The 114,380-nt window shown below is 43.5% G+C and overlaps 1 protein-coding gene and 1 long non-coding RNA gene across 2 annotated transcripts; one reads left to right on the forward strand and one right to left on the reverse strand.

Annotated features, from left to right (window-relative positions):
- Positions 1-34,456: 34,456 nt before the first annotated feature.
- LOC128328178 (uncharacterized) lies at positions 34,457-43,322 on the forward strand. The gene is made up of 3 exons (XR_008309061.1): positions 34,457-34,878; positions 41,079-41,236; positions 43,045-43,322. It is a non-coding gene; the product is annotated as an uncharacterized LOC128328178 (long non-coding RNA).
- Positions 43,323-43,528: 206 nt separating this feature from the next.
- On the reverse strand, positions 43,529-92,003 carry EPYC (epiphycan). Its single transcript, XM_053257904.1, has 6 exons — positions 91,836-92,003; positions 62,037-62,190; positions 53,470-53,628; positions 53,041-53,243; positions 48,598-48,693; positions 43,529-43,713 (listed from the first exon to the last, which is right to left on the reverse strand). The coding sequence occupies exons 1-6, from the start codon at positions 92,001-92,003 to the stop codon at positions 43,543-43,545; spliced, it is 951 nt and encodes a 316-aa protein (XP_053113879.1). The 3' UTR covers positions 43,529-43,542.
- Positions 92,004-114,380: the final 22,377 nt, after the last annotated feature.

Below are 114,380 nucleotides of genomic sequence, written 5' to 3' on the forward strand. Positions count from 1 at the left end.
CTGCAGGAAAGTAGCTGTACTCTTCCATTGTAGAGAGCCTTGCCCGGCATTTTATCCGTTGCAGCGTGAGGCACCATGGACAGTCCTTTGCCCCCCGCCTGTGCTTGTTTCCTCCACCCCCTCAGTGGAGAGAAACAGGCAGGGAGAAATCTTGAATTTCTCCTATTTTCCTCCCCACAGATCCCAAACCTCCCTCCTCCTCCACTTGCTTCCAATATAAAGAACTTGTCAAGACAGAAGGGGAGGGGAGAGCAGCTGAGCAGATTTCTGAATCCAACCCTTTCTCATGCACTTTTTACTGAGGAGGGAGCCCATTGAACTAAATCATTTATTTCTGTGCAATCCCACATGTTCTTTACAAGGCAAAGGGCAGGGAGAGAGAACAGCTATTTACTTAAAAGGAATCCCATAGAAATGAATCATGATTCATTTACTTCTGTCCAATCCCACAGCCCTTACTGGAAGAGCTCTCCCCCCCCCATTCCCCCCCATTTATTTATTTATTTATTTATTTCCCTGGAGGTGTGCCAGTTCCTGTCTTTCCTCCTTCCTGGCTTGCCACAATATTTCCTTTCACTTCCCACCACCCAATAAGCAGTTCCCTTGTTTTGTTACTCCAAAGGATCTCCTCCCCACTCCCCCTCTTTAAAAAAAAAATCCTGTTGTTGCTTCTGCAAGACTGGAATGATGCAAGACAAAGTTAGATTTTTGTTTTGAAACAGCACTTCCCCTGCTTGCGGATTAGTGCAAGGCAGCTGAGAAGTTTTTTTAAAAAAATAAAAAAAATCACATCTCCCCTCCCCCAACTTCATTGGCTTAAATGGAGCAAGAGAAGGGGCAGATAAAGTGTTTCAAGGAGAATATGGACAGTGCTGCCCTGAAAACAAGTTGCAATGGACAGAAAATATGAATGGCCACCAGCCTACAATGAAGCATTGAATAACACCGGATGAGAGACTCAAGGATGTGGCAGAGGGATCCCACTCCCACGCTGATGGTGCTTCTACTGTCGTGGAGAATGAGGGTCTCATGGAAGGAGGACATAGGTCTGAGGAAGAGGGAAACATTCCCTTAAAAGGGAACCTGCTAAGTGATGCACCCATATCCAGAAGATACACCTTCAGGGGGTGGCGGCCTACTAGTAGTGGGTGATTTGATTTATTAGGGGCATAGGGAGATAGGTCTGTGACCAACGTGTAGACGGCATGGTTAGTTGCCTGCCTGGTGTGAAGATTGCAGACATCATGCTGTGTCTAGGTAGGCTGTTATGCAGTGCTGGGGAGGAGTCAGCTGTCTTGGTGCACATTGGCAACAACAGTGTTGGGAAATGCAGTCAGGTGGTCTTGGATGCCAAATTGAGGCTGCTAAGTAGCATAATGAAGTCCAGGATCCTCAGGGTAGCATTCTCTGAAGTGCTACATGTTCAATGCGCAGGGACAGCAAGACAGGCAGAGCTGAGGGTCTCAATGCATGGATGAGACAGTAGTGCTGGGAGGAGGGGTTTAGATTTGTTAGGGGTGTGTGTGTGTTCGATGCTTAAAATCAAGAAGGACTCAGAGTAGCTTTTAAAATGACTCCTGGGGGGATTGACAGCAGGAACTGGGTGGTATATGCTTTGGCTAGCAAAATCCCCTAAGATGTAAGAGCGAACATGTTTCGGATAAACCAGAAGGGGACAGAATAGAGCCAGGAGTTGATAAGAAAGAAACACATGACAGCTTGCCAAATAGGTAAAATGATGGTAAGGGGGATAGGTGTCCAAGCCAAGATGGGTGAGCTGGAGTACTTGGTTACTAATGAAAACGTAGATACAGTGGGTATCACAGAAACCTGGTGGGACAGTGAGAACCAGTGGGACACCATTTTTCCGGAACACAAACTCTTTAGAAGGGACAGGGAGGGGAGGAATGGCACTGTATATCAAAGACGGGACAGATTCCAACAAGCTAGAAAACCTAGGTGGGCCAGAGTCCTCCACATAATCATTATGGGTAGCATTACGAGGACTGAAAAGAAATGTGTTACTAGAGATGTGCTATCACCTTCCACGTCAAACCGCTGAGAGTAACCTGGAGTTGGAGAAACAAATAAGAGAGGCATCAAAGAGAGACAAGGCAGTAATAATGGGTGACTCCAAATACCCACACATAGACTGGGTAAATTCGCATTTAGGCAATGACAGAGAGGCCAAAATTCTAGACATGCTAAATTACTGTGCCTTAGAAACAGTTAGTCATGGAATCAACCAGAAAAATAGCGTCCTTGGATTTAATCCTGAGTGGTGCCCAGGACCTGGTGCAAGATGTCAGAGTTTCAGAACTATTGGGTAGCAGTGACCATAGTGTGATCCATTTCAGCATATATGCAAATGGAGAATTCTCAAGGAAGTCCAACACAGAGTGAGGGTCTCAGGGAAGGAGGACATAGCTCTGAGGAAGAGGGAAACATTCCCTTAGCAGAGACCCTGCTAAGTGATGCACCCATATCCAGAGGATACACCTTCAGGGGATGGTGGCCTCTTAGTAGTGGGTGATTCGATTTATTAGGGGCATAGAGAGATTGGTCTGTGACCAACGTGTAAACCACATGGTTACTTGCCTGCCTGGTGCGAAGATTGCAGACATCACGCTGTGTCTAGGTAGGCTGTTAGGCAGGTAGGCTGTTAGACAACAAATGGCAACCTTAGTCCTGAGGCGGTCCTGAAGGTACACCAATTGAAAGCGCCCACTAAGGAAGGAACGGAACCACTGTAAAACAGTGCCCCCAATACCTAACCCGTGCAGGCGCTCCAGAAGGATACCGTCGATGGTATCGAAAGCCGCTGAGAGATCTAAAAGGACCAAGAGGGGGCGCTACCCTCATCAAGGTCACAATACAAATCATCAACCAGAGCGATGAGTCCAACAGATGTGTTGGACTTCAGAAGATGAAACTTCTCATAAATTTATTTATTTTATTAAGAGATTTAAAATACTGCCCAATCCACAGACTCCGTGGTGTACAGACAAGAACAGCATACAAGATTTAAAATTAAAAGAGAGAGAGAGGGAGAGAGAAATTTAAAGGGCAAATGTCTGGCGGAAAAGAAATGTCTTCAATAAGATCTTAAAGGCTGAAAGGGAGGAGGCAGACCAAATCTGGGGAGGAAGAGAATTCCAAAGTGAAGGAGTGGCAACAGAGAAAGCCCTTCCACGAGCCTTCGTACTATGGACCTCTCTGAGACCAGGGACCAAGAGAAGGGCAACCTGAGAAGATCTCACAGGACTGGCAAGGAGAGGCGGTCCTGAAGGTAAGCAGCTCTGAAGGGTTTTAATGGTGAAAACCAGCACTTTGATTTGGACCCAGAAGCAAATAGGTAACCAATGCAGTGACTGCAAGAGAGGTGTCACACTATCATATCTCCTAGCATCCATAAGCAGGCGGGCCACCGCATTCTGAACCAACTGAAGTTTCCAGGTCGTCTTCAAAGGCAACACCAGGTAGAGTGCATTACAGTAATCCTAGATGAGAGATGACAAGGGCATGAGTTACTGTTACCAGGGCCTGCCGGTCAAGTAAGGGCTGCAACCGGTGGACCAGCCGAAGCTGAGCAAAGGAACCACTGACCAAAGCCTTCACCTGCTGCTCAAGCAGGAGCCACAAGTCCACAAGGAAATCTAAGTCGCAGACCACTTCCTTCAGGGGCAGCGCAACCCCGTCCAGGGAGAGACTCAGACTCGGCAGTTGGCCAGATTGAGGAGCAAGCAAAAACAACTCAGTCTTGGAAGGATTAAGTATGAGCCTGTTCTGGCCCATCCAGACCCTGACAGCCTACAGATACTGGGCAAGCACATAAATGGCATCTCTGGAGTGGCCTGGGGTGGAAATATACAATTGAGTATCACCAGCATATTGATGGAATCTCACCCCAAACCGATGGATGAACTGCCCCAGCAGATTCATGTAGATGTTAAAAAGAATGGGTGAGAAAACTTGGCCCCGAGGTACCCCTCAATTGAGTGGCCACAGGGCAGAGCACTCGCCCCCAATACACACCAACTGAAAGCACCCACTAAGGTAGGAATGGAACCACTGTAAAACAGTGCCCCCAATACCTAACCCATGTAGGTGCTCCAGAAGGATACTGTCGATGGTATTGAAAGCCTCTGAGGGATCTAAAAGGACTAAGAGAGGGGCGCTACCCTCATCAAGGTCACAATACAAGTCATCAACCAGAGCGACCAATGCCATTTCCATGCTATGCCGTGGCCTGAAACCTGACTGACAATGATCTAGAAAATCCGCTTCATCCAGAGCTCTCTCAAGCTGAGCACATACAACCTTCTACAAAACCTTCTCAAGGAAAGGAAGGTTGGAGATTGGTCTATAATTATCAAGGACATCAGGATCGAGAGAGGTTTTCTTCAAAAGAGGATGCACCACAGCCTCTTTTAAGGTTGCAGGCACAGATACCTCACAAATAGAAGAATTCACCAACTCCTGAAGCCAGGATCTTACATTTCTGTTGGCTACTCCTTATTAAAGCCAGGAGGGGCAAAGGTCCAGGCTACAAATTGCAGCACCCATACCAGAGAGAATCCTGTCCACATCCTTGGCCTCAGCAGGCTCAACAGTATCCCAGATGACATCACAAGATGATGTCTCTGTCATCTCATTGGGTCCTGTGCAATTGGAGTCCAACTCCCACCGAAGGCGAGCAACTTTCTCAGCAAAGAATCTAGTAAACATAGGAACATAGGAAACTGCCATATACTGAGTCAGACGATTGGTCTATCTAGCTCAGTATTGTCTTCACAGACTGGCAGCGGCTTCTCCAAGGTTGCAGGCAGGAATCTCTCTCAGCCCTTTCTTGAAGAAGCCAGGGAGGGAACTTCTGCTCTTCCCAGAGCGGCTTCATCCCCTGAGGGGAATATCATGCAGTGCTCACACATCAAGTCTCCCATTCAGATGCAACCAGGGCAGACCCTGCTTAGCTATGGGGACAAGTCATGCTTGCTACCACAAGACCAGATCTCCTCCCCAAGGAGTCACATGTCAGAGTAGCTGGATGGAACCTCCATTGGATCCACATTCCCAAGCAGGAAACGAGTAGTCCAGAATAAATTCGCTAGATGAGTCAGCTGATGCAATAAGAGCAGAGAAGTCAGCAGACTTCGCCACCTTTATCGCCACGGAATACTCCCGAAGATAAGAGAGTAACTGTGCTTGGACTGCTTCGGCATTAGCCAAGAACTAGCACCGTGTTCACAGTGTGGCCAGGAACAATCTCCCTGCCTTCAAAGGCAGGGAGAGTAGCTCCGGCCACACTGTGAGCGCAGTACTGGCCGGTATTTGCTCTCACATGGGGAATGTGGCCCTGTTTATAAGCAAAGTCACAGCTTCTGTGTCTGATGTCAGACACAGGGGGTGTGGCGGGGGCACCAGGCACGGCCCCTGATTGGTGGCGGCCTGGGTTCCTTGAACCTGTTTGCTTAATGGTGCCTGCACCCCTGCCCAGGATGTAGGGAGACAATCTGTAATTGTAAGGAACATATACTTGGAGAGCTGGTGTAGCCTAGTGGCTAACAGACTGAGCTATGCATCAAAAAGCCCCTGCTTTGCATCTCACCTCATAAGCTTATTAAGTAACTCTGTTCTCTGCTTTGTTGTTGTTGTTGTTGTTGTTGTTGTTATTGTTATCCTCTACATCTTCAGGACTGTTGTAAGGATTACAGCAGAGAATGTATGTGACATGTTTTGAACACTGAAAACAGATATATGGATGCCAAGTATTATTTGTTATCACTCTGCACATGCTCAGACACATTGTTTCACATACTGAGCTACATGCATGTGTAAACACATTTTTTCTTGTGCGAGGGAAAGGGGCATTTTTGCTGCCCCCTGCCTCCTTTCTTCTGCTGATCTAATCCCCCCCCCAGTATATCACTAATGGCTGGTGGACCTTTGAGGATATTTTTTCAGGGGGCAGCAGAGGGAACCGGGTTAGACCAAAATGACCCTTCCTCCTCCCTATGAGCATGCAAAATGTTCTTAGGCAAACATAATGTTAGTATGGGAGCCATTGGGTCTAGCTGTAGGTCCTGGAACAGGAAGTGAAGATGGATCCCTGCCACACCCACTTTCTTCTCCAGAGAAGTGTGTGTGTGGCTGGGTGGGGGGGGGGAGCACAGAGCAAGCTTAACTTGGCTGGCAGGCCCGCTTGCCTCAGAGACCCAGAGACATTTGGCCCACCACCCCTTGTTCAATTATAGCTACACTCCTGTGAGCCATTCTGTATTACTCCTCGGTCTTAGAGCTGTTTCTGGACCCATAATACAAGTGCCAGAGCTGAGCTCTGGCACCTAACTAGTAGTGTATTTTTCTGATAGCATCTGTGTCTCGCAGTCTGGTTTTCTTTAATTGTCACTGTCTTCAATCTACCCACCACTGTAGTTCATCTCGTATGTATACATACCTAACATCTGTTCAGTCCTCTTCATGCATGTGATGGATGAACAACTTCTGCTTAGTCTGTAAGATACATAGTGTGGGGTTTTTTTTGCTGCTACATATTAACATGACTACATTTATGTATACTGTAATCTTTATTTGTGTTGTCACCCTATCTGCAATTGGTCCTTGTGTGTCACATGCATCCTTATCATTCTAGGAAGAATGTTTATAGTTGTGAAATGTGTGTGTGTGTGTGTGTGTGTGTTTTCTCTCTCTTTTGCATCTCTTACTCTTTGCAATTGATTGTAAGTATCCCTAGAGTCCTATAAAAGCCTTGTTGACAGATTGGAACCAGCCACGCATGAGCTAAGGAAAATAGCCAGGGCTTGAGTCCTCAGCCATAGTGAACAGAGGTGGCAAGGGGTGACTTAGTAATTTATGAGCCATGTCCTGTGTTAAAGCTAACTGGTTCTTGACTGACAATTACAATAAGGAGCTTTCTTTAGAACTCCATTTTGGGTGACAATTGCAGAAATTAATCAGAAGTGGCCTCAAGTAAGTGCCTTTATGAGATGCAGGGCAAGGAATAGTTACTGAGGAGAGTTAAGGTCTGAGAAGAATTATGGCTGGGATCCAGGTAGCCCACATGCAAACAGAAAGTTCTCATGAGGTATTGTTGATTTCTTCTCCCTCACAACGGCAATCCTCAACATGAACAGCATCACACACCACTCAACATAAGCCCCTAACAGGACCAAATCAAGGAGGAGATGCTTTACCATGGTGGAATCTAACCGGCCCCCAAAAGGGTTACCAGAAAGACCCACACTGCACCCAGGGACAGGAGGGAGGGGGTTGCTGCTCAAAACTGACTGAGGGGGAAGGCTAGTGTGCACGGCTACATCCAGCCTAAGGCCTGCCCCTGCTAACCTATCAGCCAATGGGCTGCAGGGGAAGCCTCGTGCCTGATTCTTCATTCAAACAAGGCTGGGGCAAAGAAGTCGTGCCCCGAACAGGATGAGAGTGAGTGGCTGTATTGCTGCTTTAGTGCAGGTGCTTTCCTGCTTCAGTCCCAGAATTCTGCTGAAGTCTCTCAGGCCCTCTGTAGCTTCTGCTTCAGTCTTCTTCCCTCAGGTCTTTCCCTTCACCCTCTTCACAACCTAACTCATTCTCTCTTACCATCCAAGAGAAATTAAGCGGAAAGTACTCTTTCCTGGTTCTGCATTTCTTTTTCTTCCTAGCTCACTGCAGAGTTGCTTGCTGGTCTTGAGGGAGGCAGCAACAAGCTTGTGGCAACATTTCCACAGCAAGAATATAATATAACATATATAAAATATATTTTAAAATCACCAAGAAAACGAGGGGAAGGAGAAGCTAGCTCGGCTAGGGCTGGGAATCCCCTAGGGTTGGATTGCTGGCTGGCTGGCAGTGTTTGTGTCTTTGCCAGAGAGGAAGCCTGAGTGGCTTCATTCATTCCAAGCTGTGGGGAGACACACAAGGCAAGAATAAGGTGAGCACTACCCAACCTTTGCAATTTTCTTGGAGGACAAAACTAAAAAACATTAATTAGCTGACAACTGTACCCAGTGCATAGCTTCAAACCCCATATACTTTAAATACCTAATAAAACTAGTTACGAAGGTAGAATGCCAGCAGGGGAGGGGCTGTTTCCCAGTGTGTTGCACAGAGTGTCGCATGTATGACTCTCTGCCTGAGGGGCAGAAATCATGGGTGTGCACTTGGTGCAAAGAGCCCTTGACTCTCAGGGAACAAGTTCATTCCCTTGAAGCCAAAGTGGCTGACCTGGAAAAGCTCAGAGAGGTGTGTGGATGAGACCCTCAGGGATGTGGTAGAGGCATCCCACTCCCATGCTGATGGTGCTTCTGCTATTATGGAGAATGAGGGTCTCAGGGAAGGAGGACATCAGTCTGAGGAAGAGAGAAACACTCCCTTAGCAGGGACCCCTTCCTTGGGTGATGTGCTCATATCCTCTCACACAGAGGATACTCCTCCAGGGGGTGGGGGCCTCTTAGTAGTGGGTGATTCGATCATAAGGGGCATGGAGAGATGGGTCTGTGACTTGCATCTAGACTGCACGGTTACTTGCCTGCCTGGTGTGAAGGTTGTGGATGTCACTCTGTGTCTAGGTAGGTTGTTGGGCAGTGCTGGGGAGGAGTCAGCTGCCGTGGTGCACATTGGCCCCAACGAGGTTGGGAAATGCAGTCGGGAGGTCCTGGATGCCAAATTGAGGCTGCTAGGTAGCATGCTGAAGTCCAGGACCCCCACGTAGTGTTCTCTGAAGAGCTACCTGTTCAATGTGCAGGGACAGTGAGACAAAGTGGACCTGAGGGGTCTCAATGTGTGGATGAGATGGTGGTGCTGGGAGAAGGGGTTTAGATTCATTAGGCACGGAGATATTTTTTGGGGGGAAACGAAGCCTGTACAAAAGGGACAGGCTCCACTAGAACCAAAATGAAACTGGACTCCTGGCAATAAAAATCAAGAAGGTCGCAGAGCAGCTTTTAAAATGATGCCTGGGGGATTGCTGGCAGTAACTGGGTGGCCTCTGCTTTGGCCAGCGAAATCATCTAAGGTGTGAGGGTGAACATGTTTTGGGTAAACCAGAAGAATAGAGCCAGGAGTTGAGCAGAAGGAAACATATGACAGCTAGCCAAATAGGTCAAATGATGGTAAGGGCGATAGCACATGCCAACACCAACTTAGGGACTTGGCATATAGGTATCTATATACCAATGCCAAAAGCCTCCAAGGTGGGTGATCAGGGGCCTGGAGTACCTTCCTTATCAGGCTAGGCTACAGCATCTGAGGCTCTTTACCTTGGAAAAGAGGTGACTAAGGGGAGACAAGATCCAGGTGTATAAAATTATGCATGGAGTGGAAAGGGTAGACGGAGATAATTTTTTCTCCCTCTCACAATACTAGAACCAAGGGTCATCCCATGAAACTGAAGGTCAGGAAATTTTAGGACTGACAAGAGGAAGTACTTTTTCACACAGCGCATAATTAATCTATGGAATTCCTTGGCATGGGATGTGGTGATGGCCACCAGCTTGGATGACTATAAAAGTGGTTTGGACAGGTCTATCAATGGCTACTAGTCTGATGGCTGATGGAGGGCCATCTCCAGCCTCAGAGGCACGATGCCTCTCAATACCAGTTGCAGGGAAGCAACAGCAGGACAGAGGGCGTGTATATACCTCTTGCCTGTGGGCTACCTAGAGGCATCTGGTGGGCCACTGTGAAACAGGATGCTGGACTAGATGGGCCTTGTGCCTGATCCATCAGGGCTGTTCTTATGACAAATACATTCACAAAACAATGAGCCACCACCAGCTCAGCTCAATGCCACCTTCAGGTGGGCACACTTGGGTGCCCAAGTATCTCACTCACCAGAACATAAGTGAGATCACAGGGACATCAGTAGATCACAGGGACAGGAAACAGTGTCTAAATCAAGGGTAGACAATCTTGGCTCTCCAGCAGTTTCTGAACTACAATTCCCATCAACCCAGCCACAATTTGTTGTGGCTGAGAATGATTGGAGTTGTAGTTCAACAGCTGGAGAGCCATGGTTCTCTGTTTCTGATCTAAACGGTATTTGTCACTTGCATGTAATTAATATTACATCATCTTACTTAAATACAAAGTGGACAGCCACAAACGTAAAGAGATTACACAGGGAGATCACAGAGCTAAGGAAGCCAATCAATCCCCCATTTTTTAAAAGCAAAGAGGACCTTTGTGGGAAGGGGAAGGCAGTAATACAAGTTATTACCAGGCCCAGAAAAAGGATGCTAGGGTGCTGTCCCTGACCCTCAAGACCCTTTTCACTGGTCGTGAGGGCCTGCAGCGGGAGAAGGAGAGCCAGAAAGATTACCCTCTCTACACATACACACACAGCGAGCATGCAGAAGTCATGGCCTTTTGTATCTCAGTCTATATAGAGTTATAGATGGTGCTGTTCATTAAATGTAGGATATTTGTGTTAAATAGGATTTATGGAAATCAGTAAAGCTGTGGAATGCTGCTTGGCTGGGACACATACTCTATACATCCCAACCAGGCAGCATTCCAGAGCTCTACGGAATGATGGAATAATGGGCTTTTATTCAAGCAATCACTACCTGCCCCTGCTGAGAGCTGGTTTAGTGGAACTTTCCATCTCAGTCCTGGACTTGGCTAATTATTTGAAATTAGTGGATTATTTCAAAATAATCACTCTAATGCTTGTGAGCTCTTTATGATCTAGTACAAACTTAATCTAACCATCAGTGGGGAATAAATTATATAAGCATATCATTAGCAATTCTTGTAAGATTAACTGAAATGATATTTTTCTTTGAAAAAGACTTTAAAGATCCTGAATAATTGATATAACTAACCTTCAGCTTTAACACCATTAAAAAGTTATTAGTGTTTATTTTAAAATGGAAAATGTTACCTGTCATGACTCAAATGCTATATTTAGCACTAAAGTTGCTATGGCAAGTTCCCCAAAAAGTGAAAATTATAGCTTCAGAAGCACTAATATAATTCTAGGGAGGAAAATTACCCATGAAATAATGCAATAACTGGACGCTGATAGAAACCAAATTTTCAAATCACTGGTGGCCTCTGATGTACTGTAGGTTCTAGAAATGACATCTCAGGTGGATTGCTTATCCATTCAATCAGATCCAGTTCATGGATCTAAGATGTTCAAATTTGGAATGCTTCACATGACAATCTTCTGAAAGTAGCTTGAAAACAAAAAGCAGAAAACTCATGCATAGACATGCAAATCCCTTCCCCCTTGTGCATAAGAAAACTACTGTTTGCCTCTGCAGGCATTTCTATTTCTTAATGTGCACTGCATAAATTACCATGGAAAATATAGAGGCAAGTGAGATGGAGGGTACATACACCCTCTCTGATTGGCTCAAAATAAGCGGAGGCAGCCACCTTAAATGGTGCAGTGAGGAAATGCTTGACTAACAAGCAGAAGGTTGCCGGTTCAAATCCCCGCTGGTACTATATCAGGCAGCAGCAAAATCGACAGCACACTTTAGCTTACCTTATTTGGCTTTTGCACAACAGCACGCATGCAGGGGGACTGGGGGAGTCAGCAAATGTAGAGTGTAAATTCTCTGGTAGCATATGAGATTTTCAATGACGAACCATGAATCCACTCTCATTTGCTACCAGAGAATCTACACTCAGGACACCTCAGAAAGAACAAAAACCCCATGGGTTAGCAACCCATGAGGGTGGTTGGCACCCTCTGTGCACCACTTGCTCTGGGCCACCCCAGCACCCCCCCTCCCCGCAAGTGCAGTTATGGGACTGCTGACACCTCCATGCTTCTTTATGGAGAAAAACCTTAAAGACATGTAAACTTCAAAAATCATTTTAAAAAATCAGCCCTTTGTCAAATTCCTTTCAAATAATTCTGATAGCTTCCTTGCCCTGCTTGGGAACTACAACCCACCACACTCTGCTGTAGGCCACCCCTTTCCTCCGACATGAAGCTATACATTTGCTGCAATCCTCATTATTCCCTGAGACATTCAAAAATACTTTAAAAATTCACCAATAATTGGAGGAGGATCCGATTGCCTTGGAGTTTTGTGGGTGGTAGTCATCCCTGGGTGCCTACCACCCACCCCACTTTTGTGCCCCTAGGTGCTCCACAATAGGCGATAATGGGCTGGTTCGGGTCCCATTATACCCTATGAGAAAAATAATTTTAAAAAATATTTCAAATATTCATTAAAAAATCATAAGAGTGTCCGATTGCTTCGGGGTTTGGGTGGTTGTTGGCACCCATGGGTGTGCCACAATAGAGAAGAATGGGCTGGTTCAAGTCCCATTATACCCTATGAGAAAAAAATTAAAATAAATTTCAAAAATTCATTACATCATACAAGTGTCCGATTGCTTTGGGGTTTGGGTGATAGGTACCCATGGGTGCCAGCTACCACCCCATCCACTTTTGGAGTTTTGAACCAGTTCAAATTCAAACCAAACCGGGGGGGGGAGTTCGAGCAAAACCAAAACCGAACCTCCCTCTCCTAGTTCAAACCTGGTTTGAATTTGAACAGAACCAGGCAAACCGGTTTTGTGCACATCCCTACCATGGGGCGGCCATGTTCCCTGGACACCTTATCCTGTTGAGGCCAAGGGCATCCCTGACAGGTGGAGCTTGTGTGCCATGTAGCAGATGTTCACACACTCCATCACTGACTCTACTGCTGCAGTGATGTTGGACCCATTGTCTGTGAGAATGAAGCTCTGGAAGAGGTGTGGCAACCCACCGATCCACTCCTCCATTTGGTGGTTGAGTACAGCTGCCACCTCCTCCTTGGTGTGCTTGACATCCAAGATCTCCACATGCAAGATGGCCCACCTGTGCCGAAATGCGGCAAGGGGCGCGCTGGAGCCAGAGGGAGCACCGGAGTTTCCCTCTCTCTCTGGACCTCAGCAGTGGGCAGTCATGGCCAGGAAAACATCATGCATCCCACTCACAGTGTTCCAGAGATCAGTGGTGAAATGCATGCTGGTTCCAGCTGGTGCTTCACGCAGCATGGCTGACACGAGCTCCCTGCACCGCCTGTACAGGGAGGGGACCACGTTCAGCTGGAACGTGTTCCTTGAGGGGATGGTGTAGGGCACTAGCAGCTGGAGTACCCAGCGGAAGCCAGAGTTCTTGACCAACTGAAAATGTTGATCATCAGTGGCCATCGTCTCCCATATAAGACAGGTGAGGAGACATGGGTCAGTGTGACCAGGCCACTTTGTGCCCAATGACTGTGTCCACCAGTTGACTGGCAGCTTGCCCTGCTTCATGGAAGCTGGCGGACTGCCCTTGTCAGCGCTAGTCTCAGGCACACAAGGCGCACTATCATTGCCAGCGGAGTCAAGGAGATCCAGGTGACATCGTTGCATGTGTCGCAACATGGAGGTCATCCCCAGATGCTTTGCATCCTTGCCTTGACTGACCTGTGTCCTGCAGTAGACACAGTGAGCAGCGGTTGGGGAATCTTGAGGGACCTCAAAATTCTGCTAAACATCTGCAGCCAGAGTGATTTTGCTAGGCCACAGGCTTGGCTTTAAATAGGATTTTAAACTCCCTCCTTTGGGAGCCCCCACCTTTGCCCTCCCCCCTGGTCATTAGGGTGCCAGTTCTCAAGGACTGGCACAGTGCAGGGCCTACCAGAGAGCCTGACACAACTGGCCAATCAGGGAAGCAAGAACTCAGCCAATTAAATCAAGGAACACAAGTCACACAAAATGGAGGGCACGATCTGAAATCTCCTCTAGAACCTTCGAACAGGCTCGAACCGAACCGGGCTTGATTGGTTCAAACTCGGACCAGCATTGCCAATGCAATGCCCTGTTTGGTGCGAGTTCAAACCTTCCCTAGTCAGCAGGCCAGTAAAAAGGAAAAAGGTATTAATGGGTTCTAATTGACGCTTTCGAACTTTGGGATACCCTGGACAGCTAGGAAAACCAACAAATGAATCATAGAACGTATCAATCCAGAATTTTCATTCAAGGCACAAATGACCAGGTTCAAACTATCATACTTTGGACACATTATGAGAAAACCCAGCTCCCTTGAGAAGTCCATAATGCTGGGAAAACTTGTAGGAAAGAGAAGAAGAGGGCAACCAGCAGCAAGGTGGATGGACTCAATTAGGATAGCAATGAATGGATCACTGAGAGACTTTAAAGGCCAAACTGAAGACAGACCATCCTGGAGATAATCTACCTATGTGGTCGCTAAGAGTCAACACCGACTTGACGACACTTAATAAATCAATCAGTCAACACCAGATAATGGGTTTCAATGGTATCATGGATTCGTGGGATCTTACGTATTTCTTGCATGAACAGAAGACACATGTTCACGCAAGGGGGAGGATTTTTGCTGGTCTTGAATACAAGATTTTTGCTGATCTTCTTGACCCTCTGTCCCTGAAAATCTGTTCCTGATGGTTGAGGAACTCTACAGAACAGGATGACATGTAAGGAAGGAGAATTGCTGCTACAAAGGGATTGGCAAGAAAAGCTTAGGATCCAACCCAACCTGTATTTGGACATTATTTCAAAAAGGCTGTACAAGAGTACAGCCATCTCAAAACATGCCAGAAGTTCTGCCCCTGCAGTCACCTTTTCTTCCAGGCTCCATATGGTTATGGCAGCATTTATCTGAAGAGGCAAACACTGTAACCATGATGGTGGGTATTTCCATGATTGGCAGTCCCGGGGGCCTGAGCCTGCTGATCATGGAAACGCCTGCCATCGTAGTTGGGGAGTTTTCCTCTTCAGATAAACACCAACGGAACAATGAGGAACATGAAGGAGAAAAGAAGATGAGTGATATGTTGGGTGGGACTTCTGGTGGTCTTTGGGATGGCTGAATGTGTGTACAACCTCTTTAAAAATAATGTTTGAATTAGACTCCACTGTTTGTTAAAAGACCATTTCAGTTCCCCTTGGAGTTTACTTGCCAGAGGTATCCTAAGATTTCAAGTATATCCTTTGCATCTCATAATAAAGGCTGTGTATTATACATTTGGGTTGAACAAGATTCTGTGCAACACTTCTGCTGTTTCTTCCCAACATTTCCATATTCCAAGTGTTTTAGCCTGCATCACCCTTGGCTGATATCTCTTTACACATGCTAATATTTGTACAAATTATATCAACATTCCTGATATTTGCGATGACACGTCTATACCAGATGAAAACAGCCGCCTGAATCTTTATTATTTAAAGAATTATCTTTGGGATGTGGAAAATCAAGCCTGCTGAACTACTGTTATATGAAATAAATAGCCTTCACTTTATATCATTTTCAAATAATTTCAAAATTGTACCTCTAATCCTCTCCTTTCAGTCAGTTCTCATCTAATAATCTCTCTTGCCAGCCCATTATAGGAAGCCACCTTTTCCAAAACTGTTTACACATCAATTGTTGAGCCCTTAGAGGATTTTGAACAGGGAGTTCGATACCCACAGTCCTATAATTTTTTAACGGAAAGAAAACATCATAATCCTATCATTCAAGTTGATTATCTATCTATCTATCTATCTATCTATCTATCTATCTATCTATCTATCACATTTGTATGCCACCCACAACTAACATCTCTGAGCGGTTTACAATAAAACAATACAAATTAAAACAAAATAAAAATGTTAAAATATTACAATAATTAAAATTTAACACAATATTAAAAACTATTAAAACTGTAAATCTTATTAAAAGCAGGGTGAGCAAATGTGTCTTAACTGCCTTTTAAAAAGTTGTCCGAGATGGGGAGGCTCTTATTTCAACAAGGAGCACATTCCAAAGCTTTGGGGCAGCAATGGAAAAGGCCTGTCCTTGAGTAGCCACCAGACAAGCCAGTGACAGCTGTAGACAAACCTCTCCTGATGATCTCAATGGGTGGCAGGGTTCATGGCGAACAAGACAAACTCTTAAATACCCAGGGCCTACACTGTTCAGGGCTTTATAGGTAATAACCAGCACCATGTATTTTGCCCAGAAACTTATTGGCAGCCAGTGTAGCTCTTTCAATACAGGAAAGAGCTACATAGATAGTGGAAATATTTGCTATATAGATGGTGGTTAATAGGATATACTCCATTATGGAGCCATAGTGCTGTGCCTGGGGCTGCTGCGGACTTCAGAGGCAGCACGACAGTGTTCTGACACAGCGGTTACTCAAGCAGCGTTTCCACACGGGTCACTACAAGTGGGCATGTGCATGCTAAGAACACAAGTCCTAGGGGCTATGGAGGGGTGCCCTTGCTGTCTCCCCTGCCCCCATATTGCTTGTTCTCACTGCCATGCTTGCCCCAACTCTATGTCATGGGGGGAAACAAACAAACAAACAAACAAACATCTTGTGAGTAGATAAGGAAAGAAGGTGGAGGAGCAAAGCAGTGAGGGGTGGTGGGTGCTCTGGAGTTTGCACCAAGGGCACCTTCAACCTGGCTATGCCACAGTTTCTGCAGGTTTCCCTATGGCTGCTAATGGGGAAACCTGTGGAAATGCTGCTTCTGTAACCACTTCTTCAGAATATTAGGACTGTCTTTAAAATCCTCAGCAGCTGTGGAGTGCAGTGTTACATCTCCATAGTCCTGAACATCATGTTAGCCACTGCTTAGTTCACTTTTGTAGTTAAATCATACAGGCACGTGAAGGCACATTTCTTTGTGAATACATTAGAATCCCATACCTTATACCCATATCATGCAAATCACCCATTCTTATTTAACGAGGTCATTCACAGAACCGAAAACCGGGTAGGACAAGTGTCCTACCCAGGTTTGGGAATTGGGTGTGCTCCCAAAGTTTGGTTGTGTGGGATCAAACAACCAGCTAGGAGAAGGGAGAAGTGATTGTATGGAATCAGGGAAGGAGGAAAAGGTGGGTTGGACAGCACCGTCCTCCCCAGCTTTCATACTCAGTATTTGATTGAGGTAGGAGGAAAAGCTACCCAGCTTTTCCTCCTGCCTTGCTTCCACACAATCACTTCTCCCTCCTCCTACCTAGTTGTTTGTTCCCACACAGCTGAAAATTGGGAACACACACAGCTCCCAAACCTACGTAGGAGACTTGTCCTACCCAGTTTTTGTTGGAATTCACTGCATATGCATTGTCTCTTGTCTAGGGGCCTGCTCCTCTGTATATGTTTGTGTCTAGGTTTGGGTTTGGGGGTGTGGGAATAAGCTCCTCCTTAAGCTTCTTACTTGCTGTCCTGAATTCAAGCTGAGAGGTTCTTCTCTCACTGCATAAAAGACTGTTAGTCTGTTTTATGGGTGTGTAAAGCTTCTCTGTAAAGCTATGCTTTCTAATGAGAAAATAGTGGCCCACATGCTGCTGAGGCTTACTCGGGCACTTCTGAGTGGTCTGTATCTAAGGAAGCACTGGCAATCTTACACAAAAGCGCAAATACTTAAAGTTGCACACTGGCCCTTCAGGAGCACTACTTACATCGTTTCCAATGCAAATTGCTCTCCTAAAGTGCAGGCACACAACTTTAAGTATTGGCATGCTTGCACTCCTGTGCAAGAGCTCTGGTCAGGTGCTTCTTTAGACATGTGTGGCAGTGTGGGATGATTGGAAACACTAGTGTAATCCTGCAGGAGGTGGGCCAGTGAATCCTAAAAGAGGCACCTTTTAACATGGTGATTCTCTTTTATTTAGCAAGGGGAGAGTAACCGGCCCTATCCACCCCCAGGATAGTACCTCCAGTGACTGTTGCTGATGTCTATCTTATATTTCTTTTTAGATTGTGAGCCCTTTGAGGACAGGAATCCATCTTATTTATTTATTATTTCTCTTTGTAAACCACCCTGAGCCATTTTTAGAAGGGTGGTATAGAAATTGAATTATAAATAAATAAATAAATAAATAAATAAATAAATAAATAAATAAATAAATAAATGATTTTAGAAAATTGCAAGAGAAGAAAAACAAATCTAAGTGTTGCATGGATTGACTACAAGAAAGCCTTCGACTCATTGCCTCACACATGGATACTAAAATGTTTAGAAACAACTGGTGTCAGCAAAAACATTCAGATATTTATTTAAAAAGCAATGAGCATGTGGAGCACACAGTTAAGAATCAATGGCGAGACACTTGGACAGGTTAGCATTAGAAGAGGTATTTTCCAAGGGGACTCACTATCCCCTCTGTTGTTTGTAATCGCCATGACTCCACTTCCACAAATACTAAACAAAACAGGCCTCAGATACCAAACATCTAAAACATCAAGTAAAATCAACCATCTGCTGTACATGGACGATCTGAAGTTGTATGGAAAGTCCCAGTCAGAAATCGAATCACTGCTAAACACTGTCCGTATATTCAGTAGCGATATAGCAATGGAGTTTGGACTAGACAAGTGTGCTGCATTAATAATGAACAGAGGAAAAATAACAAAAACAGAAGAAATAGAACTGCCCAATGGAAGCAACATCAAGGACATGGAAGAGAGAACATTACAAATACTTGAGCATTCTCCAGGCGGATAACATTGCACACACTGAAGTTAAAAGAAAAATGGGAAGTGAATACATCAGGAGAGTTAGAAAAATCCTCAAGTCCAAACTCAATGACAGGAACACCATAAAAGCCATAAACACCTGGGCTATACCTGTTATCAGATGTACTGCATGAATAATAGACTGGACCCAGGCAGAGCTAGAGACGCTAGATTGTAAGACCAGGAAAATAATAACCATCAATCATGCTCTGACCCCCGCAGTGATGTAGATAGGCTATACTTCCCTCGCAGCTCAGGTGGAAGAGGAATGCTGCAAGTCCATCAAACAGTAGAGGAGGAGAAAAGAGGCATTGAAGAATATATCAAGTACAGTGAAGAAGATGCACTTAAAATGGTCAATAATGAGAAACTATTCAACACCAATGAAACAAAGCAGGCCTACAAGAAAGAACAAGTCAAGAACTGAGCAGAAAAATGGAAAAAAGCCACTGCATGGTCAATATTTGCATGATATAACCGGAAAATCAGACAGCATCAAGACCTGGCAATGGCTTAAGAATGGCAACTTGAAGAAAGAAACAGAGGGTTTAATACTGGCTGCACAAGAACAGGCACTAAGAACAAATGCAATAAGAGCAAAAGTAGAAAAGTCAACAACAAACAGCAAGTGCCGCCTTTGTAAAGAAGCAGATGAAACCGTGGACCACCTAATCAGCTGTTGTAAAAAGACCTCACAGACTGACTACAAACAAAGGCATGACAAGGTAGTAGTGGTGATACACTGGAACACCTGCAAAAAACACAAGCTACCTGTAGCCAAAAATTGGTGGGACCATACAATAGAAAAAGTTGAAGAAAATGAAGATGCAAAAATATTATGGGCCTTCCGACTTCAAACAAACAAATATCTGCCACACAATACACCAGATATAACTGTCGTTGAGAAGAAAGAAAAACAAGTTAAAATAATTGACATAGCAATACCAGGGGATAGTAGAATAGAAGAAAAAGAAATAGAAAAGATCACAAAATACAAAGATCTACAAATTGAAATGGAAAGGCTGTGGCAGAAAAAGTCCAAAATAATCCCAGTGGTAATTGGCACCCTGGGTGTAGTTCCAAAAGACCTTGAAGAGCACCTCAACACCATAAGGGCCACAGAAATCACCATCAGCCAATTACAAAAAGCAACTTTACGGGGAACAGCCTATATTCTGCAACGATATCTATAACAGCAACAACATTGACAATAAAATTCAGCCATCCCAGGTCCTTGGGAAGGACTCGATGTCTGGATAAAACAAACCAGTCAATAACACCTGTCTGACTGTGTTAATAATAATAATAATAATAATAATAATAATAATAATAATAATAATATAATCACCATCAGCAAATTACAAAAAGCAGCTTTACTGGGAACAGCCTATATTCTGCCATGATATCTATAACAATTGACAATAAAATTCTGGCATCCCAGGTCCTTGGGAAGGACTCGATGTCTGGATGAAACAAACCAGTCAATAACACCTGTCTGACTGTGTAAACAAGAAATAATAATACCACCAAAATAGCAACAATAATAATAAGTACTTTCCTCTTTTCTAGGAGAGAGAGGGGGGGAGAGAGAGAGAGAGAGAGAGAGAGAGAGAGAGTGTGTGTGTGTGTGTGTGTGTGTGTGTGTGTGTGTGTGTGTGTGTGTGTGCAAAAATGATATATCTGTACCACTTTTCATACATTCTTTCGTTCCAAAGTAATGCCCAAACATAAAACATTTAAAATATATCATACGAATTAAGATCAACTCTACATGATAACTGAACATACCCATTTAAAGTGAGGTAAACTTTGATAGAACTGCTGATCAAATGGTTTCATTGTTCAGTTCACATCAACTCCTTTGGAATTATTTTACCAAATGGTAAATCCCCTGATGTTTCCATTGCCAGGCATGATCAAAGTGAACAGAGCCATGGGATCTATTCACATTAAAACCCCACAGAAGGTAAAACCTATAGATTACCAAATGCATCCTGACTGATGCATCGGGCGGGGGAGACCCTGAAACTTCAAGGGGGGGAGACCTAAACTACAGTATATTCCAATAGGACTAGGCTTTAGGTGGATGAATATTTTAGTATTCAGGTCTGTCTCTGGGCATGAACAGTTCAGACTGATCAGTTTCAGCTTGAATTTTCCAATGTGTATGTGATTTTAAGTTCAAATAACAATTAAAAGTCAATAAAAAGATAACAGACATTGTCTGCAATCCAGAGGGCAACTTTGTGGGATCACAGACTTGTGGCTTCCTAGCTCAGCTTCTTCCTGCAATTCCTAAACTTCAGCCTCAACTTGCTTTATCACAAGTGGCTTATAAAACAGGAGGTGGGAGTATTTTGACTGACTTCTTCCCCGAGGTGGCTGCAGTTCAGAAACTGCAGCTAATAAAAGTGTTCATTGCCCACACAGCTTTATGTATCCTAGCAATCTGGCCATAGCGTTACAAGGATACTGTGAGTTATTTAAACTCTGAGATGAAACAAGTTTTATTTATTATTTTATTTGCATACCTTGGACTATTCCAAATACTTTTAGCAGCACTGCACAAAGAGAAAATCTCCAATGATCACAATCTGGGAATGGGGTCAGAGCTCTGTGGCTTTGCAGGTTCCAAATTCAATCCCTGGGAGAGCTGGGAAAGACCCCAGTCCACCCTTTAAACAATTCATTAATTTGGTACCACATTGAAGGTAAATGTTACTCTGTAGGCCTTCCCCTTGCTGGGAATGTGCACAGAGACGGCTGGCCCGGTTTGGCTCAAATCCAGCCTAGCCTGGTTGGGTTCTGCTGTCGAGCCGGTTCAAAGGGCTCAACGGCTAAACTTTTAAAGGGGATCTGGAAAAGATTCCCCTTTACAAATAAAGGGCTGTGATGTGTGTTGGAAGTTAAGGATTTTGCACTGTCTCTTGTCTCAGTGACAGTGGAGAACAGACTAGTGAGTCAGAGGGCTAGAGGGTCAAGACATTGGTCATCCCTTCTCTACTGCTCTGACACTATCCCTTTGGAATGTAGATTGCTACTCTTAGGGACTAACTTACTTCCTCTCTTCTCTTCCTGTTTTCCTCCTACCTTGCAACATGCAAGCAAGCTCCTCTCCCTGTACCATGTGTGCAGAGAAGATGCAGAATCTATCTGCATCCAGCTAGATAGCTAGGTTAGAGATCCCAACTCCTCACTTTCCTATCTAGAATGGAGTTCTCTAATAAATGCCTTATATATTGATTTGAAACTATGAACTGGCTCCAAGTTACTTTACTCTCAGCATACACACATGGCTAACCAAATTCTGCTCTGTTGTGCCTCTGTGCACTCTGATATAATGAAAAAGGGTTTCTCCTACCAGAGAGAATTACCAACAGGTTATGGGAGCCCAGTATTTTGAGCTGTGTGGACTGCAACTAGAGAGTTAAGTCTGTTCCAGGACATCCAGTGAGATCTAACGTGGACACTTTGAATGCTAATCTACAGCAACTGCCTTTTCTTGGAGCTCAGTGAGGATGGCTACTTACCTGGAGGGAAAGCTCAGGCTGACTATCCTGAACCCAGATAATTACTTGGAATGGAAAACCTGACTGAGGCTTGCACTGAGAGCAGAAGGACTCCAGAAAGTAACTGAGGAAGATACCGCCCCCCGCCCCCCGCAGATGGAACTACAGCTGCTGAGAAAACAGCTAGCGAGAAATGGCTGCTCAAGAATGCTAAAACTCAAGCCCTGATAGCTGCTTCTGAGAAATCACAGATGCTCGAGAAACTCCAGGATTACGTGGCCATGGCAAGCAACAAATTTGGGTGGAAGCCAAAGATCCTGTGCACAGACAATGGAGGATAATATATGTCCAGCACCACACAGCATTTCCTGAGAGAACATGGAATTGTGCATCAAACCATGGTAGCTTTCAACCCGTCCCAAAATGGAGTCTCAGAAAGAAAGAACAGAAGCCTTCTGGATATGGCAAGATGCATGCTTGCTGACGCACACTTCCCACAAAAACTCTGGGGAGAAGGCATCATAACTGCTACATACATACAAAACAGAATGCACACAAAGCTTAAGGGAACAACACCATATGAACTTTGGCATGGTCATAAGCCGTCCATGACACATCTACGTGTCTTTGGAAGCACGGCTTGCTCATGCATCCCAAAGAAAAAAAGGACTAAGTTAGGGGCTAGGGCCAGAAAAGGGATTTTTGTAGGCTACTCAGTGCAATCCAAAGGCTACAGAATTCTGAATCCTGACACCAACAAGATAACCATAAGCAGATCGGTGTATTTTGATGAAAATGAAAGAGCTACGTCTTCAGAGGGGGCCTACACCAAAGCAAGCAACCAGACCAAACACCCTGATGACTGAATTATGCTTCCTGATCTCAGAGGAATTGAGGAGGAGGAAACAGCAGATCCAGATCCAATCACGCTTGACACAGAGACCCTACACAGAGGCCTACACTGGTGGAACAACCAGAACCCTCATCATGGGAGGAAATATCCCAGCTACCAGAACCAGAAAGCCCAGAAGTGGAAACAAGCTGCAATTGAAGAGCTTGAGGCTCTACAGGAAAACAAAACCTGGACTCTTGCTAAGTTACCTCAAGGGAGGAAAGTTATAGGCTGCAAATGGGTTTTCAAACTCAAACATGATGCTGATGGTGAGATTCAGCACTACAAAGCCAGATTAGTAGCAAAAGGATATTCACAGAAATATGGAGAAAATTATGATGAAACCTTTGCATCAGTGGTTAAACATACCACAGTAAGGACTCTGTTAAGTATTGCTGCTAGCAAAGGAATGCATGTTGAACACCTAGACGTGACAACTGCATTCTTGCATGGCAAACTAGAAGAGGGCATTTACATGCAACAACCACCAGGTTTCTTGAAGAAAGGCAAAGAGGACTATGTATGCAAACTGCAAAAGAGCATTTATGGTTTAAAACAGGCTGCCAGAGCATGGAACATAAAACTAAATGATATGCTGCTTCAAGCAAACTTCAAAAGAAGTGAAGCAGATCCCTGCCTGTACACGAAATGCAGAGATGGCAAGTGGACTTACATTTTGGCATATGTTGATGATTTGATCTTGCCTATGAGAATCCAGATGACAGCAAGGAAATAATGCATCATCTGAACAGAGATGTGGAAGTCAAGCAACTTGGCAACATTGCACACTACTTGGGCATTCAAGTACAAAGAGAGAAAGATGGAAGTTTCCTCATCAACCAAGAACAGAAAATTAAAGACTTGATAAACCTGCTCAGACCGGAAAATGTGAATCCTACACCAACTTCAATGGAAATGAACTACATAAAGCAAAAAGATCAAACTGAGCCACTATCTGACAACCATAGATATCGTGAAGCATTGGGTAAGCTTCTATACATTAGTACACTCACTAGGCCAGATATTAGTACAGCAGTTGGCTTACTTTGCAGAAAGACTGCATCACCAACAGTCAAGGACTGGACTGCGATTAAGAGACTTGTTAAGTATCTAAAGTGTACTGCACACTTTAAGCTTAAGCTACCAGCCAACAGTCAACCAAAACTAGAAGCATACGTAGATGCAGACTGGGGTGGAGACTTAACAGAAAGGAAATCCACCAGCAGTCATATAATTTTCTATGGAGATGGAGCCATAAGGTGGTCAAGCACCAAGCAAGACATAACAGCATCATCAACCACTGAAGCAGAATATGTATCAGCTGCACAGGGCTGTCACGAGATGCAATGGCTGTGCCAACTACTGAAAGATCTAGATATAGATGTACCACAGCCCATACCAGTGTATGAAGGCAACCAAAGCTGCATTCAGCTCTCCAGACAAGAAGATGTAAAGAGGCATACCAAGCATATTGATGTGAAGTACCATGTAGTGAGAAATCTGCAAAAGGATGGATTAATCAAGCTGCTCTTCTGCCCAACAAATGAAATGCTTGCAGATATACTCACTAAGCCATTACCAAGACCCTGCTTTGAAAAGCTGAGAGGGAAAATGAATCTTGTGAACTGAGTCACAAGACATCGAGAGGGGGTGTTGGAAGTTAAGGACTTTGCGCTGTCTCTTGTCTCAGTGACAGTGGAAGACAGACTAGTGAGTCAGAGGGCTAGAGGGTCAAGACACTGGTCATCCTTTCTCTACTGCTCTGACACTATCCCTTTGGAATGTAGATTGCTACTCTTAGGGACTAACTTACTTCCTCTTTCCTCCTACCTTGCAACATGCAAGCAAGCTCCTCTCCTTGCACCATGTGTGCAGAGAAGATGCAGAATCCATCTGCATCCAGCTAGCTAGCTAGATTAGAGATCCTAACTCCTCACTTTCCTATCTAGAATGGAGTTCTCTAATAAATGCCTTATATATTGATTTGAAACTATGAACTGGCTCCAAGTTACTTTACTCTCAGCATACACGCATGCCTAACCAAATTCCGCTGTGTTGTGCCTCTGTGCACTCTGCTATAATGAAAAAGGGTTTCTCCTACCAGAGAGAATTCCCAACAATGTCTGGGGTGGGGAGTTCTTTCTTTGTTTTTACCTTTAATAAATTGTCACTGCACTGCGGGATGGTGGCAGCCACTGCAGTGGGAATGTGACAGGAGAGCTGGTCTGAGAGGAGAGCTGGTCGTGTGGTAACAAGCATGACTTGTCCCCTTAACTAAGCAGGGTCCACCTGGTTCATATGAATGGGAGACTAGAAGTGTGAGCACTGGAAGTTATCCCCCTTAGAGGATGGAGCCGCTCTGGGAAGAGCAGAAGGTTTCAAGTTCCCTCCCTGGCTTCTTCAAGATAGGGCTTGCAACCTTGGAGATGCTGCTGCCAGTCTGTGAAGACAATACTGAGCTAGATAACCAATGGTCTGACTCAGTATGTGGCAGCTTCCTATGTTCCTAATGTGGCGGTGGTGGGGACTCCTTCCAGCTTCCCAACTGCCTCCCAAATGACAGCGCTGTCTGTCTCCAGGCCATTTGGGGCCTCTCTGTGCATGCTGTGCTGTGGCCCAAAATGGGCCACAGCAGGCCTGGGCTGTCATTTGGGAGGCAGGCGAAAGGGTGGAAGGAGTCCCCACCTCTGCCTCCATCATCTCCGGGATGGCAGAAGCGGCAGCTCCTTCCATCTTCTCGCACAATCACATTTAATTGACCCATCCTCCTCTTCCTTCTGGTCACACTGGAAAGTCCTCTTTCAGTTTCAGTATAGGAGCTCAACACAGGAGGCCATTGCTTCTGGAAGAATTGTCCATGAAGGCTGAAAGCTCCCACTGTCCTCCCTGCACTGGTCCCATTCACTTGCGGGGGGAAACAAGTGTGCACACATGATGAGTACTTATCTCTACATATGCCCAGCTTGATATGTTGCCTTTTCTGAGTGCTGTCGGAGCGCTACTTGAGTGGGTGGTAAATCAGTGCCTTTCCCCTTACTGGTAATCAGTTGCTTTCTCACATGGTTGAAACTGTTAGCCTTGTTAAAATGATCAAACCCCACAACACAGTAGGCTTATTCACATGATTCTCATCAAGATAGGAGGAGCACCCAGCCAGGGCATGAGGAGTGGATGTGCTCCTGTTGTAAGAGTGATTGTGAGAATTCCAAGATCAAGGGTGGAGGAGGGGACAGCAATTGTGCCAGAGGCAGGAGATAGATAGGATGGGTGTGCTCAACCCTGATTCCCTTCTAGGAGTGCTCCCCGAACACTCTACATAAATATAGAATTCCTTGTTTTTGAATTTCTGAACAGGGCTAAGGTTCCAGTTGAATCTCACATAGAGTTTCAGAGGGTTTGGGGTCACCACTGAGAAAGCCCTCTCCCATGTGATTTACCACTGGCTTTCATACATCACAAATTACTTGAGTGAGAATCACAACAATCTTAGGAACATAGAAAGCTACCTAATACCACGTCAGACCATTGGTCCAATTAGTTGTATATTGTCTGCACAGACCAGCGGTGGCTTCTCCAAGTTTGTAGGCAGGAGTCTCTCACTGCCCTATCTTGGAGATGCTACCAGGGAGGGAACTTGGGACCTTCTGCATGCAAGCATGTGGATGTTCTTCCCAGAGCAGACACATCCCCTAAGGGGAATATCTTACAGTGTTCACATGTAGTCTCCCATTCAAATGCAAATCAGGGCAGATACTGCTTAGCAAAGGGGACAATGCCTGCCTGCTACCACAAGAACAGCTCTCCTCTCTTAATTTAAAGCCTCCAAATTTTTCATTCAAAGCTTTCAAAACAATTCAAGCTGTTACAGACAAATGAAACAATTCTGTTGGTGAGGTGTATGAAGAATATTTCAAAAATACGTTTTTAGATTGGAGGCATTCATCTAATCTATTCATTAAAATGTAAAAACATTTTATAAAAATGTATGTGTCTAAATGGAGTCTGTCAACTCGTTTTTTCTTCTTTGAAAATAGTACCGCCAAGTGGAAGAGTCTGTTACTGCACTCATCTAATAATTATGCTTTATGGTGATTTAGTTGTCTGCATGATTTAATGATAATGATAAAGGTAAAATATTCTTTTACCTTTGAAAATTCAACTTATATATGTAGTATCAGTATAAGAGAACATTGAGATGAGGCAGTGCATACTGATACGTAACAAAGGTGTTATAATAGTTATTGTTAGTGTGAATTAGTGATATAGTCGGGCTCCCCTTGTCTTGATTCAGAATGGATCCAGTATTTCAAAGATTTCTTGGTGAATGTTCATGATTGTTGAGGAGAATATCAACAAGTTTCATCAAAAGCAAAGGGTTAACATTTTTTTTAAAAAGCTTCTGCTGCTGTCTTTGGATGTTTTGTCTGCTGACCTCTGACCTCACACGTAAGGACCTAGTGTAACATTCCAAACCAGAGAAGAACTTCTGGGTGAGGGGGAGGCAGTGTCACCACCAAACTGTCTGTCCACCAAACTGGACAGATTTATATTCCTAACCAAGTCATTATGGAGTGACCACTTTGAATTTCAGGGCAAAATTAGCGACTATGTTGCTCGCCCCCTATCAAAAGAAACATTTGGATTGGTCTGAGGAACATTTTATTGTTTATTTCTTAGGAGATGAGCATGAAGAAGTTACCCATAGGATTGCTTGCTTTTGCTTGGAGGCATGCAAAATAAGGTGTCTGCAAACTGGTTTTTAAATTTTTACCTGTGTTATTGTATTGTACTGTATTGCTCTTTGCTATAGTGTTTATTTGGTTGTTGACCGTAAATAAATGAGTTCAAGTGACTACATTGTTATATTGTCTCCATAAAGTAGGGGCAATAGAAGCGAGTTTCCTTCATCTCTTATGAAAGCAATGGAGAAATGACCTTGGTAAACTGTGGCTTGAAAAAATTGTTAACACACACACACATACACACACACCATGTTTCAGGGAAGGGCTTTAGCTAAGCAGAAGCTCTGCGTTCAGAAGGTCCCAGGTTCAATCCCTGGCATCTCCACTTAGGGCTTGGAAAAACCTCTGCCTGAAATCCTGGACAGCCACTGTTCGTTTGTTTTGAATTTATATACCACTTTTCAGGTGAACCTTCCAAAGTGGTTTACAATAAACTTGAATAAATAACAATATATCAAGCCACATGTTTACTGCTTTACCTGGGTCTTAGTTTCACTTTTTTCTTCTCTCCTCCCCTCACAGAAAGATTGTCCCTGGTCGCTCTGTGGTGGCAGATGGGGGAGGGAGGGGCCACCACTAGTGGGACAAAGGAGCTGGATGGTGGCAGGTCCCCAGCCTCTCTCTCTCTCTATCTCTCTCTCTCTCTCTCTCATCTCCTCACTCAGAGCACACTGGTCCCTGGTTGCTCTGTGGTGGCAATTGTTACACTGTTAGTCAGTGTAGACAATACTGAGCTAGATGGATCAAAGGACTTATTTGGTATAAGGCAGTTCCTGTGTAACCATGTCTTCTTTACATATTTTTCACTTTTTAGCCTACTTTCTGGTAAGCTTATGAGACCACTGGCATTCCGTGTGTGTATGTGTTTGTGTGTGTGCCCCCACATCAACTTTGGAATGCCTGGACCAATATGAACCAAATCAGGTACAGTTGTAGGGGCACATAGGAACACCTCAATGGTGAAGCTTGTGATGATGTCATCCACCCAAATTGAAGATGGGGGCTGTGTAAATGTTTGAGGTGAAAGTGGGCTAACTTGTGAACCACCTAACCTAGTTGAACCAAATTTGCTACAGCTGTTGGAACACATATGGATGCCTCAATGACATCGATTGGTGATTATTCAAGATGGCAGACACATGAACATTTGAGGCGCAAGTGGGCTAATTTGTGGACTGTCTAACCAATTTGAACCAAATTTGGTACATTGTAGTGAGTGACACATAGGGACACCTCAATGACGTAGTTTGTGATGATGTCATCCACCCCAATTCAAGATGGCGGATGCATAAACATTTTAGGTGCAATTGGGCTAACTTGTGAACTGCCTAGCTGATTTGGACCAAATTTGCTACAGCTGTAGGGACACATAGGGTCATCTCAGTGGCATGGTTTGTGATTATGTCATTCACCTGATTCAAGATGGCGGACACATAAACATTTGAGATGCAATTGGGAACTGATTTGAACCAAATTCGATATATTTGTAGGGACACCTCAGACATAGTTTGTGATGATGCCATCCACCCCAATTCAAGGTGGCAGATATATGAACGTTTGAGGCACAAGTGGGCTAACTTATGAACTGCCTAACTGATTTGGACCAAATTTAGTCCAGTTGCAGGGATAGTGAAAGGAAATTAGGCAGATTAGTTCTTACTAGAAGAACTTATTTCTCTTGTGGATTGGTGCAGCTCTCTTGTTTTGGGATACAAATTAGCTCGGGTTCAGTCCTTTGTATCTGCAGATAGGAGATACCACTTTCAGCGTATCAGTATATCAGGTTTTATCAGTAGTATTAGTTATGGTATCAAAAATTAATCTCCATATTCAGAGTTAATATTCTTCTCAATTACCATTTGCTGGTGAGGGAGACAGCAGTGAGGGAGGACTTTTGCCTTCATGTTCCATTCAAGTACTTCTTGAAAGCATTTAGATGTTTATTGCTGAAAAGAGGATGCTGAACTAGATTAACGTTAACTCTGATTGATCAGGGCTTTTCTTTTGCTCTTATTTTCTTTATTGTTATTATTGTTGTTGGTATGAATTATAATTTATTTAATTTATATACCGCCTGAGTCCAAAGGCTCTAGGTGGTTCACAAAAATAAACACAATAAAAACAAAATAAAACCAACTATTAAAACAGCAGTTAAAAACTTTAAAACATTCAAAGATAACAGCAATTAAAATTTTTAAACAGTAATTAAAAAGTTTAAAACATTCAGAGACTGCTAAAGGCTTGGCTAAAAAATGTGTCTTAAGGGCTCTTTTGAAGGCTGGTAAAGATGTTAAATCATGAATGTCTATAGCAGGGGTGAGGAACCTTGGCCCTCCAGCTTCAAAAACAGCTGGAGGGCCAAAGTTGCCCACCCTGGTCTATAGGGAACCCATTCCACAGCCCAGGAGTGACTCAGCCCACTCCTGAGTCACCGCCAGATGATCTGGTGGTATATGGAGAGGGTCCATTCTCGATGATCTTAATGTACAGTGGAATCATGCAGAAGAAGGTGCTCTCCCAGGTAACCCACTCATAAGCTGTTTAGGGCTTTAAAGATAATAACCAGCACTTTATTTTGCCTGGAAACCTATTGGCAGCCAATGCAATTGGTTTTTAAAGGCATATTATGGTCTCTCCGAGACACCCCAGAGACCAATCTAGCCACTGCATTTTCAACTGACTGAAATTTTCAAACTATATACAAAGGCAGCCCCAAGTAGAGCACATTGCAGTAGTCAAGCCCAGAGGTTACCAGAGAGTGCACCACAGTTTTGAGATCATTATCTCAGCTCTTTATATTTCAATGTGTACTACAGATGAGTTGACCATGAGCTTGTTCAGAAAATCACATAATAATGTTTGCGCACCATGTAGCACTTCTGTTACTTATATTCTTCTACCTAAAGAGTCATCAAAACCATAGGTAGTGTTTTGGAAATTTGTTCTTGCCCCTGTTTTACTTTTGGGGAACTTTGGTTTCTGATATCACCTTGTTCCTCCTCATTTAGCTCCCACTTTAGCTTCATACCAGAGATTTTCATTGAAAAAAGCAGATTGAACAATTGTGTTAACCCCTGTCTGTGGCACTAGCAAAGCAGTATGGTATAGTAATATAATAGTGTAAAATGTTGCCAAAGACATAAAAGAAGAATATTCAGAAATACAAGATCATCATTCACCAAAACTCCTAACTGAAACATGCCCACCCTCCACCCCCCAATTTAATGCCAGCTGAAGGCATTGTCCTTTCCCTCTAACCTATTACAAGAAAGCTGTAAGCTCTCCGCCTTTGTATAGCTGTGCCACGGCTAGGCTCCCACCAGCTGAGAGCAGCGAAAAAAGCCAAAGAAGCTCTTGCAGCTTTTCCACAACCAGTGGTAAGGGAGGGAATGATGAGGCAAAGCATTGCCAAGAGTTGGGCAGATTTGGAACTCAGGGATTGTGTTTGGGAGGACTGGGGAAAGGGAGGGACCAAACAAACCACTCTGTTGCTGATCATCTGTGGAGTGAATCTCTGCTAAATACATAAGGCCCATTGAGGTATTACAACCTGGACACAAATACATAGCAATTAGAAACTTTGGGAGTACTGCGAGCGTTGGTACCTTTACAGGGATGGGGAAGGTAATGTAAGAGTGCTCTGGAGCCATATGCTGAGCCCTTGACTTTCTCTCAGACAACCACTGCGAGGAGGAAGGTTTGACCAGAGAATCTGTAGTGCTTTAGGTGGGGCTGCACTTTAAAAAGCACCTGGAAACTGCAGGTGGGACAAAATATTATGGCCAGACTGTTGGCTGGTGCTAGTTGATTGGACCATATTATTCAGATCGTTTGAGACCTATACTGATTCCCTGCTTGTTTCTGGGCTCAATCTGAAGTGTTGGTTTTAACCTTTAAAACAATCTGTGTCTTAAGGACTAGGGGTGTGCAATTCGGGATTTCGGGTGATTCAGCTCGGACCCGAACTGAATCACCCCTGTTCTGTTTTGTGCCCGAATCTGGGTCACCCGAATCACCCTTGATTCGGTTCGGATTTGGATTTAATCCGAATCCGAATCCAAATCGATTCGGGGGGGTAAAAAGGGGCCCAGGGGCAAAATTTTGGGGTGGGGTGGTAGTGCCCAATGGGTAGAGTCTACCACCCCAATTTCAGGGGGATTGGGCAAAATCCTGATTTTTGGTGAATTTTTAAAGTTTTAGTGACTTTGGGGCAGTTCGGGGGCATAGCATGGGATCTGGGCAAAAGTAGTGGGGTGAGGTGGTAGTGCCTAATGGGTGCAGGCTACCACCCCAATTTCAGGGGGATTGGGCAAAGGGCTGATTTTTGGTAAATTTCTGAAAATTTCATGTCTTTGGGGCAGATTGGGGCATATTGGGGCAGAAAGTGGGGCCTGGGGCAGAATAGTGGGGTGGGGTGGTAGTGCCTAATTGGTGGAGGCTACCACCCCAATTTCAGGGGGTTTGGACAAAGGGCTGATTTTTTGAGAATTTTTGAAGTTTTAGTGACTTTGGGGCAGTTTGGGGGCAGAAAGTGGATCTGCCCCAAAATAGTGGGGTGGGGTGGTAGTGCATAATGGGTGGAGGCTACCACCCCAATTTCAGGGGGATTGGGCAGAGGGCTAATTTTTTGAGAATTTTTGAAGTTTGGGTGTCTTTGGGGCAGATTGGGGGCAGAAAGTGGATCTGCCCCAAAGGAGTGGGGTGGGCTGGTAGATAGTGCCTAATGGGTGGAGGCTACCACCCATCCCCAATTTAAGAGTGATTGGGCAGAGGGGTGAATTATGGTGAATTTATTTGTATGAGGTTTGTCTTCATAAGGTGAAGTGTGCTAAATTGATTACTTCCTCATATTATTCATAGTAAAGGAAAGTGTGAAAAAGTGAAAGTGGGGTCATGAGAGTTGTTTAATTGAAAAAAATCTCATTTGCTATGATAGAATGAGAATTCACACCTCAGAAGTTTTTTCGTTCTGTGCCCGAAATTTTTTGCAGATCCCTATTAAGGACTTCCTCCTTCCACAGGTGTCCCTGTGCATGTTCAGTTCAACATCTGAGGCCTTGGTCTGGGTGCTGCCACTGAGTGAAGCTCAGCAGACATCCACTAGCATCAGGGCCTTTCAGTAATCATGCCAATCTTGCGCAACTTCTTCCCCATGCTGGTTCACCAGGCCTTGATGCTGAATGTTTTTAAACAGCAGATTAAAACCTAACTTTTTCTGAAAGCATTTGATGAATATTTCAGAAGGCATTTGATATGGCCAGATGTGATGTTCTGGGCTTTGATCTTCTATCACTCCCTTGCTTTTCTAAAAGGGTTTTTTGTGGGGAGGGGGGGCTTGTCCTATGAGCCACTTTGGGTTCATTTTATGTAGAAAGGTGGGATATCAATTATTAAAATATGCTTGACCGATTTTGCCTCCCAACCCTAGATAACTTCTCAGATCCTCAGCGGGGAACTGCCTTTCTCTCAGTTCATTGCATAGACAGTTCTGCTTCAGTCAACTGGAACTTTTGTAAAGCCCTGTTCAGGCATTACAAAAAGAAGGCATGCTGAACTCGCTTATAGCATCTCTGAAGGTGCGCTTTGAAGCCCCACCCCACACTGACATGCACAGAAGCTCCACCCACACCCACACCCCCGACATTCCACTCATGGGAAGAATTTGTCCATGAGTACAGCTTGTGTCTCTGCAGAAAATTTTGTCTCTGGAACTGTGGACAACAGGGGGCAGAGCTTCTGAATATGTCAGCACAAGGGCAAGGCTGCTCTCTGTGTCCTTTTCTCTGTGTCTTTGAGTGTGGAGCAAACTCAAACTCACCCCAGCTGCTTGGAGGGAAATGTACTTCCAAATGTAGAAAGTTTCAGTCTGCATTATGTTACTGTCTATGGGCTCTATATCTGGTGGTGCATCCTCATTCACGTTCTGCCCTAATTGATCAACTTACAGTAAGGGAGACTGGATCCAGCTGAAGCTGTTGTTAGCCCAATTGCGTTGACAATTCCTTCTCCAATACCTGCTGCACCCTTGAGAACAGTTTCACACCCTTTTACAAAAGCATGTGCAAGATAGAAATTTTTTTGGAGGGGGGGGGAGCAAATTTCCCCACTTGTGCCAAATTTCCCACCACCATTTCAGCTTAGCACTATTTATTTAAGAGATACTGATGCCACTTTTAAGGCAAACTTCCCGCAATGGTTTACGTAAAAATTGTAATCAACAATAAAAGCACCAGGTCAGGCTGTGCTCCAGTTATGCAAAGCACTCTTGCCATTCCCATTGAAATATTAGACACCTAAACTGGAGCTTTAGCATGCAATCGATAAGACTGCTTTTGAGTAAGTGCCCCGAGGATTGCCATAAGCTTTTCTCTATAATGAAAAACAGGAAATAGGAATCGATTTCCTATTTGTAGAAGTATTACTGAATGCAAAAGATACACTTCTTCTACACAAATGTAGTCTCCATTTTTAAGCAATTTATCTTTCTCGCAGGTTCCAAAATTAAATTTTCCAAGCCAACTGTGAAATAAAGATTTAGTGATCAGTCTGACAGGGGACAGAATGAGATAGAGAGCTAGTTGGATTAACGGAGCTTGTTCACTAGCTCAAGTTGGCCTAGCTTTGAAATATTTTATAATTAATGATACTGTAATCTTGCTTCCATCCTTTGAACAACAAAAAAGGCTGTCAGCTCCTATAAGGATCTTTTGTTTATATAGACACAGAAACCAAATTATGCCTTTGCCATCACAGATGAAGCACTGTGACATCACTATAGGAGGCCCTCCAGAGTTCCTAGCAGGACATCTTGTGTAGCATTACCAGCCCAGGAATGGAGGTTGTTCACAGCAGGACAACACACTGGATCTGTCCAAGAAGGGCGCAGTAGGGACAAGGTCCTAGTAGTCTCCAAAGCTCCTACCAACAACCCTTTCCTTCCGTACTAGGCTGGAGGAAGAAGGAACCAGCTAGAACAGTGCATTCATGTATCCTCAGTCCTGTGATGTTTGCATCAGTATGGCCAGTCTATACAAGTCCAGCTGGCTTCTTTCTTGTCTTTCCTGGCCCAGACCAAGCAAGGTCTATAATATGGGTTTTGTGGTCTCTCATCCTTTGGAGGTACTGTTCCCCTATGGACTAAATGTGTGTAGGGGACAACACACAGGTGAACACCTTTGATCCCGGACATTACACAAGGGATGGATTATGTCCCAGTTATCAAAGTGCTTTTTCCAGTAAGTGCCATTTACTGAGAACTGAATTTGTTTCCAAGTAGCTTGGGAACCTATTATGTTTGCTGCACAGCCATTTTGTAGTGAATTACAAGCCTCATTAACCCAGGCAAGGAGTGATGCTCCGCACACATCATTACAACTTAAGGCTTGTGGAGTCTTTTGTGCATGGAAGGGAGTCCTCCCTGCTTCTCTTTTCCTTTTCCCATTTTTTGGCATATGGGGAGAGTAGGGGGATTTGAATAGAGGTCTGGGTAGTGGGAGGGACAGGCTGCAAGCTCCATTACAAATAAGGCCCAACTCAAAAGTGTTTGAACTTGCTATGAAATGAGACCAGAGGCTTTGCGTGAAGGAAGCTCACTCTGGAAGTCTCTCACTCCATCATTACTGAAGGCTATTGGCTATAAGTCAGGTTTCTGACTTAAATATGTCCAATGTAGCTTTGCCTGTTTTTTTATATGCTCACACAATATTATTCCTAACACCTCTATTCTTGAAGATCAGTCAGTGGTATATTATTTCTGTGTCTGGGGCTACTGAACTGTCTTGAATGTGCCTGAGTACTATGGAATACATACACTTGGCTTAGCTCAACCTGCAATGACAAAATACCGAAGATGATTTCAAAAGACATTTGCATCCTAGTCCCTTGTAACCATCCTTAAGTCTCCCAGAATCTGTTTTGATAGTGGGAAGGATCAGGGCTGTCCTTAGGGCATGGCAAGCTGGGTGACCGCCCCGGGGACCTGCTCTTTTAACACCCATTAGAATTAACTGGAAGGGGGCCCCGCACTGGCTGATTTGCCTCAGGCCCTGCACCCTTCCAGGGCTCTCTAAGGACAGCCCTGGGAAGGAGTATACTTGCCTGATGACAGTGACAGCTGTGACTTCATACCGTGCGTATGTGTTTCCAGGAGGGAGAGAGTGGATATTTCTTTAAGGCATTATCTAGAGCAAGCTAAGCTGCAGTCCTTACTGGGAAATAAGCCCCACTGAACATAGTTGAGACTTCTGAGCAAGGACATATAGAACTGAGTCATAATCCTACTCAAGTCAAGCTTTCATGCCTCATTGATCTCCATGGAGTTCAAGCATTCTCAGTTCTTTCCAGTTTATATCTAAAATCATTAGCCCTAGTCTGACTTCACTTAGTCCCACTTGTCCCACTGAATGTACTCATATCTAACTTTAGTTGGATCAGAGCCAATCTATACTGAATAAGACTTGATCAAGTGGTGAGTTCCTGAATCAATTTCAAGATCTAAAGCATGAATAATAATTGAATCTTTTGAGACTGTCTACACAATGTGAATAATAAGGTAACCAGGAAACAGAGTTGAGAGAGCAGAATACACATTTATTCAAGAATCTGGACATCAAGGTATTTCCTTAATTACTGATGAATCCAAAGCCAGATACTTTCTATGATCCAGTCACTGTATTTTTATGTCTCACATGAAATGCTAAGGTGGGATTCAGGATCAATATGCTCACATGTTTGGCTTTTCCAGCTGCTCTCATATTCTCTAGCCTCCTCATCTCCTGCAAAAATGCTCCTTTCTGGGGTCATAGCTGAAATGATGGCCATGCAACTGGCACTCCCTGCTGCCATGTTGTAGTCTTCTCCTGTGGAAAGCTGTGGTTCTGATTTTTCTTTATTTCTTTTCTTTGCTTTGGCAGCAGCTTTCTTCTCCTCCTCATGGCGCATGTCTTGATACACTTGATGCATGATAAACTGTGTTGTGTTCCTAGGAGCACGCATTCCTGGTACTCTCCACCCACATAGATTCATTGGGCGCAGTCGTCCCTCTATAGCTGCACACATAAACAAACGCTGCCTCTTGTAGAACCGAATCTGACTTAAGATGCGGCAGCAGCTTTGGCAGAATCTGGAGCGCAACCGGTGACCTGCACTACACCAGTGTGTACTTTGCTTCTTCCTATATGATCTTTTCCTGCTCCAGTATGGTCTTGTTGTCCACCAGCAGCCTCTCTTTTTCTTCCAGCGCCTACAGTTCTTAGGGAAACGACAGTACTTCCGTTCTGCAGGGCCATGGGCTTTGGGCCACTGCAGGTTCTTACCATAATGACTGTGGTGAGAAACTCCTGAGTTATTTCTTCTTACATTTAGGACCCTCCATGCCATCACAGGCCATTGACTGATGTATCCTTGTTGCACTGATGACTGCTGATAACACCTCTTCCCCTGTCTCCACATCTTAGTGGGAGATAAATGGGGATATCTTCCAAAAAGGAGCTCCTCACTTTTTGTACTTGCTGGCTTCCCAGGTGTTTCTCCTTCTATAGTGATCAACTGCCTGTGTGGTTTTCTGGGTGTTATGCAGTGTTATCCTGCTGCCCCTAAGCAGCGGGGCACCCAATCCTGATTTTCCAGTAGCGTTCCTCCTGTTCTTTTGCTGCTGTACTCTTCTTGGCTTTGTTGCTTATTTCCAGACACTGCTCATAACACAATGAGACCCTGATGTGAGATGCTGCTTGGACCCAGATTCAATTGGCCATGGGTGTCATACCACTGGGGGTGGTGACTTCCTTTCCTCCTGAGAGTCCTGTACACATTGAATAAAGCATCCCGGTCACCCTTAGCAACAGGGAACCAATCATAAAGCAATGGGCGGGGCTGTGACTGGACATTCTACTGGCTTTTAAAACTTGAGTGAGACTGTCATCTATGTTCTTTTCTGAGCAGCTCTAGAGAATCAAAGGCTCTTGTCTCTCTTAGACCCCAGGGTAACTGACTTCACACACCTGCCATTAGTGGTGTGCATAAAACTGGAACCAGAGGTCCGGTTTTAATTCAAACTGGATTTGAACCAGAGCTGCCGGTATGAGTACCGGTTTTATCAAACCAGCTGCTGGTCCAGTTCAAATCTGAACTGGACTTGAACTGTTTTGAATTGGTTCTGCCATAGATAATAATGGGGATTTGAAGTGGCCCATTATTCCCCTTGGGTAGTGCGTAGGGACACCAAAACGGGTTGGGTGGTAGTGCATGATGGGTGCTACCTACCACCCTGCCTGCAAAGCAATTGGACAATCAGGTGATTTTAATGAATTTTTTGGGTCAGTAGGTCAACCCTAAGGAACAACTGTGATATTCCTTTTATTTCAGCAAGGGGTACTTAAAGGGGTGGTGGCTTTGAGTGGAAAAGCATTGTAGGTGCTTAGCCGTTCCCCCACTCACTACTTGGTTGTCCCAAATGCTCAACTCAAGCTGCTTTCCCCATGCAGGGTTCCAAACATGCTTGCCCCCACAAATAAATGTTTCAGGCCTGATAGTGGAAGTAGGTTTGGGGGGGGGCATTTGAAGCTGTGAGCAAGGCGAGGGTCAAGTATCCCATTGTTCCTTTTCAGTTCCAAATGGCCTGCTTCCCAAAAGGTTCCTTAAGTCAGGGCTTAATCTCTGGTTCCCAGATGGTTGTTTTACAACTCTCATTATCCCCAGAGACAATAACCAAAGGCCATTATGTCTGGGAATGATGGGAGTTGTAGTCCAACAATGTTTGGGGACCCAAGATTGTGAACCTCTGATATATAAAAGAGCACTTGTCATGGTCACAGGCTTTCGCCCTGAAGCCTTAAAGAATGAGGGAGATGGGGATAGGAAATATGTCCAGAAAGGCCCCCAGAAATACTGACTTTGTTGGAGACTCCTACAAGAAAGAAGCCCTAGGAGCTAGTGCTGGCAATATTTGCTTACCCAAGGAGGTTGATATGTCTCCCTCTTCTGACTCCAAAGAAATTTCCTCCAAAATACAGGAAGATACCCCACAACTACAACCTGCAGCCAGGTAGCTGGTGGTTCCTGCATCCCACTGGAACCATTGCCTGAAGAATAGGGTACACCCCCTTTAAGCTGGAACAGCTTTCCTGAGTGGAGTTAGAGATGGTGACACCACCATGGCTGCAGGACTATTAAAGCCCACATTTAACTCCAGATAATTTCTAGATTATCTTAGCTTCTGATGCTAATGGGAGGTTTCTCCACCACTACTTAGGGTAAATTGAAGCTGGATCAGGGCTGACATGGTTCAGAACCATGGTGGTATATGGTTAAAGGCCCCTTTCCCTCTGCCATGGTACTGATTCATGTGGCCTCCCGATCCAGCTGCTATTCAGTATAGGAAAAATGAAGCAACGTTTAATGTCACTTTAAATGTTAGACGTGGTTTGGCTCTAAGTTGCCTTGTATGCAGCAAGATATTTGCTTCACTGGGAGCTAAGCAGGAGTCTGCCCTGCTGCCAAGTCTTACAGATACTTTTGTGGCACCCCACTTGGGAACAAGACAGTCATTAGGATTTGGTTGTATGTGTTTGTGTACAATATGAAGTTAGGCCCGTAGTGGAATGTCCAAAAATTATATTGGCTTGGATCCAAAGGTTCTGTTGAACAAGCAGAAGGTAGTTCCACTTCCAAAAGAAACACCACACGTTTCACGTATCCCCCTTCCCACTGAAATCTCTCGAACCACATACCATGTCTTTCTGGAGGATTCCCCAGCTCTCATGAGTGGCTTTTCTGGAGGCACAGAGGGCTGCACTCTGCAATGGCCAGGGGTAGATTAAGCCTTTGGCAACCCGTAGGCGGCCAAGGATTTGCCGCCCCTGCCGCTGCTGCGAGGGTTAGGGTGGAGGGGGGAAGCATCTCTTTTTCTCCTTAAAAACTGCTGCTGTGCATGGCGGGATAACGTCAGTAAAGGCTGCACAGCAGCGGCTGCAGGGGGGGGTGAGGGGAAAGCCCCCCCCTTTATCTGTAAAATGCTGCACAGGTGACGGGGCAGGAGCAGCTGCAGTGTAGTGGGCCAAGGGGAAAGTTCTGCCTTTTTGCAATGCTGCTGTGCCGGCAGCGAGGGCGAACTCCTTCCATCTCCCCTCCCCCCTCCCAAATGACTGCACATTTCTCCATGTGCAGAGAAAGGCCCATAACAGACTGCAGATGGGCCTTCAGTCATTTGGGAGGGAGGAGGGGAGATGGAAGATGCTCTCGCTGCCACCTCTGCTGTTCCCATGGCATAGGTGGGAAAGCCCAATTCCATTAGTAGAAGTCCATTCACAGAAGAAAGGATGCAAGCCAATAAGGGTAGTGTAGAAATCAAATGAATGAATGAATATAATTTGGTTCGTGGTGGGGAAATCCTCTGGGGAGAAATCCCTATGGGAAATCCTCTGAAGAACCACTGCTGCCATAGAAAGAAAGGACATACCCCACCCGCTATGCACAAATGACACCTGCCTGCCTTAGTAGCCATTTATGGACATGGAGAATAAACATTGGTTCTAGCCATGTAACTGTTAAGGTTTGAAATCCATATACATTGAACAGCCTTCCATCCTTCTGCACTTTTTGTCTCTATAGACCTTATCTCTATTGTGAATGTGAATTGTACCCTGCTTTAGGAATCAACATGACTAAAAAAAAGCAGGCAAAGAATACCCTAACAAACAAATAACATACCTTAAATAGTAACTCTATTGATTTTGTATGGGATAAAGTAAATGGGCCTCAGTCCAGGGCAATTGTCAAAGGGACCCATCTATTCCATGCCTTAAACACTGGATCACGAGATCACAGATTTAGCTACAACCAGTTTTTTAGTGCACACTTTTACTTTCTTGAAAAAGAAGTAAAATAGAAGTGAAGGGCTGATATTCCTACCCATGGGGGAAAGTAAAATGCTGCTCTTAACAGTTGGTTACCCTCATGTATTTCGTTATTCAACTTGGAAGTTGCATATAAATGTAGCATTCCAAACGATGTCTGAATTTAAGATTCAGATACCCTCAGTTGAACAAACAAGACTACTTTAGATGAGTGACCATTGATATGCTGAGAAGAATAATCTTTTGGAAAGAGAATGAATCCTATTATTTCATCATTTATTACTAGAGAAAACTTCACATTTGCAGCTACAGGCTACCATTTTCACCTTGCCTATGTTTATTTTCTCAGCAGTATGAGAAAGCTAAAAGGCATATGAGTTTTGTCATGGTGATATGCTTGAAAGTCAGTCAAAATCAGGATGTGTTGTGATTTTTTAGAAGTGCACACAAAGTATAAGGATTTGGCAAGATATATCATGTCTTGACACATGATGGCAGTAGTAGTCTGTGAAATGGTGATATATATTTGAGAAAATAATCGACAATCTAAGTATGTCCTATTCTTTGCATGCATTTCTCACTAGAAGTTAGCTGAATTCTCCAGTGTTGCCATTTTTCCTTCATCCCAAAACCAAAGAAAAAGGACATACTTCATCCACTGAAAGACAAGGACAAGCTGAGGCCTTGCGATGGAAGCATGTATTCACTTAAAACTCAAGGGCCATTACTTTCCGTTATATGTGTGAGTCCAACTTTCATCTCTGCGATGTATAAGTGTATAATGTAATGGCACATATGATATCCTGACTAGAGATGAGCAAGCATTTTTGCACTTGAAAAGTGGGCCTGGGTGATTTTTCAGAGATGCTAGAAAGGGCACAAAAATATTTGCAAAGGGGCACCCAACCCTGGAGTTTCGAGAACTGGGCTAACACAGTGGTTTGCTGCATAGAAATATAGGGAGTATGGACTGGATGTACATTGAGAAGAGCCATTTGAAGAATGTCTATTGGAATGTCCATTCAGATGCACATTCAAACATATATTTCATGGCTTTCAAGGAGATACGTATTTGGATATGCATTCTACTGCTCATTCCAGTGCACATTCTGGTGCCCCTAAACTGAATTAGGATGACATAGCGAAGTCCACATGGCTTCATTTGCTGTGTTCACCTGGATTTGTGTAGTGAAGAAGAAATAAATCTCTGTTATTTTTTTTTAAAGTTATGAAAAATGGCTGCAAAAGTGAACAAAGAACAATGTCAACCAGTAGAAGGCCAGAGGGTTGGGCATGCCTCTTGTACCCCTCAGAAACACACTCTTTGGCTTGAAAATGTTAGTGTGAAAATTTGGCATAGTTCTAATCTCATTACTGTGAAGTCAGTAAGAAATGAGGATCAAACAATGAGCTGTTCTTTAGCTTTGTGGAAACTTGGTACTTGAGCCCACAAACAGTGAATGTTAGATCACCCACAATTGTGTGTGTGTGTGTGAAAGAGAGAGAGAGAGAGAGAGAGAGAGAGAGAGAGAGAGAGAGAGAGAGAGAATATGTTGTGGGGGCGAGATGGATGATAATCAGAAGTGAGAGAGTGCTCTTTTCATGGAAGACACAAGCCCTGAATTGCAGCTTGATCCTTTTACTATGTGGAAGGTGGAATTTAACCTAATAGGGTTGCAGAATGTGAAAACAGCAGCAGATGATAAGGAAGTGTGGCAGGCTGTAAACAGCTGCCACTGCTGACTTACAATTGAGGGTGATTCCTGAAAATATGTCCCTGAAGGTCATGCAGTCCTCAGGGACATTTTTTTAAAGTAGTCACGGTTGGCTTCAGAAGGAAGGGGAGAGGGCAATTGCCTCTCCCCTGAGTGTGCACATGTGCTGCATATTCACTGCACCAGTGCTTCATTAATCTGGCTGTTGGCCACCAGCATCTTTGAGGATGCTCTGCATATGCTAAGGACAGGTGCTTCATATGTGTTTGTTGTCCCCTCATGACATTATTCAAATATACATACTTCAACACTAGTTTCTAAATACACTTGGTAGTGCTGTTCTTCCATAGTATCAGAGAAAGATTCCTTTGAAACTTAACATTTTATGGGAGTGTTTTATTGTTGCTCTGAGATAGCTGGTTGGCTTAGTAGAGGTATAAGAAACAGTTTCCTATATACAGATGTAGGACGATATAAATTCACTGCTGTATAGTCTAGTTATTCCTACAAAATACAGCACATCTAGAATACAAACTTCACTTGGTTTCAGATCAAAGAACCCTAGAAATGTTTATTTTCTAACAGATTTGACAATCCTAATCCTTTTGCAATACATATTTTGCCATTTAAAAGAATTGCACTTCCCAATGTAGTTCCTCGGTTCAGAGCCACACCCCACAATCATTTAACTGTCCTGAAACTGGTTTAAATGTATAGTGTAGACATATGTGTACATATTTTACTTGTATAAGTCCACTTTCCAACTTTCCCCTCTAATGGATGAAATGTTCAGTGTTTTACAAAGGGATATATTTATTTTGTAAAAATATTTCAGCAGAAACATCTGGCTGGCCATCATGGGAACCAGATGCTGAACCAGATGGACCTTTGGTCTGTTCCAGCAGGGCTGCTCTTATGCTCTCATGAAAAAAAGATTCAAGAAAGGCTTGCATGTATCAGGAATGTCGAATATAATTAAAAACAAGATTGCACAAATTACTATTTACATACAATTCTTATTGCTTTGCTTTTATAACTTTAATGCAGTTAAAATTATGGATCAGGAATCATTACCACTCTAATGTGTCTGTTTATTTTCTTCATTCGTCATATTCTTGCCAGCTCCTCAGTATATGTAATTATATGGTATGGACATTATATTTAGCATTATATGTTATTGATTGTGGTTATTTACTCATTATTTTACATTAATGAAACCATATTCCAATATTATGAGTTTTAAAAATATGATCTGCAGTATGCTATAGAAATCAATGACCTGCTCATTTGCAAAAGAAATGATGATGTATGACATTTTGATTACTGCCAACACTTAAAAAAGGCTCCCAATGGGCAAACGAGGTAGACACATATAGGCGTAAGGGGTTTTGCTCAAATTAATGGGATTGCCATCTAGTCTGATGTCTTCGAGAGATTTACGAATGTAAGAATAATCTTTCATTTTGCAGAAAGTATCTTCATGCATTTCTTGTATATTGTTGTTCTAAAAAACAAACAAATAAGCAGCAATCAAGACTTTATGATATCTAAATTCCCAAAGGTCTATCATAACATAATAATGAAGGTTGTTGTGAAGCTAAAACCTCACTTTGTGCCCCTTACAGGAAGGCGAAGATACAAATGTAATAAAGAAATATAATTAGATAAATAAATATCAAGGAGTAACTGTCTACTGTTTTGGCTTCTGAATGCCAGAAGGTGGGGCAGGGGGATCTACAATTATTTCCCACCTGGGCTCTGACCATTCCTTGTCCTCAGTTCATTGAGATCAAGGAAGGCTCAGAGCCCTGGTGGTGAGGAAAATGTTTGAAACAGATCCATCATCATCATCATCATCATCATCATCATCATCATTACATTTATATCCTGCTCTTCTTCCAAGGATCTCAGGGAGCCCCTACAAAAGTGGAATCCTCTACATTGTTATGTTCATATGTCTTTATGGAGAACTTTTCTGTGACATGGGAAGAACCAGTCCATCTATGTGCTCTCCTTTCATTCACCTTCCTAACTCCATTGCCTCCAACAAGAGAACAAAGCCCTCTTCCACAAAGGGCCCATTGAGCAGATTCCAGTGCACTTGTACAATGAGTGTACAGTGTACGCAGGTACAATTATTCACATGCTACATTAAACACAGGTACAGCAGTACACTTCCTATGTCTACCATGCAGAAGGGTCTGTTCCCAGGTTCACTTTTAAAATTAATGAAGGTACAGTCATTCATACAGAAACATACAAATGTACAGACATCTCTACACTCATACAACATAATGTCTGAATAGGGCTATTACCATCTGGCATTTTGTTCCCATTATTTTATGATACCAAGGAGGATGATCCTCAACCTCATCCTGTCCTCAATCTTTGCATTGTGAACTTCTTCATAAGGCCCCAGTAATGTGGGCAAAAGTCTACTTGATGTTTTTTTCTCCAAAGCTGATTAATCAATGGTTATGGCTGACAGTGGTGAGATTTTACTCCCCATATTTGTGGTGGCAACTGTAGCACCATAAATATATAGGATGCAAAAAGAAGAAGAAAAAGAAAAGAAAACTCCCTGAGGGACAACATTCATTTACTCTAAAAACTAAAAAAGAAAAGAGTCCCTCCTTAACTGCAAGAGAGAAAGAGAAAAGGGGTGAATAATTGTTTTTTTAAAATGCTGTTTAGAGAAGCTTTCAGATGACATTTCTATGCTTCTGAAATTGCCACAATCAGAAAAGAACTGAACAGAAAGGTTCAGTGCAGCCATGGTCTCTGCAAAGCTGTTCTTGGGGACAAAGCAGATGTTCCACCTTCCAGGCCAACGTTCCATAATGTACCTGGAGATGGCTCTACAACAGGGCCTTTTTTATAGGGATGTGCACAAATCTATTTTTTGTGATTCAATTTGAGATTGAATTGAATCAGCCAGATTCAATTAGAACTTGAACCTGCAAACTTTTATCTGATCAGATTCGATTTGAGTTGGATTCGATTCAGATTGATTCAGCCCACTTCTAAAGGTCCTAGGGACACCAAATTTGGGTGGTGGGTATTCCCCTTGGGTGCCACTTACCACCCAAATATGAAGGCAGTGGGGGACTTGGTTGATTCTTAATGATTTTAGTTTTTTATTTTTACTGATTTTGTATATTCCCACCATAGAAAATAATAATGGGGATTCGAAGTTGCCCTATTCCTACCCTAAAATGGACCCCCAGCTTTATTATTATTATTATTATTTATTTATTTATTTATTTATTTATTTAAAAAAGCTAAGCTCTAGCCCTTGTAGAAGTGGAATTATGGAGCAAAATGTTACCATTTTTCAAGGGTTTGGATTCTTTGGTGTATAATAACTTTCCTCATAATGAATCCCTATGAGGATTAATTGCACACCTTCATTTCTTCCACTCATTTTGACTGTCGTTGGACAGTGCCAACTACCATGTGTCAACTACACACACACACACACACACACACGTACTCAGTTTATTTTTTTTGTTTGATTTTGCCTTTCAAAGTGCCATCAAAGGAAGCTACCCACTCCAGTTACAGAGTAGAGTGCAGAGTTCTGTTGCTGCAGTCATCTAAAGAACACACATGGAAATTGTAGTAAAATCTAAATTGGTATATTGGTGAAGTACATTCTGGATAGTAAAGACCTATTCCTGTCTAAAGGCTACATAATGGATAAGTGGGGAGAGATATATGTTTCCACCTACTCTCCAAGAGAAAAAGAAGTGGACTGACTCCCCACAGGAAATATCTAAGGAGTCAAGGCAGGGGTCATAGAGTAGAGGTAAAGCAGTGACAGGTAAGGAGACCCTCACTAACTACTTCTACTCCCAATACCCCTAGTGGTAATTAGGATAGTTGGTGCAAAGGTTTGATGCACTAGAACTCCATCGCCAACATTTTTTAGGAATATCTGAAGTGTTTAGATCATTTGGTGTCTTCATTATGCACCTTCATTTCTTCTGTTCATTTTGACCCCACTGCTTTGCGGGTGGGTGTGTGGAATTAGTGGCATCCAATGTGCCAACTACCCCTCAACCCGCAAGCCACTGCATACTCAGTTTATATTTTAGGATTTTTTGAAGTGTTTAGACTCTTTAGTATGTAATGAACCTTCATAGTGGTTCATTTTGAGGATAGGTTATTAGACATCAGAGTCTAAACACTTGAAAAAATTCCTAGAACATAAACTGAGTAGTACCCCACTGCTTTGTCGGGGGACGGGGTTTGTAGTTGGCACAATGGAGTTGACAGTTGGCACTGTCCAAAGACAGTCTAAATGAATAGAAGAAATGAAGGTGTGTTATGAATCTTCATAGGGATTCACTGAGGAAAAGTTATTTTACACCAAACCCTTGAAAAATAGTGACCGTACATTTTGCTCCATAACTCCACTTCTTCAAGGGCTAGAGCTTAGCTTTTTTTTTTTTTTTTAATGAAAGCTGGGAATCTGGGGAAATTAACAGGAAGTACCTGAATATCAAATCAAATCAAATCAAATCTGGCACAATTTGATTCAAGCTTGAATTTGGCCAGGAGTGTCTGGGCAGATTCATTTTGAGCTCGAATAACTCAAATTGACCAGATTCAGGTCTAATAGACTCAAATCGATTCACACATCCCTAATATTTAAGGTCTGAGACGCCTGGAGAAGAATGTTCATTTGAGGGCCACCCCACTATCTTCACTCTAGCTGACATATTGTACAACATCACACACACATGGTGGAATGTAACTTTATGCAGTTGCACAAAAACAAAAATTGTGCAGAGTTGGACAACAGTGTGGCCATTATATATAATGGCCGTACTGTTGTGCAACTCCATTTGCACAATTTTTGCACTTGCACAACAACACTCTTGCACAATTGTGCAAACACTATGTTTGACTGAGTGCGTAATGTTGCACAGTGTGTCAGACACTACATCTTGTGTCAATGTAGTATCCCCAAATACTGAAATATGGTAACACTTGAATATGGGTTTATATTCTAACCTATCAGTTTTACTCCTTGAATGAAAATGACTGATCTAATTATTTCAAATACTGTACCATACTTGGTATGCAGATCTCCTCCCACTGCATGTGTGGGGCCCAGGGTAATTGCCCCCCACACCCCCATAAGGCCTGTACATTCAATATGTGAGACTGCAAGGGACTACAAGGAGGGAAATAATGAATAGTCTTTTTTGTACAGAAGGCTGTGTAAAGCTTCACTTGACTTGGATATCAACCTTTGACCATCTAGTAGCTGAAACTAGTCACACTATTTGCAAGGGTATATCGATCTGAATGCAGTGCTTTGCACATTTGTAAATGAGAAGGCACATGTCAGTTCATTCAAAACAGTTTGGGAGCTTAAACCACATGTTTCATTTTGTTAGCAGAAACATCTCCTTTTGTAACTGAAGGATCAAGAATGCTTCTGAATGAATGGTTTCATACATTATGTGAGAAACAGAGTATTTGTGAGTTTACAGTTTTTAAAAAAATATATAGACCACAATCAAGGACAAAGTTAAGCACTCTTAATCCCCTTGACATCAAGCTCTGTTATGGATTTCTTACCTGCCAACATGTCCCAGGTGAATGGGAAAATAGGGACATATTGGCAGGTATGGGATTGTGGCCATAATGTAGAATTTCAGAGGTGGGTGTTATTTGTCACTTTGAAAGCCCTAAGAATCCATCAACATTCTAATTCCTGTCCTGTTGGAGATAGAGTTCCAGTGCATCGACCTTTTGCACCAACTAGGGGGATTGGGTGTAGAGATAATGAGTGAGGGTCTTCTTAACTGTTCTACCTGTCTCTACTCTATGATCCCTGATCTGACTCTTCCACACTTCCTGTGCTGAGTCACAATCCTTCCTTTCCTCCTAGAGAGAAGATGGAAAAATCTCTCTCCCTCCTTACCTATTCATTATGTAGTCCTTTAGATTAGGTTTAGGTCTTTCCTATCCAAGTGTACTTAACCAATAAATACTTAGTATTTAGTTCTACAAGGAACTCCATGTGTTTTCTCTAAATAGCTGCAACAACTAAACCATCCTCTGCTACCTACTCTGTAACTGGAGTGTGCGCTCATTCCTTAGTGCTCTGCTGTTTTACCCACTGGGGGTAAAAAATAACAACCCCCAACAATTCCTACCCCATACTGTAACTCTCCTTTATGTTCTTTTCACCATCTCTAATGTGAATGTCTCTGCACCCCTTAACATCTTTGATTGCAGTGTCAGGATCTGAACACAGAACAAGCTATTCATATCCCCAGATGTGTGTGAATTACAGCATGACATAACTCTGTTCTGTGGTTTGCTATCAGTATGATCTTCTATATCTATATGTAATGTAGTTGTAGCCCACCTGCAAATGAAGAGATTGGAGACTCTCAGGGAGTGGAAGTGGGATATGATCCAAGTTGTTATTGGTGATATAAAGATGGTGCAAGTCAATCATATCCTAAAAGAAAACAAACAAAAAGGTGATTTTCTTTTATCTTATTCTGAGCCAAACAACAGTACAAACAGTTAAGTACAGTTAGTAGCCCACATGATAACACGGTGGGTCTGAGCTGCCCATACTCCAGCAGGAAGAACAGCTCAGGAAAGGCTTGGGCGGGGGGGGGGGGAGGAAGGGCTGGCAGCAGTGGTCCCTCTGTGTGTGTTTTTCCATCTCTGCGTGGAATGAATTTTGTTCTGGGCGGCAGTATCAAGGCAGTGTGTGTGCACATGTATTCAGAGTGGGGCCTTCCTGAGTGGGATCTAAAATGAACCTGAGCAGACATCCAGAAACTTGTGAGCACACACACGTGCGCATGCCTTAGAGGGAACAGTGTCTGGCAGTCTTATTATCTTCCTCCTAAGGAAGCACTGGCAGAGTACGATTTACCATTATTTCCCATATAATTGGTACTCCTGAAGTGTGTCCGTGCTACTTGAAGTTTTTGCGCTCTTGCACAAAGCTTGCTACTACAGGCTTCCTTAGAAGCCAGCAGCAACATGGGCAGCTCAGAACCACCCTTGTTACACTGCACAACATGTCAGCCAGTAACTTTTAATACACTGACCAAGCTTTTTACCTTTCAGAGCTTTGGTAAAGTCCCTAAAGATGTCAAAGCCACAGCTATGTGGAGCATTCAGCCCCAGGGGCAGATCCAGCCAGAAATTACAGTGGGTGCCACAGGAGATTTATTTTTTTCATGAAAAAGATTTCATATATTAAAAGTATATGACATCCCCCCCCCCAATTGTTAATATAGAATTATATTGCAAGGACTCATGACTCGTTTCCTAATCCCACAGCTCCAGAATAGTGGTCTTGATTATGAGTGAGCACAGCTCCATAGTTCAATAGAACACAAATCCACTTCATACACAATGCTTTCCTATATGACAGCAGTTTTGAAATTATTCCTGTGAAGGAATATGCATGGAAAATGATATTCCTTAAAATCTACATAGGTTTCTGAAGAAAGGTCTGTAAGAAGACTCACTCTCTCTCTCTCCACCCCCCCCCCCCATTTTGGGGATCTTTCCTGAGAAATACATTCATTTCTGTTTCACCCAGGAATCATGTCAAAATATTATGGCACAACACACCATCTCCACATTACTTCCTTTTTTAGATTATTGAGCTACCAGTCCTGATCCCTAAACTGGGTGGTTTTTCTGTCAATTTGCATCTAGATTTAGAAGAGATAGACAGGCATGCAAAGAATCATAGCCTTGCATATTATTTCAGCAGCCTTGTTATTATTTAACAAGACCTAACACTAGGTTTCTACACTAGCTTCCTAACACTAGTTTTCTGTTCATATTTTATGAAATCAACCCAGGTACTTGTTAATATTTACTATTTAAATAACACTTAATGGTGTCCAAAGCCCTTTACATGAATTCTCTCAGTAATCCATACAACAATCCTGTAAGGTAAGTCAGAATTAAAATCCCCATTGCAGGACTGAAATTGAGAGGGAGCAGTTATCTAAGGCCACCCAGTGAACATATAGCAGAGGCAATATCTGATTCAGAGCTCACACGCTTAGCTACTACCCATGTCAGCTCAAATTACAAGTAATGCATATTTGGTAGGTCCTCCCCCCACCCTAGTAGTTCGATTGCTTCTCCCCTGCTTATTGATATAACCATTGTACATATTGCCTTATTGATTCTGAAGCTTAGCTTGGAAATATGCTTTCTTGTGATTAATGAAGTATGACGTATCTTGCCAAGTATGATTTTGGTGCCCCTCCCCACCCTGGACTGAACACTAGAATGAACACTAGAGTCAATTTAAAATGCATAAATAAATAAGTAATAATTTATCCTGCTCCAATTACAATGCCACACTACCCATGCTTGATATTTAATGCAACACACACGGCAGGTATAACATTTATGTCACGCATACATGTAACACATTTCAAGTGTTCAGAAATGTTTCACATACATTATTTTTATCATTCTTACAAATAACGCTCCAGCAAGAAACACCTTAAGCCCTCCCCAGTTACAAGATACATGGGACACTGGACTGAATGTGCCAAGTTGCTCTTTTCTCTGGAAGGCACTAAGGAGTTAACTAAACCCCCACCATGTGCTGTGTCTTGCAGAAGAGAAGAGGCTACTTGTCCATACCAGCAAAGCTCAGAGAGGTGCCTTGATTTTTAACACACATTTCCATCATTTTGTGTATCTGTTTCTTTTCTCTCTCTTTTTTAATCCTGCCCTTCCTTAATGGAAACTCGGAATAGAATATAACATCCCCTCTAATTTTATCCTTACAAAAACCCCTGTAGGGTTGGTAGGGCAGAAAGTTAATAACTGGCCCAATGTCATGCTGTGAGCGTTATGGCTGAGTGTGGATTTGAACTCAGCTCTCTCCAGTTTAATTTCACAGGTTAGCCAGTGTGGAAATCATTTTGCTTGCTTTACCAAATCGAGGCCATTTTGTTAGCTTGATGCTAGAACTGTATGAGTAAAAATACTCTGCAAGGAGAAAACAGGAAAACTAGCTTAGCACTGCAGACAGGAAATGGTGAGCTTGGGGTTTGGCTTTAAATAAAAATTTCAGGGAAGGGTTCCTGGAGATTTGAATAATGCTTTAGCAGTGAGTGATGGCAGTTGCACTTTGCAAAACCTGTCTGGAGCATTCTGATCATGGAAGATAAACATGGCTTGTCACTGTAACTTCCTTTTTTATATATATCTGCATGCAAATTGTCCAGCTAACAGATTGAAATGTTTAAGCAACTTGAGTCCAATTATGTAACTTCCCCTTTCGACCAGATAAGGTAGTGTTCTGTACTTTGCAAATGGTCTTTGGAATCTGGTCAGGTCAGGGGCGCACTAACTCCTGGAACTTGGGGACCAGGTCCGGTCCTCCAAGGTCTGGGGGGCCTCCAAATGGCCCAGGCTGGGTCTTCCGGCAGCCACTCCATGCCCACCAAAGTGTCGCTTTTAAAAAAAAGCTTACCGAAGACGAAGCGTGGCTGCAGGGTGGGGGAGCGGAACAGTCCTTCTCCCTCCCCCAGTGGCTGCAACCAGGAGAGATGCTGGACCTATCCATTCGCCTGCACAGAGGAGATCATTGCAAGCCTGTGACGCAGGCGCGCCTCGCACTTTCTTAAATATGCTGGCCAAAACAGATGGGTCCAGTGTCTTTTCTGGTTGCCGCTGGGCGGGGGGGGGGAGGATAAGGACTCTTCTGCTCCCCCCTGCAGCCACCCCTCGGCCACAGTAAGCATGGGGAAAAAGCGGAGCTTTTAAGCATGGGAAAAAAGCGAAGCTTTGATGGGCCTCGTGAGGGGTGGGGTGGGGCCTTGCGGCTGGGTGGTCCGGGCACCCAAATTACTTTGGTGCACCTCTGGGTCAGGTTTTCTGGCTTTCTTCCACACCAGTAAGCTTCCTGGGCTTTACAACCATAAATCACATTTGGGGGGGGCGGGGGCGGGAGATCTATGGACCCCTAGCAATCAATCATAGATCAATACATGCCAGGGTAGGAAGAAGATTGCAGATATCTGGCAAGCTCCCACAAGCTAGTGAGTTGCTATCCAGGATTGTGCTGGGCAGGGTGCTTTGGCAACAAAATGAGTGATAAAGCAACCAGCCGCTGCCAGCTTCAGAACTTTGCAGAGCTCAGAATTGGCAGCAATGTGTGAGTGGGGGACAGGATTTACTTGCTTCAGCTTGACTCAGCGTGGTAAGGACAAGTGGCAGGAGAACATGGCAGCCTATCCCCCGATTGCCATGGGTGAACACAGTGAGCTTCATGTAGAGGCTTCCCCTGCCCGGATCTTGCAGGGTGGACCCTATTGGGTGAAGAATAGGTAGACATCAATATGTCCACCTGGAAGTATCCATGCTGGCCCCAGCAGGGAGACATTGCCTCGCCATCAACAGACAGTATAGCTTCACAGGATCAGGAGCAGTTCTCATGAGATCTCAAGGCGAGATCTCATGAGACTTGCCGCAGCTATCAGGAGCTATATAAGGGAGGAGTGGTCAGTGACGAGAGTCCAGGAGAAGGGCTTTGCCTGGAAGGAGTCTGGGGACTCTGACAGTGTCTTGGGGGTAGCAACACTAAGGTGGGGCTGGTGAATGGAACAGGCCCTGCCTGTATGCCTTAAAGCTACCCTGGCTGAAAACTCTGAGGCCACCCCAACCTCCTTTGGCAGTGGAAGGTGGATGGCTGTACCGAGAGCCTAGCAATGAGGAATCAGCTTTCCAATAATAACTAATTCATACAGAGGAAACCTTTAGTTGGAGGGGAGGATTTTCCAAGATACTGAACAATGAAACTCACTTTAAATGCTTCTTGTTTTATTCCTTTGCGACCAAGCCTGTTGTTGCTAACATCGATGAATGTCAAGGTTGGTGGTAATTCTGGAAGCTGCCTTATCTTATTATCTCGAAGAATCAGTTCCTGAAGCTGTGGTAGGTTCCTGAAGGCATCTTCATCAATTTCAAATATAAAATTAGATGTCAAGTCAATCCTCTTCAAGTTGCCTGGCAGGAAAAATTAATCATGTCTTTCTTAGAATGCATTTTTCAAAACTGAAAAGAGCTGCTTCTTTAAAAAAAAAAAAAGTGCTGTAAATCAGTATTTGTTACTATATAGAATGTTAAAGGTGTGTGTTACCATATGCTTATATTTCAGTGTAAGCAAATATTCTGTGCAGCATGTAGTAAAATAAAATGTGGTGATAAATATTGTCAGCATAGTCATCCATACTTAGGTTACTGAAGTCGTCCCTGTTGACTTTTCTGATTCTGTTGTAGCGGGAGTAGAAATGGGTGGTTTGCTTGGGCAAAGGCGGGAGAGCTTCAAGTTCACGGTCATCGCAATATACAGAGGTACCCAGACATGTACACAGAAGGCAAGTTGGGAGGCCTAAAATATGGAATGGAAAACAATTTACATCTGTGCACAAAACACCTGTAAACTAAAATAATCTTGTCACTCTGTTCCAAAGAAGCATGCTATCAGTATGAGATCTGATTAGACTACTGGACCTTTTACTGTAGACTTGAATATGCTGCAAAATACAGAGCTAGCATGGTGTAGTGGTTAGAGTGCTGGACTAGGACTGTGAAGACCCGAGTTCAAATCCCCATTCAGCCATGATACTTGCTGGGTGACTCTGGGCCAGTCACTTCTTTCTCGGCCTAGCCTACTTCACAGGGTTGTTGTGAGGAGAAACTTAAGTATGTAGTACACCGCTCTGGGCTCCTTGTAGGAAGAACGTGATATAAAATGTTAATAATATTAATTAATAATGGTAATAATAATAATAATGCATACACACATATAGGAACTCCACTCATCTTCTGCATAACCACCCCACTAGCTTCTGAACTCCGCCCCCCCCCGACTTAATGTCCAATTTTGGATTTTGAAATACACTGTTCTTAACTTCTAAATGTTGTAACAGCTTGATGACAAAACCTGAAAGGTTGATCAGCATGTAGAATAAGAAGATCATAAGCTTGTTCACACAACCAGCAACAGCAGTGAGAATGATTCTGAGGCTATTCTGACGATCAGCCGAAATCGAGCTAGAGGAGCCTAGCCTGATTTCGGCTGACCGTGTGAGCCACCGGGCTCGCAGGCGAGCCCTGTGGCTCCGAGGGAGTTGACCCGCCTAAGTACCCCTCCACTTAAACCGGGTTTGCAGAGCAAGTGCTCCACAAACCCGTTTTTCAAAATCATGAGTAGCTGCAGCGCAGCTCCGCACCATGGCTATTCATGAGTAGACCCCCAGAGGGGAGGCGAAAAGTCGCCCCCCAGCTCTGTCCAGTATGCCCTGTGCACTAGTGCAGGGCATACTGGAGCTTCTGAGGGCCACGCGGCCCTCGAACTCCCCAGCCCCTGCCGGCTAAGTCACGGAGCGGGCAATCGTGTGGGCAGCCAATCCGGCCACCCAGGGCTCCCACCCTGCTTGTGTGTGCGGAGAGCGGGCTCAGCCCACTCTCCCCGCTTAGCTCCCCAACCCGGGTCTCACTGATCGTGAAACCCGGCTCTATGTGTGAGACAACAGCTGAGGAGGATGAGCACACCCTACCCAGTAACCAAGATTCCAGAAAAATACCCACTATTCTTACCATGGTAGGAAAAAAGGTTGTCCTATATAGCTGCCGACTTATACCCAATCTTTCTCCCACTTCATGCCTTAATTTTGCAAGCACATGACCAAAAAGTGGGACCACACCTGGCATTCCAACTCAGGCTGGGTGCTTCTCCTTCCCTGCCAGTGGTTCTGTGAACAAGCTTAATAGGTAATATTTTGTTTTAATAGTTACAGGCCCTGATCCTAAGTTCCATCTGTGCCCTAAATATGCAGAAAGAGTTACCTTGTGAGTGGACGTCCCAATTTCCTTCAATGTCAGTGCAACTCTGGAGGAAATGATTGCATAGAACCAGGTGTGTATCTGCGTTCTGGTGCTTGCAAGTAGGAATGTGAAAAATCTCTCCTGTTTTATGGATATTTCCACCTTGACAAAGAGTCACCAAATTCAGACGTACTGAGAAACTGGAGGTCCCTTCACCTCTTGTTTCCCAAGCCACATGCCTGACTTGGCAAAACTGGAGTTAAGGGCAAAAAGAGACCACAATTTCCTTTCCCAAACTCCACTCTGAACCTACAGTCAGAGTGGAGTTTTGCCAACCTTACCTCTGTTTCTGTGGCACAAGCATTGCATCCAAATCCACAATCCACCCCTGCAGGGGTGGTGGACCTATTAGGACGGTCCATCCCAAAAGGCTGTTGGACCCACTAGGATTCTAAAAAGCCTTGGAGGGTTTTGAAGTTGGTGTGGCCAAAGATTTTGTCAATGCCCTGGTGGGAACCTGGAATAGGGAAGTCACCAAGGCAGTAGACATGATTGCTAGGGATGTGCGAAACGTTTCGGATACAAAACATTTTGTAACCCAAACAGCCTGTTTCGGGTGTTTTGTAGACAAAACAAAACACCCATTTTCCAGATCCAAAAGTTTTGTATACAAAACAAAATGTCCCTGTTTCGGCTACAAAATGTTTTGTTGTTTCGGACCTCCATTTTGTGGTGATCTCTGAGTCAGTCTCCATTTTGTGTTTGACATCTCTTTGAATTTCCCCACCCTTCCAGCCTTCTGATCAGTGACCTAAATCATGGGCTGACTTGACGACAATTCCCTCCTTGTTCCCAATTGGCTCTTTTGCTTCTTCCCACTCTTTACTGACCCCACATTGGCCAGGGGAAGGGTTGCTAACCTATGGGGTGCTGGGTTCTGCTGTTTCTGTGGTGTTCTGAGTGTAGATTCTCTGGTAGCATATGAGAGTGGATTCTTGTTTTTCACTGAAAATCTCATATGCTACCAGAGAATCTACAATGAACACCTGAGAAACAACAAAACCCAGTACCCCACAGGCTTGTGGGTGTGGGGGTGGTTAGCACCCTATGTGCACTACACAACCCCTTGCTCTGGACAACCCCAGTGCCCCCCTAGTGGAATTATGGGGCTGCTGAAACCTCCATTATTCCCCATGGGAGAAATCTTAAAAGACACGTAAACTTCAACAAATCACAAAAGATCAGCCCTTTGCCCAATTCCTTTGAAATAATTCTGGAAGTTTCCTCGCCCCCATTGAGCACTACCACCCACCACACTCTGCTCTGGGTCATCCCTTTCCCCTTGATTTGAAGCGATACATTTGCTGGAATCCCCATTATTCCCTATGGGAAAATTCTTAAAGATGTGTAAACTTTAAAAAAAAATCACCAAAAAATCAGCCGTTTGCCTAATTCCTTTGAAATTTGGGTGGTAGCTTCCACCCATTGGACACTACCACCACCGCCCACTCTTTTTGCCCTGGGACCCTTTTTAAAAATCCAAATCGATTCAGATTCGGAAAATTTGGCTACAAAACAAAACAGGGATGTTTCGATTTGGATACAAATTGAAACAAGAAAATTCCTAAACGCACACCCCTAATGATTGCTCCTATGTGTCCCTTCCGACCAGCTTCTAAAATGGCCCCTTGGTATACTGAGGAGTAGTGGGGGTCTGAAGTCTGCTGGTTCTTTTGGACCATCGACCATGGTATCCATCTGGATCGCCTGGGGGAGTTAGGGATAGGAGGCACTGCTTTGCAGTGGTTCTGCTCCTATCTCTCGGGAGGATTCCAGATGGTGGAACTAGGGGACAGTTGCTCCACAAAATGGGAGCTGTTATATGGAGCCTCTCAGGGCTCCATTCTGTCACCAGTGCTTTTTAATGTCTGCATGAAACTGCTGGGTGAGGTCATCAGGATATTTGGTACAGGATGTTATCAGTATGCTGATGGCACCCAAATCCACTTCTCCTTTTCATCATCATCATTATCAGGAAATGGCATTCATTCCCTAAATGCCTGCCTACAGGCTGTAATGGGCTGGATGAGGGATAACAAATTGAAACTGAATCCAAGCAAGATGTTGGTGCTCATTGTAGGGGTTCCGAATTTGAGGGATGAGTTAGATCTTCGTGTGCTGGATAGGGTTGCACTCCCCTGGAAGGAGCAGGTACGCAGCTTAGGAATACTCCTGGACCCAGGCCTCACCCTGATATCTCAGGTGGAGGCTATGGCCAGGAGTACTTTCTATCAGTTTTCTATCAGATTCAACAGCTGCATCCATTCCTTGAAGAGGACGGCCTCAAAACAGTGGTGCATCAGCTGGTAACCTCCAGGCTTGACTATTGCAATGTGCTCTACATGGGGCTGCCTTGGTAAGTAGTTTAGAAACTTCAGTTAGTTCAAAAAGCCAGGATGGTCTCTGGGGCAACCTGGAGACACCATATCATGCCTGTTTTGAAACAGATGCACTGGCTGCCAATATGTTCCTGGACAAAATACAAAGTGCTGGTTATTACCTTTAAAAGCCTGAACGGCTTAGGTCTGAGTTATCTCAGAGAACACCTTCTTCTGCATGATCCCCACTGCACATTAAAGTCATGTGAGGGGGTCCGTCTTCAGTTGCCACCAACACTTCTGATGGCGACCCAGAGGCAGGCCTTCTCTGTGGCTTCTCCTGGGCTGTGGAATGCACTCCCAGCAGAAATCCGCAATCTGAGTTCATTATTGGCCTTCAGGAGAGCCCTTAAGACCTATCTGTTTGGCGTGACCTTCCAGACGTTTTAAAGTGTTTTTAAACCGTAAAGGTCTGGCCTGGTTTTCGAGGGTTTTAAAAACTGTTTTAATAGTTTTAATAATGGTTTTATGTTATTTTTACAATTTTTTATTTTAACAGTTAATTGATTTTAGTGTTTTAATGTAAACCACCCTGAGTCATTTTTGGAAGGGTGGTATAGAAATCAAATAAATAAATAAATGCTGGTGCCACAGTTTTGGCTTCACAGAACTGGAGTTGAGGGAAGACGCTCTTCGCTCACTCTGACCCAATTGACTCTGCAGGCTGTCCTTCTGTCAAGAAAGACGCCCAGACATCCAGCTCCCCTGCAGTCCTGCTGACGCAGAGAGGCAGCTCTCCCAAATGTCTGGAAGCGAACGGAAGAGCGGGGGGAAGGGGGCATGGAACCGTGGTGAGCTGCGGTTCCGTGTTAAATCTGAAGGCAGCCAGTGGCTGACACCCTAACAAAGTATCCATGCAACAGGAGAATCACCAATGAGTTGAACTAAGCTCTATCATGGTTTGTTGGAAGGCTTGGGTTCAGACATAAAATGAACCATCGTTTAACTAAACAAACCAAGATTTTGCATTATGTCTGAATACAACCAATATAAGGCTTCTAGGCTGTATGCAGATTTTTATCTTTTATTTGTTTGTTTGTTTGTTTGTTTGTTTGAAATATTTTTATATCGCCCAAAACTTGCATCTCTGGGCGGTTTATAATTAAAATCATTTAAAACATTACATCAATGAACAATTAAAATCATTTAAAAGATTTAAAACTTTTAAAACCCTGTATTAAAATTATTTAAAACTATAAATCTAATTAAAACCTGGGTGAATAAATGTGTCTTCAGTGACTTTTTAAAAATTGCCTTTCATATGCTTTACACATGGTCAGTCACCATTCACTTATTCTTAATCTGCTACATCTGTATTTGAATATTTCCTTTCTTCTGCTATTAAATTGTAAAACTAAGAAGAGGAAATAAACCACTTTGAAAGACTCATTACAATCAAGTAAAGTTTCTTCTCTAGCTAGGATTCTTTGAGACATAGAAATTGCTATCAATTAATCAAGTGATTAAAAGACATACTAATACTCACTACATCTGTAGTCTTTTGTAAGACAGATTCTTATGAATAATGCATTTCCCCCCTACCCATACTGGATTATGCTTAGGGTTATAACCAGGATGACTTTTTCAGACTGTATTATATCTTAAGGATTTCAGTCCCCCCACCCCACATTTAGAACTTAATAAAGTTCCTTGAGTTTAGTTCTGAAACAAGCATGCTTTTTTGATGATATTTGAGGAAATTGGATTTTTTTTCCATTGAGACCTCAATTTCCTTAGAATTGTTTTTAATTAGCATTTCTGAATCAGAACAATGAAATTGCAAAAGGTTTCAGTCATCCCTTGAGCTAAAACTGCTTGAAAGCTGTGGTTTATTTAAAAAAAAAAAATCCAACTCTCACTGAACACACATAAAAAAAGATCTGAAGCATTTCATCTCATCTATGAAAGTTTGTTTGTCTAGCAAGTGTGTTCATATAATTGGGAAGAATTCTCCATATTTAAATTGCCTTCTAAAAGGAGCCATAAGGGTTAGAGAAATACACTCTGTACAGAGTGTTTAGTAATGAATTTGAGAAGAGATTGCAGGTGGGGAGAAGTAAGGAATTGTATATATAGAAAGAAGGTTGCTTTGGAAAATGGCCCATGGTTTGTGCTTCCTATTCATTCATTCATTCATACATACATTTCTATCCAGCTCCGTCTTACTCCAAGGATCCCAAAGTGGTATAGATAACCAAGATGTTATGTCCCCTGCTAACTGAGCAAAGAGGCACCTTTTCAAAGTGGCAATTCTCTTTATTGAGCAGCGGGAGAGCAACTGCACCTTACCCATCCCCAGCACAGCATCCCTCCAGTGGCTGTTGCTGGTGTCTGTCTTATGTTTCTGTTTTAGACTGTGAGCCCTTTGGGGACAGGAAGTCATTTTATTTATATATGTGTAAACTGCTTTGGGAACTTGGATGAAAAGCAGTATATAAATATCCATCGTATTCATATTTGTTATGTTATACATAGACCTTTTGTCATAGTCTGGAAAGCAATGTACATATAGAACTATAGTTAAAGGCCTATAAGATGTTGGGAGCATTTAGGGTTGGGTTTAGCCAGCCCATTCGCCTATCATCCTTACTGTAACTCTTCTCTCCTCTCTTTGCCCAGTTTCCATTTATCAATAGAGCAGGAAAGGGCAACATGATACTACAACAGCCCTCAGAAACATAAGGCCCAGGAGCCAGATCCTGCCGACAGGGACATTTTTGCTGTCTCACAAAGCATGACATTTGTGTTGGGCTGGAATAGTCAGGTGCTCCACTGACTTGAGCAGGGACAGGGCTTATTTTCCACCTGCAATTCCTGGTTAAAATTGTGGGCACCTGCAGGGAGGGAAAGACCCACAAGTAACTAGTAATTGCTTTAATTAATATTAATTTTACTGAAATAATCAGCACACTGAAAATTGATCACCCCACTGCCCCAATACAGCAAGTCATGGTTGTTTCTGGCCCACTGGGGCATTTGAGTTGTGCACCCCTGTACTACAATAATGCAGTGTCATTATTCCTGTAGGGCTTAACTCCTCACAGGGAATACCAGAGCATTAAGAATGAGGTTGAAAATATATAATTTAAACACTGGCTGATACGACAGGTAGCACTCATCAATATCAGGGATCCGTCGGGGCCATGCACAACTTTAAAGGCAGACCCCGCGGTAGTTTCCTGGGCTGCTGTGGAATCCTTAAAACTGCTTCCAGGCAGCAGTTCAGTACTCCTTCTGTTGTTTTAGATGCCTTTGAAGTTACATAGCAGCCCTGATGTGTCCTTAATGTCAATAGAGCACTGTCTATCATGTTGGCGACTGAGAATATCTGAAGGCCCCCTAAGAAGTCCATAGATACATGATTGGAATTAAAATCTCAAATCAGCTAGACTAATCCAAATATTGCAATCATTGCCACTCTCCACTAGGGATGTGCAAAACGTTTCGAATACAAAATGTTTTGTACCAAAAACAGCCTGTTTCAGGTGTTCTGTAGACAAAACAAAACGTCCCTGTTTCGGCTACAAAATGTTTTGTTGTTTCGGACCTCCATTTTGTGGTGATCTCTGAGTCAGTCTCCATTTTGTGTTTGACATCTCTTTGAATTTCCCCACCCTTCCAGCCTTCTGATCAGTGACCTAAATCATGGGCTGACCTGACGACAATTCCCTCCTTGTTCCAAATTGGCTCTTTTGCTTCTTCCCACTCTTTACTGACCCCACATTGGCCAGGAGAAGGGTTGCTAACCTATGGGGTGCTGGGTTCTGCTGTTTCTGTGGTGTTCTGAGTGTAGATTCTCTGGTAGCATATGAGAGTGGATTCTTGTTTTTCACTGAAAATCTCATATGCTACCAGAGAATCTACAATGAACACCTGAGAAACAACAAAACCCAGTACCCCACAGGCTTGTGGGTGTGGGTGTGGTTGGCACCCTATGTGCACTACACAACCCCTCGCTCTGGGCAACCCCAGTGCCCCCCAAGTGGAATTATGGGGCTGCTGAAACCTCCATTATTCCCCATGGGAGAAATCTTAAAGACACGTAAACTTCAACAAATCACAAAAGATCAGCCCTTTGCCCAATTCCTTTGAAATAATTCTGGAAGTTTCCTTGCCCCCATTGGGCACTACCACCCACCACACTCTGCTCTCCCTTTCCCCTTGATTTGAAGCGATACATTTGCTAGAATCCCCATTATTCCCTATGGGAAAATTCTTAAAGATGTGTAAACTTTAAAAAAAAATCACCAAAAAATCAGCCCTTTGCCTAATTCCTTTGAAATTTGGGTGGTAGCTTCCACCCATTGGACACTACCACCACCACCACCACCCACTCTTTTTGCCCTGGGACCCTTTTTAAAAATCCAAATCGATTCGGATTCGGAAAATTTGGCTAGAAAACAAAACGGCTGATTCTGATTCAGAAAATTTGGGTACAAAACAAAACGGGGATGTTTCGATTCGGATACAAATCGAAACAAGAAAATTCCAAAATGCACACCCCTACTCTCCACAGTTTTCATTTACAAACCTTCATGTGTATGAGGTCCAAGAAGTCCAGGTCCATGAGGAGAAGAACCATCAATAAGTTTGGGTGTGGAAGCTTCTTCCTCAGGTTCTTCTGGCAGTGGTAAAGATGAATAAATGTCTTGAGTTACAGAAGGTAACACTGTTCCAATCTCCACCTAAATGGATAAAAGAACCCACACATATATTGAGGGAGTATTGTCTCATGTGGTGTCCACAGTAATAATAATTAGCTGTATATTATCCATGTCACTTATTTTAAAAGCCTGATACAGGTCTCAATTCTGAAGACAGAGCAAGGCTGAATCAGTAAGAAAGTATTACTAGGCTCAATATAGCATGAGAAGATGTTTTCTGCTAGTTCTGAGGAATATTACATAAAATATTTGTAACATGTATGGATTTTAAATGTGTAACTACCTAAAAGTCAAACCTTTGCACTTTTCACGTCAGGGTGGAGACAACCTATGGGGTGGAAACAGCCTTGGCTGGCCTGATGGATGATCTTTACCAAGGAATGGACAGAGGTAGTGTGACTCTGTTGGTTCTTTTGTACCTCTCTGTGGCTTTTGATACTATCGACCATGGTATCCTTCTGAATCGCTTAAGGGATTTGGGAATAGGTGGTACTGCTCTGCAGTGGTTCCATTCCTATCTCTCATGTAGATTCCAGATTGTGTTGCTAGGAGATAGTTGCTCTCTGAAACAAGACCTATTGTGTGGTGTCCTTCAGGGCTCCAGCCTATCCCCAATGATTTTTAACATCTACATGAAACCTCCAGGTGAGATCATCAAGAGATCTGGAGCAGAGTGTTATCAATACACTGATGACACCCAAATCTATTTCTCCATGACATCATCATTAGGAAATGGCATAACCCACCAAATGCCTGCCTACAGGCAGTAATGGACTGGTTGAAGGATAATAAATTGAAACTGAATCCAAACAAGATGGAGATACTCATGGTAAGTGGTCATACTTTGCGGGATGTGATAGATCTTCCTGTTCGTGATGGGGTAGAACTCCCCCCAAGGAACAGGTATATAGCTTGGAAGTGCTTCTGGATCCAGGCTTCACTCTGGTTTCTCAGGTTGAGGCTATGGCCAGGAGTGCTTTCTATCTACTTTGGTTGATATGGCAGCTACGTCCGTTGCTTGAAGACAATGATCTCAGAACTGTAGTGCACTCTCTGTAACCTCTAGGCTTGACTTCTGCAATGCGCTCTACATGGGGCTATCTTTGTATGTGGTTTGGAAACTTCAGTTGGTCCAAAATGCAGTGGCAAGATTGGTCTCTGGGGTTTTTAGGAAAGACCATATTATGCCTGTTTTAAAGCAACTACATTAGCTACCAATAGGTTTCTGGGCAAATACAAATGCTGTTAATTACCTTTAAAGCCCTAAAAAGCTTATGACTGAGTTACCTGGGAAAGCCTCGCCTTCTGCATGATCCCCACTGAACATTAAGATCATCAAGAGGTTTCGTCTCCAGATGCCACCAGCTTGTCTGGCGGCGACTCAGGAGAGGGCCTTTTCTCTGTAGTCGCTCCTGGGCTCTGGAATGCACTCCCTATAGCTGTTCATGATTCAGCATCTTTACCCGCCTTTAAAAGAGCCCTTAAAACACATCTTTTTAGCCTGGCTTTTAATAATCTGTGAATGTTTTAAATTGTTATTTTAATGGTGGTTTTATTTTGCCTTTATTGTATTTACTTTTGTGAACCACCTAGAGCCTTTGGAGTCAGGTGGTATATAACATTAAAAAATATGTCTGTTATATATTTTGAAGAATTTGTTTGTGGATGTGTTTGTGTGATAGAAAGTCATATTTCCCAATTACCTACAGATACCAAATTTTGCAGACACAATCCTGCCACTGAAATTAGCTGAATGAACCACTTTATTAGCTGAATGAACCACTTTTTACACCAGAATATGCTGGGGGGAAAGGTTTTAATACTTTTGTGTTTTTAAAAAGAAATTCTGAACAGAATCATCAAATTTTAACTGTTATTGTTCTGAACAGATTTTTACCACTAATAATCAAATCAATCATTCAAAAATGATATGCCTAAGAGAAGCAGAAGATCTTTCTCAGATTCAAATTTACCATATACAGTAATTATTCAATAAAATGAAGAATGTTTGGTTGACATCCTACAAATCTCTTTCTTATAAGCACCCTAATAAAAATTATCATAGATAGATATAACTATAGATCTATTATATTAATTCTTGTAGACGTGCCTCTGTGGGGATGCGTCCTGGCAACACAGCAGATTGGCTGGGCAGCGGAGGCGCCGGATTGGCTGGGCAGTGGTTGGCCGTGTAGGGAAGTGGCCGCTTAGGGAGGAAAGGAAAAAAAGGAAAGCGGGCAAGCGGAGAGGAGAACTGAACGGACTGGGGCAGAAGGGAGGGGGGAAGCTGCGGGGAGAGAAAGCGGTGGAGCCTGGCTGGGCAGAGACAAATGGCTGGCCGCTTCAGAAGATGCTCGCTAGAGTGAGGGCCATGCAGGAAGGAGCCGGCTGAACGCTTGGCAGCCCGAGTCCGACACTGGGGACTGGAGGAAGGAGGAGGCAGCAACGGCCAGTGGGGGGAAAACAAGCAGTCTAAAAAGCATGGGGGGGCATGAATGAGAGAGCGAAAAAGAGAGAAAGAAAGGGGGAAATGGAGGAGGGAGCAAGCTGGGGCAGAAGGCTTGGGGGGAGGGGACTGGGGTAGAAGGCTTTGGGGGGAGAGCGGACTGGGGCAGAAGGCTGGGGGAGGGGACTGGGGCAGAAGATGGGGGAGTGTACTGCGGAGGCAAGCAGCGGGCCGTGGAGCTGGTACTTGGCCCAGCGGCGGGCCCGCCCCGCCCGCGGAAGCCAGGAGGCGGCAGGGGCCCCGCCCCACCCGCGGAAGGCAGGGGAGAGACAGAGCGAGTGAGAGAGGCATGGGGGGAAGAGACAGAGTGAGCTAGAGACACGCGTGGGGAGGGGGAGACAGGGCGAGCGAGAGAGGTGCAGGGGGAGAGAGACAGAGAGAGCGAGAGAGGCGCGGGGGGAGAGAGAGAGAGGCGCAGGGGGAGAGAGCGTGAGCGAGAGAGGCGCGGGGGGAGAGCGCGAGTGAGAGAGGCGTGGGGGAGAGAGCGAGAGAGGCGCGGGGGCGGGAGAGCGAGAGAGGCGCGGGGGAGAGAGCGCGTGAGCGAGAGAGGTGCGGGGGGAGAGACAGAGCGAGTGAGAGGTGCAGGGGGAGAGACAGAGCGAGCGAGAGAGGCGCGGGGGAGAGAGAGCGGCGCAGGGGAGAGACAGAGCGAGCGAGAGAGGCACGGGGGGAGAGACAGAGCGAGAGAGGCGTGGGGGGAGAGACAGAGCGAGCGAGAGAGACGCGGGGGGAGAGACTGCGCGAGCGAGAGAGGCATATGGGGGAGAGAGAGAGAGCGAGAGAGGCGCGGGGGAAGAGACAGAGCGAGTGAGACAGGCGCGCGGGGGAGAGACAGAGCAAGAGAGGCACGGTGGGGGGAGAGACAGAGCGCGAGAGAGAGGTGGGGGGCAGAGCGATCAAGAGAGCTGTTGTAGTGGGGACAGAGCGAGTGAGAGAGCTGTGGGAGGACCAGCCAAACAAATTCTCCCAACTAACCCCAAAAAGGAAGTGAACTACCGCACAGATGCTCTGTGCGGGTTCAGCTAGTAGTATCTATTACATGTTTTGACAAGTTTGTGCAAAATAAAGTCAACTTTCCAATGACATATAGATACCAAATTTTGCATAAAGAATCCACTATTTTTTTACACTGGAATATGCTGAGGGAAAGCTACAGATAACTTTAAAGAATATAAAATGACTGCCTGGTCAACAATGGGCCTCACCTACTAGTTATTCATAAATCTTCCTGCGCTAATATTATTTCTAAGGCTACATTCACACACTTGGATAAGCCATATTCCATTGAAACTGAATCTTGGCTGGAGCCGCTATCCTCCTTTCATGAGTCCTAAACACTAAAGAGGCTCCATATTAAATATTACTGTGCCAGTAAACATTGTTCCAGCAAGTAAAAGAAATGCCAGAATTCTCTGTACTTATATAGCATTTCATGTTAATTAACTATTGTTACGTTTTTAAATATATGAACCCACACCAATTAGAAACATAAATATTGCCTATCTATCTATCTATCTATCTACCAAGAAAAATATTTATATACCACCTGATATATGTATCTCTAGGCTGCGTACACAATTTAAAATAAAACAAATTTTAAACAGAGTAAAAACAAAAACAAAATCACAGAATAAAAAAGTTAAAACAATTTCACAGGATAAAAACAAGGAAACAGTTTAAAATTAATTTCAGTTAAATGTCTGAGAAAACAGGTGTGTCTTGAGGATCTTCCTAAAACCAATCAGAGATGGAGATGCTCTTATTTTGACTGAGAGCATATTCCAAAGCCCTGGGGCAGCCACAGAGAAGGCCCGGTCCCAAGTCTCCACCAAATAAGCCAGTGGCAACTGTAACCAGACCTCTGCTGATGATCTTAATAGGCAACAAGGTTCATGACAAAGAAGGTGCTCTCAAGTACCCTGGATCGAAGTCGTTAAGAGCTTTATAGGTAATAATAACCAGCATTTTGTATTTTACTGAGAAACATATTGGTAGCCAGTGCAGTTCTTTTAAAATCGGACTTATATGATCCCTCTGGGTTGTTCCAGAGACCCGTATGGCTGCCGCAGTCTGGTAGTTTTTGGACTACGTACAAAAGCAGCCTCATGTAAAGGGCATTACAGTAGTCAAACCAGGAGGTTACCAGCATATGCACCACTGTTTTAAGGTAATATACCTCCAGAAATGGGCGCAGCTGACGTATCAGCCAAAGCTGATTATAAGCTTTCTTGGAGCATTCCAGGATGGGGCTTTTAGCTCACTTCTCCACTGGAATGGAGGATGTGTGCATTCGCATATTGGCTGGATTCGCATCAAAGTCTGTGCGAGATATCGGGGAGCACATCACACATGATACGGGTTTTTCATTACACTTTAGAGCCTAGCCCGATATATGTCTGGGTTTTTTTAAAAAAAAATCCACTTTTTTGCATTGTTTCTTTTGGGCAAATCCAGTTTTGTTTGGGAAAACTCGCAGTAAAGCCTTGCAGTAAAGCTTGCTATCAGGGAAAGCACTTGGCCACTGCCTCAACCTGAGAAACCAGAGTGAGTTTAGGATCCAGGAGCACTCCCAAGCTATGTACCTGATCTTTCAGGGGATTGTAACCCCATCCAGAACAGGAAGATCTAAACCATATCTCGGGTACAAACTCACCACAGTCAGTACCTCTGTATTATTTGGATTCAACTTCAGTTTATCCCTCAACCAGTCCATTACTGCCTCCAGGGAGACATTATGGGATCTGACGACACTGTACTAACGTACAGCATCCCTGAGAGAGTGCCCACAAGATGAACCCAGCCCCCCCCCCCCCCCACGCACCCACCATGATAGTGTTTGTCTGCAGAGATCCGCTGATCACCGTGGGTTTAGTTAGGACTTGTGGGCATGCTTTCAGGGGTGCTGGATGCAAGTACTGTATCTCCAGATTCCATGGGGGGAACAGAGGAAGCTTCCTCATACGAAGTCAGACCATTGGTCCATCTAGCAGTGGCTTCTCCAAAGTTACGGGAAGGAGTTTCTCTCAGCCCCATTTTGGAGATACCAGGAAGGGGACTTGGAAACTTCTGCATGCAAGATACTCTTCCCAGAGTGGCCACATACCCTATGGGGAATATCTGACAGTGTTCACACATGTAGTCTCCCATCCAAATGCAAACCAGTGTGGGCCCTGTTTAGAAAAGGTGAGAATTCCTTCTTGCTACCACAAGACCAGCTCTCTGAACTGGTCCTGTGGCACCTGGTAAACTGCTTTTAAAATGGAGGCACTTCCCAAACCACTTTGTGATGTGAAATTGTTTTCTGCTGTTCAAGTTTACAAAACAAAACAAAACCTCCTACTGAGCATGCCCAAGCTTTGGGGGCCACTTAAGTATCTCTGCTAAATTCCACTAAGCTTAAAAATCCTTCCAGCAGACTTAAAATTTAGTTTCACAATCTCATTCTACCACTAGATGGTGCATATGCCCTTAAGTACAAGGCCTCATTGCCCATTCTGTAACTGTCCTAAAGTATAAAAATGTTTTTTACATTTATCTTTAATATTTCTTTTACTACCAGAATTGATTCTGTATTCATTAGAACTTTTATTAGTCAAACTTTCTTTGTTTCACTTACTAGACTGATTAGTTGGGAGAAACTTGGCAACAGCTACTATTAAAAAGTTAGTAAGATCCTAAAAAAGATTTTCTTTTAAAAATATGAGATCACAAACTTTTCTGTATTCTCTATATCTTTATCTTGGATCTGCACAACCTTAATAATGAGTATTATTAATAGATCAATTTCTGTGTTCTGGAAAGTGTTCATATTTTTTTCATTTTTCATTTGTTTACAGGCATAATTACTAATTAGGACTTTCTTTGAAAGGAAGCTGCAGATCCAAATACTAAGGATTAGATTAGATTATGCAAAACATTCCATAAGGTGGTTATCAAGGGCATAGCAAGGTTGGAGTGGACATAGGGAAAAGTGAATATGCCTCCCCCCCCACCGCCGTCCGACTCTCTGCCTTCTTCACCTCCTACATGTTTGCTGCAGAAGAACTGCAAGGACATGGTGAAAAACAAAACAATCTCTGCACACCCTTTTCTCTCAGTTCTATGAAAATAATATCACACCCTCCACATACATACAGTCACTCTCTCTCACTCTCACTCTCACTCTCACTCTCACTCTCACTCTCACTCTCTCTCTCACACACACACACACACACACACACACTTGCACATCTGCATTCCTCTGGCTCAAAAACATTTTTAATGTATACACCTATTACAATGACCTCATATAGTCATACAACATCAGCAAAGCTTCTATCTTTCTTATTCATTCATTCATTCATTCGATTTCTCTCTCTCCCTCATGCACACACCCACGCATATCACAGGCAAAGTTTTGCATGAGAAATTGAGGTGCTTCACACAAGCGGGGAGAGCGGGACTGACCTGCTCTCCCTGTACACAAGCAGGCAGTTTGCCAATCCAGCCACCCACATGATTACCAGCTCCGTCATGGAGCTGGTTGGGGTGGCAGGGATTGGGGGCCTTCTGGCCCCCAGAAGTACTCATGCGGGGCATTCTGGGGAGCCCCAGATGCTGGAAGGCTTGTTGTAGCTCCCAGGTTGGGGTCTACTCATAAGTTGCTGTGAAGCCATGTGGCACATGACCCAAAAAACAGGGTTAGCGGAGCGCTCACTCCACTAACTTTGTTTAAGGGTCAGGTGGGCTTGTCGCCGGTAGCCACATGGCATCCATCCAAGAGTCCTCAAAGAACTCAAATGTGAAACTGCCGACCTCCTTGCTAAAATATATAACTTACCCCAGCAATCAGACTCTGTACCAGAGGACTGGAATGTAGCAAATGTAACACTGATTTTCAAAAAGGGATCCAAGGGCGATCCAGGAAATTACAGGACAGTTAGCTTAACGTTCATTCCAGGCAAATTGATGGAAAGCATCCTCAAGGATAAAATTGTAAAGCACATAGAAGAACAGGCCCTGCTGGGAGAGAACCAGCATGGCTTCCGCAAAGGGAAATCTTGCCTCATAAACCTTTTGGAGTTCTCTGAGAGTGTCAACAAGTGTGTGGATCAAGGTGATCCAGTTGACATAGTATACCTGGACTTCCAAAAAAAGCTTTCTTCATCAAAGACTCCTGAGGAAACTTAGCAGTCATGGGATAAGGGGACAAGTACATGTGTGGATTGGTAACTGGTTGGAGGTCAGGAAACAGAGGGTAGGGATAAATAGAGTTTTCACAATGGAGGGAAGTAAGAAGTGGGGTCCCCCAGGATCTGTACTGGGACCAGTGCTTTGTAATTTATTCATAAATGATCAAGAAGTAGGGGTAAGCAAGGTGGCCAAGTTTGCAGATGATACCAAGCTTTTGTGGGTAGTGAATCCAAAACTGATTGTGAGGAGCTCCAAAAGGATCTCTCCAAACTGGGTGAGTGGGCGATGAAATGGCAAATGCAGTTCAGTGTTGGCAAGTGTAAGGTGATGCACATTGGGACAAAAAACCCCAACTTCAAGTACACGCTGATAGGATCTGACCTGTCAGTAACTTACCAGGAGAGGGATCTTGGGGTTGTGGTGGAAAGCTTGTTGAAAGTGTCGACTCAATGTATGGCAGCTGTGAAAAAGGCCAATTCCATGCTAGGGATCATTAGGAAATTGACTGAAAATAAAACTGCTAATATCATAATGCCCTTATACAAAACTATGGTGCGGCCACACCTGGAGTACTGCGTACAATTTTGGTCACCACATCTAAAAAAAGGACATTGTAGAACTGGAAAAGGTGCAGAAGAGGGCAACCAAGATGATCAGGGGCCTAGAGCACCTTTCTTATGAGGCAAAGCTACCACACCTGGGGCTATTTAGTTTAGAAAAAAGACAAATGTGGGGAGACATGATAGACGTCTATAAAATCATGCATGGTGTGGAGAAAGTGGAGAGAGAGAAATTCTTTTCCCTCTCTCATAACACTAGAACCAGGGGTCATCCCATGAAATTGATTGCCAGGAAATTTAGGACCAGCAAACGGAAGTACTTTTTCACACAACACATAATCAATTTGTGGAATTCTCTGCCACAAGATGTGGTGACAGCCAACAGCCTGGATGACTTTAAGAGGGGTTTGGATAACTTCATGGAGGAGAGGTCTATCAATGGTTACTAGACGGAGGGCCACCTCCAGCCTCAAAGGCAGGATGCCTCTGAGTACTCATTGCATGGGAGTAACATCAGGAGAGAGGGCATGCCCTCAACTCCTGCCTATGGCTTCTAGTGGCATCTGGTGGGCTACTGTGCGAAACAGGATGCTGGATTAGATGGGCCTTAGGCCTGATCCAGCAGGGCTGTTCTTATGTTCTTATGTTGCTGCACACGAGCAGCTGAAACTGGGCTGGGCTCGCTTAACCCGGTTTCAGCTTCTTATTAGAATAGCCTGGTTGAGTTGTTGTTGTTATTAATTCGACTTCTATACCGCCCTTCCAAAAATGGCTCAGGGCGGTTTACACAGATAAATAATAAATAAATAAGATGGATCCTGGTCCCCAAAGGGCTCACAATCTTAAAACAAACATACAGTTTCTTTTCCCCCCAGTTAAAATAAAATTTTCAGTTTAATTATTAGGTAGTGGCATCCAGTTTAACAGCTGCATCCTTTGAAATCACCTGACAGAAAGAATGTTTCAATTCATTTATCTCCTGAAGTCAAGCAGTCCCCACATGATTCTGAATTATTATCATAGTAGAGTTCTAAAAGTAATAGAATGCAGAGCAGAAACAATATGTTCGCAAATTCCCATGAAAATGTCTTTTCACCAATCATTTCCAGTGTCAACATAAAAGTCCAAGGTAGGTTTTTCACATATTCAGGGGTCTTTTCTGGATAACATTGCTAAAAATAAATAAATCTTATTTTGCAATCTGTTCAAGGCAGGCTTTCAAACTGGTACAAAGTTTGCATACCTTACACTCCAGGGAACAAGTATCTTCCCTAGCCTCTATTAAGATACAGGTGAAACTCGGAAAATTAGAATATCGTGCAAAAGTCCATTAATTTCAGTAATGCAAATTAAAAGGTGAAACTGATATATGAGACAGACGCATTACATGCAAAGCGAGATAAGTCAAGCCTTAATTTGTTATAATTGTGATGATCATGGCGTACAGCTCATGAAAACCCCAAATCCACAATCTCAGAAAATTAGAATATTACATGGAACCAAGAAGACATGGATTGAAGAATAGAACAATATCGGACCTCTGAAAAGTATAAGCATGCATATGTATTCAGTACTTGGTTTGGGCCCCTTTTGCAGCAATTACTGCCTCAATGCGGCATGGAATGGATGCTATCAGCCTGTGGCACTGATGAGGTATTATGGAAGACCAGGATACTTCATTAGCGGCCTTCAGCAATTCTGCATTGTTTGGTCTCATGTCTCTCATCCTTCTCTTGGCAATGCCCCATAGATTCTCTATGGGGTCAGGTCAGGCGGGTTTGCTGGCCAGTCAAGCACAATACACTGTATACTTTTCAGAGGTCCGATATTGTTCTATTCTTCAATCAATAAGTAATACTTATTCTTCAATAAGTCCTTGTCTTATTGGTTCCATGTAATATTCTAATTTTCTGAGATTGTGGATTTGGGGTTTTCATGAGCTGTACGCCATGATCATCACAATTATAACAAATTAAGGCTTGACTTATCTCGCTTTGCATGTAATGCATCTGTCTCATATATCAGTTTCACCTTTTAATTTGGATTACTGAAATTAATGGACTTTTGCACGATATTCTAATTTTCTGAGTTTCACCTGTATGCTGTAGCCATGGAACATAGGAAACTGCCATATACTGAGTCAGACCATTGGTCCATCTAGCTCAGTATTGTCTTCACACACTGGCAGCGGCTTCTCCAAGGTTGCAGGCAGGAATCTCTCTCAGCCCTATCTTGGAGAAGCCAGGGAGGGAACTTGAAACCTTCTGCTCTTCCCAGAGCAGCTTCATCCCCTGAGGGGAATATCTTGCAGTGCTCACACATCAAGTCTCCCATTCAGATGCAACCAGGGCAGACCCTGCTTAGCTATGGGGACAAGTCATGCTTGCTACCATAAGACCAGCTCTCCTCTCCGTGTTGCCACCTCACAATCCCAAGTATAGCTTTTTGACTGAAGCACTCTTTCAGTAGTATTACATACACCTCCTCCAACTCCTCCTTCAACTGGAAAGCATCACTACATTTGGCAGGGGATGAAAGGCAACATATACTGGCTGACATTTAAAGCAAGAAAACCTGGTGCAGCAAGAGCGAAACTTAACTAGGGATGTGCTGAAACGCGATTCAGTGTCCAAGTCACCAGCACAATCCCTTTTAAAATGAGGATTTCCACAATCCCTTTAACAAAGAGGATAAATAAACTCTTTAATAAAGAGTTCCACATTTTGCCCTGAAATTTAGGAGTAAAGTGAATCCAGTTGATAAGGAATGTTGTTGGAGGGTTTTCTGGGGGAGAGAGAGCGTAAAAAAGGAGTATTATGACTTTACCCTGTTCTTCTTTAATGATGGAAGGATTAAAAAAGGGTTCCTAAGCTCCTGAAATTGAAAATCTTTTCAGCTCTGACTCAGCTTCAGGGGGGAAGGGGGAGGTGTGTCAGGCAGCATCTCTTCCTTCTTTTTGCCTAGTAACCGGCAGGCTGATGCTCAGCAACTTTTATTTTGCTGTTGAGCCTGTCAGTCAGGCTGAGGGAGGGGAGGGGAAGTGTGGGCTGAACCTAGCCAGTCAATTAGTCAAGAGGAGGGAGGGACGCTGCCTGATATTCCTCCCCTCCTCCCTTTCCAGAGAGGACTTTTCTTGCTTGAATCTGGGACAAGTCCTCTGATCAGGAGCCAGCAGCGTGCCACTGAGTCAGGGAGGCATGAGGGGGAGAGCATAGAGAAGGCTGTTTCCCAGCCATTACCCCTTGCTCAGAAGCCTAGGGGCATTTCTATCTTCCCCCGTTCAGTTGCAACTATGCCCCTGGCCATGCACAAATCTCTTTCCTTCATCTTAACCTACCTCAGACAACTGTGAAGTTCAAATACCTGAGAAAAGATGTAGTAATACAAACATAATGAACAACAATACATATATCCTGTGAGTACAGTTCACTGTTAGAGGTGTATCAACAAGTAAGATGATGATCTAACAAACTTTGAAAGTAGCCTACAAGGGTATATAGTTTAACATGTGAGGTGGATTCTACATCTGAATTTTGCTTAACTAAAGCAAAATGTCTGCTAATGGAACACTTTGCTCAGGTGAAACATTTATAGGAATTCAGAGCTGAGATAAAGATTTTCAGTATTTTAATTCTCTCAGGTGGTTGAACTTTAATTTTGGGAAGCCACCATACAGAGGCTTTTTGTTTTTAATAACTATGTGCGAGGCTAAAACTCAACAGGTTCATTTTCGGAGCATGGCAAAATAACGATAAGAAAAGCTTAACCTGTTGATTTTTGTCAGCTATGTAGACATTTGTGTCAATGACACAAAGTGTCTGTTCACAAAGTGGCAACAGTATATTAACTATTTTATATATCCCAGAAGTAGAGCAGAATGAGTCAGCCCAAGCTTGTCAAACCAATGACCCTTCTGTCATGTTATCACACTTTAAAGAAACAAAAAGGAGGTCATTCCACAAGAACCAAGAGACCAAATGTAAACCACTAGGAACACCAAACACATAATGAAAAGGCATATGAAGAGGATCAAAATTCATGTTACAAAAGTATTTCATAGAATTCAAATAGCCCCAGAGTGTAAAATGCAATTCATAACAGGCAAGGGCTCAAGTTCTAAAGATTGCAGAGACAAAAATAACTAGGATAAAGAACCAAAGGCCCACAAGACTTCGGTGGCGATGTCTTTTTCATAAACAAAATCATGAAAACTTTCAATAATCCATATCAGTTGGGACTGATATGGCCTTTTCGATGGTTGCTCCCCATTTATGGAATAGCCTCCCCAGTGAGGATTGCCTGGCTTCATCACTTTGTTCTTTTAGATGCCACAGCATTTGTCACACAGGGCTTTTAGCTTGCATCTCTTCTGGAATGGAGGGTGTGTGTTCACATATCAGCCAAATTTACCCCAAAGTCCCTGTGAGCTATAGGGGAGCACTGCACACACGATTTGGGTTTTTCATTGTGTGTTAGAGTGTAACCTGATTTATATCCAGGTTAAAAATCTACTTTTTGCAATGGTATTTGGGGGTAAAGCCTCACAGTAAACCCTCACAGTAAGCTGGTGGTAAAGCTTGCTTTGTGAAAAATGCCCAGGTAAATACCTTTTTGTTCACTCACGCCTTTTAGATTTTGGTTTTAAATCTGCTTTTTAACTGATTTTTAAAGAGTTTTAAAATTACTTTGTATTGTATTTTATATTTTTGCTTTTCCTGATTTAATGAGTTCTGTGTTTTTATTTCATGATTTAATATTGTGTTGTGAGCCACCCAGAGAACAATTTGTCATGGGGTGGCTAACAAATAAAGTTAAATAAAAGAAATAAAGTTTATTATTACTATTACTATTACTGTTGTTGTTGTTGTTGTTGTTTTATTTTCTTTGAAACTTTGTTTCAAGAAGTAGCTGACCTGCAGCTTCCAGTGGTTGCTAAAATGAGTGACTCCATTTCCATAGTTAGGTGATAGTGTTTGTTTCTTCAGGAAGTTGTGTGCTACAGCTCTCAAGTTTCTGGAGGGGGGGGAAGCCCATTTTCAACCACTGAATAGAATATGTGTGAATTTATGACGAGTGCTCCTTTAGTTTATGGATGTCAGGGTTTAGAAAATTTTAACCACAAAATGTAATTGGTTTTGAACTTTCAAAATTAAATTACAGAGTAGCTGACATCTAGTAAAATCAGCTCTTTGAGAGATCCTGTTAAAGAAAGAAAAGTAGAAAAAAGTGTGAAGATGTGGAGGACAGCATTAACACGAGTAAGATTTTTAAAAAGCAAGGTCAATTTGAAAGAAATATTGGCCAATTACCTGACTAATGCTGTGTGCGTGAAACCAAAACAAACATGTGTGGTGGCTGAATGCCCGCACACACACCAGGCATGATGCAATAAACACATTACACTCAGAATTGGGAGAAAAGGCCACAACGCCTATTAAACCAAATTGTGAACTGGATTTGAATAATGCAACATTAATGCAGTGGGGGCCTAATCTAAATTGGGGGTCAGAGCAAGTGTCCTTCCCCAAGCTTTTGGGCAACACATCCTGGCTCAGAGTGTGGAATCAGCATACTGCTGATTCCTACTCCTCTCTGTCAAGCCATCCAGACCAGGACTCATTTGTGAACTTCACCCCTCTTCCGCTGCACAGCCTTTGAGGAATATAAAGTCCTGAAGCAGGTAAAAGCGTAACCATATTCCCTGAGCTGTGAAGCCTCTAAGGAATGGTTAACCACTCACCTGTATAAACTAGACCAAGGGTGCTCATCGATGACAAACCTCACTTGTTTAAATAAGTCCAGGCAATGAAATCCAGGCAAATAGATGTACAGCCTAACCCTAGACTATTTCTTGGAAGCAAGTTCCACTGCCTTGCTTTGAGGCTTACTCTCAAGTCAGTGTTCCTGGGATTGCAACTTCAGGCCTGAGTCTTGCATAAAAGCCTACATACTGGCAAAATTATTCAACTTGCCTATTATAAAAGCAAAGGATGTTAGAGAGGCAATGGAGTTTTCTAGAGACACATGAACTTGAATTCTCCTTTTTATTGTGCCTAGAATAGATGTGAAGTGGGGAATGAGCTGATTCACTTTCATGACCATAAAGCTACTGAAGAAATATCGTTTATGCAATATCAATATCCTGATGAGATGAAATGTGAGTTCTGGTCCTTCCAGGGTGACAGTCTCTAAGGATAAAGACTGTTTCCGTGTGTGTTACTAAAACACACTGTTCCCATCTGTCATATTGAAAGGAAGATGGCTTGTAAAGGAATGGACTTGGGGACAAATCAAAAGAAGACCAAAAGAACACAGGAAATCAAGGCAGATGTTTTCTGGATGGAGGGAGCCTAGAGAGAGGGATGCGTTCCAGACATCTTGACCCAGGACTAGAATCATGTATAAGTGTTAACATCTGCATACTTCATTCATATGACAATCTATTGAATGGAAGGGTAGACATTATTAGCAATCCACTTTCTATCAGTGTAGTATTGGACCATAACATGAATTTTGAATAACAATACACTCATTGTAGCATATCTAGCAAAAACCATCCCATTAAACAGATGTCAAAAAAGAGGAACATCATACTTTTATTTGTATTCAACATCCAGATTTATAGAAAATAATATCTTTGAGACTATGGCTGCAGAAGGCGGCAGATCTCTGCCACTTGCCCATTACTGGTACTGCAAAATTACATCACAGCAGCTCAAGCAGTTTGAGGTGAGCAAGAGGATAGAGAACTGATGAGCCTTCTACTTGCTTTCTGTAAGAATAATAGCATCAAAAACTCATCTTGGAATCCATATAAGGACTGCACAATTGTGTGTGTGTGTGTGTGTGTGTGTGTACAAATGTGTGTTAAACAAGAATACAAAATACAGGTGAAACTAGGAAAATTAGAATATTGTGCAAAAGTCCATTAATTTCAGTAATGCAAATTAAAAGGTGAAACTGATATATGAGACAGACGCATTACATGCAAAGCGAGATAAGTCAAGCCTTAATTTGTTATAATTGTGATGATCATGGCGTACAGCTCATGAAAACCACAAATCCACAATCTCAGAAAATTAGAATATTACATGGAACCAATAAGACAAGGATTGAAGAATAGAACAATATCGGACCTCTGAAAAGTATACAGTGTACTGTGCTTGATTGGCCAGCAAACCCGCCTGACCTGACCCCATAGAGAATCTATGGGGCATTGCCAAGAGAAGGATGAGAGACATGAGACCAAACAATGCAGAAGAGCTGAAGGCCGCTAATGAAGCATCCTGGTCTTCCATAATACCTCATCAGTGCCACAGGCTGATAGCATCCATTCCATGCCGCATTGAGGCAGTAATTGCTGCAAAAGGGGCCCAAACCAAGTACTGAATACATATGCATGCTTATACTTTTCAGAGGTCCGATATTGTTCTATTCTTCAATCCTTGTCTTCTTGGTTCCATGTAATATTCTAATTTTCTGAGATTGTGGATTTGGGGTTTTCATGAGCTGTACGCCATGATCATCACAATTATAACAAATTAAGGCTTGACTTATCTCGCTTTGCATGTAATGCGTCTGTCTCATATATCAGTTTCACCTTTTAATTTGCATTGCTGAAATTAATGGACTTTTGCACGATATTCTAATTTTTTGAGTTTCACCTGTATGATACCCATTTATCATCTAATTTTACTTTCTTTCTGCCTGTTCTTCTAATTTCTTTCCACAAAGGTTTGGCCAGACTTCTTCCTCCTTGCAGTGCATGTACTGTTTTGTTGTTGTTGTTGTTGTTGTTTTTGTAAAGCCAATGTATTGAATTTGCTAGGTGGATGAATAACATGGTGCTGTTTTAGTTTGTGTCATCCCAAACTGGAAGAACATGAGAACATAATAGGAAAAGTCCTGTTGGATCAGGCCCCAGACCTATCTAGTCCATCATCCTGTTTCACACAGTAGCACACCAGTTTCATCTGAGAAACCTACAGGTAACAGGTGAGGACATGCCCTCTCTGGTATTTATGGACATCTTGCTTCTCAGGTGGGAGGTGTCCTATAACCACCAGAATAGTAGCCATTGATAGACCTGCCTTCCATGAATTTGACTAAGCCCTTTTTAAAGCCATCCAAGCTGTTGGCCATCACCACATCCCAGAGAATTAATAGATTAATTATGTGCTGTGTGAAAAAGAAGTTGCTTTTGTTGGTCCAAAATTTTCGGGCTTTCAGTTTCATAGGACGACCCCTGGCTCTAGTGTTGTGAGACATTTAGAAAGGAAGAAAAATTATCTATGTCCACTCTCTCTATTCCATGCATAATTTTATCTACAGGGAGACCTCTATCATGGCTCCCTATAGTCACCTCTTTTGATCACACTCTGTTCACTGTTCCCTAATGGTTCTACAACCCTGACATCTCGTACAGTTCCTGGGCACCACTCATGATTAAGTCCAAGATTGCCTTCTCTCTGGTTGGTTCCATGACCAACTGTTTCAATGCACAGTCATTTTTCATGTCTAGAAATTTGGCCTCTCTGTCAATACCCGCATGTGAATTCGTCCAGTCTATGTGAGGGTAACTGAAGTCACCATTATGACAACTCTGTCTCTCTTTGTCTCTGAAAGCAAGCAGGGAAATAAGCAAGCAAGAAAAGTTCTGATTTAAAAGATGGGGGCAAGAAAATGGTTAAGAAGATCCGTGATGAAAGCCTTTAAAGAGGAATAAGATTCTGCTGTAGGAAATCAGGAAATGGAACACAAATGATAGTGGTTTATGGATGCAGTGTGAACAGTGTACACTCCTCACATGTTCCCAGTTCCATTCTAGGTGAGTAGGCTAAAAGGCTGTGCCTTGGGCAAGAGCCCATGCTGTCAGTAACTTACCCACGAACACACTGGGGCCCCCATAGTCCCAGAATGATCCTTCCAAAATTAAACACTACAGGAGCCATTCCAAAGAATGAGAATTAAGGGCATCCTTCCTGACCATTACAACTTTAGCATCACAGGTAAGATGATCAAGAAAAGATTAACTTTGGCCTTGTTTTCTAGACATGAATCCAATAACTGGTTCAAAACACTGACACATATGGTAGTACACGGTAACACAAAATGTGAACATGTGACCTGGAGATTTTAAAAAATCTGTTTCTTATTAACATTTCCCTGAGCCATGCAGTATCCTGCCTTTTAAATATTTGATGGATCAAGCAAAGGTTTAACAAGACAAAGATGTTTCTGGGTTAGATAATGTATAAAACGGCTCTTTTGTGTTCCAAACATTTGCTTGTTTTGGCAATATTTAAATGATTAGAAATTTGATATTGTAGGAAAGAACAGTACATGTGACTTATTGTTTCCTCCCTTCTTCTCTGTGTATTTCCTCTGCTATTCTGAAAAACCTTTTTTCAGCTCATACAGTTGAAATTGAGTTTCATATGTGAGATAATTAAAAGGCTGAGTAAAAAAAAAATGGAGTTTTTTGCTAGGATATAATAGGGTTGTTCACATGCCCTACTGAGTGGGCATCAATTTTTCATTGTTCAGTGGGAGCACAGAGCACGTTCCTACACAATCAGCCCTGCCCAATGCAGAACAGAGCCGGGCAGATCAATCTGAGGCTGAGACTTTTTGCCCAGCCTCCGTGAATCCCACAATGCACACGCAACCCATGCAATGCATTGGAGGATTCCCTCAAGAGACAGGCTCTCTAGGCTCCTGTCTCTGTTTGCGGCTGACACACAAGCAAGTAGTCCAGGTTTAGGGAGCACTTGCTCTCTAAACCTCAGCTATCAGCCAGGCTAAAAAGCCTGGCTAGGTGGCGCTGGCTCACCAGGATCGGGCACGATCCCAGCAGGTCTCACACGCAGCCTAACCCAGGCTGGGCGTCCCTAGCTTGGGTTAGGCTGTGTGTGAGAACAGCCTCAATGTTCTCATTAACCTTGTGCTGCTACTTAGAAAACTTGCTTTTTGGGTTTAGAATGCATATGAAGGAGAAATATTATGTATTATTGCTGTGTGGTCTTAGCCATGAGCTGTATAGTTTTCTAGAGCTTTAGTCCATATACCATTGAATTACCCATGAACACCTGGTTATGTAAACAGGAATTCATCTGGAGAGCTTCCTTCCTTTCAATCAATCCAGAGTAAACAGCTGTATGCTTTGTTCTTAGTTAGGTATCGCAGGCTTACTCAGAGCAAGTTGGATGCTATTCTGAACAGCTTCATGTTAGCAAGTCACAGATTATTTCACCTAGCAATAATGTTTCCATAATTCAGAACTCTCAAGAATTCAATTCCTGGACGGTGATCTTTATTTAAACAGCAACCCCCAAGAAGTGCTAACCTCTGAGAGTATGTTAACTTTGCATGTTTGGGAAGTAAAACAAAGTCTTTGTTTGTGGAAAACTTGGCTTAGTTTGGTGTGTGTGTGTGTGTGTGTGTGTGTGTGAGAGAGAGAGAGAGAGAGAGAGAGAGAGAGAGAGAGAGAATTGCTCATACATATTCAGTGACTAGATACAGTTTATGCTAGTCTTGACAACTTTGTGTACTTTCATATGTCTAGAAATGAAATTATAAATAATGTTAAGAGAAGTCTTTTCATTTGCACATGGTCCCTTCATGAGAAGGTGCCTTCATCCAAAGGGCTATTGTAAAAACATAAATTTTTATTGATACAGAGATTCAGTGAGGATAGATCAATTAAACAGAAATGGGAACAAGTATTACGTGTTGGGAACAAGTATTATGTGTTACTAACAAGACACTCATTGGCAGAGTGTTAATAATCCGGAATTACTGTATGATATAACATCTAGGCACCCTTTTGAACTCATTTGTTATAAATGCATGTGGGACAGTAGAACTCAGGATACCAATATATATTTTTAAAAAACTGGAATTTGTATATGTGGCTTACTAGAATCAAACAATGCCTAGGAAAAATGTTAGACGGGCTCTGTTAAGTATGTTCTGAGTTGCTGATTGAGAAAAAAATAAATAAGGAGTTATTACTAATAACTGCACCATTATTTATTTATTTGTTTGAAATTTTTATATACCATTCAAAACCTGCATCTCTGGGCAGTGTACTACAAAAACAATACAAATTAAACAAAATTAAAAATGATTAAAACATTTAAATCATTTAAAACCCCAAATTAAAAACTATTAAAACTATAAATCTAATTAAAAGCCTGGGTGAACAAATATGTCTTCAGTGCCTTTTTAAAAGTTGCCAGAGATGGGGAGACTCTTATTTCAATAGGGAGCATATTTCAAAGCCCAGGGGCAGCAACGGAGAAGGCCCAACCCCAAGTAGCCACCAGACCAGCCGGTGGCAACTGTAGACGAACCTCTCCAGCTGATCTCAATGGGTGATGGGGCTCATAGCGAAGATGTTCTCTTAAATACCCAGGGCCTAAGCTCTTTAGGGATTTATAGGTAATAACCAGCACCTTGTATTATGCCTGAAAATGTATCAGCAGCCAGTGTAGTTCTTGCAACACAGGAGTAATATGGTCTCTCCGAGATGACCCAGAGACCAACTTGGTCACCAAATTCTGTACCAACTGCAGTTTCTGGACTACATACAAAGGCAGCCCCACATAGAGTGCATTGCAGTAGTTCAATCTTGAAGTTACCAGCATATGTACCACCATTCTGAGGTCATACATCTAAAGAAACAGATGCAACTGGCATATTAGCTGAAGCTGATAGCACCTCTGGTCACCACCTCAACCTGGGACACCAAGGAGAGGTTAGCAACCAGAACAACTCCCAGACTGCATACCTGTTCCTTCTGGGGGAGTGTGACCCCATCCAGAACTGGCAGATCAAAATCATCTCCCTAGTTCCAACCCCGTACTATAAGTACCTCTGTCTTATCTGGATTCAGCCTCAGTTTGCTATCCCTCATTCAGCCAATCACTGCCTCCATTCAGGTATTTGAGGAGGTTATGCCTTTTCCTGATGAGGTTGATATGGAGAAATAGATTATGAAAATAGCATTTTAGGATTATGAAAACAACCTGTCTTTAGTGGTTGTTTTATCATGCACAGGCTACATGCTGCTTCTTAGCCTGTGTTCATGCATACAGTATAGGGTCACCAGGTTACTTCCATGTGGGAATTCTGTAGTGATCGGTGGTGTATGAAGCAGTCCTCAGCCTCCTCTCCTCTCTAATTTTGTCTTTCTGTTACAGTCAAACACATATACAAGCACAGCTGAAAACATTTGCCTCTTGTTCCGTCAGCTTTTCATTTTCCCCCTTCTGCTATGATTTAGTCCTTTAATTTTCAATGAAGAGAAAAAGATTGTTTAAGTATTTCCTTTAATCAGAGTGATTGCACTGGATTTTTCATGCTTCTAGTATTTTAAAATGCAAAATCTATGAGCTCTTGACTTTTCTTCTCATGCTATCCCAGTTCAAGCTTCATTTCTAAATTTGGTGTAATCACTTTCTCAGGAAAAAATAGTAATGACCTTACTTTCACTAGTTGACTTCCAGACTAGCACTGGGCTTGTGCAGCAATGCTGAGTCCCAGACTAAGGCTGTGCTGTTGCAAAAGGGATGGAAGGGGTAATTTTCTGTTATCTCCCCTTCTCTATAAAGCCCACTTTGCAGGATAAAAAATATCCATGAAGGTTGTGTGACCCTCAGGAACATAGTTTTTGGCCACACAGTGGGCTGTAGAGGAAAGAGGAAGGGGAATAACATGGCCCTCGTTATTCGAGGGGGTTCCCTGGAAAAGTAGAAATAATGATGGAGTACAGCTTTGGCCACTTCAGCTCTCCCAAAGTTCAAACACTTTGTCGGCCAAGACAGTCCCCAGCTACAGGATCTCAGAGAGCCCCTTTGTGGTGAAGGGCTTGGATAGCATCTCTTCCTCTTCCTACTCTTCTCCTCACTCTCAGGAGCTGCCTGGACAATCTTCTCTAATTCTTCTCTGTGAGCTCCTCCTGATGGGATTGGAGGAGTTCCTGTGGGTCAGTGTCTTCCAGGCCTTCTCCACCAATGGTGATGCAAGGTTGACAATCCACTGTTGGCTACAGAGGGAACGGCTGCAGTAAAAAAAGAGGTGAATTCCCCAGGCCACAATTTCTTCCAGACTGCATTCTATGTGTGGGGCTTTATCTCTGCAAGGAATGTCACAATATTTTCAGTGCAGTAGCTGTAGGATGCTGTAGCTCCTCCAGCAATCTCTGACTGACAGAGGGGGATCGGCTTCCATGAGATCCAGTAGTCTCCCGAAAGTGTGGCGAGTGTAGTAGGACGAAGGTCACAATCAGATCCATTGGATTAATGAGGTGGTGTTGTGTGGCAAGAAGGCACAGATCTCCATGTTTGAGTGTGCAAACTGAAGGGCCTTGAGATGCCCAGGGGCATTGTCAAGCAGCAGGAGAACTCTGAAGGCAAGGTTCTTGGAAGCCAGATATCTCTGCACCTCATGCAGAAAGCATTTGTTCACCCAGTCAGAGAAAATCGCTGTGATCACCTGCTCTCCTGCTGGCTCTCCAGAAGACGAGAAGCTGACTTTTATTCTTCCCTTTCAGGGCATGAGGGTTCTGTGCTCATTATAGGAGCATGGGCTTGTCCATGTAGTCCCATGCAGCATTGCCACACACCAGCAGAGTGAGGCAGTCCTTGGCTATCTTAAAACCTGGAGCAGTTCTTTCTTCCTTGTGCATGAAGGAGCAGGATGGCATCTGCTTCCAGGACAGGCCTGTCTCATCAGCAGTGAAGACCTGCTCTGGCCTGTACTCTCCAGACTCAATTAGTCACTGGAACTCCACTGGATATCGCCGTGCCACCCCATGGTCTGCTGATGCTACTTCCCCTGCCAGCTTGATGTTGTGGAATCTGTAGCAGTGCTGTTCTTGAATCTTTCCAACCAACCCTTGCTCTCCTGGAAACCACACTCAGTGCCTTTAGGTGTTCCTGCCACTCGGCCGCCTTCTGCCACAAACCAACTGTAGAGCTGGATTTCTCATGGATTACTGGTCCAATCAGTGGCACATTCCTCTGGGCTTCTTCCTCTACCCACAGGCTGAGGGTCTTTTCTATCCATTCCATATGGGGATTGCATGGATGGAATACCACCTTGAGAATATATGTGTCATTCATGACACTCACACAGATTCTGGCTTAACTTTTCTTGATGGAGTGGACAGTGGACTCATTGATGTCGTAATGGTGTGCAATGGATGCTGCGCTATCCCCACGAGCCAGCATGTCCAGCAGCTTTACCTTCTCACTCAAGGACAATGCTTTGTGAGACCTTTTGCCACTCCCCTAAGCAGAGCTCACCGCTGTGCACTTGCTAATTTGACTGTGGAGGAAGGAAACATTCGTACAATGATGTACAGCACAGTACAGTAATTGTGCCGGACAACCCCACTCACACAAAATTGACAAAGTACAGTACATGTACAGGACAGCACAGTACTGTAAATGCTAATTAAAATCAATTCAGAATGGATGCTTAAAATCAGTTTTCAATTGATACAACAGAGTAATGAAAATCAAATTCCAATGGATACATAAAATCAATTTTTTGTGGGTACAGCAGAGTACTACTTAAAAACAAATTGTAATGCATAATTAAATTTTAATTGCTATTTAAATTAACTACAGCTATACAGTACATTACAGTACTGTAATTAATCACCAAACTTAAAATTAAAATTTTTATTTCAATTTTTAAAATTAAAAATATAATTTCATGAAAATTAAAATTAACTTTATTAAAGTGATACAGTACTGTAATTAGCATCTTACCAGGGCTGCACAATGCTGGAAGAGTCACCTCCAAGAATCTGCACAGGGATGGCTGAAGAAAGACTCTCAAGGGCTCTCAAATGCTCCACGGAAAGACACAAAAAGGTTCCAAAAGCTCTAGAGCAATGGCTCCTAAGGGCTTTCAATGGCTCCCTGAGGACACCAAAAAAAGCACTCCAAAACCACACACAAGCTCACTCCTCTGTCCTCCTCCAAATTCTTCTCACTACCCACAGATAACGTGTAGGAAGAGCACAACCATATCAGGGGTGTAGCTATAACTGAGCAGATGGGTTCAAAGACTGCTTTTCCGTGCTCTTGCTGCTGGCTGTTTGTTAGCCCCGCCTCGACTCCAGGACTCGAATACAAGTAACTAAAGCCCAATTCAAAAGCTGGCCTGGATCAAGGAATGGGTTAACTCAAAACACCACACTGCACACTGAATCGACACTTTTAAGGAGCTGTCCATCACAACCCCAGGCTCTCCTGGTCAGTCACTGACAGCTCAGAGCCCATCAGTGTATATGTTAATTTGGGTTTTTTTGCCCCAATATGCATCACTTTACACTTGCTTACATTGAACTGCATTAGGCATTCATTCACCCACTCAACCATCTAGCTCCCTATTGTCTACACTGACTTCAAGGTTTCAGGCAGGATTCTCTCTCCAGCCCTTCTTAGAGTTGTCAAGGAGTGAACTGAGGAACTTCTGCATTCAGATGCTCTGCCACTGAGCTATGCCCCCTCCTTTAAGGGGGATATCTTACAGCAGACAGTGTTCACATGTAGTCACCCATCCAAATGCAAGCCAGAATGAACCCTGCTTAGCAAAGGGTCATTCATACTTGCTACTGCAAGACCAGCTTTCCTCCCCAGACTTACATCCCTGCCTAACGTTACAGATCCCTCCTTCCCATTCTAAGGTTGGTTCAAGTGTGTAGAAAAGAAAACCCCACCCCCTCCATTCTGTGGGTATGTGACTCATCTTAAATTTTTTATTGGAATGCTTTTATGGTAGACTTCATGTATGAGCATTGCGTGAGAGGCATTGAAAATTTGCCAATTTGAGATGTTTCTAGTAATTGGGTCCTTCTCACTGCAAAAGACTGTCATGACTACACTTCTGGAAGATGTCAGATATAGTTATCCAAACAATAATTTACAACAAAAACTTAAAGAAGGTTTTTTTCAAATGTAAAGAAATTTTGAAGCACAGTTTAACAACATGAAACTTTTAATAGAAATAAATATAAACTTCACCATCAAATTGCACTCCTTCCTAATCCCTTTCTCCTGCTGGACCTAACCATCTCTTCCTTGTTCTCATGTTTATTTTCTTTTAACATTTCCTTTTTCCTGTTGTCTATGCTTAGAAACAGCCACATAAATTATCTACTTGAATGACATCTTTTCTTCCCTTGAATCTTTCCTTAACAATAAGCTCCCTTAGGACAAAATTCTTCAAAAAGGTCCAAGTTCTTAAAACTTGGAAGCAACAGGAGAAATGAAAGCCAACTTTTCACCTCATCTGCAGATTTCTGCAAAAAAGTACACAACTTCCAGAATTTCCCCCTCTAATATTAGTCTTAGGTATTGCCATAGGATACTTAAAGTAAACCTAGACTTCTGTTGTGATCTGCAAGTTTCCTATTTGGAGGGATCTCAATTATATTAGAAATGGTAATGAAGAAGGGGAGATAGCAGTATCTGAATTTACCCTACATTTCTTGAAGTGCTAAGAAATATAGACATACCTTAGCACTTGGCAGATGGCATCAGCGTATATTTATCTGATAATCAGGAAAGCTAATAGAGTGTTCACACGAAATTCATGACCTGCAGAAATTGTTAATTTAGTTTGACTTTACCTATAAAAGGAAAGGAGCCATGTGGGAAAGATATTCCATTGACAAATTATTGAAATAAAAATCTAGATTTCATTCTTGAATCATAATCACAAAAAGAAGAGCTACATCTTCATAACATGAGGAAAAAACAATTTAGGCCCTTTTAGGATGCTCTTTTATTCTCATATGCCATTTAGTCCCAAACTTTTAGATATGAAATCCTCCAACTTCTCAACTTATCCAGTTTTCTAAGTTGCCTAACCTCACATATTTTATTGTTATTTTTTCCTTTAAGGTTTTACATAAATCACCTTAAAGGTAGTGATGTCACTGAAGATCATAACTACCTGGTTTAGAAAACAAATTTGTCTAATTTGTAATGTTTGGATGTATTACAATAACACATTTGATGTTTTCTCTTCCTGAAAAGTTCTTCTCTGGCTCAGAACATGAAAGGAGATTCTGCATCATCAGTGAGTTTTCAACTGCCCTTCAACATTTCATCTATTTTTCATCTGAATCTTGGATACAAATCACAACCTAGACAGAACTGTGCTGTACAAATGCCCCTGAAGGCTGATGTTTAGGGCTTCAGGGGACTATTAGCATAGGATCCAGCTCCGGGAACCTCCCAAGCCTTAGAAGTAGAGGAGCTGGATGATCCTTAATCTTGTCTGACCAAGCTCTGGGGAGCTCCCAAACCCAAATGAGCTGAAAGCAGGCACTTTCTTTATATCCCCTCTGTAATCCTTCCCATAGCCCATGTGACTAGTGAGATCCCAGCCCTAGCCCCCTACTCAATTTGAAATATTAGTCTTCTCTCCCCAAAACAAACAGGTTTTTCTTATATATGACAGTTGGCACTGTCAAAATGAATAGAAGAAATGAAGGTGTGTAATGAATCCTCATAGGGATTAATTGAGGAAAGGTTATTGTGCACCAAAGAATCCAAACCCTTGAAAAATAGGGACCACACATTTTGCTCCATAACTCCACTTCTACAAGGGCTAGAGCTTAGATTTTTTTAAAAATGGAAGCTGGGTGTCTGGGGAAATGCATAGGAGGAATCTGAATCTCTAATTGATTCGAATCAAATCTGGCACAATTCGATTAAAAAAAATTAACTTATATACCTCCCAAACTTTCATCTTTTTTGGCTGTTAACAATGACAATGATTTGTACCCAAATCTAGCCAATGGACCACAGGGGTGTTTTTTATGTCTCCAAATCACCCAAATCAGCTAGATTTGGGTACAAATAGATTTGTACCCAAATCGATTTGCACATCCCTATTGGCTTCATTAGCCCAGTTTTGACTGTGCATGAGAACAGCCTCACAGTGTCAATGTAATGTTATACAAGGCAGCTGCAATCTAAAACACATAGTTATTATGCTAACTGCATAACAAAATCCATTATCAAAAGGAATGTTGTTATGCATGTAGAGACCCCGAGTTGTTTTAAAACAGTACTGTGCTGAGGCCAAAAGACTTGTTTAATTATCAGCGTGGCCTTCAGTATCAAGTGTGCTATTCAAAGCCACTGGTAGTCATGGAATTCATTTTAAAATGTAACATTATGGCATAAATTAATCCTTTTCTTATTTCTTTCTGTTCACAGAGTTGGATCCAGCAACAAGGCCAGTGTAAAAAAAGATGCTGGCTTACATCTCAACACTCATGCTACTAGTGCTGTGGTAGTCTAAGAGTTGGTGATTTGCATCCCCTTCTCTCTGAAGTCCACTGTGCCTCCCAAAATATGTCCTGAATGGCTGTGCAACCCTCAGGGACATATTTTTGGGAGTCACAGTGGGCTTCAGAGGAAAGGGGAGATAAATGAAAATCATCTCTTCCTCTTAGTGCATGTGTAGCATCCCTACACTAGCGCTAAATTAGTCTGGATGTTGACCACCATGTCTGACTTTAGATCCTGCCTGGCTTTAGCATTTAGACACTCAGAGGGAGCAACTTTAGCTCAGTGACAGAGCATGTATTTTGTATATCCCAGGGTCAATCACTGTCATCTCCAGTTGAAAGGAACTCACTATGGCAAGTCACTGCCATTTAGAATAGACAATATTGAGGTGGCTGTACAGCCCAGTATTGGCCAGTACCACCCAATACTGGGGTGACTGTACGAAAATACCAGGATGGGTGTTCAGTACTGGGGTGGCAGTACCAAAGGTAGTTTCTTATGTCCTTCCTTCATCAGGCCAGTAAGGAGTAATGTACTGATCAGAAGGTTTTGACAATGTTACCTTTAAAATTGTTTTAAACATCTCTTCTTCATTCTCACAGCCCCTCCACTGTGCAGCCTAGTCAATTGTCACTGTGGTTTATTTGGTAAGGGGAAGGCAGGCAGGCAGAGAAAGAGTGAGAGGTAGGATGCGGGGTGGGGTGGGGGCTAGCTCCAAGCATAATGCCAAGGAGAATTTGGGTCAAATTTTTCAGTTTGAGTGTCAGGATGGGAGCGGAAGATGAGGATGCTGTGGGCCTTGACTGCATCTAGTCTGAAGGGCCTAGACTCCTTCCTTTCAAGGGACTCAAGCTCCTATAGAGAAGCTTCTATTTTACTGTCTTCTTTGTGGGGTTCATTTGAATGATTAGGGATTTCTTTTTCTCCCTCCATCCTTGGACGCTGGAACAAACAGGTTCTTGACAGAGCTGGACATGTCTCTGGGAACAAAGATTCATTGAGATCGTGTTTAGTGATTCAGGACTCTATAGCCGAGGCTATATGTGGCAAAAGAACACAAGGGGGAAATAAATAAGTGTCACACTATAGCTCCTTCTGTACCATTCTTCTGTTGTGCTTGGAAGAAGGAGGAAAGTTTCATATTAGAATCTAGGCTAGTTAGTAATCTTGTAGCAGCTGACCTGACTTTTCACAGGAAATCTGATAAGCCCACTACAGAATCCCCAAAAGAGAGAAGTATACAATTCCAAGAGTAAAACTAATCCCATCTGGATGTGTCCTTAATGCTAGATCTTCTAGTCATGGAAACTGTCATGTTCACTCAAGTAGAACTATACTATAATGTTACCAAGACCACAACTTGGTAACTCCTTGTACCAAAGAGTAACTCCTATTAAAGATTTCTCAAACCCTGAATATGATTAAGAGGTTCACATATGCTGAACTACAAAATACTGAAGAACATTCTATAATTTGGTTTAAAAAAGAACACTGAGGGGGAAAAGAAATCTAAATCTGTATTGTGTTATGAAAAGACGTAATGTTTTATTCCGCCTTTACTGTTTGGTGCTGTTTGGCAAGAAGAATTTAAATAATAAATATGTTACTGAAACTTCTGTTTTTGTGGGCCACTTCTCTAGATACACCAGCGGGAAGACTCTAGGATATGGCAGAAGTTCCCATGAGATATATGTCTGCAAACAGAGACGTAATGGCACCACATCACAAATATACCAGTTGAATATTATGTTAGAGTATCTTTGCTTCCAGTGCGACTTCAAAATTCCAAAACAGAATGCAGACAGTGTGATGGGCAAAATTTGATATATTTAAAAACATATCCCTTTCTGACACTGGTTTTATTCCTTACTGAACTCAACAGACAGCAAAATAAAACACACTCCCTCAACTCCATAAGACCATAAGATTCCCTGCTTCATGTCCTTTCCTGCACTTGTTGATTCTGAATTATCCTTTTGTTTTCCTTCTTCCCTTGCATTTTGACAGTACATAGGAGAAATCTGAGGACTGAAGTAATATTGCATTTTATTGCCACACACATTCAATGGGAAAAGTTGGATGGAGTGGAGCTGTTCTGAAGTGCTAGCAGAATACATATTGAGGTCATTCATGCAACAATTTCTCAGGCAGGGAGGGTGGCGGGGGGGGGAAGGCAAGGTCAAATTTACTTCCCGCCCCCCCAAATGATCACCAAACTTCTGTGCGGTGTGCAGCTCATGTTCTCACACAATCTGCAGTGCTCTGAGCAGCGCCGATTTCCAGTGGCCCGGGAAATGAAGCCCAGCCTTTAGGGATGTGCGGACTGGTCCGGAAGTTCAGGGGTTCAGTCTGAGGGTTCAGGGGATCAAACCAACCCCCCCCCCGTTCCATCCAGACCGGAACCAAACAGCCGGAAAAGGCCATGCATTTTTTTTAAAAAAAGATTAAAATAAAATAGAAATACCTGTAGTACCTTTGGGGGGCATCCTGTAGGTCATGGGGTGTGTGTGTCCATAAAGCTTTCCCCTCCCCCTGCCAGCCTCTGAAATCACTGCTGCAGCCAGGTAAAAAGAACTCTTTTCAGCCCATTCTGGCCTTCTAACTGCTCGTGGCAGCCATTTTGGCTGCAGCCGCGCATGTGTAAATGACCTCTGCGAGGCCTGGCATGGTCCATGGCCTCACAGAGGTTATTTGTGCATGTGCAGTGGCAGCCAAAATGGCCGCCACATGTAGTTACGAGGCCCGCATGGGCCAAAAAGAGGCCTTTTTATCCTGCCATGGCGGTGATTTCAGAGGCCAGTGCGGGGAGGAGGAACCTTTATGGGAACTCCCCCTACCCCCGCAGCCTACAGGAATGGATAGGACCAGTTACCTCCCCCCCCCACTAAATAAAGAGAATCACCATATTAAAAAGTGCCTCTTTGCCAAGTTAGCAGGCAAGAGAGAAGAGAAGAGAAAAGAAAAATTTATGATACTTGTGTAACAAGTATCTTTCGATGTCCCCACCATGTCTTTCGATGTCCCCACCATTAAACAAACTACTTTCCCTCTGCAGTTGTTGATTGTATAATACTGAAACGTTAAATAAATATATTTTCAAGTTACCTGTGCCTGATCAACAGAGAGATTTTCATCGTAGTCATACAAATTATCCAGATCTTCCAAACCAACATCATAGGTTTCAGAGTCATAAATTACAGAACTCAGGGTAGGAGCAGCCACAATAGCATCCAAGATTAAAAATCCCACACAAACATTTGCAAAGCCCTTCATTCTTCAAACTCTTTCTAGAGGAGGAAAGCAGAAGCATTATGTTTTAATCACAAATTTCATCTGAAATGATAGGCATACTATACAGCATGGAGACAGTGTGATGAGCAAAATTGGAGTCCTTTAGCTAGAACTCTTGTAAACGAAATAAGTGCCTTAATAAATAAATACATGCATGCATACATACATCTATGTGCATATTCACAGGGGGCAGCATCCAGACTATGTTTCCTAGTTACCTTATTTCTACTTATATATTCCACTTTAAAATGTATAATTTTAATTATTTGTAAAGTAAACATCACATGGACATCTACAACCAGATACTGTTGCTATCAACTCTGCTATAAAAGTGAGAGAAATCTAAATATAGTCTTTATTATCGTTCCATCATTAAGAAGTCTTATAGGGAATGTTTGTGCCAGTGACTGCAAGAAGACCATGGGCAACTGGAATCTCTTTGAGCTTCTTCCTGTTCCTTTGCCTCCTCAGACAAAGGCATACAAAACCTATAGTTGCTGAGGTGCGCCTTGGCATGCACCTTGGTGCCTCACCAAGTTTGTCACTAAGTGTACACTTGGAGGCATTTGGATTTTGGAGACTTGATTCTACCCACCCCCCTTTTAATATTTACACTGCATAATTCCTATAATAAACAGCAGTTGTTTAGTAAGGCTTTGAGGGAACCTAATTAAGGAATACTGCTCTGAAGTTTCTTAGAATTGAACTCTAGGGTAACAATATGACTATCTCCTCCCTTCGCTACCGATCTTGTTTTGAAAGTATTTGAAGAAAATTAAGGGAAGTTTTGATATTTTGTTTTATGTGTTTTAATTGATATACATATTGGTACTATATAACTATAGCTTAAGATGATTATGGTGGAATCTAGATCTCAGAAAATAACAACCAAAAGATGAATTCCACCCCATTTGGTTAGAAATCTATATCAGATTTCTGTTTACCTCTGGGAAAAAGGAAACAGGGGATAATTACTATATCTCCAAAGAAATCAAATCTAGAAAACTGTAACTCCTCCTGTAACTGTCCTCAATTGATTGGCCAAGATAGAGCTAGACAGCTTTTCAGAATGACAAGCACATAGGTAATTGGTCAATGGACCCAGAATTTTTTAAAGTAATTTAATGTTCTCAAATTTTTGAATCAAACAAGTACATCTCCATCTATTCCAACCCAAAAACAACTGTATAGTCCTATGGATAATTCTCTACCTGTTGACAATGAAAGACTTAGAGCTATGTTTATTTTTCTTAAGAATCAGAGATTTCTTTCAGCACAGGTCTATCTATGAGAAGTTATTTAACAAATTGGATTTGTTAGGAAAGTAAATATCAAGTCTCAAGGCCAACATGAAGATGATGCTAGATCTTATTGAAGTAGAAATACTTACAATTTCTCCCTCTACTTTGATAATGACTTAAGTAACTACCCTTTGAATCCTGGACATGAACATGCTAATAATCCAAACCTTAATCTATAGATACCAAGGGAGCAATTAAATGAAATCATATCAACAACAACAAATATTTATATACTGCTTTTCAACAAAAGTTTCCAAAGCGGTTTACATGGAGAAATAATAAACAAATAAGATGGCTCCCTGTCCCCAAAGGGCTCACAATCTAAACAGAAACATAAGATGGATACCAGCAACAGTCACTGGAGGGATGCTGTGCTGCGGGTGCATAGAGCCAGTTACTCTCCCCCTGCTAAATAAGGAGAATCACCAGGTTAAAAAGGTGCCTCGAAGATGTATAGGGAACAGCATAAGCCATCAGACTGGGAGATGCATAAGCCAATAGTTGAGGATATAGTTTCAATGAATTCTTTAAACAGTGTAAGTCTGACATCCCCAGACCCTGACCTGATTATGATAGATGAGTGGCACCAACTCCTTAGATGAGAATAATAAAATAGACTCCATGATAGGATTAGTAGGGGAAGGAAAAGGAGAAGAGGGAATCTTTAAGGGAGAGTTAAAATATGAAGGTCAGGAGCTTGAAATTGCATTGGAGAAAACTGATCCTCCATTGGGCTCTCCCCTTTGTATTTTTTCGATATTTAATTGGCCACTGAAATGGCTAAATGGCTCTTGGAGAACCAGAACTGAAGCCCAGAGAAACACATTGTCCAAGACTGGGGAAACTTGAGATGATAAAGGAGACCTGAAATGTTGGTGTTTATATACTGCTAACCACAGGAAATCTAGGGGTATTGTAGAGCTGTTTTCCTCCCCAATATAGACTGTAGATGTGCCTTTTGGAGTCTGTTACTGTTGCATCAGTTTGAAGATAAAAGCATATCTTTTAAATGGGGAACTCCCCAGAATATCCAAAGATTTAATTTAACCTATAATTGTCCCTTGACATACTCACATCTCATAAACAGACAAAAGAAGTATATAAATAAAGACATGATGTTAAGTAGAATTTCTGTGAATCGGGAAATTTGAGTGAAGATCTTTCCCCATTTGTTATATATCCTAACAACATTTTTATTAAGGAAAGAAGGGAAGATGCTGATTTCAACCTCCTTAGTAAAAGATCGGCTATATAGTAGAAACCGCTACTGTATATAGTTATTTGTGGAACCGCTATTCACGATTCCACGTATCCACGGGGTGTCTAATAAACACTTGTGTCCAGTATCTGCAGATACAGAAGGGTTTTTAAAAATCCATATCTGTGGGTCCTAGAGGGCCGGAAGTGACCATGTAGGTCACTTCCAGACATCATTTTGTCTCAAAGAGCCCAGGAGGAGACAGGAGGTACCATTTGTAGCTCATTTCTAAAAAAAATAAAAAGTGGACTTTTCCCTGTGATTTTTTGCAGTTTGGGGGAGGCATTTACTTATCTGAGAGGCATTTGTGGGCACATGGGGGTTTCCTGGACATATGCAGACACCGGCAGAGCATGCCACATTATGTTTTATAGCCAGTTTTTGCTCTTTTTGTTGGCATTTTGTTGCTGTTTTCCCTCCACCTTAGAACCTAACCCCCCCTTCCTCCATTGCTGTAAAGCCTTGTTACTTGCGGTAGTAGGCAGGCAATGGAACCCATGTGAGTAACAAGTTCTCACGTATCCATAATCAGTTCAGATGAGTTTAAAATTTAAGGGCCAGGCAGGAAATCTTCAGAGAAATGGAGATCAATCATAGGGTAGAGAAAGCGGACTAAGACAAAGGCTTAACTCATCTTATGGTGGGCATCCGTATCAGGACCAGTTCCTCCCCTGACTGGATAGTTCTGGAGATTCCTATTCCCTTAGTATTTTGTCATGGAATATTGCAGGATGGTTTAACAAAATCCTGGACTCTGATTTTCTTTGTCTTCAAGAAACTTGGTGGAGGGAAGATACAGATTTATATCTTCAATGGTTTATTTCACTTAATTCCCCTGAAGTTAAACCCCGTGGAAGGGCTAGTGGAGGCCTGGCCATATTAATATCAGGAAAACCTAATTTGGAGGCCAGAGTGAAGAGCATATTTAGAAATAATTTTATTATAGCATTGTTGATTGAGAGTAACCAGAACTGTGATTTTGGTCCCTTCGTCTGTTTAAATTTGTATATTCTTCCAAACAATTCATTGCAGAATTCAGAGAGTCTCTGGGAAGATTTAATTGATGCATTGGAATGTTGCATCAAACATTTTCTGGAAGTAAGCATTGTAGTCTGTGGTGACTTCAATACTCATATTGACTCTGATTAAAATTATTTCTATATGGAGGATAGTGATATTTTCCTGCTTACTAGGACTTCACAGGATATGGTGTTTAATGCACAAGGCTAAAAATTGATAGAATCTTGGTCTGCCTTCCAGTTAGTCTGCTTGCATGGTAGTGATTTAGACATCTCAGGTGGATATTTTATGTTTCTTAACAGCAGCTTGGCCAGTGTCATAGACTCTTTCTCCCTAGGAATTTGTTATCTTCTCAAATAGTATGCTATAATATCCTATTCCAGATAGTGACCATCTACCTTAAGTCTGTCCTCCTCCCTGTATGCTGATGAAATGGTGTTATTATCTATGACTAAGGTTGGGTTGAAGAGAATGTTAAACAAATTTGATGAATACTATCAGATGAATTCCTCAAAGTTAATTATTCTAAAACAAGGATTATGGTATTAAGTAAATGCCCAGTCAGATATAAATGGAATATGGGCATACCTTTGTGTTTCTTTTTAGATTGTAAGCCCTTTGGGGACAGGGTGCCATCTTATTTATTTATATCTATGTAAACTGCTTTGAGAACTTTAGTTGAAGAGCAGTATATAAATATTTGTTGTAGTAGTAGTCGTAGCAGCAGCAGTAGTACATGAAATAGAACAAAAATCCTCTTTCAAATATCTGGGTGTCTATTTAAATGAGACAGGCACATGGAAAACAGAGTTTTCCAAAACTGACACCTCTAAATTCAACTAGGGCTATCTTGAAGTTCTGCTATTCTAGGGGAGACAGATTAGTGGCTCCAGCACTAAAGATTTTTGTTGGGAAACTTATTAAATTGTGGGGGCAAAAACCAAATGTTTTGAAAGAGCTAGATGGTTGTCAAAATAAGTTCCTGTGGAGTGTTTTGTCATTACCTACTGGGACCACAGCTGCCTTCTTTGGAACTGAGACTGGACTTCCTTCAGAAGAAGCTAGAACCATAAAGTCAGTTTTAATGCACTATAACAGACTCTTGGAAATGACTGAATGTCATCTTCCCCAAGCTTGGTTTTAGTCAGCAAGGTAAGAAAGCTGATTGGGCAAAATTTGGTTTGGATTTGTTTCATTCCAAAGGCCTATCACATGAGCATTTTAATAATCCTGGATATAGAAGCAAGTTAAGAGAAACAAGTTAAGCCTGTTCCTGGACACTAAAATCTAATGCAGGTTTAATACATCTGCTTTGAATTTTATTAAAAACTTTGGCTGACATCCAGACTAACAGAGTAGGGGTGTGCATGGTCTGGTGGGCCCCCGGTCCGGCATGGGGGGGACTGTTTCTTTAAGTGGGGGGGTGGTAGTACTTACCCCACCCCCACCGCTCTTCCCCCTCCGGCACTCGTCCTTTGTAAAATCTCCTTGGGGCGGCAGAGTTCTTCCCTGCCGCCCCTGCCCCCATCGTTGTTTGTAAAGGCTTTAACAAGACGAGCGCTAGCGGCGCGCATGCGCCCTCCTCGGCGCGCGCTCATCTCTGACGCTGCTGTGCATGCGCTGTGACATATGTGGCGCGTGCGCGGCAGCGTGCGCGGCAGCGAGTGTGCGCACTGAGGAGGGCGCATGCGCGCCACTAGCGCTCGTCTCGTTAAAGCCTTTACAAACGACGATGGGGGCAGGGGCGGCAGGGAAGAACTCTGCTGCCCCAAGAAGATTTTACAAAGGACAAACGCAGGAGGGGGAAGAGCGGCTGGGGGGAAAGTACTACCACCCCCCCGCTTAAAGAAACAGTTTCCCCCATGTCGGACCGCCGGACTGCTGGACCGGTCCGGCAGTCTTTTCTGTTGTGCCGTACCAAAACCGTGCACACTCCTATAACAGAGTGCTTGTGCAAATGTGCAAGGCGTTATACTAGCTAGTTGTGTTAAGTCTGGAGTTTGTGCTGCAGTCTAGTGTTGTGCCACTATGTGGCATGCACAAGAGCGCAGTTCCGGGCATCCCTATGATTTCAGGCAGCTACGCAATCTTCTCACATTATGGCAACTCTGTTGCATGCAACTTCATTAGTCTGGATGTCAGCCACGAATCCAACTAAAGAAGGTTGAGGGGACAGTGGCAATTCCTATTGATTTTAATGGGACTAAAGTGTGTCATCTGAATGCTTTTCTCCTGATATTTAGCAACCTATCCCAAATTTTAATTATTTATAGACAGAATCCAATTTTGTAGTCTTCATTAAATCCTTATTCACATACAGCTTCCACTGATTAGAGGTACTGATTGGAGGAAAGTGTCTTAAATATGTATAAAACCCCACTGAATTAGAAACTGAGGATTTCACACATGGCCTTTTTATTCCTTTATAAACCATGCTAAAAGAGCAGCACACAGTGTATGATATTAGAAATTCATGAGACACTTTCTTTTTTTGAGGTTGCCTAGACTCAGACAAGCTGATATTAAGCCTCTTGAAAGAAGGCCTTTGTGGAGCAGTTTACACATAGAGGCATGAAATTCCAATGGGAATGGTGAGCAGCACAAGGAACCCATTTTTCTCTTGTGTGTTTTCTGTGTTTTTCACTACCTGCTAGACAGAACCTCCAGGCAGCTTTATTTGCCCTTCACTGAGGTTTAATTGTACAAAACTTCTTTATCACTGATTTATTGACAAAATTATTTATCATTTTCTTGTTTGCCAAAACTTGACTCTACTGATATGATAGAATAAACCTTTGAGTGAATTGACAAATAGATCTGCTATGCAAGCAGTAAACAAGCAGTAAAAGAACCCTCTGATGCTTTTGTTTCTGTTTATCATCACCAAATGTGTGGTGATGATTCTTACTACTACATATTGTAGCTGGTACTCTTATTATCACTGCTCATGCCCTCTAGTTCTTATAAGTCAAAAAGTGCTTGAGCAGTCTTTCTCACAGTGGCCATTCTCACAGTGGCCCTCTGAAGTAAGTCAGCAATTATTTAATTGTACAAATGGAAAGCTGAGAAATTCTATGTACCTGGATAAAGATCTGTATCCTACCCAAACAGATTTCCAGATCCAGATCCATCACACTAGCCAATCAACTATACAGTCTTGTTTTTGTAGAAAAATAACTGTGTAGACTAGAGGTGGTAAAAGAATGTATTAGGAAGTGCCATTAATTTCAGCACAGGTGATAGTTGTATCAATAAATTGATATGTTAGAACATATTTTTGTATGTTTTCACACAAAAATATAATTCTGAAAATAATGCAATATTCAGTAGCATATCTGGTTGGTAAACATTTAATCTTTAAAAAGAGAACACTTTCATTTATTTATATATAAAACAGCTATAGTGAAAATTATGTACTTCAGTATAAAATATACATACACACATGTACCTACACATCTACCTAGTCTACCTAATCCTGCTTGTGAAATCTGCGTGTCTCTATTTATTTTAAAAGGAAAATATTGGAACATACTGTAATTATATTGGCATCTGCAAGAGCTGTCAAATATTTTGATAAAGATTATGTACTTCTCACAGGAAGGCACTAAGAAATAGCCCAGTAAAGAAACAAATACCATAAAGTACATCATAATTATGATTCTTTTCAAAATATTAAAATACATATCTTTAGAAACAAGCCCTGTTTTCAAAAATCCAGTTTACTGCTAATGAAGAAAGAAACAGAAAACTTACCTTTGGCTCCTGCTTTCTCAAATGGCACAGAGTTACTTTGAATGCAGAGCCTGTGGTATTTGACCCTAACCAATGGCAGTGGGGTGCCAGGTTTGTGGGAGGGTGGTACGGTAAGCTCTAATCCTGAGAAATTTCTTAGTGGTTGAACACCTTCATATCACATCTGCTAAAAGAAATCTGAATGCAAAAGCTAATGTAAGTAGCTGCAATTTATTTTTGAAGGATATGATGTATTTTAGAGTCCATTAATACATCGTTCTCAGCATTTCCAGGAAGCAGCAGAAAGTTTTGAATATTTGAATCTATTCATTGTAAGTTCAGCAGCAAAAGAAAATAGAAAGTGTATGAACAGATCCCATAATTGTGTACAAAGGCAGAGTTTTATTCTTTATAAAATTCTTGCTTTATGCCAAGGGGACTTTTAGTGTGCAGAGTGCTTTGCAATTGTTATCATATCCAATCTGACAAGAACCCTGTGAGACACATCAAATGAAAATATTAACTGATGAAGAACTGAGGTGAAGAGAAATGATTTGCTCAAGGCCATCAAAAGAGTTTAGGCTAAGTCATTTGAACCCAATTATCCTTAAATAAAAACTGCAACAAGGACTTGTCGAATGGCCAGAAGGATTTTCCTCTTCGCTAATTATGATGACAAATGAATCTTGATACATGGCATTCCACATATAACATGTACTTTAAAGTCTACTGCAGACTGATGTTTCTAACAGCAAACATGGCATTCACAAATGGTAATTACTAAGTAGGTAACTTCACACATTTTTTACCACATCAGAACTGCTATTTTCCTTTTTGCAAGATTCTCACACAGAGAGGTGTGTTTGATGCCAAGCACATTAAATACCACATACTTGTCAGGGTCAGAAATTGCTCTGGGTTGACTTTAACATTGCTGAGTGAGACTAACCCAACCAGGTTTCACTCTGTGACCTAACTCTGGATAGCGGCCGCTGCCCACATCCTTTTTCTTTACAAACAGAAAAGTAAAGCTCAGGCATATTGAAAAGCACATAAAATAGCATTCTGCTTAATGGTCTGATTTAACATAGTTTAAAGGAGTTAGAGGAGATTCTTACGCTTGGGCAAGAGCAGGCTAAGGGAGCCTAGCTCACTTTTGCCTGATCGGCAGCTGCCATGGGAGCTGCATGGCTCCCAGCAGCAAACCCTCCTTATCCCTCCTCCCCTTCAGTGGCGTATCGGGGGGAAATGGTGCCCAGGGCAAGCACCCTGAAATGGCACCCCCCCGCCCGCCACATACCAGGGCTGGCGCCGGCGCCGGCACCCCCCAGGCAGCAGATTGCCGGCGGTGGCAGCAATTCGGTGGCGGCATGCGGTGGCGATGTGGCGGGCCGCGGCGGCGGCGATGTGGCAGGCCGCGACGGGTGCGGGTCGCCCGCCGAGTGGCGGCAGCGGGTCGCCCGCCATGCCGAGTGCGGCGGTGGCTGGTGTGGTGGCTGGCCTGGCGGCGATGGGATGGCCTCCTCAGTGTAGCAGCCGAGCGGCGGCGCGGAGTGCAGGCAGCGACACCGAGCCTGCCTTCTGGCCCGGGGTCGCTTCTGCGCAGGTGTGCCTGGCGCGCCTGCGCAGTTGGGAAGCAACGCCAGCTTGGCGTCAGCGTCCCAACTGCGCAGGCGCGCCAGGCGTGCATGTGCAGAAGTGGCGCCGGTCCAGAAGGCAGGCTCGGCGTCACTGCCTGCACTCCGCGCCACCGCTCGGCTGCTACAGCTACACTGAGGAGGCCATCCCATTGCCGCCAGGCCAGGCCAGCCACTGCCGCAGTTGGCACAGCGGGTGACCCGCCGCCGTCACTCGGCAGGCGACCCGCCGCCGAATTGCCACCCGCATGCCCACCGGCACACTCGGCGGGCAATCCGGGGGGGCGGTGGGGGGAGCCACTTTTTGGCACCCCCCATGTGGCCCGCCGGGATGGCGCCTGGGGCATGTGCCCCCCTTCCCCCCTATAGTTACGTCCCTGCTCCCCTTAGATGACGTTAGTGGGGCGAGCACTCCACTAACCCCATCGATTTGATTGTGTATTGCCGCGCCGTAGCTCCACGCCGTGGCAACACATGAGGAGACCCCTGCTAGGAGGCTGAAACAAGCCTCCCAGCCCTGGGGGTCTCTCCAGGATCCAGGAACTTCTGGGGGCTGCACCCCCCTGATCCCGCCAGCTCCGTGACAGAGACGGAGGTCATTGGCCACCCAGGGCTGCCTGAATGATCATCTGTGGCGAGAGCGGGCTAAGCTAACCCGCTCTTGGCAAGTCTCACTGGTCGAGAGACTCGCCTCATCGTTATCTCTGTTTTAGTGCAAACTCTGGTTTGCTACTACATCCAAACTGGCAAGTGCTCAGGGCATGCTGGTGAGACCCACGCCACAGCTACTCACAATGGAAAAAAAAAACGGGTTTGTGCAGTGCTCACTCTATGAACCCGGTTTTAGGGGAGGGGTACTTGAGTGGGTTACCCACTCTAGAACCACCGGGCTCGCAGCCAAGCCCAGTGGTTCTCACAATTGCAGAAAATCGAGAGATAGAGTTGGGCCCAGTGAGGAGCAAACATTCACATCACCTGATCTGATCAAAGAGACCTCAGGGCTCCTGGAACAACTGAAGGACCTCATTCTTCAGGGGTAGCTCGGTCAGAAACAGGGGTGAGAAGACCAGAGGGGTTAGATGACAGAGATGAATCTACACGGGTGTCTCCTCTGTGGAACCAGCTTCCTATGTTGGCGAGGGAAACTGGGCAGATCAGGCTAGGCAAGAAAGCCAATCTGGAGAGCGTCAGGAAGAACTGGACACAGACTGGTGTGACGGCCTGTGAATAAAAAGTAAATCACCCAAGCAGCTGGTGACTCCAACATAGATGGTACGCAAAGAGCACTCTGGATCATGAAATTGGGGCTTGATATAAACAAGAACATATCCTGGGGCAACATTCCTGTTGCCCCTCTTTGCTGAATAGGTGTGCCAGGTGGAACTTGTAAGGATTCCATTGTTGCTGATCGCTCTTCCTGAGTGTAACAATGTGTGAATATTGTTACACTGTGTGAATATTGTTATGAGGCAAGCCAAGGCTGATTGTCATGACAATAGAGTGCAAACTTTGGCATTAGAAGGGGAAATCTGCATGGACAGATGACTAATAATCCAATCAGTACTTTTAATGGGTGCATCTCAAGGTCCTTATTGCTGACTCAACCTCTTTTCTGAGGGTGGAGAGTTACCTCTGTGAGCCTTATCTGTGTCCTTCCTGCTGAGTTAACTGGCACATTAGCTTGCTGCTATCCTTTACAAAAGGAGGGGAGACTAAGTCAGTTCACTCTGAGTGCAGTAGTTAACCTGCTGTAGTTAACTTCTAGGGTCTACTTAGAGTATCCCAACAAAGGAAAGGTGTGCATTTCATCCCCTTTCCAATTTGCTTGTGGTAGCCAAATGTAGGGGCAACTGGCCCACTGTCACCTAAGTGACCTATCCCCATGTGCCAAAAACAGAGAGCTCATGATGCTGTGAGGCTCCTGAGCATGATAAGAGTGAGGTCTCTTGTCTCTTAAGACAAGGGGGGGGCCTTCTGGGAGCTGACAGGAAAGCATTGCTAGCAACATAAGCTAGGTACCTCCTCCCCTCTCTCTCCATTCCTTTTAAAGACCAAACATTGCCAACTTTTTAAAATTTATTGCTGGTTTGTGATCATAATAAAATCATTCATTCATTCAGCACTGTCAACTTACAGTGTTGACATTCAACACTATTAACATACATGTTATGTTATTAACATAAAATACAACAGTAATGTTGCATTTGTGCAATTTGTGTAAGCTGAGTACATTGCATGGATGCAAAATTTTCACAAATTGTTATGCATAAATTTGTACAAAAATGCATAAATGCCAATGGACTTACTCTTGTGTAATGCAATTTGCACAAATTTTGTATTTGCGCAACTGCAACATTACTAGGCTGACATACTCTTGTGCATGTTGTAACCGAACTTTTGGTTCTTGTACTCTTCACAGCAGGACAAGAACTTACTTTTGAGATAGATAACGGTGAGGCTATTCCCACGATCACGAGAAATCAGGCTAGGGGAGCTTAGCCTGATTTCTCCTGACCCTGAGAACCACCAGGCTCACAGGGGAGCCCGGTGGCCTCCAGGTGGTTAACCCACTAAAGTAACCCTCCCCTTTAACCGGGTTTGCAGAGCAAGTGCTCTGTAAACCCGGTTTTCAAAATCGTGAGCAGATGTAGCATGGGTCTGCGCCGCGTCTACTCACGAGTAGACCCCAGACCGGGAGCCTGACAAGCCTCCAGTATGCCCTGCGCACTCGCACAGGGCATGCTGGAGATTCTGGGGGCTGCACGGCCCCCATACTCCCCAGACCCGGCTAGCTCCGTGACGGAACTGGCAGTCATGTGGTCGGCCGCTGTGGCTGCCTAGAGCAGAGTGCTGCTCATGGGGGGGGGGGGAGCGGGCTAAGCATGCTCTCCTCGCTAACCCCCTAGAGGCTGTTCTCACTAATTGTGAGAAGAGTCTCAGTGTTTATTTTAGCAAACTAAAGAATACATACTTAACACATCAAGAGTTTCTGAATCCACCAGCCATCTTGTGATTACACACACACACTACAACAACCACAGGAGGTTCATCTTCCCAGACACCTCTGCTGGTACATCGGAACATAGGAAGCTGCCATATACTGAGTCAGACCATTGGTCTATCTAGCTCAGTATTGTCTTCACAGACTGGCAGCGGCTTCTCCAAGGTTGCAGGCAGGAAACTCTCTCAGCCCTATCTTGGAGAAGCCAGGGAGTGTAGAAGTCCCTCTTACAACTATTAACCTTTCAGTTCTGACAGTTTTTTCATATACACTTTACCACAGTGCAGTATGTCAGCCTGTCTTTTTTGAGACAATTGGGCATGCTCAGATTTTGTCATAGGCACATAGGAAGCTGCCATATATAAGGGGCTGGTTCAGACAACATATGGAACCACGGGTCAAGTGGTTCCATGCCCCCCTCCCCCCACTCTCCATTCTGAGTTCATACTACAGACTGCAGGGAGGCATGGGAGTTGGCTGTGCAGTCTCTCTTATGTCCTGAAGGACAGCCTATGCAGTCAATAGGAGTCTGAGCGAGGGAGGAACTTCCTCCCTCAACTACAGTTAGAGTCAAGGCAAACTCCAATCCCTGGATTGGATGCAACAGAGGTGCTGCCAAAAGGCAGTTATTGGCGGTGTAATTCAATATAAACCAAAGGTAACAAATGTCGTTAAGGGAGGGGAACTGCGGGTAGGGATGTGCAAACAGGTTTGGATTTGAACCCCTTTGGTTTAAAGGTTCGAACTCAGACCCAAAGGGCCATTGAATTGGCAATGTCGGTCTGAGTTCAAACGCAACAGAGCCTGGTTCTATCTGAACTGGTTTGAAGAGGCTCGTAGGCTTGAGACACCATTTTAGGTTCTGGTGGCCATTTTGTGACACTTGTGTCACTTGCTATGATTTGCTGGGCTCCTACTTCCCTGATTGGCCAGATGTGTCTGGCTCTCTGGTAGGCTTTTAAGTGCCGCCAGTCCTGGAGAACTGGGGGAGGGCAAAGGTGGGGGGATCCAAGGAGAGAGATACAACTTATATTTAAAGGCAGCAACTGGGTTGGCAAAATCACTCTTTGCTGAGGTGAGAGAGAAAGAGAGAGAGCTGCCTGGCTGCTGCTGCTGCTGCCTCTTTTCTGGATGTGGCTGCCTCTCTGGTCTGGTTTTGCTGCTGCTGCTGCTGCTGCTGCTGCGTTTGTGAAGTCTTTCCTGCCTGCCCTGCTTGTTTTTGTTTGTTTGTTTGTGCTTCACTCCGCCAACTTCCCTTCTTTTTAAAAGTAATTTTTCCTGCCTGTGTGTGGCTGCTGTGCTTTCCCTTTTGTATTTTTGAGTGTGTGAGTGTCTCCTCCTGCTCTGCCCAGTTAGCCACTGCTGGGCGGTGGGGGGGCACCACAGGCCTTTGGCCCATTTTTTATCACCCACCCTTCCTTTACGCTGACTGACTGGCCGCTATTGTTTTTCTGGGCTGGGTGGTGGTGGTGGTTGTTGTTGTTATTATTATTAATAATAATTCAGTTTCTATACCGCCCTTCCAAAAATGGCTCAGGGCGCTTTACACAGAGAAATAATAAATAAACAAGATGGCTCCCTGTCCCCAAAGAGCTCACAATCTAAAAAGAAATATAAGATAGACACCAGCATCACTGGAGGTACTGTGCTGGGGGTGGATAGGGCCAGTTACTCTCCCCCTGCTAAATAAAGAGAATCACCATGTTCAAAGGTGTCTCTTTGCCAAGTTAGCAGGGGTTGACTTTCTGGCCCCAGCCCCAGCCCCAGCCCAACTCCCTTCCCTTCATTCTATTTTGAATATTTTTTTTGGGGGGGGTGCTGTTTCTCTCTGGAGCTTCTGGAGCAGATGCTTCCCCCCCAACCCTATTGGTGGCTCCAACAGTGCCCAGAGGCTGCCTCTGCCTGTCTCACAGGCCTAGGCTCCCCGCCTTCTCACCTTTCCCCCAGCAGTTTCCCTAATTTTTCCATCAGTGTTTCATTTTATTTCACTCAGTGTTTATTTTAATTTGTTTGTTTGTTTGGGTGGGTGGGTAGCCCACAGCTGCCCATATGCCCCCCCCGCACTGCCCAGGTGATTGTACTGCTACCACTGGTCAGCCCCCACCCCCCGCCAGCCTGTTTGTGTGTGCTGCATCTGGGGCAGAAGAGTTCAGGATAACAATGGGGTAAGTGATTTCTTTTTGGTGCCCCCTTTGTCCTTAGTTGTTGTTGTTTTTAATTAAATAGGGCCTCCTTCGTTGGGTTTGGGGAGGTATTTTTTCTGTGATTTTACTTACAGGTTGTTTTTGCAGGTCCCCCCCCCCCATTTCATTTTGTTGTTGTGAGTGGAGTGGGTGGAAAGGTGTTATGGTTAAGGGTATTTTTGGATAGGGTTTTTAATAGCCCCCCCCCATTTAAAAATACTTTTCAAAAGTCCCTTGGGATTTGGGAAGAGGTCTGAGCACCATGTTGTGAGCAAGGCTCGTAGCAGGGTGGCAGGCAGAGGAGGGAAGGGTGCTGGGGTGGGGGTGGGGGCAGAGAAGATGTCACGGGGTCCCATAGTCCCCATTGGTGAATTCTTTGTCCCCGGCAAGGTGGTGGTGCATAGGCTCTCCTATCCGGAGGAGCCTGCTGCCGCTGAGCCAAGTCAGCATGCACTGCCAGTGCTGCCACCCCGTGCAGAGTCTTGCAATGCGGGGGGTGGGCTCTCCTGCCAGGGAAACTGTTTACATGGCGGAGGTGGAGAGTAGGGGCTTGACGGCTGGGAGTGCAGCCAGACTGTCACTCTCTCTTGCAGCCACCTACTGCTCCTCTTGCCACTCAGTGCGGCCACCCTGATGATGCACAAGTCATGGCTGAGTCTGACTCTGAGGAGGAAGGGTCTGCTGCTGAGTTGGAGGCTCCCCCCTCAGCCAAAGTCAGGCCCTTGTTCTGACACACTGGGTGGAAGGGGGATGGGTGATGGCGGTGGGTAACCAGCAGACCCAGTAAGTCACCAAAGCAGCCCAAGATGGTACCACCAAAGCAGCCCAAGACAGCGTCCAGGACATCATAGGCCACCCAGAGCAGCAAGGTTTGGTGGCATTTTGAAATCCCTCAAAATGCCCCAACTGCTGCTTGCTGTGTTCTCTGCAGGGCACAGGCCAGTCGGAGGAAGGATGCCAAGCATCTGTGGATGACCTCCATGTGACAACACATGCAGGAGTGTCACCCGGATCTCCTTGCCTCTGCTGGCAGCACTACTGCACCTAATGTGCCTCTGACTAGTGCTGACAAGGGCCATGTGAAGCCTTCCTTGAAGCAGGGCACTCTGCCAGTCAAGTGGTGGACACAGGCATTGGGCAAGAAGCATCCTGGTCATGTGGACCCATGTCTCCTCACCTGCCTCATAGGGGAATTGATGGCCACTGACCATCATCTCCAACCTTTCCAGGTGGTCGGGTACCCCAGCTTCTGTCAGATTATCCAGACACTTGTGCCCGATGACATGATCCCCTCAAGAACCTTGTTCAGCCGGACTGTGGTTCCCTCCCTGTATGTGAGGTGTAGGGAGCTTGTGTCAGTGACGCTGTGTGCAGCGTTGCCTGGCACCAGTGTGCATTTCACCACTGATCTGTGGAACAGTGTGAGTGGAATGCATTCTGCTTTCCTGGCCCTAACTGCTCACTGGTGAGGCCTGGAGAGGGAGGGGATCTCTGGTGCTGCTTCTGGCTCTAGTGCATCCCACACCACATTTCAGTTCAGGTGGGCCATCTTGCACATGGAGACCTTGCTTGTCAAGCACAAGGAGGTGGCGGCGCTGTATTCAGCCACCAAACAGAGTAGTGGAGTGGTGGGTTGCCGCATCTCAGATGCAACTTCATTGTGACAGACAATGGCTCCAATGTTACCACAGTGGTAGAGTCAGTGTTGGAGTGTGTGAACATTTGCTGCATGGCATACACACTCCACCTGGCTGTGAGGGATGCCCTCGGCCTCAAGGAGGCTAAGGTGTCCAGGGAACAGGGCTGTCCACTTCAGGTTGCTGCTGCTGTTACTGCTGCACTTGTGGTCAAAGCCCATAAGATTGCAGCTCATTTCCACCAGAGTAAGAAGTCCAGGCCATTGCTCAGTGAGTGGCAGAGTGAGCATTGCTTTCCTCACCATATCATCCCCACAGATGTAGATGCTCAGTGGAACTCCACTTTCCCCTTGTTCCAGCGCCTGTTGAAATAGGAGGTGGCTCTAGACGACCTGGCAAGGAACAAGGCCTTGGGCGTGTGCAACCTCTCCAACTCAGAGTCGAAGCTCATGTCCCAGATGGTGTCCGTATTGGAGCCTTTCTTGTCCACAACAAAGACTCGGAGCTAGGCTCTGCACATAGCTATTCTCCTGGAGAAGCTGAAGGGTGAACTCCAGACCTCACTGACCATGCCAGAGGGCCATGCGCTGGCAGGACGGCTGAGGAATGGGGGTTTTGACACACTAGTTGGTGTGTTGGATGACAGAGAGGAGTATGTCCTGGCTTCTCTCTGTGACTCAACCACCAAAAGCAATGTTGTTTGCGCGGATGACTTGCCCAGATGGAGGGACCTCCTGATTGATAGAGTTAGAGAGGAGGAGGTCAGGAGGACCAGAGACCAGGAGGGTGGTGATGGTGCACCTCAAGCATGCGCGACCCACACCCAGCAGCAGTGCAGGCAGCCCTTCATCTCCCACCCCTTCCTCTTCCCAGTCTAGCAATATGGTATCCCAGGCAGTGGCATCAACACAGCAGGCAGTTCCTCTCACTAAATCAGCCCAGTGGTTTGAGTGAGTGTGCCTTGGCACCTTGCCCGGTGTGCAGGAGGCTCGGGTGCTGCACAATGCATTGCCCAGTAGCTGGAGTTGCCTGTGGAGGAAGACCCAGAGATGGACTGAGCACAGTTCTAGGTAACCTGCCCCCAAGTCTGGCTGGACCTGGCGGTGGTTGCTGTGCGCCTCCTCTCCTGCCTGCCAACCACAATTCAGAGGAAGTGGGTGTTTTTCATGTGCTGGTGATGTGGTAACATCCGCTCAGTCCCGGTTGGACCTTGGCTTGGTCGAGCAGTTGGGTTTCCTTAAGGTTAACTTCCCCCTGATGGGCTACTCCAAGCTGGACGTTGAGCTGGGTGAGTGATTGGCCCATGGTTGATCCATGGTGTTGGTCACCTGTCCAGCCACAGCTTCCACTCATCCTAACCCTCCCCCTTTCTTTCTTCAGCCATGCATGTCGCAGCATGCTGCTAGTGCTGTAACATGACATCTGGACACACCCACCCACTGGCATAACTCATGATGAGGAACATGCCCCTGGTTCCACCTGGCCAACAGCACTCAGGGGGCATGTGTGTCAGTGTGGATTTGTAAATGTGTAGATTTGTATATGTGTACATACGTGACCTGTGGGGGAAGCAGCGGGGACTGTAAAAATGTGGATTTGTTAAAATATCAAACTGCAAATGTGTAAAAGTGTAAATATGTGAACTTGTGCTGTAAATGTGTGGAAGTGCTGTGTGCATGTGTGCCTGTGCATGCATGCATGCAGGGTTTTTTTAAATGTGTGGTGAGGACTAGAGTTTTCATTCCTTTGTGTAGATAGTGTTTTGGAAGCTTTCGTTTGTGTAGATAGTTGGTGTGTAAATACCACAGCTGTACAGATGGATGGATTAATCAAATAAATAAATAAATAATGTGCATATACTTGTGATTAATGTATCTGTACAATGTGTGTGTGTGTATATACTATAGCTGTATAGATGGATGTGTGTATATATATACTTGCAAATAATGTATTTGTAAAATGTGTATATAGGCCCACCTCTTCAGTTTAGTTCTAGCACGCACACGCACACACCAAACACACATGCACTGCCAGTGATGAGTGACCATGTGCCACCATATATCTGGGGCCTGTGTGTCCTCTAGCAAAGACATGGTAGACTTGCCAGTCTGAGGCGGGTTTTCCTTTATTGTAATCAGAAAAACATCTCAAAGGTGCATTATTTTAAATTCTCATTAAATGTGGTATATTTTTACACTGCCCTCTTTCATTACAGTTTGCGTGCTGGGTTGGTTTTGCTGCCTTGTGCCATAGTGTCTTTCTAGGTGTGTGTTTGTGGCTGTAGTAGTATTTGGTGTTTGATTTGGTGTGCTTGATTTTGACGTTGTGCAGGCAGGTCTGTCTCTGTGGCTGTTTTTGGGTTTGGAGCTTGGTGTCTTTTTAGTTGCATCACTGCCTGTTGGATTTCGGCTTCCTAGGGGCACAAAATGAGAGTGGGTGGTAGGCACCCATGGGTGCCAACTACCACTAAAGCAATCGGACACTCCTGCAATTTTTAATGATTTTTCTGAAGACTTTTGCATTTTTTGCATTTTCCCATTGGGAATAATGGGGATTTGAGGAGACACTTGGGGGATGCCTGGGTACCCCAAAGTGGGTTTGGGGGAAAGGCACATTTGGCTACAACTCCCCCCATAAGCCCCAAGCCAATGGGGTTTATGGGGTTTTTTAAAAGAATATTTTAAAGTTTTTAGCTAGTTCACTCTTCTGTGAATGGCTGTCCCACTGAAAGAACTAAAGCATCCACACATAGTTCAGAGGTCACAGCAAGTTCACAGTAAGTAGATTTTCTCTCAGTGGGACATTCATTCATAGATGAGAGAACAGTAGGCTAAAAACTTTAAAGATTTCTAAAAAAAACCCAAACCAACCATGAACCCCACCGTGGCCCAACATGCCTTGCCCCCAAACCTACTTTGGGGAAGGCGCCCAGCACCTGCTGCGATGGAGGATTGGCTTTGACACTCAGCTGTGCTCCTCACATGTGTGGACACCATTTGCTGGCCATGCAAATGGCCTCCACCAGCTGAGTGGCAGAGCCAATCCTCTGCCGCCACAGGTGCTGGGCAATGTACTGCTGCTCTGAACACCTTGCAGGTGCAGCGGGAGGAGAGGCAAGCACCTACTATTTTACAATTAAAGGTGAATCCTGCTGCCCCCCTGGTGGTACCCGCAACGGCTGCCGCTCACACCAGCATAGCTGGATGTCCCCTAGTTTGTGCACCAGCACCTAGATGTCAGCAGTTGAGTACATATGCTTATCTAAAAGTAAATTTAGATAATTTGGAATAGGGGAACATACTGGCATTTTCCTTTCTGTTCTTCCTTTTTTTTTTTTTAACAATTCCAATGACAGCTCTTCTTCAGTGGAATATTAGATATAATTTACAATTGCAATAAAATAAAGTCTGCTACGCATAATTGTCTTAGTTTAAACCAGGCTACTATGGGTTGAAAGGGTGTAAGCTTGAACTATAACAGACTGGTTAAAATTCTGCTATTGTGCAATCCGGTAGTTAAGGTGAGTTGGAGTGATTCATTTTGTTGTGCTGTATAATAATTTGTTTTTGGTTTACTTTACCCCCAAATATTAGAGTTTTGAATATGAACCAAGCTTGAAAATCCAGTGTCAATCTATTTTGGCATCCTCAAATCTCCCATATGGGAGATATTTATCATGTTTTCATTTGCCACAATCTCTTTTCTTTTCTTTATTTTTGTTTTCTCTTTTTGTTTTTGGATCTCATCAAGTTCTTGTCCAGAATTTGTGTTAAGAAATAGAGTGGGGAGGGAGTAAAGCGTTTGTAATTAAAATTGCAAAAATTCCAGTGACTACCAGTGCCTCATTAAATCAACTCTAATTTTTTAAAAATACAATTTTGACAGACATTGCAGTACATTCCATGCTTACAAAATGGAAACCATTTTAAAAGGTGAAGACAACTCAAAGTTGTGTTGAAGAATTTCGCATGAAAGACTAGAACAATCTGAATACAATACATACCACCAGGTTTTCCCATCTTCTGTTGTAAACACTGATGATGGATTGGAGAAAATCACAATCAGTGTTCTCCATTCTGTGCATGCCTCTTGGCCATATTATGGGAGGAGAGCTGGTCTTGTGGTGGCAAGCATGAATTGTCCCCTTTGCTAAGCAGAGTCTAACCCTGGTTGATGTCTAACCCTGGTTTGCATAGCCCTGGTTTATGCCTAACCCTAGTCTGCATATCCTCTTACGTGATAGGGCCGCTCTAGGGAAGAGCATATGCATTAGGGGTGTACACGAACCAGACGGCTAATACTTATAAAGTATTATAATTTATACGGGCGGCTAATACTTATAAAGGAGAATCTGGTGAAGATTCCCTTTTACAAGTACAAGGATGGGGGTCACAAAATGTTCAGGGGTGGTCGGGTAAGAGCACCAAGAGATGTTAAAAGGCCCTTACCTGGCTGGTGTGACTGTTAGTGGTACTGCTCAGCCCTCCCTGGTGTGGCCCCAGGCACATGAGAAGCTCTGTTTACCAAGCTGCCTGAGCCACTGCCATGTAGGTGGCTTGGTAAATGGAGTTTCATGCATGCTTGGGGCCATGCCAGCGGGGGTGGGGGGGGAAGCAGTAGCACTGGCAGCCGTGCCAGCCAGGTAAGGAACTTTTTACCTCTCTCACTGTCTCCGCCTGGCTGCCCCTTCGCAAGTGAATCAGTTCGCTTGAACTGGGCTCGGTCTGGCTAGAGGGCCAAACTGCCTCGGTCCAATTCGCAATTGAGCCACTGAACTGGATTCGTTCAAGGCGAACTGGTTCAGCAGCGAACAGTTCCTGCACAGCCCTTATCTGCATGTTTGCTTGCAAAAGGTTATAATTTAGCTCCCTGGCATCTTCACATAGGGAAAGACTCCTGCTTGTTACCTTTGAGCAGCCACCATCAGTCTGGGTAGACAATACTGAGCTAGATGGACTAGGGATGTGCACAGAACCAGTTTGGTGCTCCCTTCCTGAAACACTGGCAGTTCGAACCTTTTTGAAGGGTGCGGGATTGCTATAAGGGATGGAGAAGGTGCTGCCTACCCGTCAGCCCCCGCCCCACAGCTTTCCCCCTAGCACTCTCCAAAAAAGTGGGTGCACTGGGCTTCAGCATTCCTGCTTGGAGCCCTGATCAGCGTCACCACATTCATGGCTGACGCACCCACAATGCACCTTCCCTATTACCCAGGGAAGCAGCACCAGATCGACCCCAATCCCAGAACTTCATTCCAGGTAGGGCTGCCCAAGCCTGGGTAGGGCTGCTCATGTGAACATACTTTAATTCCTATGAAGTATATATTAATTATGTCAGGGCCACCTCTAAATAAAGTTGCTCAACCTCATAAAGTTGCAAAAATCCTCATATAGGTTTTTCCTTTAGCAGTTAATTCTTTTTCTCTTTCAGTCATGAAATATGAAACTCTTCGTTATATAAAACATAGCTCTTGCAAACTTTTCCTTTTGACTTGCCAATGATAGATTCTTTAATTCTTTCCAGATATGCTGGTTTAGTACAAACTTCTTGCATGTGGTGCATAAAAGGACAAATGGATATGGTTCTAGAGTATTTGTTCTTTATTTCATCTGCTTATGGCTAAATTTTTAATGGAATTTTAATGAAATCTCTTCATTAATTAATTGTGGAATTTTAATTCCTAATATGCCATTTGTGTTCGTAATTTTCTTTAGACATTAATATGCTTAATTTGAAGTCCTCGTCCCACAAACACATATGTCTGAAGATCCTCTTCCATGTTTAGACACAGTTGTTAGTTATTCCAAATGGAGCTGCAAAATCAAAAACATGTTCCATCCTCTGTTTCTGTTGGCATTTTGATGAAGTGACAAGACATTAAAAGTTTAATTGGTATTTTAAATAAAACCAGTTCAATATCTTTCATTCCCCCCCAATGATTTCTAATAGGCCATTTTTAGTTGGGGTTTTCAAGACGTAATTCCATTGGTGGTATAAATGTCAGAAGGTTTGATCTAATAATAATAATAGCCCAGAGACAAAAGTTTGGGCGGTATATAAGTTAAATGAATGAATGAATGAATGAATGATTTATTTATTTTGGTGTACCAGTATTTTGTAAAAAAGGAAAGATGAAAAAGAGATTGTATTAAATTTCAAACACACATTGCATCATAGGGATACCAAATTTCATGCTTTATCTGAAAACACATGATTTTGTGGCAACTGAATTTCTTTTAAAGATTGACCTACAACTAAAATCTTCAAAGATACCAGCTTAGTGCTGATTTACATGACAAATTTTCTCTGGAATTAGATTATCTATTAGTCAATCCTCGCCCCACATGTTATGTGTGAAGAACATGCAAGTACCTATTTTGCCACAAGTAATGCTAGGAAGAAGTACTTCATTCAAGAGCATCAAAATAACCTCGTTTGCAAGTTTGAATTAGTTTTCTTTGTCTTAGCCTCAATTTATTTTTTTGCACTAATGAAAAATTAATTGCATTCTGAATGATTCCAAATGATTCTCAATAGGTAATAGGATATATTGCTAATACACTGCCAAATACAACGGGTGTGCAAAAAGATTC

The sequence above is a fragment of the Hemicordylus capensis genome, chromosome 5, assembly GCF_027244095.1.
Source record: "Hemicordylus capensis ecotype Gifberg chromosome 5, rHemCap1.1.pri, whole genome shotgun sequence".
Lineage (NCBI taxonomy): Eukaryota > Metazoa > Chordata > Lepidosauria > Squamata > Cordylidae > Hemicordylus > Hemicordylus capensis.

Excerpts from the sequence above, each read along its gene's own strand:
- EPYC (XM_053257904.1), bottom strand. The coding sequence starts at position 92,003 with ATGAAGGGCTTTGCAAATGTTTGTGTGGGATTTTTAATCTTGGATGCT. Across the intron at positions 62,191-91,835 it reads TCTCTGTTGATCAGGCACAG|GTGGAGATTGGAACAGTGTT; the intron begins GTAACTTGAAAA and ends TTATCCATTTAG. Across the intron at positions 48,694-53,040 it reads TAAAACAAGAAGCATTTAAA|GATATGATTGACTTGCACCA; the intron begins GTGAGTTTCATT and ends GTTTTCTTTTAG.